We start from the raw sequence: 118,552 nt of genomic DNA, 5'->3' as shown, positions 1-118,552 counted from the left end.
ATTTGCCTTAAACAGTGAAGGCCGTGTACATTTCCATAATTTTATGCAGTATTATGAACAATTTAATTGTGTTACTTTGCAGAATTGATGATGTTTAAAACACTTTTCAGATTTGGCCATCATATTATTATTAGGTAATCCACTTAACACATAGGAGCCAAAAAAACAAAAAACAAAAAACAAACTCTTATCTTAAAGCACACTTCACACAGAGTATGAACACAACCTGAACAGCAACGGGGATCCTGACCACAGGCAGCTCTGATTTCATTTTAGCAATACTTGGTGTACTTGTGATGAAATGAGATGAACTGATACAAATAAAAAAAAAATTCAGGTTATCAGGCTAGCCAGGCTGGCCGAGAACACGAGAACACGACTCAAGTCACCACATGATTCATATTCATGGAATCTGTTAATCCACACAGTACACAGTACAGTAGATATGCCGTTTTAGTTTTTTAATAAGACAGCAGACTTTAAACATGATGGAAAACTAGTATATGACAATGAGGGGTTTGCTGTTGCTGTTTTCACTGCCTGCAACCTACAATGACTCGGCAAGTTAAGTTCATAAATGATGATTTTGAGAAAGTGTCATGACTCAGTGATAGGCGCTCAACACTGTGTCGTATGTCGGGGTCACTCAAAGTGCACTGAACACTTTTAGATAAAAAGAAATAGTGAAACCTTACACAACTCCAGACCGACTACTGGACTTGTACTGACAAATTCCATGTAACCGATTATTCCCAGTAATGGGCGTATTGTCAGGCAGGTGTATGTGGCGATAAAGGTCATGTAAAAGAAATAATAAGTGTTTTTGACGTCAGTATTTCACATAGGGTTCCCCCTTGTGGTGGATGGCCTGCGGTGCAACCCGCTCACCAACCGCTCTCACGCACGTTTTTCCCACACTCTAATCAAGATGGAAAACCAGTATGACCACTTTGATACGGGGGTTTGTATTTATTGTTAACAAAGCATCAGATTCATTTGTCGCCTGCTATGTCCTGCTATGACTCATGAAGTTCCATTGTCCACTGTTTTGTTTTTTTCTGATAATGGAAACAATCTACATTCAAAGCTCTGCCTGCCCGACAAGCAGATTTGTGTGTGGAAGGTCATACTCCAAGTAGAAAATACTGAAATTTAATGCGACAATATCCTTATTAACAGTTGTGTTAATCTTACCAGATCTGTTTTATAAGGAAAAAAATGCATCAAACTGAAATATATTTCACTCTGTATTTGCAAATGTAAAGTTTTGCCCTAAACACATCATCTGTGATTAAATGTTTCACAACACTGCTCATTCTTAATTCATATTCTTAATCCATTGTCCATCACTTTCCTTTTCCTTAGCTCCCACTATCACGCTCTCACAATTATGAACTGTCTGGAGAAATCAAGACGCTGTTTATCTTTTCTCTGACTTATTCCCCGTGGATTCCCATGGCTGCAGATAAACAGTGTGACTGTTCCCCGTGGAGGCCAATTCCTGCCAAACAACACCTTCCAAACACGTGTGGGTTTTCCGGTCAATGTGAAAGGGTCGACCCGGGATCTTATCGGCTCGTCTCGACGCGCTTCCATGTGAACACGAGTGCCGCGTCGACCCGGGTTTTTCCACTGTGATGTTGATGTGTCTGCCTCGGAATGTATGTGGTTACATCCTGATCGACGGCCTGACAGACTGTATCAATGTAGAAGCTTCAGCTCAAAAACAAGTTTTGGTGTGCTCCCACAAATGCGATCTTTTTTCAATCAAACAAATAAAATGTGTAGTTACGAGGCTTCCTTAATGGAAGCGCATGGGTGAATTAGCCCTGCGCCATGTTCGGGAAATTTCACGCAGCTCTCACAGCGGGGGGTCCGACCTGGGACTAATGCCGATGTGACCCAGGTCTGAAAATGCCGGGTCGACCGGGATTTTCGATGTGAAAGCGGTATAATTTAGAGTTTGTGACTCTTCTAGACCCATATTGAGAAAAACTACAACAAACTGACTGAATAAAGCGTGGTACACATTTTGCAGCTTTTGATCTCCTTATTTTGGGTTTTAAACGCACCAGTTCAACAGCATATTAGGCCAAATGGATTTTATAGAAACTATAGAATTTAAAGTCATATTTTATATTTTATACACACGTTTAGACATTTTCTAGTGGCGTTAGCAGATGTCACGGGGGCATCTCCGCTCTTCCAATTATCCACCAGCGCATGCGTAATTATCCGTTTCAGAGGAAGCCAAACCGTTTCGCTTTGCCTTGGACGCACCGCTGCACACGCCCTTCTGCACTTGCACACGTTTACTCTCACACACTCAGGAGGAGCCTCTCACACTGTCAGGGGACGAGGACGCAGCAAGGTGTAGGCTGCTGCTGCTGTGACTCCGGACTCATTCAAATACTAGTCTAACATTTATTTTTGAGCGTATTTTTTCTTTTTCTTTGCGGCACCACCGACTGATGGAAAGGGCGTCCTGCTAGGGGCCACCTAGCGCCATGACCCCCCTGACAAACCTGCGAGCTACACAAGGATAAAACATAATTTGAGCAATTCAGAGGAAAGCGACGGCCAGGTATGTGAGCAGAAGTTTGTTACATTATTATTATTATTAGAAGTAGTAGTTTTAGTAGTGATAGTAGTAGTGTATGTGAAAAAAAACTTTTAATTATTTTTCTAAAGTCATTTAGTTTGCGCATGCGGACAAGTGAAAAGTTAATCAATGTCACTAATTATTTAATAGGCTTATTATGCTAATCGTTTATACGTCATATCTGAAAGTTCGGGAATACTTTAAACGACTTGAAGTCCAGTACGTGTAATAAACACATTTATTTTTTTTATCACGGGATGACAAAAGATTTTCTGGTTCTTGATTTTCCAACCAATAGCGTTGCCAGTCTGTTATGTAAGTTTGCTGTAGATGTTCTGGTTTCCTACCTGTGAATTCTTAAAGTTAGAACTTCATATTAAAAGCATTTTTATTTACCAAATGCTGTCTGTGGATTTTTTTTTTTTTATTATTATTTATTTTTAACCATCGAAATGAACTATAAGGTCCTGGCACCTAAGATGCTTCTCTTGGAACAAAATAACACACTCTCAATCCCACTGTATATGTATATAACAAAAAGACACATGCACTATAACTTTCGGTCTAATTACATGAAAACATTTTTAAACCTATGTTCATGGATTTCCATATATTTTCCCTTAGCCTCCTCCAGTGATGGCGTTTTTTCAGCAGCTCAGGCTTCTTCTCTGGAAGAATGGACTGGCAGTCATCAGACAGCCGGTGAGTGACCCTCGAGCACAGCTGGGATTTTTCTTTCTTTCAGTTCAATACATTAGAAAGATTGTGGAGAAAAAATGTCAAAGCGCATTAATATTACACCATGTACCCCTTAAAATGCACAGCATGTGTATTGAGCTCCGATTGTTTAATGCTTTTTGACTTTATCTTGTGTTGCAGCTGTGGTCCCTGACCCTGGTCATCTGGCCTCTCGTCATCTTCATCCTCATTGCAGTGACCCGCCACCAGTTCCCTCCCGTGATAAGGGATACATGTGAGTGTCAAACCGCACTGCACAATAAAGTGGTCCAAGTCCATGTTTGGTAAATGCTGTGCATTTTCAAAATCCATTTGTCCGCATGACATTTGAAAGACGAGGCTTATTATTGTCAAATCCATTGTGAACACGGGGATATTGTATAATGTACAAATAAGCCATTAGCAAACAGAAAGCTTTTCTTACAGTAAAACCTGTCTTTTAGCTTGCTTCCGCATCTATATCATATATATATATATATATATAACATACTGAAACAAGCCAGCAAAGTTTGATGCTATTTTAAGTTTAATTTAAGAGTATGTCAGGGTGGAATGTCTGGAACTAAAGAGGAGGTTTGCATTGTGACAATACACAAACTTGACATGGAGCACAGGGCTTTTGTTTGGCATCTTAAAGGTCAGCGGCTATACTCTAGGGGACATTCCAATTTCACAATCATTGCAAACAAATGGATAGTTAAAGTCAAACATCAATGGCACTTCAGATCGGAGCCTATCCCAGAGTGGTGTTTGTGCTCGCTCATTTTTCAAACCCTTCTTACCGAGATCACATTGATTTAAATGTGGGCGAAGGTGCTGGGTTTTTCTGGGAATTGGTGACCTGTGCGCCAACAAGCCGCTTGGCGAAGCACATGTTGCAAACTCATGTTACAGCACTGGATCGCAGCACGGTTTTCAGTAAATGGCTGCAAATGGGCAGTGAAATTTGTCGTGCACCTTTAAAAGAACACTCAAACCCTTTGCACTCGCTCACGATATTTATTGTAACTTCTGTGGAAAACAGGCTGCGGTCTCACCTCCCGTTTTTGTTTGTTTAGCCGTGTTTGAAGGCTCAGATTCATAGAAATCTGGCATTGATTTATGTTTAATTTAATATTTATATTTAAGATAAGTTAAGATAAGATAAGATAACCCTTTTAATTTATCCCACCGTGGGGAATTTCTTTAGTGTTGCAGCAACATATACTATTAAGAACAGTGCACACAAAAAGCGAAAAGAAAACCTTAAACACATTTTTAAAATAGCCTAATTAGATGTAACAGCTGTTCTACAAATGTGGTCTTCTGGGAGCAGGCTTGGTTAAGCACAGCCTCACAGCAGCAGGAAGGTTAGCGCTTCTTTACACAGCACTGGGGTTGTAGCGGACCTCTGAAGGACCCAAGTGTCCTCTTAGCATGTAGAGTCTGCTCTGGCCTTTCTTATAAATTGCTCTAGCGTGGTCCGGGACCCGTCTGGCCATGCTAGGCTGAACAATCAATGGTAGCCTTCAGTCATGTTTAGTGTTTCAATTGGTGTGTCAACACAAGGAATATCCTCTTGTGTTGGGAGGCAAGTGTTACAATCATGCTTTGGGAAGTAGTAATGCTGATATACCTTTACTGTGTTACGTGTTCCTAAATGACGGTCAAGTAATTATGTGTTTTTTTTTTTTAATGCTTTTCCACCTCTTTATAGAACACTAAAATCTAGTGAAGTTGCTCCACCTATTTAACAGTTTAATTTCCTGGATTCATTGTCTTCCCTCTAGCCATGCTAGCCATACATTTATGCTATACAAGTATTTATCTGTGTGAATTTAGATGACAATCGTGACATGTTTTGCGTTTTTCAAAATGAGTGTCTAGGTTTCATAACGATTCAACTGATGTTCAATTCAGTTTCATGTACATAGCATCAATAACAATGCAAATTGTCATGAGACGCTTTACAAAACCCGGGCCTGAAACCCCCAAGAGAAAGCACTAAAGGCGAAACGAAACCTTGAGCAGTACCCAGCTCACGCGGAGGGAGCCACATGCATGTGGCTGGCAGGTAGAGACGGACAAAGAGAGAGAAGACGGCGACAGGGGAGAATCGAGACGATACATACGTCTGACTAAAGCGTACATGTGGATTTGAGTCGTGATGCAAATACAAGGTGTAGCAGAGGCACGTTGCCGTTTATAGGGCCCTCATTGTAAAACTTCAAAATTTCAACCATAAAGAGTTATTTTAGGGTAGAAGAAGAAGACTTTTTACTTTCGTGACATTTTCCATTTTTGTGTAGAAGGTTAATATTAATGTATTTACAATAAATGGTTTCTTTAGACTTTTAGAACATAAGTTCTGACTCATCCACCCTGATTCATCAACACACACGGTATCACATTGGACAACATTAGGCCACTTCTTCATGATACCTAATAGATTAGATTAGATACTTTGTTAATCCCGAGGGTTAAAAAAGTTATCAGACATGATTACTCGCCCGATAAAGGGTTAATGATGGATAGGGGAGGGGTCATGGCCTTCATTCATCATCTGCTACTGTATGTTATGCCATCACCAGCAGAGAATGCCGGACATGCAGTGTTCCGTGCTATCTAATCACAGTCGCTTGACTGCAACCTGATCTTCAGCCTCTTCACGTCTTTTTATTTTTTTGTTTGTTTTGTTTTCTTTCTTTTGTTCTCACCTGAAGCAATAGCTTCAGATTGTTTCAGGCAAAAGACAGTATAAGTTACACCCAGGTCATGATACAGATCGGGCTCCGATCCTACGGGCCAGAGAACAGTTGTGAAATCGACTTCTCCAAACTGATTTTCTTCTTTAATTCCCCCGTTAGCTTTGTTTCCTAACAGCCTGTGCGTGTACCATGTATAACTTAGACTTACACTTAGAAAGAGTTTAATCATCCACCAGAGAACTTGCTTGGTCACAGTAGCTTAGTTTCACATAAAAACACTTACGCCACGAAATACCAGAAGTAAAAAGAAAGATAAAATAAAATATAGTTCAAATAAAATTAAAATATAGTTAAAATCTAGTGAAAACCTAAATAAAATAGTATCTGCAAATAATGCCATGTGAGCAAATGTACAAGAAATAGAGATGGAAGTAAGCATATATTGTTCAGGAGTGATAATAAGGGGCAATAGTGTGCATTAACACAAATAACATGGAGTTATCTGTTACAGAGAGGTGAGCTGTCGGATAGAATAGGGTATGACGATGATATGGTTTTCGACTTGATTACATGCTTACGTTTTACCTGTAACTCACTTCAAGTACCGTGAGAATTTGGGCAAATTTACACAATTGAGGACTTTAAAGCAAATCCTAAATTAAGTCCAGTTGTCAGGACAAACCACTGTCGTGTCTCCTCCAGGTTACGTGGGACCTCGGAACCTGCCGAGCACAGGCTTCTTTCCTTTCCTTCAGACCCTCTTGTGCAACACAGACAGCAGCTGCCATAACAAATCTCGCCTGATGGACCCAGGTGTATCAAAAGCATCGAGGAGTAAAAGGTACCCCGTTAATCTGTTGTCACACCTTTACTGCAGTAACACCAAATCCACATCCCAATCATCAACCTTGCATTGGAGCTGTTTCACTACTATATTGAAGGTCTCTGCGTTTTTTGCATCATATGACTCTAAAAGAAAAGAGGTTTGCATAAGATCCATGAGTCACAAAGAAAGGCCACACCTCTACATAACAGGCTCACATGAGACAATTAGTCACTGTTATTATGGAAATATACCAACAACAGACATTCCCCCATGGAGGTGGGAAGTGGCATTGACTCTTACTTAACAATGGCTTGCCACGTTTTGTTCTGTAGCAGATGACTGACAAAATATTTTTTCGTCAACGATATTTTCTTTAAAACGTCCGTGTCAACATGCAGAGTTTCGTAATCAGGCACCTGGCTGCTTTGTCATAGGTCAAGTTAGTAGAACTGCTTCTTCTTCCACGCAGAGGAATGACAGTGGCCCAGAAAAACCTGTTCGTCAAACTTTCACCCTTCTGCGAAACAAGTGTTTGATTTTAGAGAAGCTAAGTCAGACTACCTGAGTTCATAATGCCACAAGAAAAACAAAATCAATGAACAGTTCTTTATGACCTTGTTTTATCCTTTTGAATATGTTTGACAGATCTACACTCTTGTCAGAACCTTCCCCGCTGGCAAGCCTTGCTGACGGGCCAGAGTTCTTCAACTTTGCTTTCCCCAGTGAGTCTAGGGATGATGCCACAGAACTGTTTAAGCTCTTGGACAACATTTTGGGTATGCTATCTCGCTTTACTTGAAAAAAGATTCTCCCTCATAGATTCTCACTTCCAATTCCGGTAGCAATTTGAGAACCTTTACGTCATGTTTACGTGTTTAAATCAACAAGTCTTATCTAAAGACCTTTAACAGGGGCCTGTTTTATGCGGAGACATTAAGAGACAATAAGAAACAACACCTTTAGCAGATGAAACAAGCACAAACATTTCAGTGTTTTTAAAGAGTAATTGAAAACCTGGGAAATGTCCCTGCTCATTTTCTTGCTGACAGTGAAATGTTAACATCAATATCTGCCTGTTCAGTATGAAGTTGGAGCTACAACAAATAGCTTTGGGGGAAATATTGGTCCTGGCGTCTTCTGGAAGTTAAAAACGTCATGTCGGTTTGGTAGACAAACAAGATGTAACGTGTTAATTAATTAGTGCTTGTCCAGGTGAGAAGATAATTGGATTTTATTTTATACTTTTTATCAGTCTTTGTGGTAAGCTCAGCTAATCATGTCCTGATAGGTTTATATTAACGTCTAGATGTTTCCAGGAAGTGTGGACCCACACTTCCTGGAAACATCAAATTCTTCATCTTTCTCACATCTTACATTATAAAGTGACTGCAATATCAGTCATTACTGTAACTGCCAGGTCTACAGGTATTACAGTCTGCCAGGACTTCAAGCATGTGTTCTTGTCTTAAAGGCCCCTCGCACCAAGGACACTCCAGTAATGTCTCTTTCATGAGCGCCATCAGCACTGCTCTTCCACAAGATCAGGTGGGTACTTGTATTGAAAAAGAAGAAGATCAAATTTAGTCCATTTTAATTCCCACAACGATGAAGCCACTCATCAGATCATTTTTCAGCTACAACACAAACCCCACACTGCCGCTAAAATGACAAGGGGTGCAGTCATTAATAATAGATTTTGTCATTTATAGCTGAACTGAATTAAGTCCTGATAGGATTGACTTGGCTCAACAGCACAAATAAAGAATATGTTTTTTTTTCATTTAATTATTAACTACAACTATAATTAATTCACAGAATTAGTAAATCTTTACCCTGTGAAGCAGCCTGAATTTCCCCAACCCGGAACATGTTTATGGAGGAAAGTTTATGTGATGTTGCTAGCAGATTCACATTGGGATTAGAATTGAATTTGGCTACACCAGGCTTATTACACAGCTTATTACCGATTATGATAGTATAGTACTATAATAGTACATGTATATGACTGAGTGTGATGTTTGATCACAAGGCGATAATTATGAATGCTTCTTAAATAATAGAGCTGCATTACAACTGGTCATAATCCTTTTGTCATTTCATTTTTTGCTGTGCTAACACTTTACATTTATGCTGTATCATGTGGCAAGTAAGTGCAACTTTTTAACCCTGTAAGACCTGAACATTCGCCTGCACATAGAAAAACTTGTGGTATTTAAATTACCATAACTCACCGATGGACAAACTTCCCAGTGTTTAGCCACACTGAAGTTCGTCAATTGCGCAAACCATTGTGAATTACAATAATTGAAATACTGCATGCTTTAATGGCTCGCCAGTGATCCATTCAGGCTTTAGGCATGTTTATAAGTCAGTGCTTTGTTATAATTAATGAGTATATATTGGAAGTGTATTTGTGATTTGGAATTAATCACTTAAATCCAGTAATATCACCTGATAAATTCACATAACTGTGTGTCTTGCAGGAGTCCATGGACAAAATGCTTGAGTCAGTGAACCTGTTGAAGAGGGCCTTCTGCACTGTGACTCTGCCCATCGCAAACACAACCTCACCCAATGCCTTCACCTACGCTGTGGTCACGTTCTGCAAGAGCAACGACACTGTGTTCGAAGCTTCACTCGTCACAGTCAACCAAGTATGTCGTCAGCGTGGTGGGATGGCAGCGGCTCCAGGCTTCAGCTTTGGTCTAAGCTTCGCGTGAAGCATATTTTGTTCAACTTCATTTAAACGAACGGAAGCTGTCACATGTGATAACTCAGATGTTGTCTCTGGTGTTAAGATACTGACCGAGCTGATGCTGACCAAACCTGAAGAGATGGTGTCGGCGGCTGGGCTGACTATGATGTTCTTCAACCAGCTACAAAATCAGACCTCACTGTGGGACGGCCTTCTTACTATTCCTCAACTCCTCTCGCCCCAATCCTTTGACCAAATGCTGGGCAGCACCAAAGCTCTGCTCACAAATATGCAGGGGTAATGTACTTTCAGTCATGGAAGAATGTAAACTCGAATGAAGGGTAGCTTTTTGAAGGTGTGGCATGTTTTGTAAAAATGATATCAGTGGCTTAGGCATTCAGACCAGGAACAGAGCAAAATGAGACTGTTGTGTGTTTGCCCTCTGTCAGTTCCTAACTTATGATTATGTTTTCTTTACAATGCCCTCTATAGTGTCATGCAATTCATTCAGAGCAATTTCCCCGAAACTGGCGACTCACTCTCCACTGTGCATACACTGCTTGCTGGAAGCATCAACATGATCCACTATGTTCAGAATTGGCCTGGAAGACGTAAGTCCGCACCCTTAACTTCATACAGTCCGTTCCTGTATTGTCTGGTTCTGCGAACAGCTGCTATTTTGGGACTGCGGCCATGCAAACACCAGGAATATGTTAACAATCGAGTTCTGTGTTGGCATTTGACTTTGTGATGCAATTCTTTTTCAGATGTTTCCATTTCTCTCGGGGAGGTTGTCACATTGCCGAACATTTCACTGAGTGATATAGTCAAACGGGTACTACAAGAAGTTCAGATCCCACTGGACAAGGTAAACCTGTGCCACAGAATACGTTTCTGCGCTGTGCAGGAAACAGCATCATCAAAACATTAAGCCTCTGGTTCAAAACAAGAGGCCTGACATAAAAAAACAACAGCTTCATAAGAAGGAAGGACAATTTGAACTTGGAATTACTAATAATTAAGGTTGAAAAGCCGTGACACACCAAGCCAAGTGTCAGCAGATTGCTAGCGTCAGATAATCAGCGAGCTTCTGTCGCCTCCGTTTTTTCAGTTTGTCCCATACCGTTGACACTAGTCTGAGGCCCCATCGCTGGCTTTTCTGCCCGCTGAGAGATTTCTCCGACCTTTCTTGTTTTTCAAGTTTGTCTTGAAAAGTTGAATGCCAATAATTTCCCAATAATAATCTGGAATGAATAAAGTGTAGAGCAAAGGATCAACGTTATTCTGAAGAGGCCAACTCTGTAAAATGGTTTGTAGCTCTTTTTAACTTGGTAGCCTCACAGCTAATTATAGCCCTTCTGGTTTCCCAGTCTTTCGCTTTCATCAAAACAAAGGGAGCAGCACACTCCCAGAAAGTTGTATTGTAAAGGCATGCAGTAAGGCATGCAGTAACACAGAAAGATCTGGTCATTTCTTCACATCTTGTTTTTTAAATTTTTATTCAATTTTGGAAAATTATTATGTACTACCTATTATACTGTACATGTTTATCTTTCTTGTGAAGAGTAAGAATATTATTCTCACGGTCGATGTGATATGCAACATATATACAGTATACATGTTGAGTCTCCACAAAGTGTCTGACCACAATTCAAGTTTAAGTACCACAGTTGTCCTCTCTGTTTTAGGCCATTGGCTTGACATTGGACAAAGACATGGTGCGTTTTTACCTGTGTGACAACAGCAGCAACCCGATGTGGCTAACAGCAGCATGCAGTACAGGCACTGTGGACATGCTTCTGAGCTGGATCAGCCCTGACAAGGTGGCACAGCAGGTAGGCTAAAATCATGAATGTTATTTATATCAAAAAGATGTCCATAAGTTATTCGTTCTGTGACCGGGCCAGTTTTCTTGTGACCTAGACTGTCACTCGGCTGTAGCTTTTACCGTCTCATGTTGCTTGTCTCCTGAACTGGTTCTTCCAGTGCTGCCTTCAGAAGTAGCTGAATTCAGAGTATAATTAGTCGATCGCTCCGGGAAAGCCCTTTGCTATAGCAACAAGCACCCCTTGGCTGCACCTGTGGGAACAGAAACCTTGTGGATATCCACTTAGCACTGCCATAATGGTATATATGGTCTCATGATATAGCTCACAGTCAGTTGTAATTACTTGTTTACTCTTTCAGCCAGTCAACTTGGCATCAATTAGTTATGTCATGTGGACATGATATGTTGTGCTCATTTTATGATGTAATATAGTGCTATTGATTGACTAAAATCTTTGGTCTTGCTAGGATACACTTGTTGTTAACTGTTAATAGTAAGTTTACTATCACTTCCCTTTTTCTTTAAAATGCTGGGAACCACTGTCCATCAAAATCACAGTTTACATGGACATCTTCTAGTTGAAGAAATATAAAGCTCCATGGCACTATCAAGACATAAAGTATGTATATGTAGAATACTGAAACTGTTCGTAACTTCACAATAAAGATATGTTTTTATTTAGATTCTGAAGGCCAAAGTACAGTTTGACCAATTTCTTTTAGCAGTACCCGTTTAACTCCTAGCAGTTGATCAAAATCGAGTTTTATGTTGATTCCACTTTAAAAGAAATTTAGCTACAAATAGGCAATGCAACGAAGTAGCTAGTTCAGCCCGTGTATCTGGAGAAAGGTCAGCACTACCACTAACCACGTTGGATTTTGATATTTTTTTTTGTTCTCGGCATAAATGTAGCATTAATTTGACTTTCTGCTTGAGAAAAGTGTGGAACCGACTTGTCCTTTTGTCCTCCTTATGTCAACCCTGTCATTCCCAGGCTCTCCTTGCGTGGAGTAAGCATGTCGCGCCACATGATGTGTCCTTTGCCAAAGGGTTGGTGGAGATTCTGATGGGAGAGTTGCCTTCAGGTGGACAAGGGGGTTCCAACTTCACAAGGAGCCGTCGTAGCTTGGAAACACAACCACAAAACATCGAGGAGGAGCTGTATGTACAGTAGTGTCGTCTCTCCAAAAGCTAATTAAAATGCTGCAGAATGAATTTTAGAGTTTTTTTGTGTGTCTTGCGTCATCAGATAGGTTCTAGGAACTACCAATACTGAAAAGTCCCATAAAAAAAGTCCCTGGGGATTGCTAGCCATTTTGTCGCCACTCATAAAGGAGTGTGATAGTGTGTTGTAACTGACCCACATTCTTATCTTATTCAGTTTGTTCTCTGTGAAAAATTCTAAGCAAAAATTTTCAAAGTTAAAATACTCTCCATAAATGAACGACAGGCTTAAAGAATAATCTTTGTCTCATTTCTTGTAAGTGACAACTGTGTAAATTACAATTTTAAACACTTTATAGAAGTTTTGATTCATAACTTCTATACAGTCCTCTTTAATAGTTGCTTGTTGGAAATTGGGAAGTGTTGTATAAAGGCTTTATCCTTTATGTTACAGAATGTTTGAAGTCATTTTTCACATCCAGAACTCTCTTGTTTGAAACATTTTTCTTAAGAGGAACATGTTGGAAACTTTTTCATTTATTTATTTTTAAAATCTTGAACTTGAAATATCTTTAAATATTCTTTAATGTCTGTTTTTTTGTGAATTTTGTGTTCAAGTTAATGTGCCTGTTTGCACTTAATCTGGAGTCTTTGCTTTGGCAGGTTTTTGGCGGTAGGTCAGGTGGTGATGGACATTATAAAAGTGGTGCCTCCAGTGGATATGGTTTTCCAGAGGATCCTTACAACAGCGTTTCAGTCCATGAAGACAGTGACACTGGGCTTAGGCACTGTAGAAGGTATGACAACATGTTTGTAGCTCCTGTATGAGGATCAGCTGAAATGTCTTTTTTTTTTTTTACTGTCTATTCAGAAATGTAGACAACAGCCTGAAAATCAAAAACAAATGCAATGAAGAGTTAACACTTACAAATATCAAAAGCAGAGAGACTAAATTGAAAACTTCCACGCAGTCAAAACATTTCTTGTGTTCTGTGAAGCAACAAGACTTTTTGTGACATACTTCCAGAACCACTATTGTTATCTTCATACAGACTATTCATTGTTTATTGTGTAACCAAAAGCTGAATGGATCAAGTTCACACCCTTTCTCAAGGGACTGGTGGAAGACAAAAAATGCTGAAACTAAGACCGGTTGTTTTAACACACTGAAAAGAGATACACATATATAATGGAAAAATTGGAACACTTCAGAGAAAACAATCCCCTGGGATTTATATTGCGAAGAAACCAGCTTCCAAAGTTGAATTTCTTTTAAAACCCGGCTTCTATTGTTTGGCCTCACCTGAAATCTAGACTTCTCGCTAATCTAGTGAACTGACCAGACTTTGTCTTTTTGTTTCTTATTTCCCATCTAAACATGACTTACAGAAATGATGAGCAATATCCTGAAAGATGCGGATCACCTCCAGCTGACTTATCAAATGTTGCTGACTAACCAGTCTGAGGCCAGCGTTTGGATTGGCCGTGTCCTGGACAGTGTGATGGAAATGATAATGAAGGTATCCTTGTCCCTGTGACGTCTGATACCAAAACATCAGGGCATGACATGTTTGAGGTTTTTTGACTGTACACAGTGCTGATAAAGGTAGCAAACAGTGGGTGATGGTGTTGTCTGTTTTACCAGGCTATGGGATCACAGTCTGTCACTTGTGAAGAATTTCTGAGGCCCATCGAGTGGCTCTTATCCACCAAGAGCATCAAGGTTGACGTGTGGAGGTCAATGATCTGCCAAAACAGCTCCTCTGTAGAGGAAGTTTTTCTGATGGACTGGATGCCTTTGATTCAAAAGGTATAAATGACTAAACTGCATTTAAAGAGTTTGTTTTTCCAAAGTGAAAGGTGCTGGTTCAAAAACTATGAATGGTTTTGTGATTCCTTGTCAAACTTAGTGCTTGATTTTATTGTTTTTATGATAGATATTAATATGTTTCTTGAATTATCGTTGAATGCGTTTATTGTAAAAATATACTGAACATTTGTCAGTTAATAAACACTGTAGGTGTTTACATAGGATGATCTAATTAATAAAGACAATAGGAACAGATTCTTTCCAAAGAATCAATTCTAGAAACTACATATAAATGGTTCACTAAAAACTATAAATAGTCCCTAAAGATGTCTTTGTTCCATTTGCTTTTTGTTTTGCGTTTTCAGGATAATGCTGCTAACCTGCTTTATGCCAGGCTTCTAGCTAAATGCATGATCCAGTGAATTATAATACTTGTTTTTGTAATTGCCAGGGAAACGAACTGTACTACACCCTCACAGGCGAAGCAGACTACAACGTAACACTTCCCATGATTCTCTCCGCATGGCACAAGTTGTATAATGGCAGCTTGCAGTTTGTCGTGGTCTTGGACGAACTGATGAAGGGGCTGGGTGGGGAGTACTGGACGAACTGGATGCCTGAAGACAATGCTGATGACGTTACTGGAACTCTTCAGCAAAGGTCTTGAGAAAGAGCTCATTGTGTACCTCATTCCACCGCATATCTACTTTTGATCTGATCGATTCATTAGCTATCTTGTCAGTCTAAATTTTTGTATGACATCCACATGCCTCATTAAATGGTATTTATAATGTTCAAAGCTTTGAGGCAGTGGAAAAATTATTTTTTTCTAGTGATGTAACTGGACTTTGTCCACTGCAGGGAATTTAGAGGAAGAAAATAACAAGTGAAATAAAAGTAAAAAAAACAAAAAAAACAATACATTTTCCACTGTGGTGTGTTTTAGATGATGTGCACAATGTCTTCTTCCATAGTGCGTGTAATCACTACGCAGCCTCAGTATTGTTGTGCTTTTGCTCTGCTTTCAGTGTTTTCTTGTTCGTGGTGAATTTGGGGGAAAAGATCGAGAAGACAAGTCTGTGGCCCGAGGTAAAGAGCTATTTCCACATGGCTTACTGGATTTTGAACTTCAGGCCTGGTGTCACAACTCAGCCAGCGAACTGTAAGTTCATTTGTTTTTTGTCTCTTCTTCTTGCTTACCAACACTTATTTGTTAGGTGCCAAAGTAAGGTAATCATGAACCAATTAGTTTTTTAATAGCAAAGTAAAATAAACAGACAATTCTTAGTACGTTGTAAATGTGTTTAACTTCTGCCCCAGGTTCTGTTAACCCCAGCTCCTTGGAAATTGATTGCGACACTGGTTTGAAGTGGCCACAGTTTGTTCAGGCAGTGACTGGGGCCCTGATGTCACCAAGCGAAGACGTCCTTTTGACGTAAGTGATAACGATTGTCAGTCTTGTCTTAAATCTTAAATGTTGCTTAAATATATTGAATGAGAGAGGAGATTCCTGACACTTTCTATTAAACATGAAGCTGCAGTGCTAGCCTCCTATTTTCCAGTGGATGAATAGCCAAACAAACATTCAAAATATCTGTCTACCAGCGATGTTAAACATGTGCAAATTTTTGATTATCTGACAAGCTTAATGCACCAAGACTTCAGGAAGTCACTCCACCAAATCACATTTTGTAATCTATCAACTGTCACAGAGCTGTGCGGGGAGTTTCACCCTCTGTTGGTTTGCCAACTGGTTTGAGTTGATTAATCAGCAGAGCAAGCAAGGCCACAAGTGAATTGACCTGGCCAGGTTTCAAACTATGAGCTTGTGGCCAAACCACAGTGGTTCGCTCAGTCAGTGTGCTGGCAGGAAACGCTGGCTGGGAGTTACAGACATGTTCTAGTTGTGCCTTTTAGATGCAGATTTTCCTCCTTTGTATGCTGTACGTAGCCCCTGATAGTTCAGTGGTCTATCCAGACACCTTAAAATGGATTGCATCTTTCAAAGTAGTTTCCAAGGACAGCTTCTCAGATGGACCTTACTTGAAGGCATTTCAAGTAACACAAATATGAAAGTGGTGTTAAAATTCTCATCTATCTCTCTTATTGTTATACCTGTTATTGATAAATTGCATAGCCATTTATAAAACTGCGATTTCCTAATCCCCTCATCTCTTTTCTGTGTAGTTGTCTCAAAGGAACTGTGAACCTGTTGCAGCATGTGTACGGCAACATGTACAAACATCTGGCAGCAACATATCTGACACAGGAAATCAAGGGTGGAGATTCCCTCTCTTCCTACTTGATTAACCTGCTGCATAACGTGGATGAGTTTGTGGAGACGATCTCCACTCTTCCCAACCAAAACATCTCTGACCCTGCTGTCATGCTTCCACTCGTCAGTAACATGCTGCAGTCCACGGGTCTCTCTCCACTTCTGCCTCTCCTCCTCCACGATGGACGCCTTAATGTCTCCACAATCCTTGGTGTTGCCTCAAAGCTTGGCAGGTTAAACCAACACATTTTCACCTTCAACGAGACAGACCCAACAATGCCTGAACTGGAACGGTTGATCATGCAGTTCTTCTCCTTAGAGGGTAATCTCACAATGTCCCTTTCCCACGTGATGGGAAATGCTCTGCTTACCTATTCTGACTACTTCCACCCTGACGATGTGGCCCGTCTCAGAGAAGCCATTCAGCCTTTCACCAACCAGACGTCAGCTGGCATTGTAGAAGCTATCCTTAGTGCCGTGGAGCTACTGAAGACAATGATAGATTCTCCAAATGGCGACCCGACTAACCTCATTCTTGGATACTTACGACAGCTTCAAGAGTTTGTGATTTCTCTGTACAGGCTGCGAAAAATTGATGAAGTCCAGTTAACCAGTGGCCAGCTCACACCTGCTGAAGTTACAGACCTCCACGAGCTTACTATGGATTTCCTCAACCTCCTCACTCCTGAGAGCCTTCAGAACTTAACACAAGCTGGACCGGATGCTGCCCAGGACATAGTCATCCAGAAGTTTGTAGCATTCCTACCACCTGAAATCCAAAATGATGCTGTTCTCTTTCTGCAGGATTTCAAAGATCTGCAAGGTCAAATAACTAAATGTGAAGCAGGCGAGAACTGTTTGGCTGGAATTACAGAACTATTCACATTCCTGGATCAGATATTAGAAATGATGCTCTCAGCCGATGTTAACGTCACCATATCAGTAGCTGAAATCAATTATGTTCCAGGGGGCCGGGAATATGAAGAAATTGCATCCATGTTCTTCTCACTCCTTCTGTCACCACATGATGCAGCATACGTGGAAACGTTCAAACAGACCCTTCATTTCATCAGACTGGTCATGGCTTCACCGAATATCACTGTGTCTAGTGTCGAGGATGCTCTGAAAGAGTCAAACCTAAACATTCAGCAGCTGAATAACATAACGGCTCTAGCTGGAGCTGCCAACATAAACGACCTGATGGCAAACATAATTGACATTCTTAATGTTCGTCAGTGTTTCGAACCTCAGAATGACGGGACAGTGACAACCGAGTGTGTAGTTGGATTGATAAATGGGGTTAGCAGATTTCTGACACACGTACCTGCACTCCGTAATGACAAGGTCATCCTCTCCCTCCTCCCATCAGTTTTGAGCAAAACTGTCCGTGATGTCGTTAAAATTAACTTTGGCTCCAGTCCTAACACGGTTCTTGCGCAAACCTTGAACAGCACGTTGGCTAATATCAAGATGGGCCTCCGGCAGGAACAACTGGACACTCCAGAGATCATGAATGAAATCAAAGTAATGGAAGGTCTGATACAACTGATTGGCAACATGAAACCACTCAGCACTCTTAACGACACTTTGATGACTGACCCTATCCATGCCCAGAAAGTATACCTGGAGCTTGTGGAATGGTACTTGAAAAGGCTTGAAAATATCACCAGGAACAGTTCAGCCTCAGAGCTTCTTAACCACTTTTACTCCATCACACAAATGCAAGTGGCATTACAGCTGGCACAGACAGAGTTCTCCTTGTTTGCCAGCAATAAGGTCAACTTCCTGATAAATAATCTCAAGTACCCTATTGATGGTGCAGGGGTGAGTGAAATTGGCCAGACAGTAATTGAGATTCTCAGGCAACTTTTGGACTTTATAAAGATTCAGAATAACATTCAAGGTCCACTATTCAACTCAACCATCCTGGACGCTGCTGAACCCTACCTCAAACGCATAGTGGAATGGATGAAGCAGCCCAATGTCCCATTGCTTCTTTCTAGCATGCTCCAGTGGGGAAACTCCTCCATGCCAGCATCCATCCCTGTGACAGACCTCCACCAGTTGCTGCAATCGATGGTTCATTTTCTCCAAGGGGATCCACTGACCTACTTCTCCATGGTTGGCAACATCACAGAGTCCTTGAGAAATGTCCTGATGGTGGCAGAGCAGACAGGTGGCCTACAGAGTGAACACTTCTCAGCTGCTGTCTTAGAAGCAGTCCAAAGTGCCATGCAGATCCTGACCACAGCCACAGGACCACTCCCGCTTCCCGTACAGCAGGATATTCTGGAAATTGTGGAAGATTCACTAAAACTCATCGTTCATGGAAACATGAGTTTTGCTTCGTCACGTGCCACCTCCCTCCTCATCCTGGCGAGAGCTGAGAGAGTCATCCAACAAGTGCTGCCAGAAATGGTTGCAGAATACCTGCTTTCAGGAGTCGAAGTGATAACCACTTATTTCACGAGCATCTCTGAAGGCGGTGGACCGGAAAACTGGAATGAGTTGTGAGTGATGCTGAACTTTTACTTATATTTAAATGCTAAATTACACTAATGTTATGTATTGTTGTAGAAAGGGGAAAAGATACTTAAAATCATAACAGAGTGATATATTAAGCAGTATGGATGTAATGGTGCTTTAGAATAAATGTAATTTAAAACTTAATGCAGTAAGCAGAATTATACTGTTTTTCTTATGGTAATACAATCATAAGTGGGAAATGTAAAGTAATGGAAAGTAAATTACATTTAAACATAATGCAACCCTCATGACCCCATTGTATACTGATATCCCACTCATTTGCATAATAAAACCAAAAGGAATAGACATATATAAAATAATAATAATAATATTAATAGTACAATTATTAATTCTGGTCCATTTTTGGCATGAAAGTTTCCAGATGTTTAGCATAGTATTTTCATATTTCATCCCATTCTTCATTAAAGTAGATATCCTTGGTATTATTATATTTCGATAAACTGCATAATTTATACTTAATTGAAGGATAAAATCCATGCTGTTGCATCCTCTTGATGAATCATAATGACCTTTTGGTGACAAATGTGAAATATTGATTTGCTTTGTTTCTTAAGAATTTTGAATGAGATGAAGACAATCCAGAGCCTCCTGCCTCCAAACAACACGGCCCAGGACTACGTTTCTGTCCTCATTAACATCACTCACTTCATCCTGAAGTCCGGCCAAGGCAAGTCAGCTTCTCTCTGTCCCTAGGTTGGACAACATGTTGAATCCTGATGAATATGACGGAGTGTAGGTCGTGTTCTGCACCTCATTATTCAAGCGTTGATGTCAGACAGCCTCGGGATGAAAGTGGATCACAGTTTTTTGTGCTCTCTGCAGTAATAACAGGTTGCTTTGCTCGCAGTCACGTGTGTCCATGTGGTTAAAGCTTGTGAACAATATTTCTTATTATTTCAGGCAACACCAGTCTCTGGGCAAGCTTTGAGAATGCGTCAGTGGAAAATTTGCCAGAACTGATGGGACAGGTAAAGCGTGTGCACTATGAGACATATGAATGTGAATGCGTTCAGTATTTTTGTTTGTTCACTGAGTTCAGTGTGATGAATAATTGAACAGCTTGAAGGAAAGTTATATGAAAGTCAAAAGAACTGAGAGTAGGCCTATCGTTCCAAACGATACCTGTCAGGGTAGTGGACTGACATTGATCATAGCATTCAGGCAAACAAAAATAAGAACAAAATTATCTAATTTATCAGCGAGGCATGTCCTGTACACAGTCTTTTACCATATTTTGTGGAAGAAAGAGCAAAAAAAGCATAACCCTTGCAGTTGAGGTTTCCCATCACCTGAAACTGAAGTTTATTTTATTAGTTTTTTCAATTGTTCACCTTGTGTATCCTCAGGTGAGCAAACTCTTCAGCATGTTTTGGAGACTCGTCATGGGAGTCACAGAGTCACAGGCAATGATGGTTAACTTTGCCAACGAGGATCCACTGACCTACCTCTCCATAATTGGCAACATTACCGAGTCCTTGAGAAATGTCCTGACGGTGGCAGAGCAGACAGGTGGCCTACAGAGTGAACACTTCTCAGCTGCCGTCTTAGAAGCAGTCCAAAGTGCCATGCAGATCCTGACCACAGCCACAGGACCACTCCCGCTTCCCGTACAGCAGGATATTTTGGAAATTGTGGAAGATTCACTAAATCTCATCGTTCATGGAAACATGAGTTTTGCTTCGTCACGTGCCACCTCCCTCCTCATCCTGGCGAGAGCTGAGAGAGTCATCAAACAAGTGCTACCAGAAATGGTTGCGGAATACCTGCTTTCAGGAGTCGAAGTGATAACCACTTATTTCACGAGCATCTCTGAAGGCGGTGGACCGGAAAACTGGAATGAGTTGTGAGTGATGCTAATTTTACTTATATTTAAACGCTAAATTACACTAATGTTATGTATTGTTGTAGAAAGGGGAAAAGATACTTAAAATCATAACAGAGTGATATATTTAGCAGTATGGATGTAATGGTGCTTTAGAATAAATGTAATTTAAAACTTAATGCAATAAGCAGAATGATACTGTTTTTCTTATGGTAATACAATCATAAGTGGGAAATGTAAAGTAATGGAAAGTAAATTACATTTAAACATAATGCAACCCTCATGACCCCATTGTATACTGATATCCCACTCATTTGCATAATAAAACCAAAAGGAATAGACATATGTAAAATAATAATAATAATATTAATAATACAATTATTAATTCTGGTCCATTTTTGGCATTAAAGTTTCCAGATGTTTAGCATAGTATTTTCATATTTCATCCCATTCTTCATTAAAGTAGATATCCTTGGTATTATTATATTTCGATAAACTGCATAATTTACACTTAATTGAAGGATAAAATCCATGCTGTTGCATCCTCTTGATGAATCATAATGACCTTTTGGTGACACATGTGAAATATTGATTTGCTTTGTTTCTTAAGAATTTTGAATGAGATGAAGACAATCCAGAGCCTCCTGCCTCCAAACAACACGGCCCAGGACTACGTTTCTGTCCTCATTAACATCACTCACTTCATCCTGAAGTCCGGCCAAGGCAAGTCAGCTTCTCTCTGTCCCTAGGTTGGACAACATGTTGACTCCTGATGAAATGTGACGGAGTGTAGGTCATGTTCTGCACCTCATTATTCAAGCGTTGATGTCAGACAGCCTCAGGATGAAAGTGGATCACAGTTTTTTGTGCTCTCTGCAGTAATAACAGGTTGCTTTGCTCGCAGTCACGTGTGTCCATGTGGTTAAAGCTTGTGAACAATATTTCTTATTATTTCAGGCAACACCAGTCTCTGGGCAAGCTTTGAGAATGCATCAGTGGAAAATTTGCCAGAACTGATGGGACAGGTAAAGCATGTGCACTATGAGACATATGAATGTGAATGCGTTCAGTATTTTTGTTTGTTCACTGAGTTCAGTGTGATGAATAATTGAACAGCTTGAAGGAAAGTTATATGAAAGTCAAAAGAACTGAGAGTAGGCCTATCGTTCCAAACGATACCTGTCAGGGTAGTGGACTGACATTGATCATAGCATTCAGGCAAACAAAACTAAGAACAAAATTATCTAATTTATCAGCGAGGCATGTCCTGTACACAGTCTTTTACCATATATTGTGGATGAAAGAGCAAGAAAAGCATAACCCTTGCAGTTGAGGTTTCCCATCACCTGAAACTGAAGTTTAATTTTTTTTTCAATTGTTCACCTTGTGTATCCTCAGGTGAGCAAACTCTTCAGCATGTTTTGGAGACTCTTCATGGGAGTCACAGAGTCACAGGCAATGATGGTTAACTTTGCCAACGAGGATCCACTGGCCTACCTCTCCATAATTGGCAACATCACCGAGTCCTTGAGCAAAGCCCTGATGGTGGCAGAGCAGACAGGTGGCCTACAGAGTGAACACTTCTCAGCTGCCGTCTTAGAAGCAGTCCAAAGTGCCATGCAGATCCTGACCACAGCCACAGGACCACTCCCGCTTCCCATACAGCAGGATATTTTGGAAATTGTGGAAGATTCACTAAAACTCATCGTTCATGGAAACATGAGTTTTGCTTCGTCACGTGCCACCTCCCTCCTCATCCTGGCGAGAGCTGAGAGAGTCATCAAACAAGTGCTGCCAGAAATGGTTGCGGAATACCTGCTTTCAGGAGTCGAAGTGATAACCACTTATTTCACGAGCATCTCTGAAGGCGGTGGACCGGAAAACTGGAATGAGTTGTGAGTGAAATCAAAATGCATATGACATGTACAAAAATAATTTAAATAAATAATATTAATAATAAATTTGTATTAATTCTGGTCCCCCATAGTTTCCACTGCTCTGAAGTTGCCAAATTGTTAAACATAGTATTTTCATATTTCATCCCATTCTTCATTAAAGTAGATATCCTTGGTATTATTATATTTCGATAAACTGCATAATTTACACTTAATTGGAGGATAAAATCCATGCTGTTGCATCCTCTTGATGAATCATAATGACCTTTTGGTGACACATGTGAAATATTGATTTGCTTTGTTTCTTAAGAATTTTGAATGAGATGAAGACAATCCAGAGCCTCCTGCCTCCAAACAGCACGGCCCAGGACTACGTTTCTGTCCTCATTAACATCACTCACTTCATCCTGAAGTCCGGCCAAGGCAAGTCAGCTTCTCTCTGTCCCTAGGTTGGACAACATGTTGACTCCTGATGAAATGTGACGGAGTGTAGGTCATGTTCTGCACCTCATTATTCAAGCGTTGATGTCAGACAGCCTCAGGATGAAAGTGGATCACAGTGTTTGTGCTCTCTGCAGTAATAACAGGTTGCTTTGCTCGCAGTCACATGTGTCCATGTGGTTAAAGCTTGTGAACAATATTTCTTATTATTTCAGGCAACGCCAGTCTCTGGGCAAGCTTTGAGAATGCATCAGTGGAAAATTTGCCAGGACTGATGGGACAGGTAAAGCGTGTGCACTATGAGACATATGAATGTGAATGTGAACCAAAACCAAGAAGAAAATGATCTCATTTATCAGAGATGCATAACCTGCACCGGTTGAAGTAACTGAAGTTCAAAACGTTATGTTATTCTCAGGTGGGCAAATTCTTCAGCATGTTTTGGCAACTTGTAGGCGGCACAGGCTCATATGGACCTCTTCCACCTCTGGAGGACTTTGCTCATCTTGTGCCTGTCCTGGAGAGTGTGATGACAGGGACTGCAAACCAAGATACATGGAACAAGTAAGTTTAATATTTAAGTGTAGTGGATCCAAACAAGTAATTATTTGTCTAATAATGTCGGACACATCTTTAGTATCAAATCACATGTGTGTGAGATTGTGCTATTTTAAAATAGTCTGCTGTTTAGTTATGTTATTGCCATTAACCAAATGCAATATGTTTTCATCATAGACTTGAACAGATGCTGGAAACGCTGCTGTTAACCCTCAGAGGAACAGAGCTGTGGGACAGTTTGCCATATGTCCTCCCGGCGTTTGAAAAAGTCACATTGACTGTGGTGAAAGAAACAGAAGCAGAAACTGGTGAGAAAACACCACCGAGCAGAACAGATATTGTCTCACGTTTGTATTAACAGGACAACGGAGGACTGTTCAGTGATCCAAAGCAGCTCATTAGCCCTGGTTTTGATCGTGCCTTCCAAAGACACCTGATATTTTTTGCCAATAAAAAGCTTTTTTCTTTATTTCCCAGAAGTATTTGTTGTAAAGCTACTATGTTACACAAACCCTCTCGTCTTCTTCTTTTCAGCCTTCATACAAAGCCTTCAGATTCCAGTGGTCACCCTGATGAGAGACATCGCACAGTCCGTGAACACCAGCCAGTTTAACTTGACAGAGGTCTCGGAGAGGTTGCAGTTTTCCATTGAGCACACACTGCAAGCAGCTCAGGAGGTTAGACGCCGTTCTAGCATTTTTACAGCATGTGTCAGTGCGCGAGTGTCTTCACGGTCACATGCTGGCGTTGTTCACATTGCATTTTCTAAAACTTCACGCATACTTGCAAATAACAATACCCGTGTCTGATCTTGGCATCGCAGATAATTTGTCAGCTGTTTGCAGAAACCTTGACATCTGCAATAGCTCAGACGGGTGTGTTGTTTTTTTGTTTGTACTTGAATCTGTCCACCTGACTGAATATTTACCTTTCACCAGACATTTAGCCAGACAATAGGAACGCACCACGTCACAAAGAACACAAGGGTTTGACTTGCCTTTGTAACGTTTTCAATGACATTGTTCACACATATATGGAATGTTTTTCTGACGTTATTTATACATTGTGTTAAAGTAAAAAGGATATTTTTTTTATTTTTTTATTTATCCATTTACACAATACAACAAACCAATAAAATAAAAAATATCCAGAAGAGGCAGATTGTGCCGGTGAGATCAGAAACCAATTGTGGTTTATAGAATTAATCTCACGTCCTTACTTCAATAATATATGAATAGAAAAATAATAATCCACAACATAATAATAATAATAATACAAATGATATAACAGTTTACAGCATAAAAACATCATCCAGATAATAAATAAAAAAGATAAATAAATATGAGTCTGTGGTTGAAGGTCAGTGGTGCAAAGTGCCACTTACCTGTCATCTCATTTAAATCCTTTAATCGCACTGTGCATCACTTTCACACAAAAAAAGACAAACAGAATTACCTAACTTGTAACACAATAGCTCCCAACATTCACAGACAGAAAAAATGTCACTAATCTGAAATGTTTACCCAGTTTAGAGCTGCTACGGCTGCAGGTCCCAGGCTTTTGCACCACTGAGTCCTGTACCTGCATCACAGGGGCAGTGCAGTGAGTTCAGTGGCTGCTTGGAGATACCTGTTATCTTGTGTGTAGGAGTTTTGTCTAGTTTTGAACAGGCTGTTCAGTCACGCTTGATGGGTTGATTAATGCTTTTGTAAAACAGCAGCAACAGCACACAAAGTACTAGTAGTTGAGGTATGTGAAACTGTGTTGTGCTTACTTGTTTACTTGTTAAATGGTCTTGCTTTTATGTAGTGCCTTTTTTTAGCACTCCACCAGTACACCAGTGTCGTTCCTTGCTCACGGACACTTCGGTATGCGGCACATTCCGGGTATTGAACCACTAACCCTCTGGTTCCCACTGTACCTGCTGAGCCACAGCCGTCCTGTGTCCAAGTGGAATCACATAAAAGTTATAAATACAGAATTTACTGCTGCGTCGGCTCACAATTAATGGTATTTTGAATGTTTTATTTGATAATGGTTCGCGATTTTTGAAGTTATGTTAAAAGACATGACAAACATGTCTCAATATGAAGCCACAATACTGGTGTAGTTTAGTTTAGTTTAGCGTAACGTCTGCAACAAGGGAGGAAATCTTACCTGTCTCTGGCCAAAGGTAATTCAGTTTACCGTCCAGGAGCTAATAAGCTCATTAAAGAACATGAACTGTAAAATCACAACATGCTGCTAAGCTCACCCACTGCTGCCTGAAACCATGCAGGCAGTGGCGTGGCATTTGTCATTTCATCCCCTTGGTGTATTTGCCAAAATTGTCCACATATCACTTTCAAAATGTATTACATTTACACTTATCGACTTAACTGCCGTTCACCCAGATATCATTTCCTGTCTTGAAAAGCAACTGTCAGATTCGCTATTTTTAAAGTACGCCATGTAGCTGAACCTTTAAAAGTGTTCTGCTCCAGCTATATATGCTATTAAAGGATTAGTCTTTTGTATTCTTTGTGTATTGAGAACATTGTGAACGCCTTTCAGGGATTTGTGATGTGTCGGAAACTCTATAGCTGATGCCGTGAATGTTGAAACTGACACAGTGCGCGTGGGTGTGTACTTGACCCCGGGAGCTGGTGATACCTGTGTGAGACATCTGCCCTTTTCTTCGTTTCTCTGTAAACCACAAATGGAACACAATCAAGCTATTCCCCATGTGCCTCTGCCTTTTGTCTCCCTGTTATTTTGTTCTATATCAATCTCTGTCTCACTAACTGAACCTGTTTTTTTTTTTTGTTGTTTTTTTTTCCGCTTCCCTTCAGGCTAATGGCACACTAAACTGCAGCGTGGTTCTCAAAGGATGGGATCCAGTGAGAGAGGCAGCAGGGTTAAGCGACGCCACCATGGCTATGTGGTGCAGTATTAAACTACAGCCTGTACTGGATTCCTTTGCTGCATCCCAGAATGTCTACCTCCACCTGAACATGAATGTGAGTAGATGCAAGAGGGTGTTTGTTTTTCTCGTGATAATAAATAGTAAACTGTGTTCACAAATCTCATTGAGTGCAATTGACCATTTCACCACTTGATGGCAGTGTTCACGCACTGAGAAAGCTGCCGTACTAACAGTGTGTCTCTGCCACATGTTGTTGTACAGCACACAGACATGGGATCAATCAGTGCCAACGCCGCAGCTGCCAGGATTGTCAAGAGTGTGCAGTCTCTCTACCACGTAAACATTAACCAGTCGGTTGTGATAGATCAGTTCATATACACTTTCTCCAGCCAGCTCGATGTGCTGGCAGGCCGGCCTTTGAGCCCTGAGGCGCAACATTACTGGTACTGGCAGCTCCAGGACATGCAGTTGCAAAACAGGTCAGTTGTATTCACGTTATGTCATGTGGTTAAGATTTGTAAGTGCTTTAAGGGATTCAAATGTTTTGTGATGAATCAGTCACCCCAACGAAGTGAACAAGTGATTACTGACGAGATGTTACATCAAATTAATTCTGGGCATAGACGTAATTTTTATGGAAACAGTAAGAATGAGAGATGATGAGAAACCAATCGCAGCATATTTTTATTCCCTTATATATATCTTACATAAGAGAAACTGTGCACTATAATCATATCAAACAACATGGATGACTGACAATACTAAGATCATTTTATTAGGCTGTAAAAATAATCTGTGCATTTCCATTAAATTCTGTTAAGAGCGTTTCCACCCCGACCCACAGACTCACCTGCAGTAAGCAGGAACTCAGCGTGAACCCACCAATCCATTTGTTGTTACAAGCACATCCACAGCGCGCCCAGTCAAACCAATTCGATCCATGCAAAATAACACAGAGAATTGAAGTGATCACATTTGCATTCAGCCTGATTAATTTCATGCAAGTCTGCCTGAAAACAGGCGGGAAGAGCACCGGTAGCGGCTTAACTGTGATTCTGCTAGCCGAGACATCCCCTTAAAGTTGATTTCCCTTTATATGCCAGCTGCAATAGGCATGGTGATAAGGATCGCATTCTGCATATTGCAGGAAACCAATCAGGTCTCACTACATGAGTTGTAGATCACTGATCACAGTGGAAAGCCTCTTCAGTCGGAGAATGAATTATGCACACTGTGTGGATGAGTATAAAGGGTGATGAAGGAGAAATATTCCTACTATCCAAATATGGGAAATTCAAGTCTTTACAGTCAAAGCATTTATTTTAAACTTGAGATAAAGATGAACTTGAGCTGACAGCCTATCACATTCTCCGTCAACAGTTTGTCTTCCATCAAAATGCTCTCAGACGAGTTGCTTGACGTGGCCCCCTTCCTGGAGCCTTACATGGACCCTATAGTGAAATCACTGAGTCACGTGCTGGAAAACTACCAACTAATTCAGGATGGCAGCTCATCCCAGGAGCTCCTCAGCGAAGCAGTAATGATCTTCCTAACCGCTGCTAACATCACATCTCCTGACGGCTCCTCCAGCATGTGGGGAATTCTTTCTGGGCCATCTCTAACTGACATGATGAAGGAAATTGTTAAACTGATGATTGACATGAACCTATTTGGGGACTCCCCTGCGGTTTACCAAGCCTTGGAGCACATTCTGGTGTCCAACGACACAAGCATGATTGTGGAGAAGGTGGCCGAGTTTTTAACATGGTTGACCTCCACTCAAGCCACTGGACTGGATCTGCTAAGTCAGGCTATGACCAAAATGTACCACATCATCAGACCTCTCGTACGTGTCTTTACCAGTATGAACGTGGGTCTGCCGGTCGATGTGGGACTGTTTGAAGACCTAGCTGGAAACATCATTGCAATGTTCAGACAGGTAGTAACCACCGGTGGCCTGTTGGTCCCCATTGAAGAGTATCACATCTCGAATATGTCAGACACGATGGAAGGCCACAAAGAGGTTAAATCCAGACAAAGGCGCGACGCCCCAATGATGATGATGGCAAGAGACCCCATGGATGACTTCATAGACCTGCTATACATTGACTACCCAGCCATGTTCAGAGCCATCGCTGTCCCTCCAACTGCAACAGAAATTATGGAGACAGTGCATGTGTTGATTGCCAATCCTGATCTGGGTGTTGTGATAAAGGGAGCCACTAACAACATGCCGTGGGGCTTGAATGCCTCCCGGGAAGACACCATTGACGCCGCCCTCGGGGTGGTCTCCTCCTTCACTGTACCAGGAGTGTTCGATGCGTAAGTGTTGTATGCATTATTCAAATATGGATTTAGAAATAACAAAAACAAATTGGCTGATTGTTTAAATCTTACCTTTGCCTCTGCCCCTTCTTCCCTCAGACCATCATTGGACATCCTGAAGAATGCGGTAGAAATGATTCCTGATGGTTTTCCATTCGCATCTGTGATTAAAAGTATCGCCAGAGCGTTGGCCAGTGAACCTCAAGGTAACTTGCTTCAGATATCCCGCCTCTTTTAGTCAGTTATATAGGCCTCCTGTTTCAAGGGCACCTTTATAATGAGAAATGTGCGGTCATTAGTTAAATGGAGAATCCCCAAATCAGTGATGACCCACGTATCATGCTTAGTTTATCGTAGAGTTCACACTGATGTCACAGCCTGTGTTTACATACCTGTGATGTCACTGAATTATCACAGGGGTTGGAACAGTGCCACCTGTCTGTCTCGCTTTTATAGCTGCTCCGACACCATGGGAATACAACGGAACATTCGGTTAATGCCGGTTACTTATATACGTGATTGTAGTGCTGCAAAATTCATTCTGGAGATATGAGGAATAAGACTTCACACCAGCTTAGCTCGAGCTCCCAAAGAGCCCAAGGCCATATGGCCCTTCTCCAGCAGAAAGCCACTCAGCACCTTTTTAAATCTCATTAGCAAAGTAGAATTCAATCACTTATCCTGTCCGCCCTCGCTAAACGTCTCCCCTCGCACTCGTGCAAGTGGACATCTATGACCTCCATTTAATTTGGGTCTGTGCTTGTGTGATAATGTTTTCAGTGCGTGGAATCACTTTGTAAGCAGCGGCAGCGGCAATACTTTCCTGCAACCCCGCTCATATTCTTCTCACACACAGACACACTCATACACACACACTTGCACACACATGTATACTGTTGTAATTGCAAAGGCCTTTAGCTGTTGAGCAGCCTGAGATTAAACATCACCATTGTCTAATTTTGGACTAATTAAATATTCTGTCATCGCATCTTGCTGCCTGAGGTGGTGCCTTTCTTAGGGCTTGTCAGATTTGTTTTAATGCACGACAGCATCTAGTACTGCCGGCCCCTCTGGCCCCATCAAGTCCCGTACAGGGCTTCACTTAAAGCACATCATTTGCTCCGTGCTGCCTGACGACGATGCCCCCGTAATGGTGCAAGCTGTAATGAAGCCCAGTGGGATGTCATGTTATTCTGTCACCTTACAGACCTTACCTCCTAAGACTCAAGAATCTAATAGCATCTCTCTTACTCCCCCCCCCCCCCCTTTTTCCCCCTCTGTTCCACACCTTTCACAGAAAACCTGATTCTCATGCAGCAGACCATCCAAACAGCCGCTCAGCTCTTCCAGACCAGCCTGACCGAGCCACAGTTCATGGAGCAACTACGCCACCTGACATCCCAGGTCTCTGCCTTAGTCACTCCTCTCTCACTTCCTTTAAGGGCAAATAGTCCTTTAGAATAGCTGAAACCGAAAGAAAGCTCATCGCATTCACAAAACGTACATACTGGAGAAATGCAGGTTGCTCTCCAAGTATGTGCAACAAATTAGTCTGTATTTGTTCGGGAAATTAAGTAGACCAAATTATTAGTGAATAATTAATTGTCTTAATTATGGCCTGGTGTACACTCTCATTCCTGATCCTGGCGATGTTTGATCTCATATTCTTACTTCTTTTACTCCATATGCCTCAAACGGAAAACATTGTCTGTTTTCGTATTTGTTGTAATCAGCATGTTTGTAATTACAAGCAAGCGTTTTTAACATGACCAATGTGTTTGTAGGTGTGTGCTCTGGAGAATACGGAGTCTCTGCGCCTGCTTATGCAGACCCTCTCGGTAGAGCCCGGTGTGCTGTGCCAGACCATTCTCCCCAGCCTGGAGATGATGGTCGAGAGTTTGCTGGTGAACGCAACCTCTATGTCCGAGGTCCTCTTCCAGACTTTCATCGGAGATCCCATGAGCTACTCCGTCCAGACAAATTGGTAACGAATTACATCATTTTTCTTAAAGTTTTCTTTCGAGGGTTTTCATAACACCATCATCCAGATTTTGGACTTTTACATCCCTCTAGCTTAATTTACTAAATGTTTATCTAAAGGTCATGTTGCTCAGTTTGCACTATCAAAGCCTGTAAAATTAGAAAGTTACATATTCATTTGGGTCCAGTTGGCAAAATTGGTTGGTTTAACAAAATCCATCCTCCATGTAGGCATTTTATTAAAAAAAAAAATATTTCATATGTCTTCATTAAAATGGATTTATCTTTGTTGCATGTTTTCTCAAATCCTATTACAGGAGCTCTGTGTTGAGTGAAGTTTTGGGCTTTAACACCAGCAGCCTGAGGTCCCTCAACATTAACGCCACCTCCCCAGGTGAGGCATTGTCCTATGTCACAACAGTGTGTGTTTCACATGGTGATATCACACACTCTAAAGCAAACGCTGTTCTAACCGACTTACTACCCCACATTACTTTTTGTCATCATCTCCTCACAGACCCACTCCAGATGTTTGTATTTTTTATATAAAGAAGGAAGACAAGAATTGTGTAGAATTGTAGTGTATATGATAAACTAAAAGCAGATATTCTATTTGATGGTCCACGCTGATCAAAAAGTGAATGTTGAACTATTCAAAAATCCAGCCTCACTGGGTGTGCTCTGAGTAGTCAAAAAAGCAGATTACAAGCGTTTCCATGACAAAAACACTGCTCTTTTCAGCTCGCCCGTTGCTCCTTTGTCTCTGATCCCATCAGTGGCCTTGTTGTTGTAGTGTGGCAGACCATAAAAACTTAGAATTACCAAAAACTCACAATGCCTCTGCCACATTGTCTGTGTTTGTTTTGAGAATTTTCAGATTTAATACATCTTTTGAGACAAAAAAATAAACCATGTTGTTTAAAGTTCTGTCTCTTTATATAATCAAGTATTTGAAACTTGAGGGGGAAAAAAAAACTAAAGCACCAAGTATATGTGTTCTATAATCATCATGCAACTGGGATATAGTACAGCATTAAGAATTCATGTACAGTTTCACAATGCTACTGATGGGTGAGTTACACCGAAGCCAAAAAATAAATCATAGATATCCCGTACTTTACTGCTCCCGCTGTTTTAATTGAAAACACACATGCATTATTTATATGTAAAGATCACAGGAAAAACGTCTCGGCTCACGCTGTCACACACTTACGTTCCATTATTTCCCAGGAGTGGTGACGATCGGTGAGATGCTGAGAAATAAGACTGCATTTGTTCTGGACGTGCAGCGGTACGACTTGCTCCACCCGGCAACTCTTCACGTCCTGATGGAAACCATTCTACCAAACAACAATTTTGAGGTGAGTCAGGGGAGTGCATATCGCTGCCCGTGCTCATTTTCACAAACAAATCATCTTCCTAAACTCTTCTGCAGAATACCAGAGCAAGGTCCAGTGTTTTCACATATACTGTACTTTATACATTACTGTAGCCCATTTTTACGCCACATAGATCCTGTTCTCTTCCAGCCTGTTATTCAATGAAGCTGACAAAAACTACGCTGTTGCCTTTACAGTACAGTGAGCTGAATTTCAAGCCTAATCAAAATCTGTCAGCGGCTGGCCGCAGCACTCGGGCCATTTCTCTAGATGATAAAAGTCCGCCCTCTTAATATCTTTTCTAGTACGCTGCAGATTATGTAACAAAAAGTGCGGAGAAAACCACTTAAATAGAGTATGTCAGCTGGAAGTAAAACACGTGTCTACACACTATACAGATGATTAGTCTAACAACAGATCACTGAGTGTTTGTGACCTTTTTGACTCATACACATCTTGTAAATTGGAATAAATACATTTCATTGATTGAAAACACTTTTCTTTCACTGTCCCAGTCTTTTTTACTGAAGTGGAAGGAACTCACTCGCACAGTGTTACTAAAGGCCACGCCGGTTTAGGAGTTTGATTCAGCCTCAGATAAACAGCGGGGATTAGTAGTATATCACTGTGCTATTAGAACGTGCCACGTTCATACCCGCGTGTGTGTGACATACCTTCTCTCTCATTGCTGGCAGCACTGCCTGTTTCCGTAACTCTCTCAATGCTTTCTGAACAGATCATGTCCTGGCTCATCAACCTGCGTGACTGTGGCTCCGCAGCATTCGTGAACATGACGGAGGCCGATGCGGCCATCTTGAAGACCTTCTGCTCCATGCCTTTAGAACAGTGGTACACGCTGTCAGTGCTGATGGCTCGCCATCTCAACACGGAGAAAGTCATCTACAGAGTAAGGCTTTCAACTCGTTGTCAATATACTTCATTTTGTAGAAAATAAACACAAACACACACACACACACAATGTGTGAAGTCTGTGATTATTTTATAGTGGACAAAAGATAGTTTCTACTGGGCAGTCACAAAACACATTTTCCTGGGGTGCGTTTTTCTTTTATGGGGAACATGAGTCAGGAAGAAAGGCCTTTGTAGGAGAAAATGTTTGTTTGCGAGACAAAGCTCTTTCTTCCTCATGCATTTGAAATTTTGCTTTTTTTTATAACTGATGTAAGTCTGTGTGTTCTTCAAAAACAAACACTCTCCACCCCGAGTAGCTCAAATACACAGTCAATATTGCAACATGAGACTTGTTGGGTTGTGGAGCAGTAGACCACATAAAATAAGTTACACTGCTAAGAAAAAGAAAAAAAAGCATAAAAACAGGGTTCTTTAATTGTAGTCTTCTTTAATCTCAAGATTTTTTATGTTTGACCATGAATGACCATTATGGTCATTTCCAACTTGTATGCCTAGTTCAGTTTGACATTTTTTCTTCAGTGCCGGCCTTTTAACCTGAAACAGCTGACCTGAAAAGCACTGAGAGAGTTCCACACACACTTACACCCCGCTGTGATTCTTGAACACAGTAACGGACTCTAAAGGCCTTTCATACTTTTCATATTTCCCCTGTGAATTTGAGCGGCTCATGTTTGAAGTTCATGCAGCATTCTTCTTCTTTGCCGTATGTAAAGCTGCAGAGAGAATCCCCCCAGACTACAGTTGTTTTAGCTTCTTTTCGCTCATTGTTTTGTTTTTTAATTCATATTTCACTGTATAAGTTTGTTTTTCTTGTCCTCTGATGATTCCAAGTCAGTTTTGCGATAGTCACTTGCTTCTGAGTCACAGACCCAGATTAATTTAGTACAAGTTGTCACCACGCTGCTTAACACAGACAATGCGGCTCTGGCTTGTAAAAGACTGGTTTATATTTATTACTGGCAGGTAAATCATTGTAATTAATTATAATGTCACTAACAGGGACTACGCTTTAATTGATCCAATGAAATTTACTAATTGACAGGACGACAGGGAAAACTGATGGAGGGATGAGAGGGGTTCCTGTAATGGAAGAGGGAAGAAAAGAGAGACATGTGGAGCGTATCATAATAGTGTTAGCCTGCAGAAATAGAATTACGTGATCCGTGGTTTTGTTCTTGAACTAATGTTATAATAATGTTATTTACTGAAGAAATTCTGATTTGTGATCAGCACATTGTAACAAAAATGGAGTCTTGGAGTCATTAGTACTGGTAAAATATCTTAGTGGGGCATGGTCTCGTCCCTGCAGGAGACTAGGAGTAAGTATTTGCGCTGGTTCTTTCACGCAGAAGTGACCAAAATGTCCAAAATCAGTAGAAATGTTACTTAAAATGGACCAGTCCCCTGAGACCTGGCAGCACATCCTGTTCAGTGATGAAAATGGCTGGTGTCAACATTAAATTTGAGACAAGCCACCGTTCGTCAATGTGTTTGCCTCAAAAAAATATCACACCATAGCAATATGTTAAATATCGAATGTTAGCAAAAGAAACAAATGAATACATTATGCAAATATAACCCAGATACATAAGTATTCCAACTTGGGAGCCCACTTATTTCTGTCAATAACATCATACAATGCACAACCCACTTTACTTGCTTTGCTCCACCAGACATTGCCCAATTAGGAGACAGAAAGCATATAACACTTCATTCCAATAGCACAGCTTGTGGCGCAACATGTTTTGGATCAGAGCACCTTTGATATACCACAGAGGAAAGGAAAAAAAATCATCGTGTTGAGGAAAAGGAAGCCTTTGACATGTGAATGTTTGTGTCTTTCAGGTGGTGCTCTCTGAAGACATACAGAGCCTGGTGGGAGCCATGCTGCAGATGGCTGAGGTTTTAGCAGACATGATGGACAAGTTTCTTCCCGCCATTGATCAAGTGCAAAGCTACCTGCTCTCCGTCAAAGACCTCAATCTAGTGGCCAACAATGAATTTAGCCAAGTGCGTTCCTTGGAATAATATGCAGTGTTTTACCCACAGTGTATTCATGTGTGCATTTGTGTTTGTGTGGCACTTGACTGTGTTTTAAATGATTTTTGTGAATTTGCATGAAAATTATAATGTGCTAAAATATGTAATCTGTTTCCCCCAGCTGACAAGAGGACAAAGGTCCACCATCTCCACTCGTGCTACATTCGTGACCCTCTCTCGAGCGTTGTGTAGTAACGGTATCTTGGCTCTCTTTGGAATCTCCAACCTCCCATCCATGTCGGAGTCAAAACCATCCGTCACCAACTACGAAAAGCGAGAGGAGATGATTGAGAGGTTCAAGATTCCACGAAATGCCAGTATGTTGAGATGCTGGGCATCTGTCAACTATTTGTTATTAATGCAGTTTTGTGTATTTGGTTTCGACATTCACTAATTTTCATGATTCCTTTTCAATCAAGTCTTCAGTCTTTAAGTAGTAGTATGTTTTTTTTTTATCTCAGGTATGTTTTTTTTATCTCAAGGTAAAGTACAGCAGATGAAATTGGAAAATTTTAAAGCAAAACAGACGATTTGTTTTTGTCAAATCATATCTTTGGGACTGAATGCCTGTAGTGTTATATGCAAGTGATCAGGGCGTTGTGTGTCAGACCTATCAGCATGGGTTGCTGTGGTAACAATGTGCATATCCATGTACTAGAACTAGAAGCTCTGCTCCTTCTGTTGACTTTGCCCCACTGCAGAGTGCCAACACACACTTTACTTTGGCATCTATCCACAAACTAAATTTAAACCTATTTTGTTTTTTGTATTTGTCATATAAAAATCCTGTGAATACTATCTAAAAAACAAAGCAGAAGCAAAGGCAACTGGATTTCTCCAAGATATGTCACTGGTCATACAAGTAGTTTCTTCTGTTCAAAATAATGACTGGTGGGAAGTTTAGGTTCCTATTAGGAATGTCCATGGTTGGTCCACAATTGAAATCCAGTGACCGATTGAGGGCCAAAGACTCCAGACTACTTGGATGAGTGGCAATGCTTCTTCAAAAAACTCAACAAGCCTTTGTTTGAGCTTTGGTTTTTGCATATACCATGACCTGGATGACTGAGAACCTTCAGACTTTCACTCACAGACATGTTTGTGAATATTATTCGTCTAAGACGTCTTCTTTTTTCTGTCGTTGTGTAGCCCCCTTTTGCACGGACATGTACCTGGACATGGTTAACACCACGGGAGGAGCCATTGCCTGGGCCTTCCTCAAGCCAATGCTTATGGGTCAGATCCTGTACACGCCAGACACACCCACCACCAGAGCCATAATGGAGAAGGTATGCAGATAATATAGTACAAATCAACACATCTCATCACCTGCCTGCAGTGTGGGAAAAAGGATCACGATTGGTGCTGTGTGTGGTCAACACCATTCTCTTTTCTGATTCACCTGATTCACTGTCCTTGTTTTCCAGCGCCGACATCTTATCTGGGTGTTAGCGAGATCATGACCTTCTTGAACTTTATGTTGTAATCCGAGAAAAACAGTTCTCCGGCATTGTCACAATTTTTTTTCTGCAGGAGTTATTGTCACTGCAGTTTCAACACTTTCTGGGTTATTTCTTTAGTTGTCAGGCACTGACACTGGCATGTAGTAAACAAGAGATCCAAAGTTGTGCGAGATATTTGTATGCACCGCAATCTTCAACTCTGGTTCTATTTTGAGCAAATTTTGTTTTCAGTACACTGCATCCTTCACAGACTCCAACTGCCGCACACACAGACACACCAAGTTAAGAAGTCTCACCGATGCCAAGTCATTTCACACTTCCTTGTCCTTGTGCTATCGTTGCTTAGGCCAATGCCACCTTGCAGAAGTTTGCAAATCTAAGCAAGTACTCCGAGGACTGGATCGAATCCTCCAAGTACATTATAAACTCTGCCGAAGTGCTCCGCCTCACCTTGCCAATGCTGCAGGTATGAATGAACGCCCAGAACCATCATCTTTGTATCTGATTATTCTTGCTGGCTCGCCGTCGTCTGAAAGTCTCGAATCTCGCAGCTGAATCTTGATGTTGTTCACCGTTTCTTCCGCACTCCCCCACCCCTCTCCTGTCAGAATTCCCTCAGCAACTCCTTTGTGAAGAATTTCATTGAGATGCAGACAGACATTGATGTCGACAGAATGAAGGAGACGCTCAGCAACTTCTGTGAGTGAGCATTTGAAGGTCTTATTTTTCTGAGCGGCAGATACCAAGCTTACCTTTATAGTCCTCTCTCACTTATTTCCTCTGAAATATCAATGTTATCAGAATATATAGCTTACCCTTAGGCTGACAGTACAGGGCACATTAGACTAGTTTCTACATTGTTTCTTAGGGTGTCTCTAATACATGTATGATTTTTGTACAGACCTTGACATACATCCTATACATGTATATTAATGTCTTTACCTGCAGCATCAGGCTGTATTCTTCAGCAGATTCCTGCAATCAGAGCTAAAGCTGCACATAGGTCTGTTCTAACCTTGTGAGTAAACCCTGTTCCTTTCACAGCTGACATGACAGTGATGCTGGAAAAGAACAAACACATCCTGAATCAGATCACCTCCTTGTCCACTCTAATGGTGGAGCTTTCCTCCTGCATCACGTTCGACCGATACCGCGGATATGACTCTGCCGACCAGCTCAACGCCGATGCGCAGAAACTCGCCAAAAACCGCGACCTCTACGCAAGTGAGTAAATATTAGGCGGAGGTATCAGACTCAATCTGTCAGGTCCTCTGGACTGCGTCGCATATATCCAGGCCCAGTAGTGGTTTCTAATTTGCTTGAGGAGATTTTGTATTACTTGACAGCTGAATTACGAGTATGTCATCTTAATTCGCCTAGACCACTATTATACGAGAATTATGATATTGATTAAACTTCCTTTTTATAAAAGGGAGAATCCCAGTAGATTACCCATTAGGATCTGTACAACCAAGGACTACAGCTCAGTTTAACAGCGCCCCAGGTTGTTAATTTACCTGTCACTACACTGTAATTCACAGCTTCTTAGTGTTGGTGCTTTCTTTAAAGGCTGTTGATAATGACTTGAGAAAGCTTAAAGGAGATCTGACTGTGCAGCTATTTATCAAGTACAATATATTATAGCTTATCTGATAACTGCATTTAGTTATGTGAGCAGTGAATTAGTACAATCTGCCCTTTAGGTGTCATCTTCAAGCTTCCCAAAGACGCAGATTCTCCCTCCTCCTCCGCATCCTCCCTGCCTCCCAAAGTCAGCTACACCATCCGCATGCATATGGACAACATGATGCGTACGGACAGAGTCCGAGACCCCTACTTTGTGAAGGACCCACACATCTCGGACAGGCAAACGATGCGCTACAACCGGGGATTTATCTACCTGCAGGAGAACATTGATCGGGCTATCATTGAGACCCAGACCGGGAAGACCATCAACGAGACGGCCGTGCAGCTGCAGCCTTTCCCCTATCCGTGCCATCTTCGGGATGAGTGAGTTTCACTGATTCACTGATCCACACTTCACGTGCAGTACATGTAAAATAAACATGTTCCCATACAAATACATGCGTTCCACTGACGGGATGCAGCCATTGATGTGGAATAATGCATGCTCTCTCAGTATTCATTTACCACTTGGGACTGACCGTAAGCAGTCGTTCATGGGAATGTGTCACATTATAATTGCTTCTTCATACTGCGCATTAATATTCACTGTTATTGTGTATTCATTTTTTAAGACCATATATACATATATATACAGTATGCACAAACACAAACATTCTGGCCTTCAATAGCCGTCTATGAGGAACATACTGTATATCCAGTCCAGGCGTTGATACACCACATTGTTTCCAATAAATCATGCTCGTACATAATGCGTATGTTTGTGCTTGGCCTCGAGCTCGACTTAAGACAGTGTTGATATCTCATCTCAGAAACGCTAGCGGGCCCCAGTCTTAGGCTGGCTGCCTTGTGACCAGCTATAAGATACAATGATCCTCGCCTCTCCCTCCTTCTGATTTATTACCCAGCTACACAAAGCCTGACATGATGCCTGTGAGATATGGCTTCACATATAGGCATATAACAACAGCAGGAACTAAAGTCCTACGTGTCAAAGTTCAGATATGAATGAATTAACGAACGAATAAATCAGAACATGGCATCCCCAGTATTGCTCTTCTGTTGAGCCAGCAAACCGAATGATACACCTCCACATCTGCAGCCGCTGGCGGTGATTGGTTATTGACAATCCTACGAATTTAATTGACAGCTGACATCTCTGTACTCCCTAGGTATCTGGAGGCCCTCTTTTTCGTCTTCCCCCTCATGCTGATGATAGCCTGGGTGTTGTTTGTGGCTGATTTCGTAAAAAAACTGGTGCATGAGAGAGAGCTGCGACTACATGAGGTAATGTAAAACAGACATCCATTCATGATCCCTCCTTTCCCTTTCTTTTTTTTCTTTTCTTTTTATTTGCTCTCTTTTCACCTTTTTTTACCCACAATCTCTGACTAACAGAAACTATTTCAGATGAACCATTGAAGGGGTAAACAGAACCTCCCCTCACCACGTATTTCCTTTCATTCTTTACATAAAATGCCTCTTCAGTGGTCCAATTACAAGGGAAGAGCTTTAAGTACAGGTGTCAATGCACTCAAGACGAACTGAGATCCGATCACTCAAACCACTATGAGAGGACGCTCGGGCATACGGTCACATTCTTCTAGCATTCATGAATTTGCCTTTGCCACGCTGAAGCACTGCTTAATCCAGTATATCTTTTCAGTTTAATAATGATCGTAATCCGTATTTTTGACACAACTTTATCCGCACCCAAATTTAACATTTGTAGCTTCATACAGCAGCTGGCTAACTTATAATAAGTAATAATCCCTGACATGTTAACTAGAATAGATCTAACAGTAAAAGACAGTTGGCACTTTTTTTTTTATCACAACTGTTGGGATATTTTTATTGTAGGTTACTTTTAAGTCAAATTATTTTCCTATTACAGATTTTTTTCCATTCTATCTCACGCTGTTTACATCAGGGTCACTGTGGTTAGGGGTTCTTCCCAAATAACACAATGTAGGTGTTTATTTGCATACAGAGCGCAAGCTGGAGCTGTGTGAATCATTATAATGCCATGTATGAATGATCATGGGTTCCCACTTGTGAATGAATCACCCAAGACGCTACACAGACATGCATCTGAGCATGATCTTCTCAGCAATATGCGATCTAATATAAAACAGTCCCCGCACACTCTGCACACAAGCCATCACTCGCCTCAAAAGTTGTCAAAAGCAAAGACAAGAGAATAATGACAGGTATTGTGCAAAATATGTACTGGGTCTGGGTTTTTATATGTCCTTTAAGCATTCTCTTATCTCGTTTCCTTTTTTCCACAGTACATGAAAATGATGGGAGTCAACCCGCTCAGCCACTTCTTCGCCTGGTTCCTGGAGTGTGCTTCCTATCTGGTAGTGACCATCATCATCATAACTCTGGTGCTGAAGTGCGGCAAAATCCTCCCACACAGTGACGGTTTCCTCATCTTCCTGTACCTCTGCGACTACGGTTTGAGCATCCTGGCCTTCAGTTACCTTGTCAGCTCCTTCTTTGACAAAACCTACATTGCTGGCTTGAGCGGAAGCCTCCTCTACATCCTCTTCTTCTTCCCTTTCATCGTGGTCTTGGCCCTGGAGTCGAATCTGACCTTCTCACAGAAGAGTGCACTGGTGAGCGCCCACCTTCGTCATTAGTCATGTATATTAAACCAGTGTGTGTTCTGCTCTGTAATAATTTAAAAGCAAATAATGGATTCGACTCTGGAGGATTGCTCCGGAGAGATAAATTACATAGAAGGAGACATGATATCGTTTCATTTCAAAATGTTATTTACTCAATCCATCTTAGAAAACAATTTTACGAACATGATGATTCTGAACGCATTAGTGCAGCCTCAAAGCAACGCCAGCTCCTATATGAGAATGACTGAATAATCAGCCGCTCATCTCGCCTGCAGTTGTTTTCCATTGTAACAAGCGGGAACGCGGTCGTGGTTAAGCTGACACTCTTTAAATCTCCCTGAACAGGGTCATGCAACGGGATCCGCCTTCGTTTTCGCGAAAACAGAAAATCATTTTATTTCGTTCGCTGCTGTCTGATCACCAGTAATTGGGGTTCAGACATTTCAGTTTTGATCACAAATATAATCGCTGTGCTCACCCAAAGAAACGTCTTCATCATCTTCACATACTCCGCCGAGTTGTCAAGAGCAAAGGCAAAGGGAATAACCGCACCGATTTTATATTTAAAAAAAACAACATATTCTTTTGATGCTTCTCCTTCTCCTGTTTTTGTATCGTCTAATTCTTTTCTCTGATTTTCCGGCAGAGCTTGTTTTCCCCGACCTGTTTCAGTTACGCCAGTCAATACGTTTCTCGTTACGAGTCCCAAGGAGAAGGTACGACTCGGACGCACTCATCTTATTAAGTCCTCTTTGACGTGTAGACGTGGAACTGAATCAGTGTGAAGCAAAGTGAAAACCTTGTTTCTGTCAACTTCTTAAGGAATTCAGTGGAGCAACTCGTACTCGTCGCCCATTGCTGGAGACACCGCCTCGTTCGGTTGGCTGTGCTGGCTGATGCTCATCGACTCCATCCTGTACTTCATCATCGGGGGTTACATTCGCATGGTGTTCCCAGGTAATCTGTAGCTCTAAAAATAAAGTCTTTGCTCATTCATCTGATCAAATAGTGTCTTGAGGTGAACCTTCTTCTGTTGGATTTTACTTAAGCTAGTCGGTTCAACTGATCTTGAAGTTTAATGACAGTGCTAGTTAATGGGATCGAGGCACCAATTCTGAACCAATGCTTGACATGCATATTTAATTTTTTTTCCCATTCTGCATTAACCTGTAGATTTTGAAGTGAAATGTACATTGTTCAAGCAGGAGTTGAACCATACAGCTTAGCTTAGACTTGCTGCTAATTTTTCTTTTTTTCACCGCTTAGGAAAATATGGCATCGCTTCTCCCTGGTATTTCCCCTTCAAGCTGTCCTTCTGGGCCGACCTGTGCGGCTGCGTTCGGCCAAAGACCAATTCCAGCAAAGGACTCCTCTTCACTAACATCATGCATGATAACCAGCCCGTCTTCTCCGATGACAAGGGAAAAGGTACAGAAAAGAAAAGACACCGTACGAGCAGACTTCCATGAGCAGGTCTTCCATTTCATGGCCTGTGAAACCCTGACATCTCTCTTCATTTATGTGTCTTCATCTATTACTTTCATCCCTTGATAGTTTGATTTACAGTTTGAATCCATGTCCCTCTCAGGCCAGAGCAAACTTTCCTCCAGTGATGGCGGGGATTTCTCAGAGCTCCCAGTTGGGGTTGCCCTCCATGGTCTCAGCAAGATCTATGGTGACCAAGCAGCCATTGAAAACCTCAACGTTACCTTCTACGAGGGCCACGTCACCTCCCTGCTCGGTCACAACGGCGCCGGCAAAACCACCACCATGTATGTGCACGTTTATTTCCTTTTTCTTTTTCTACTATATCAGCAAGATTAATAAAAATCAATTTTGACCATTATGCAATGTAAGCACCCTCTTTTAAAATGAGATTCATGCGTTCCTGTAATCATCTCAAGGGTCGGCTGCTGACAGCGAGATTGTTTTGTCCAATTCTGGCACAGCGAGTGCACCGTGGTGGAGATTAGCCTGACGGGTCTTCATCAACCGGAGCACTCACATTTACATTTTAAATGTGACTCATTTTGCTGATGCTCTTATCCGGGGCAAAGCACAATGAGTGCAGCAGCAGAATGGGACTTGACAACATTGAAAACACCAAAAAATAAAATAAAATTAAAAAAAAAACTGAGGCGATTTTATGGGCTATGATATTCCTGGGACAAATATTTAAGACATTTAAGAGGAAAGTGACGGAGAAAAATAACAAAGGGGATACAGTCAAAGGGTATTTTTATTAACTATTTAACCATTATTTCAATGACTTTGAGAGAACATTTACGATTCCATATTAGGCCAGAATCAAACAATTTTAAGTGAATATTCTCTGCGTCTAGGTCACTCCTCACCGGCCTGTTTGCCCCGTCATCGGGCACCATAGAGGTCTACGGCAAGGACATGCAGGCGAACATCGACAGCGTCCGCAAAGAGCTGGGGGTCTGCATGCAATACGACGTCCTCTTTGACCACATGACCACCAAGGAGCACCTGCTACTGTACGGCCAGATCAAGGCCCCGCACTGGTCTCAGGAACAGCTACACGAGCAAGTCCGCACGTGAGTCATCAATCTTCCAGAGTGGAGAGCTGGATATATATATATTACAACGCGCTGTGTCTTAAAGATGATGTCAAGCCTCAAGCCTGATGTAGTGGTACCATTTTACCTGTCAGGATGATTTCGTTTACAACCTTTTTTTTTTAAGACGTCGTTAACCAGTGTCCTTTGCTCAGTTCATGGCGTGGTCTGCCAATAAAAAGGAAATATTTGCGGAGGCTAGAAAGTTTTCATTAGAAATAGTTTCCAGTGCTCAATAAAAGTGACTGATTACAGAGGGGAAATTTGAAAATATCCAAGTACGCTTGTGATGGTTGCAGTCATGCACATATTTTATGGCTGTGCTTGTTTCTTGGCTTTGGTGCAAGAACCTTTATCTGTAGTAAAAACTAAATAGTCGTTTCACCTTTTACGCTTGAAATAAGCCTTCACCTTTGCATTTCATATTCTTCCTCGGCCGTGAACGCAAGTTTAATTTAATATTCTCAGAGTAGGCAACTGCTATGTTTTCCACAAGAGTGTTAAATATTTTATTTGAAGTCTTTTCGCCCCTTTATGTATTGTTAGATGAGCTTTGTGGAAATTCCTTTTTCTAAGTGTTGCGGGTTGCATCATGACACTATTTCTGGAGAGTTTCCACAAGAGGAGCAATTACAATCTTGAACTTAAAGGCAAGAAATGGTATCCATCCTCTGGTTCACAAACCCCTGCTGGGTGACTGATGGAAGCGATGGAACTGCAAGTCACGAACTGTGTTGAGAGGCACTGGAGGAGCTATGTTAACACGAGCTCCATGCTAAACGCTTTTCATTGCCCTCCCCCCACCAGGATCCTACAGGAGACAGACATGTACTCTCACAGACACAAGCGGGTAGGCACCCTGTCAGGCGGCATGAAGCGCAAGCTGTCAATCTCCATCGCCTTCATAGGGGGATCTCGTCTGGTGGTTCTGGATGAACCCACCACAGGAGTCGATCCCTGCTCCAGGCGCAGCATCTGGGACATTGTTATCCAGCACAAGAAACGTGAGTCTCGAAAGACACTGAAATAACGTTCCCATTTCTTTTACTTCCCAAACTCACTGTTGAACACCTCCTGCTCCTGCTACCCAGTGGCATGGCACAGAAAAGTGTGTGCGTGTACAGTGTCAGAGGACTTTCTAATTCATTCAATGTCACGTCTGTACAAATAACTACATCTGTAGTGGTTGTTATCTAACTCCTTCACAACCTCATTTCCTCTTTCCTTGACTCTGACAGAGAAAGAATATCCCTCCTGGCAGAACTGCATTGACTCCTTATTTGTTTTAAGAATCCTGTTTAATGATCACTTGATTGCTTTTGAAGCCCCTTTAAAACCCGCCTGCGTCGCCTGGCATTTTTATAACTTATTACCCCGGCATTTTTTATATTGTTTTTTTGTTTTATTTCTTCACGTTTGACTCTTAGCTGAACTTCCTGTCACGTTTTATGGTATTATGTTTTATGTTTTTATGCAAAGTGCCTTGTAGCTCTGGCGTTTAAAGGTCATATAGAATTAAGGTTTACTTACTAGCTCCGGCCATAACTCAGTTTGAAATTGAATCTCCTCAGCAGCGAACCTGGAGCCCTCCCCCCAGTTTTTTTCCAACAATATAGCATAAAATTAACACAAATCCAAGCAACTAGTATTTTTCTTTTTCCTTTTTTTTTTTGGTGATCTCTTAGGGTAGCAGCTGCTGTGTTGAATGTCATAGAATTGTAGATGTGGAAAATATCCTGTAATTGGTCCTGTCTCATGTTAGTGAGATTTTGGTGCCAGGAGAATCTATTTCAAAGTAGATTTTCTGCATCGCTTGCCTCTCTCTCTGATGATTTGTATGTGCGTGACATATCTTGCGTGTGGCTTTGTCTTTGTAATGCCTGCTATTTGCTCCTTTGAGCTCAAATCTTTACAGCCCGGCTTGACAGGCTGGCGAACCTGGTTTGCCTTTCAACAAAAAAGAATCCTAGCATTTATGTTTCATAGACAAAACACAATAGACAATGTTTAATAGGTAAAGGCATAACAATGCTTGAATATATGACGGAGGGTGCTTGTTTTCTCTCAGACCGCACCATCGTCATGTCCACCCACCACCTTGACGAAGCTGAAGTGCTGAGCGACCGCATCGCCTTCCTGGAGAGAGGAGGAATAAAGTGCTGCGGCTCCCCCTTCCACCTGAAAGACAAGCTAGGTCAAGGCTACAAACTCACCCTCACCAAGAAGGTAATCACGCTCACAAGCATCCACTCGCCAGTGAACCGCGCCGCTGAGTCAATGTTGACTGATTGTGGGTCACAACCTTTATATTGAAAGGCAAAATTGTGAGAATGAATCGAATTTCACAATGAGTTATCATGAAAGCCCTGGACTGCTCATTAGGAAATAAATTGCCGGGTTGATCTTTGCCAAACGACATTTGTAAAGTTTCTCATTTTTGTTGCTTTCTTCTCGTAGATGCAGGACGCAGAATCTGAGCGGGTTGACGATTCTGAACTCAAGGGCTTCATCCAAGCCCATGTCCCTGAAGCACGCCTGAAGGAAGCCCATGGAGGTGACCTGGTCTATTCCCTGCCCCCCTTCAACTCCAACCCCTCCTCATACCGCTCCCTCCTCACCGCTCTGGACGCCAACCTGGACGACCTGCAGCTGGGGGGCTATGGCATCTCTGACACCACTCTGGAGGAGGTAAGCTCAAACACACATCCCACCCACTGCACAAAAGCGCTGGTTCAAACTGGAGTCACAGAGGAGAGGAAAAAAAGCACAAGTTGCTCATCCTCTACTAATCTGCAAATGATCCTAAACCAAGTTGGCAAGTCACACTAAAATTACACCCAGAACTTTTGACATATGCAAATTTCACGTCTTGTTTTCATCTCTACAGGTGTTCCTCCAGTTGACTCACGGAAACGCAGAATCTGAGCACGAACCCCTGTCTGTCTCAGAGACGGTCTCTGACTCCGACTCCATCGACAGCTTCCCCTCAGACAGCGGTGAAAGCTTCTCCAGCTACGGTGACAAAATCAGTGAGTTCACTCGATCTGTTTCCCCTACTTTTCCATCACCCGCGCGCTTCGCGCCTCCGTTAAAGAGGCTAATGAAAACTACCTTGAAATATTCTCTTTTCGCCACAATTCATTCTTTTAATTTTTACATTTGAACGCCACCTGGAAGATATGATCGATGATTCCTGCTCTGCCACTTCTCCCGCCTTGATGGATTGCGCTGTCATCTTCTGTGATACAATCTGCTTGATAACCTGTAGCTCGGTGTCCTCAGAGAGAAAAAAAGAGGGCGTCTTCAAGGTAGTATTTCAGCGAGTAAACAAGCCCCTTTGCCGCGTGTTTCAGAGTTCGCAAGTCCGTCCACGGTGAGCGGCATGGCCCTGGCCTGGCAGCAGATGGCAGCCATACTGACCAAGAGGTTCAACCACAGCCGCAGAGACTGGAAAGGCCTCATCTCCCAGATCCTGCTTCCTGTTCTGTTCGTGGTGTTCGCCATGGGCCTGGGCTGCATCAAGAGCGACCTGCAGCACTATCAGGAGCTGGAGCTCAGCCCTGCGCTCTACAACATCGGCCCAAGCTACTCCTTCTTCAGGTCAGTGGCATGGCAGGCAAATTGCAGGGGAACGCAGGGAAGGGAAGTGGTCTTTTATTTCAGTTCATGTGGCGTGCCGTGACCACTGCCAAGGATATTTGGCAGCGAATAAACTCAGCAAGAGTTGAATCTAACGCATCAACAGAGCCAAAGGCTGCAGACAGATGTCGTTGCTATCAAAAGTGTATTTCGTGTAATTTCAGTCAAGTAATTCTGTAACAGATTATGTGTGCATCTAAAGTTTTGGAGGTGTTTAACAGTTCTCTTTGCTGCTCGGCCAAAAGGAGGCGCTATAGTGAAAGCACAATTTAGAAACTGTGAAGCCACAACCTCCAACAAACCTGCAACATTGATCAAAGGTTGATTCATCTCCTCGCTCGTTTTTTCAAGAGACGTCGTGTCACCCTTGCTATAAAGATGAATTCGAAGCTGCAGTTTGTTGAAGGGCAGATGGACCTTAAGGGCGCGGAGTAGGAGAGGACGTGAGGGTGAGGGACGGCCGTGGCGAGGACGGCTACGGTGCGAGATCAAAGTCGGAGGGATTAAGACTGTCAGGAGATTGCGAGACGTCTCCATTCTCAAGACGAGTTGTTGTTTGATCAAGGGGGCGTGAGGCAGGGGAGAGGTGCCAGTCTGTATCAAAGACGGTACGGACGCCCCTCCCAGTCCTCTTTAGCTGCACATACAAAAGAGATTGAGAAATGATGTTTAGTTATTTATTTTTGAGATCGGGGTTGGGGTTGCAGAGGGAGGCTGTAGGTAGTTTAGATCCCTAGATCCTTCCAACTTCTCTTAGAGTAACTCTAGACTTTAATATTTTGTGAACTACCTTTATGAACTGTGTTGCCTTTATGCAATGAGCTGAATGTTTATTTACAAGCGGGCGTCTGTGAGTTGTTAACGGCAGGAGGAGGTTTCATTTACTAATTTCCATTCAAAGCAGCAACATAAAAGTAGCCTTCTTTCATTCCTCCGGTCGCTCATTCTTGGTAAGTTCTGTTAGAATCTGATTTTAATGCTGATGTTATGAGTTAGGAAATAGCTCCGAAGCCAGATTTCAAAGATCAAGTTGGATGAATCTTTCCTGCTGCTTTTCTGTGGCAACCATCTGTTTGGGAACTGTTGCCATGTTAACTTTGAAAACAGTCTTTTCTTCGCGGGTATTGTAAAATAAAGTTATGTTGTCTCCCTCCACAGTAATCAAAATCCCAACTCCAGGCAGCTGGTGGACACCATGATGTCATTCCCCGGGATCGATAACGCCTGCCTCGAGAAGTCAGATAACATGTACGTAATTACTCTTCAAATGCCAGCTGTGTTTTTTTTTTTCTCTTGAAATTGCTAAATGTATCAGTGATGCAGCTCCATGTATCGAATGTTTTTTTTTTGTTTTTTCTAAAGCACAGCGTCGTCGTATTGTCTTTCACTCATTGCCATTCTTTCCTCACCTCCTCCTTACGCACCTTGTTTCGTTTTACCACACCGCCATTGTCCTCTTCGTGTCATTATCTCACGGCTCTGCTCTTCACTTTTTACCGCTGCTCAGCTCAACATACGTGGCTGTGGCTGCAGGCCTGCAGCAGGTCTCTGAGACCTGAGAGCATCATCTGTATTCCATAAACACCCTGTGTTTATAGGGGAGATTTTTCCCCTTGCAGGCTTTCAGATCAATGTTGGCGCTCGTGAACCAGACCACAGAGGCATTTTAAAAAAAATCCCTCCAAACAAAAAAAAAGGGGGAGAAGATCTCCTAATATAAAAAGGGCCCAGTAATTATAACACGACAATGACTAATAAGGTGTGCATAATTTACATATTTCACACAACATTTTACAGGTTATACGAAACAGCTTTGAAAGCTATTGTCAGAGAAAAATAGGTTCAGATCTCACAAAAAAAGAAAAATAAATCATTCAAGCTCAAGGCTACTACATGAGTGCTTGCACCATTTCCTCTCTGTAAGTACTCAGGGTTTTAGCACCATGCAGGCCATCATATCAAGTTCAAGATACGTTCTGGCGTGTCTCTGGGGATGGCCTCGCGGCACTATCACACTCCGCACACCGACAGAGCCGCCATTTCGCTTTGTGACTTTTCTCTCTCCTCCTTTCTCTTTAAGGGCCTGTACAAGAAGCACCAACAACTGGAGCACCAGGGGGAACAGCTCCAAACCATTTAGCGTCTGTAAATGCACCCGTCAGGAACAGGTGAGACTGGGTCAACCAAAAACAAGTGCGTGAGTGAGTGAGTTTTTGTGTTCTCGCTGGTGTGCGTTCTGCCACGTGAGTGCGCGTCCGTTCAGGCCTGTTTGAGAAGGGGCAGGCATAATGTCTCTGTGCCTTGTGTTGGCTGCAGACCTGTGAAAAGGACAACTACCAGCCGCCCCATAAGAAGGCCCCTTCGTCTCAGGTTGTCTACAATTTGAGTGGCATCAACGTGGAGAACTACCTGGTGACAACAGCCAACGACTTCATCAGGAACAGGTGAGTCGAGTGTGTTGTTGTGGTTTATGGAGTCACGTTGATAACGCAAAGGTACACTCTGAAAGGGTGTTCAGGGATGATCCAAGCAGTTGTATCACATATTTCTTTTCATTTTAAGGCTGTATTTCATGATATTACATCATTTTGAGGAGGTGCACAAGTTTGAGATTGCAAATAATTCTATATTTATTTCCTTGTTTTTAGTTTTAGTTTAGTTTTATTTAGAGCATTCAAAGGAAAAGAGATGTATCGAATGCACATACAATTGAGAAAGAAACAAAAGACAAAGAAATAAAAATACTTCCAGTGAGTAACATAAATTACTGGTAATGTTTGAAAAGGAGTGAGGGGGAGCAACACGCTGTCATTATTCAATGTTTTCTTCCTCCTCTGCTAAATAATAGTTTTAATTCACGATTTGCACAAATGAAACACTGTGATTTTCCAAGTCATCATCCGATGTTTTTTTCAGCTTTTAAAATAAAACATGCTGGTAAACTGGAAGTCATTAAATGGTTATAATAGATAATAGATACGGAAAAAACATATAAATCAAAGGTCACACTGTGTCAGAACGATGTGCAGAATTCACATTAGTGCATCATATTTAATCGATATGCATTTAAAACACATGCGGCAAAAAAAATAAAGATTGATTATATCACAACCTGGACTTTATTGAGTCTCTTGAATCACCTCGTCTAAAGTGTGATCAGTTTAGTTCTTTAGAAGCTGCATGTGTTACCTTCTTGATAATGGTAGACATAGTTTTAACATGGAGTTACATTATTTAACACTCAGATATTTACTGCCATTTAAAAGAAAAACTATGTCTCAGCAACAGTTGGAGCTCCTAGTCTTCACTGATACTAAATTTTTTTTCAGGTATGGTGGCTTTTCTTTTGGCATGCCGCTCCCAGCTGACTTACAAATGGACATTACAGCTGTGCCCCAAAACCGCACGCTGTCTAAGGTAACTCATTATCCCTTTAACTGCTGTACTGAAGAGTTGCTAAAAGCTTAAACATGACACACTAACAAAACTTGTTTGGCGACAGCATCGACGCTTGCAGATGCTGCTGGCTTGTTACGCCATTAGTGTCATCATAAATGTGCTTTACTGCCCCGACTGTGCAGCTGTTGAGAGTCGTCAGATGACGACGTCTGTTTTATTCTTTGAAGTGCTCGGTGAAGATATAGTAGACTCACGTTTTGTGCTTGGGTGCAGGTCTGGTTCAACCCTGAGGGCCACCACACAATGCCGGCATACTTGAACAGCCTCAACAACCTCATCCTACGCTCCAACCTACCAGCAGACAAAGATCCGCGCAAATATGGTAAGCTGCGCGGCGAGAGACTGCTTCAAGGATATAAAAGTTCTCTAAAGGACACCATCTGACTTTTGCCTTTATAGACTTTACAGAGTTTTATCCATTCAAAGGTAAAAACAGCAAAGGCTGTCTATCAAATTACCAAATCAAGTCTTTCAGGTCCTGTCAAATCAAATACAAATCATAAAGTTAGGTGTATACTGTACACGCTGTCTTTTATTCCTATAGGCATGACTGTCCCTTAGTATGGCAACAGATAGGAGTAAGTAAATAGTGAAAAAGACATTCGCATCAGTGTTAGAAAAGGTGCTCAGTAGGCAGTTCATTTTGCAAACTAAAAGAAAGCAGTAAACAGTGTGTTTACTCATGGTTCATTTCACTGGATTAAAGCCAGGGGGTGCTGTGTGTCCTTACACTCCCATCAGTGTGCATTGTGAATACTGATGAGTGCCACTCACATGGGAGCTATGCTAAGGGAAATGAGTCTGGCCTGCGTTTTCAGCGCTGCTTCGGCCCCGAGTATCACCCTGACCATCTGCCTGTGGGCGCTAGTACACAAAACGTACACACTCACACTTACACACACAGACAAATGTACATCAATGATTGCACATAAAAACATACAGTGGAGACACAGAAGAACAGACACACGCACATATTTATTCCCCAGTAGATGATAAAAGTGCTCCAGGGTAAAGTGTAATAATTTAAATATTACCTGCACACTCCCAGCAGCAGCGGCGGTTGTCACTGGTGGAGATCCAGGGAGATTACTTTTCAAGGTGACTGGTTTATCTGTTAAAACGATGCCCCAACCCTTGCATTATGTACTACAGGATCAATTCTGGGCTTTGACCCTTCAGACGTCTGCATCGAACTCTTGCAGCATTTCTGGCCGTAACGCTGCGGAGCTAACTCACTCCGCCCATCTCCACTCCGCTCCACTTTAGACTGTGATCACTCTCATCTGCAAGAGTGTCTGGAGCTGCAAGGTTTTCTGACCCATCCTTGAGAGAAAGTACACAAGGACCCAAGTTTTAAAGGGAAAGTGTGTCGCTTGTTATGTGACAAAAAAATCTGTATTGAAGTGGAAGCAATGAATTCTCTCTTATGTGCGGTTATGCTTACACAAAACAACTTTAAGTCCCCCTGAGAACCAATACTAAAAAAATCTGAATGCCTTTGTCAGTTGTCATTGCAAAAAAAGATATGCAATGAAATTTGCAGTAAGCACTGGAGCTAGGTTAAAAAGACAACATAAGTCCCTCTGAGAACCAATACATCACTCGTTTCCCAGTGTCTTCTGGGAACCAGAACAAATGTTGAGACTGAGCTGCAGAATTTGGGATATCATGTAAGGAAATGCTATATTCCTTATTAGAATAAAGGCAGAAAAATCTGAAAAGATGTGCACAGTCCACCTTAAGAACGAATTAAAAAAAAACAAAACAAGCATATTACTTTAAAAAAGAAAAGAAAACCCCATTCAGCTAAACAGAGCTACAAGTCAGTCAACAGACAAAACAACATTTTTATAATCAAGTCATTGCTAATGATTTATTTTTATTCATTATTTTCTAAATGTGAATATTTATCTGTTTTCACATTCTGTGAAAAACATCTATACACAAATTATAAATTACCATATTCAATAAGCGGTCTTGATACACCATCATGGAAAAAGGTTTTAATTAATTATTTGATAAATTGATCAATAAATTATTGCTATTTTCTGCTGCAGTTCTTTGTCATTGGAAAGTATACAGATCAAGACCATCAGGCTTTAGGGAAGGAGTGATTTAGTGTCACTGATAATTTAGTCATACTCATCCATTCCCCCCACTCCCATTCCCTTGAGCGGTGCTCCTGATCCCCCATCCTGCTCCGGGGCTCCTGGCTCGCTGTCGCCTACTTTATCTCAGGAAATGTAAGCAGAACCTCGTAGAAGAGCCTCGCATGTCTATGAGCATCTATAAGACCCAGAAAAAAAAAAAAAAAACGATAAAGAAAATTCAATTTCCTTTGTGTGCACTGGCAAATGAAATCATCTTCCACGATATTTTTCAATTGACTGTGTCCCGGTCTAAGAGAATATCATCGCTCATTTGGTTCCTGTGCTGAAAAATAGCTGTTGTTTTTCTATTGCTAACGTAATGCTCTGCTTCTTTCTGTTACAGCCATTTCAGTTTCCAGCCACCCCTACTTTGGACGGGTGGATGATGAAGATGCAATGTAAGGGCTACGCTTAAAATTCTCCTGCTGGACTGACTGACTGCACTTGTAACAAAAAAAAAAAAAAAAACATCTGCATGAGCCTTTTAATTGGTGAATTCATTTTCATTATGAATCATAGTTGCTGTTTCTGGGCTGACCCGAGATAAATAATGAAATCATCTTTCTTTTCAATTATGGACATCCAACGCAGGGTAGATTCAGGGCAGGGATGTATGTACACGACAGCCGTATTTACCCATATTTGATTTTCTAAATGGATTTCCCCAAGCTTGCTCTATTGATCAGTCTCAATATAATGAGTGTTTACCCTGAAGGTGGCACTGAGGTGGCTTGATTCACCTCACTTTCCAATATTGTAAAATATTCAGCTTCAAAGACCCAGACTGCAGAACAGGCACTTGCATGTATAAATGACAGCTCCTCCACGCCCTGCACATTTTTGTACTTTTGTAACATCTTCATAGCTGTAGTCTGCTGTGGTGCTGCAACGGCTGCAAGTGCACATTGAGCCCTCATTCCACGGCAACGCTTGGCTTCCTCACTTCGCGTATTGATTTGAGCCGTGTTAAAGATACGGCAGACTTATTACTCCAGATGTCTTGATTCTCACAATGCGGTAGCTTTGCTCATGGGGGATGCTCTGAGGCTATCTCGGCCGCGCCGATAACAAGCCCGCTCAGAAGCTGCTGCTCCAGGCTATCCTCTGTAGTTAGCTCTGCCCTAAAACGCCCACCTCAGGTCCTTCTCCACTATTCTCTTTCCTTCCCACTCAGTCATTCTGCCAGCTTCATCCTCATGTCAGCGTCACGCGGGCTTATTCTGTTTCGTTGGGGAGTGGTAAAAGTAATTGGGGAGCGCGCAGGGCAAGCGAGGAGAGAGTATGAAGAGACAGACGGGTGCTTGACTGGCATCAAGAAAGTTTGAATGAGCACACTGGGTTGGAGGTTAACTCCTCCGGGGTCAAAGCTTCGGCTGGATTTCCGTGGCCTAATCTGGACAATAGGATTTCATTTGCGGATATCGTTTTGTCAGAAACGACACACAAGCATCTCTTTTTACAAAGTAGTTTGTTATTAATGTAAGATCATCTGTTGTGAGTCCGATCCCAGCAGGGTATAAAATGATAAGTTGTTGCAGGACTCTAAACTGGGCCCTCGTTTTTTGGAGAAACAGGTTCAAGTTAGAAATAAAGATCCACAACGCAATATATCATTCACACCTCACCTTATTTGTCCTGTCTTTTCCGCACAGTGTCGAGGGACTGCTTCAGATCCTCGTGGCGATGTGCGTGCTGACCGGCTACTCGATTACAACAGCCAGTTTCGCCATCTATGAAGTCAATGAGCACCGCAGCGGATCCAAGCGGCTGCAGCACATCGCTGGCATCAGCGAGCCCTTCTACTGGACTGTGAACTTCATCTACGACATGGTAATGGAGATGCAAAACATTTGATTTAGTGCAGCAAAATGTACAGTTTTATGAATAAGAGCCAAAAGTTAGCCTGTTACAAGTTAATAGAAGCTTGTGTATCATTTGATACGACAAAATAAACATTATTCTTTAACTAAATTGTGTTGTTACGTCATCTTTTCCACAGGCCATCTATATGATCCCCGTGACTCTGACCATTGGCGTGATCGCCGCCTTCCAGATTCCAGCATTCACAGATCGGCAAAATCTGGCAGCCGTCGCCCTCCTGCTGGTGCTCTTTGGGTCAGTAATTTGAGAAAAACCTTTATTTGAGATGCATTGTTGGTCTTTTGACCTCGGTTAATTACCGCGTTGTCGAAAAATATATTCGATGAATGAATCGGGTCAAAAACTTTTCAGTGAATCATTCTCACACAAAGCAAGTCGTACTACGGAGGAAGAGTCATTACTACAACGCTATGTAGTTTATTAGAATTTAATGGATCTGGGTTTCATTTCCTCAGTCATGATCACATTATAATCACCAGCTGCTGAGGTCGAATTGGTAGCATCACTAAAAATAGCTCCAGTGAAGCAGCAAACACAGTGGAGAGACATTAATACAAGTTGAAAACAAGCATTTTTTGCAAGATTTGCTAGGACATTATTTAGAAGTAAAGCTGAAAGATATTGATAATGTCGCTAATAATACTCCTGACGTAGGCAGGTCCTGTTCCGTAGGCCAGTGTTGAGAATAATCAGTCACTGAATGATGAACATGTTGAGTGTAAAAAGCACCTGTGACCACATCTGTCAAAAATGGTGGAGCTACTATAAAATATCCAGAATCATGCGGACTGCTCCGATCCAAGCGAATATTTCTTCATGCTTCACATGAACCCACAGCATCAAAGGTGTTTTTTTATGTTGCCAAGCTGTGAATTGCAGAGCCGGTCTAGATTTGTTTCTCGCGGAGGAAGGCAAAGGTTTCTTTTTTTTTTCTGAAAAGGCCGTCCTCGCATACGCGCGCTGTGATTACTGGCCTTTACTGCGTGTTAATTTGTGTGACACCAGGTTGGATTTATGGCTCTGAGCATAAGGAGGCAGCTGTTGTTCAAATGCAAACACTGCTAATTTTTTCCGGAATTTCTTACAAAGACAGATGGCGGCAGGACTGAATGCCTGATAGAAAAATCATTGCCAACGTGTTCATTGCATTTAAGCCAGAGAGAGAGAGAGAGGGAGAGAAAGAGAGTGTGCTCAGGAAGCGATGGGACTTACAACAATCCCAAAGTGACTTAGGGTGAGATATAAATGCTCGCTATCACATTGAAATACCAAGATTTTAAAATCGATCTGACGACAGGTTTTAGATTTTGGGAAGGTATCAAAACCGGTGTTGTGTCTCCCTCATCTGGATTACCTGGATTATTTACATCAACGTCCCCAACAGCACCTGAGGTTTAGGCTGTTTGCAGGCCTCCTCCTGAACCCTAGATCTTAGAAGGCCAAGTCAGCGCTCCGCTTCTCATTTATCAGACAGATGTCTCCCTCCCAAGCAATGAGTAATCGCAGGGCTCCATCTGTCAGGCTGCACCCACCTGGTCTGGTCTGCAGCCTTCTTGCTTCTGTTCCTTGTCATGGCTTGGCACCCACAGTCTGCCTACCAAAGCTTTTTTTTCTTTTTTTTTTTTGGCGGGGGGTGGGGGGGGTGGCATGGCACGCAGATGCTTTGTCTCTGTCTGGCTCTATGTGTTGTCTCTGTCTCTTTCATTTTCCCACCCTGTTTATTTTCTTTTTCTCTTGCTATCCCCTGTCGCTGACCCAAACTCTTCCGATCAAATGAACAAGCAGATTATGTGCGAGGAAAGAGAGAGAAAAACATGTTCCGCCACCCGGGGAATGAAGAGAAAAGTCATTTATCTTCCTCTGTTTTGTCATGACTGAATGTTTACCCACCTCTTATTTCACACTTTGTCTTTCCGGTGCTCCTTGGTGCCTATTTTCATTAGACTCATGGGCACTATGGTTTAGTCTATTAAAGATTTTACCCTCGTCATTTAAAAAGACGAGGTTGTTTTATTCTAGAGGGTGCGTTGATACAGACATCTGTGTGAATGCCCTGTCGTGTGCGTCTGCCATTGATTGTTTTATGTATTCTATCATTCCAGATGTTGAAGGGGCACATGTTTAGTCATTTTTGATGCTCTGTTTAAAGTCTGCTCTGCCTTTGCCTCCTCCTCAGGTTTGCTACCTTCCCCTGGATGTATCTGTTATCAGGTGTCATCGGGGATGCAGAGATGGCCTTCATCACCTACGTGTGCATCAACCTGTTCATCAGTATCAACACCATCCTGTCCACCTCCATCCTCCATTTCATGAGTCAAATATCAATGCACAACACCGAGGTCAGAACAAAGTGCGGTCGTGGAGATGCCTTTTGTTGGAAGTTTGTTACCTTTGAAGTGGTTAAATGCTCACTTAAATGTGTAATAACTGCACAATAAAACTCAGACAGTCCCTGTGGCTGTGGTGATATTGAGTTGCAGAGGAATGATGAGAGTAAACATGTCTCCCAATTAAGGATGTGCACTCAGGCAAAGTTTAAACTCACTTTTATGTCCTCTTTCCCTCCCTTCTCTTCTACCCTTCCCTCCTGCAGGTCATCCGGGACATCTTCAACAGGCTGAGCTGCGCCTTCCTCGTTTTCCCCCAGTTCAACTTTGGGAACGGGCTGATGAAATTGGCCAGAATGAACATAGAGGTCCAGGTTCTCAGCGGCTACGGAGTTGACGCCTACAAGGACCCGTTCTCTGCGGAAGTCCTGGGCTGGATGTTCATCTCCTCCTTGATACAAGGCCTGGTCTTCTTCACCCTGCGCCTCTTGCTCAACAAATCCGTCATGCGCAAAGTCAGGTGAGGAAAACAGAAGCCAGAGCTGGTGTTTTGATGCTGTCAGTCATTAGGAACTCCAGCAGTGTGCGAGAATATAACTGCATGTAGATAATATCAAACTGAGCTGCTTTATGGCCCTCCACAAGTCACGTTTTCTGCTAAAACTGAAAACGCTTGGCAGCGTTCTGGTAGCCCAGAATATGAAAGTGAGATATATTGGGTAGAGATAATATGCAAATGCGGGGTTGAATAATGCAACACATCCACTTTCATTTATTAAAGAAGACGAGAACAAGTAAAATTATACTCTTTTTTTTGTCTTAATTCTGAAGGAACCGAGATGATTATCCTAATCATTATTTTTGGAACAATGAAAGCCAAAAACAAAAGCCAGTTTCTCACATCATGAGGCGGCCGCTATAAAAGAATTCTTTCTCCTGTTTTAGGAGTCTCATTTGTAGGAGAAAGACAGTGCCCCAGGTGTCCTCTGATGACGAGGATGAGGATGTGGCAGCTGAGCACCAGCGGGTGTCCAGTGGAGCTGCAAACTCAGACATACTGCAAGTCAACCAGCTGTCTAAGGTCTATCAAAAGCTCAAGAACAAAGTTCATGCTGTCAAGAGGCTGTCTGTGGGCATCCCCGCGGGAGAGGTAAGCCTCAGGAATAGAAGTGCAGATCGGCGATACGATGAAATCAATACAAGGCTGTTGCATAACTATGTAATAATTGTGCAATTAAAAACCGAACCCATCTGGGTCAGATTGGTTGAATTATTATTGTTGGTGATTTTAAACTCCTGTAAATGTGAGGATTTGGAAGCACATTAAATGTTTCATTTAGATTTCTCTCACCGGTATTTTATTCACTAATTACCCACTGGTCTTTGAGATTGCCTGCCATTGCAGGGGCATAAATATAGAGTTTAAGACCAAAACCGAAGTCTGCTATTACTTAAAATTGCTGGCTGCAAAAATAATACTCCATTTTTATAATAAAGCTAATTTTAAGGAGCTCACCACTACATTATAGTTGTGTACAATGGTTAAACGTCACTAAGAGATGACTTTGTCTTCAGTGCTTTGGGCTGCTGGGAGTAAACGGAGCCGGAAAAACTACCACCTTCAAAATGCTAACTGGAGATGTTAGCCCCACTGACGGCACAGCACAAATCAGGGACATTGATGGGTAAGTTGTACATTAATTTAGATAGAAATGTTTCAAATTCATGTAGTTTTATTTAACCTGCTTCTGGTGCTGTGTGGGAACATATACACCAATATTCCCAGGCTAAATACGTGACAACCTGAAAGAGAATAGAGACATTTCTGAAAGCTAAAGGTGTGTTTTTTTTTAACTCACAATGGAGGACACAGTAGAAGCAAACCTAACGCAAGTGAAAGACATTGTCTCTGCCGGGGCCCCAACGGTTGCACCGTCTAATGACGAATGCATCCAAGCTAGATTTGATTAGCATCACACAAATATCCACAAATGAGGGATGTTATTGCTTTGCATCAGCCGTAAATTGAACCCGTGTGGGGTTTAACAAGTTGCAGCTATCTCTTAAGCTTCAACCTGAAGCTTTCCTTTATAAGAATAAAGCACTTTACTGATCCATTGAAGGTCTTTTGGTAGGGCTAATGCAGCATCTATAGATGAAGTCACGACACAGGCTGAAGTAACTGAGGAAAGATCGTACAGTGTTGACTTTACACTCTATACACCTCAACCCCCAATGTCAGGCTGTTTATTCCATCCAAGCCCCATAAACCACTAAACCTTAGTTACATGTGTTAAAAGAAAGAGGAACACATAGAATATGTAAGTCCTGGTGGTCTCCATTTCAAGACTGTATCTATAATCACAACTTTCTGGTGACCTGCAGGTCTGATACACAATAACATGTGTGAACTTTTTACACAAAACTGGCTTCAAATGCTTGCTTCTACATGATGGCTGCTCCAAGGAAAGCACGCTACAGACAGCTTGGGAAAACACCATACATGTCCATCTGCCTACGCCATTTATGAGAATCTGTCTTTCTTTGTGTCGCCCCAGGCGCTTGGTGGACATCATGGAGTGTCGTAACCAGGGAATTAACATCGGCTACTGTCCCCAGGAGGATGCACTGGACGGCATGCTTACCGGAGAAGAGCATTTGTACTTTTACGCTCGCATTCGTGGCATCTCAAAGAAGCAGATTGATGGGGTAAGAAAGAGCTGCGGACTGTGAGCTGTCTTTCAAAGGTTCAGAAAGTGACAACCTCACCCAGAAAATGACACCGGATCAGATAGAAATTCAAAGGTGCACTCCCACTGCGGGAGTAGTAACTGTTGCTTCCATGCATACTGAGTCAGTTGGGTGTGAAGTGTTGAGGGATGTGAACTGAAAGCTGCACAATCTGGTGCGAAATGGCTTTTGTTGTCAGCTGGTGCAGTTCCAATCTTCTGAATTAAGCCGACGCCGTTTGCTTTGGCACAGACATATTTATATTTAAACGATGCTGGGATGATGAGGGGATCTTATTTGACACGTCACTTTAGACTCATTCTTCCCATTTATCTTTTCGGAGAACTAATCAATCTCGCTTCTGCAGGGATTACTGAGCATGCCCGTCTTTCGCTTCAGCCTACCGATCGAGATGATTTCTGATTTGCCGTCTCTTTATTTTTCACAAAAAGGAATGGAAAATAAGCAGCTCAGGGAAGGGACAATTTGTAAAAATTATAAATCTTAATTGTATGCAAGAGACACAGACATCTGCCTGTGCTTTTCTCTCTATTCTGTTTTCAACTGGAGATACAGACGCACATCGATTGTCTCAGTCATGCTACCAACGGAGCTTAGCGTGTGCATTATAAAGTATGCTCAAAGACGCACCGACATGCACGCTTGTATAAACTGTAAAAGACAGAAATGGATCTGTCTGACACTAATCACCATCGCTGCCACTGTTGCAGCTCCACTGGTCAGGGTAGTGACAACAGTGGTTATAATGGGCACAGCATCGGTGTTGGGCTAATTCACAAAGATGAGGTTATATATAGAGTTCTTCTTATGTTGTCTCCCACTGACAGTCCCCTAGCTGTGGCTAATGAGACCAGGCTTAATGGGGTCATTTCGCATTGACGTGGTTTTGTCGGATTAATGAGCTGTTACTTCAAAGGTGCTAGGAAATTGCTTTCATGAGAGGACATAAAAAAAAAAAACAACATACCGCATTTTGATCCGAGCCTATCACAAATGTGCTAGTTTGCCCATGCTAATCGCTCAAATTTAGATGCCGAACATTACGTGTTTGTCTGAAGCGTGTTAGTTTACAGAGGAATATTTGTCCGGATAGAAAGCAGAGAATCTGGGTGAACCAGGGAGTCTGTTGCATTGGCTCGCTTCATTGATCTGGTTTCCACATTTGCCAGGTGATGGGTGGAAAAAGGCTGGGAAGATGGGAAATCACCTGAAGCGATTTTAAAATGAACACCACACTACTTCATGTGATTAAAGTGCAGGCATAGAGATTTTTTTTTGAGAAACTGAAATGGTTATGAGTCATTAAGGGTTTCTGATTACTGCCTGCACAGACAGGATAAACTGACGTGCGCCGAATCGATTCTGCTGCCTCGGCTCCTGCAGCCCCAGGACTGCATAAAGTTTAGATAGAATAAACTCTCCTAGTGAAGCCATCATTGTTGTGCAAACGAAATTAAATATGCATGGGAGCGGGACTGACAGATACACAGTTATTTACCGTGTAGCTGTGCTGGGTAGTATAGGAGAGGGCAGTTACAGAAAGAACATGAATATCAAATGACCAAGAAGGAGATTGGTCAACCTTTGCCCTTTGCCCCAGTAAATCCATATTTTCCTGCTGTGAAAAGGCAGTGAAATATGTCTAGTGGCATATGGGACCTCTACAGAGAGTCTCTGTTTGATGGAAACATGGAATAGAAAATCATGTCCCCGCTGAGGTCCAGTTGTTTAGATGTGCTTAAGCTAATAATGAGACTAGAGTTCATCCACATGTGCGTGGAACTAGGAAGCAGCACAGTAGTCTATGAAATTATCTAATTTTCCTTTATTTTCTGTATGGCCATACAGTCATGGACAGCATTCATTAGAACTATTGACTTCCACTGAATGACCCTAAGACCATTACACAGCTCTTGCACTGATTGCCAGTTTGCTGCAGACCCATTTTGGAGCTTTCCATTAGCCTTCAGATATAAACAAATGGAAGAAGCCAACGTTAATGCAGATTTTTCTTCCAACATCTACATTTTCTGCCTTGTGCACCAGATAATATCTTTGTACATAAGCCTTTTAAATGAATGCTTGAAGTGTGTTTTATTTCAGTTTTGCGGGATTCAGCATCTGATAAATAATTGATATTGAGTTGACTGATGTTACTTTAAAACTAAAACATACCGTTCTTCGGCATTTAAGTTAAATGCAACTCGCCGGCGTTTGTCACCTTCATGATGTATGAAAATTGCAACCCTTTCTCATGCGGTATTTTGTTCATATTTTGTTCACTATGTAAATCCCCTGCATTTTTATGTTTATAGGTGGTGAACTACCTACTGAAGAGGCTGGAGCTGAACCGCCACAGAGACATCATTACAGATAGTTACAGTTGTGGCACCCGCAGGAAGCTCTCTACTGCTCTGGCTCTCATCGGACATCCACAAATCCTGCTCCTGGTGAGGACGCACCTCTTCACACTGCTCTAGCTGCCCACTTAATTGCCTAACTGGCCACTTGACAACATATATATTAAACTTACAGTACGCTGCTCCTCCCGAAATGTTCTTTGAAGTAAAGTAGATATTGATCCCGTAGACTTGGTAGATCTCATATAGTTAATTAGCCTGCTTCCTCAAGCTTACCCAAAGGTGGCCTACCCTATAGCTTTTTATTTTATTTCCACTTTACGTCTATCTAATCCTCTCTGTCCTCTTTTTCTCTCATCAGCTCTCTCCATCCCTTTCCTTTCCAAGTATTCCTAATTGTTCTATTTTTTTCTTAGTCAGTGTTCTTCCAGTGTTATGCGTTTCAGACAAAACTGAATTTTCCCTCCCATTTCTATTTTGCATTCATGCATTTGTGTTTGCTGTCTTTTCTTAATCATTGTTTTGCCCTTTTCCTCTCATGTATATGCTCAGTATCAGTTTGCAATTAACTCCTTGTTTTCCCTCGACCTCTCTCAACGTTCAACATCCTTCTGTCCTCTTCTCACTCCTCTGCAGGATGAGCCCAGCTCTGGCATGGACCCTCGCACCAAGCGTCACCTATGGAAGATCATCTCTGAGGAAGTGAAAGGAAAATCTGCCGTGGTCCTCACCTCACACAGGTTAGAAAAGTGTCTCGTGCTGATAATTCTTGACAGTTTCGTTAATACAACATTTCCAATTAAAGCATAGCTTGGAGTAAGGACTACAATCGCAGGTCTGTTTTGCACGGAGCCGATTAGCATTTTAGGACATGATGTTCTGGGATTTATACTGTATCTCTGTGTGGTGGCCGGCATGGCTAATTACTCTAAGCTGAAAGGGCCCTTGTATGACCTTTTATATGTCTCTCTTTCCCTCCATATCTCAGCATGGAGGAGTGTGAGGCGCTGTGCAGCCGTCTTGCCATCATGGTGAAAGGTCAGTTCCGATGCCTGGGCTCCCTGCAGCACATTAAGAACAGGTTAGTGACCTCTGCTCATCCTCAAATCCATCCATTACCGCTCAGCCCGGCCTGCCTCCACACCCTCCCATTCCCCCCCTCCTGTGGTGCTTTGTGCAACTTAAGCACCAATTTTACTTGTAAGAACAGTGCCCTCTCACTGTGGGCACACACACGCACACACACAATAACACCACTTTGTTCGCAAAATCTCTTTCGTGCAGGTTTGGAAGTGGGTTCACTGTGAAAATGTACTTGGCCGAGGCCTCCTGTGACGCAGAGGCAATCACTAGCTTCATGCAGCGCAGGTTCCCGAGCACTTATCTCAAGGTGAGCTTTGTCAACTATTCAAAGAAGTCAAGACTACTTGTTAGAGGAGAAAAGGGGAAATGTATAATACAGTGAAATATTGAATTGTTGATGTATACAGTATGAGTTCGGGTGAATCTTTTCTTCTTCTTTTTTCTTTTTTTTTTTGCCAAGAGTCCGAAATACAGCAGACATTGATTTGTGAATTTATAGGCAAAAAGCTTGCTATGGAATATAAGCCTTTTGTGGGAATTATTTCAGGGCATGTGCTCCGCATAAACAAGCGGACCGATACCATAAAGCTAGGTGATCTGACATGACCTGGCTGCTGTTCATAGCCTCAAGACAGCATTAAATCAATGTTGTTTTTTTGCCATTTGGGGGGCACTGGACCAAGCAAGAAACACATTGATAGATTACTGCCTTGTAAAGTGATTAAGGCAGACGTGAAACTACAAAAGCACTAAGTTGGAATCGTGTTTCTAACCTCTTCACTCTGTTATCTCTGTTGAAGTCGTAGCTGACTCCCAGAGGAAGTATTTGCCCCTCCAGCTGCTAAATTCATCAACAACCCATAGGTTTTTTTTTGTTTGTTTGTTTTGTTTTTTTTCAGTACTGGGCGAGTTGCATATGGTGTCTTTTTTTTTTTTTTTCTTTTTTTTATTAAACATAGCTGCTTGCTGCTGCTAAAAATAAGGTTTATTGAAACAGGTGAGCCTGAACCAAAACCACCAAGTTGTGTGCTGTAAAAAGCAAATGCTCAGAATATCTGAGATTCGGGTGATTTTTCTGTGTATTTGTCACTGTGATTAACCCCGTACACTTCACACATAGTCATTTAAGTCGCTGTTAATAGGATCATATTGATTAGTGCAGCTTTAAAGGATCCATAAAAATAAATGTGTGCGTTATTGACATTTATGCCTCGCTAGGCACGCGGGCATTTTTTCATAAGAACTGCTGACTTGCTCAGCTAAGAATAGAAGGGAAGTCATTGTATAAAATCCTACTGTGCGCTAGGCCTGTTCCAGAAATGCAGTGTATATAAAGTAAAATGTTTATAGACAAACAAAGACTGTGTGTCTGGATATAATGTTTTTATTGTTATGGATTGAGTAAGCTTGGGATTTTATTTTTTCTTCATGGTCATTGTTTAGTGTGCAATATATAGATTTTTTTGGTCACACGCATACCTCACTGCGGTTTTTCAAACATTTAACCGCCCTCTCAACCTGTGCATTTCTTCCCCAACACACTCCAGGACCAGCACTCTACCATGGTGGAGTACCACATACCCGTTGCTCCCGGAGGGGTGGCTGACATCTTCAACCAGCTGGAGTCCAACAAGAATGCTCTGCGGATCAAACACTTCTCTGTGAGCCAGACCACACTGGACGAGGTGAGGAACAGAGACAGGACATAAACTGAGAGACAGAGAGAAGTACTGTGAGGTTTTGTAGGGGTGGGGAGATAGGGATGAGTAGCCGGGGACAGATAAACAAAAAAAAAAAAAAAAAGGGGGACAGGAGATGAGAGAACTAGATAGGGGGTTGTGTGGTGAGGGAGTAGGCACAGAGGAAAGCTGAGTGGGAGTGAAAGACAGAGTAGAGAAAGTTTAAAAGCGACAGAGGGAAGCTGACAGAGGGTATGCCTGAAGGAAAATAAATGGAATATGATTTAGGGAGAGAATCCATGAGCTTTATATGCAGCCAGCACTGATATTCTTCAACCACTTTGGCCCTCTGGGGCTCTGGGATTGGAAGATACCATAGGCAGAGCAAAGCCAGGGGTGTTAGTTTGGCAAGCTGACCAGCACATTACCTGAAAATTAAAGAGTTCAGAGAGAAATAACCGCCTTTTATAGTGCCATGCTTCTTACATTATTATTACTTAACCTCCACAGGTCTTCATCAATTTTGCCATGGGAAATATTGGCATGGAAACTGAACCCATTCCCAGCGAAGATGACCGTGATGTCCTGGACTCTATTAAGGCAGAACAAACATAGAGCCGGCTGCCATCTTTACTTTACCATTTGGTCCTGTGTGAGATGGAGCACAGTGCGTGCTTGAAGTAAATTCACCATTAATGTATATGTGAAAATATGAATTTAAACCATTCATGTTAAAAATGCTGATTACTTTTTGAAAGTCTCTTAACTGATCGTGAAGGTTAAATTACATTTCTATGCTTACCAAATGAAACTATAACTTAAAGGCAGTGCGCACATGCACAGATGCTGAAGATTTTTTATTTACTATATACCTTTAATTCTCCTAATCAAAGTATTTATGAAGAATAATTGTGTCATCTATGAGTTTCTCTCTGTGGTTTGGGTACTATTCATCACTAGGATGTTATATATATATTATCAAAAATCAAGTGCAATATCTATTTAAAGACCTCTCATCAGAAAACCATGATTGTACATCATCTCAAAGTACTTACTCTAAATAAATGAAACATGCATAAAGAAGTACATTTTTAATTTAAGGGTAGATGTAATTATGCTCACTAGATTAAATTTGACAAAAGAAAATATTCACATCCAGACCTCAATATGCACTTTTCCCCTTCTCATTAACACTTCCTCTGAGGGCATATCTAACGTTTGGAATGAAATTACTGAATATTTTAGGGTCTCTCCTACTGCTGGACTTGCTCCGTGTGGTGTTGAATGTATCAAGCCTATTTTTTTTTATCATTGCAATAAAGATATTTTTCAAGTGGATTTGCTGGTCATTTATAGTACATGCTTTTCAGACCTAAACTGTGAAGCATTCCAGTTTTAGTCCTATTATATTACTATTGTATATATTATGTTGTAAATTATATATTTGTTTGTTTTATTATATTTTGTCAAGGTCATCTGATGAGGATAATGTTGTAGTTTAGCCAATAGAGGACACATAGCCAAAGGTCACTGCTAAAACAGAAAGACCTAAAAAAATAAAAATAAAAATATATATTAATAATAATAATGAGTGAGCTCCATGGAATAAAGGTCATTTATTTGATTCAAGCGCATTTGTTTGTACACAATTGTTTGAATGACATGACATGACTATAAATGACTTCATTTGGAGTTGATATTATTAAAATTATATTAACTGACTATATTAGATTTCAGTTATAATCAGGAATTATGTGGTCAGGACATGAGCGGTGTAATAAATCTTACCAATGGCGTGTAGTAAAACATAAATAAAGTAAAACACACCTACAAATACATAATAAGTAAAAGTGGAGCAATAAAAAAAAAAATTAAAAAAATTGTAACCCTTTATTATCCCGCAATAGGGAAATTTGTTAATGCTGTTTGGCTCATTCAGTTGTTCACATAGTGTGTACGAGTGTACGAAAAACAAACAAACACACACAAAAAAAAATACTAAATAACATGGTATGTATTTACATCCTTGTGAATTCTGATGTTTTAATGGCATCACGCAATTTATATTGGTTTTAAACACTGGTTTCAGAGCAAATTAAAATATTAATCCTCACGGGAGGAGGACGGACAAAACCACGTCACCAACGTAGTCATGGCAACCGGAATAGATCACTTCCGTAAATATTTGGCGGGAGATGCAAGAAGTCAGGAAGTGAGCTCTAGCAGACTTGTTGTTGTGTAGTTTTGTCGACGCAAACACGACGTTATAACAGAGGAGCAAGGATACGCACAAACAACATTTCTAAGAATGGGTGACAATAACCCTGTGCAGACAAAGGACTGGGAGAACACTAAAGAGGCGGTTGCAAACTTCCGACAACTGCTACTTTGTTCCAAATGGTAAGTTAACGTTAACCGTGGCAAACTGAGTCCATTATGAAACGCTACACGAAGAAGTCGATTTAAGCACGTATAGCCCGCTTAGCATACGCACTTTAAACGCCTGTTGGACCGGGATAAGTTATAGTGATAGACTAATTCATTATTTTGGAGGTTCGGGCGTTTTAGTCATTTTAAAACGACGTACAATCGAAGGCAACTTGCAGAAAAGCTAAATACAACAGACGTCCTTTCCCAGCGTTCTGGTTTAAAGCTAACTAGCTTCTTGGTTTATGGGTTTTTCTTTATTCCAGTAATCAGTGCAGGTGTGCTATAGATGTGATGAAACGTATATAAACTGTATAAAACTGTTGTGTAGAATGCAACACTATAACATGTAATAGGCTGAAAAATTAGGATTCATTGTAGACAAAACAAAATACAGAATATTAATATGTCACATGTAGGCAACTACAAGTATAATCCAAGATCACTTCCCGGTGATGTGCTACTGCAAATTATGGTTTGGGTAGGTTGACAGAGTCCAGGCAAGTGTTTTTGTATAAGGCAAGATGGTAAACATGCATGCACACCACAGCCAGGACTCTGAAAGCAATGAAAAGAATCCGTAATATCCTATTAAGTTAAAGCAACACGCTTCTCAAGAGGTTCCAAATGCTCATTGTGTTACAGGTGGCCTTGTCTGTTCCAAACCCTTTTAAATCTCTTACCTTTTTTTTTTTTCCAGCTCCAATTTAATGAAGGAGCCCGTGTGCCTTGGAATGTGTGAACATATGCTGTGCAGGTAATGCAACCTCAGTGTATTCTGCTGCGGCGTGCTCATTTCCAATAGACCAGTGTCACGGTGGGGAGTGTTTGATGTCAAACACAGATGTAGCTAATAATGATTATAGCCACGGTGGCTTCGGTCCATTTGGGTGTGCTAGTGCCAAGGTTGTGGAACTGTGCATGCAGGTTTACCTGCAGTGCATACTGGCACATCTAAATGGTATTTAAAGCTTTTTCTTGTTGTGATGAACCGACATGCCCACAGTGATAATAGTCTTGCAGTCTTTTTGTAAGCTAAACGGGTTATTTAATTCAACAGGCTTATTTCTTATGTAGATAAAATACTGCATAGCAACACTGCTGTGACAGTAGTTCAAAGCAATTGGTGTGTGTTTGTGTGTGTGTGTTGATTGGTCTTTGAAGGTGAATCAATAATTTCTCTGTATGTCTTTGAACTAAAATGTGAGGTGTACTAATCTAAGATATGTTCATTGCTCAGGGCCTGCGCTGGCTCTCAGGCAGGAGATGGCTGCGTGGTGTGTCACAGCCCTGCGTGGGTGAAGGACATCCAAATCAACAGGCAGCTCAGTAGCATCATACATCTCTTCAGTGGTTTGGAGTCCTTGCTCGGTCTCATAAAACAACCAGGTAGATGTGAGCTACGTACGTAGCAGCTGGAAAACATAATTAACAACGTATCTCCTCAAATCCATCTGTCTCGTTTTGTTATCTTTTTCACCGCGCTCATCTTCCCACAGCCCCTTCTATCAGTTGTTGACTGAAATGTTTAAACATTTTCCTCCCCTCATCTAATCTCTGAATGACAGTATTAGTGGCTTGTCCCTGTGGTTCATTCTATTTATCGCCTTTACAGCATCCAGGTAATGACAGTAATTATGCGATGCAATTAACCACATTAGGGTTCAGTTTTCAAGTAGATCTGAGCTTTGACCGTTAACTTTGAGGGAACTTTCTAAGCCCTGTTGTTAAATGTGAACAGATCTGACAGTTGTTGCCGAACCTAAATAAAAAAATAGCTAGGGGTAAAGGAAATTGATTGGATTCTCTATTTCTATCTATAATTAATAGTTGATTATGTATAATATCGTATGTACTTGTGTTTTTGTTTGAAAGGGAATGTCTTTACAATTGACAGCTTTTTTTTTACTCGTTAAATGTGTTTTTTTCTTTGTTTTTTTACGTGCTTTATTGCAGATCCCTCTGTCACAGAGACTGAAACACAGCCTCAGAGTCCTATCTTGAAACACAAGAAGAACTTCAAGATATGGTTCAGTCCCCGCAGCCGCAAGGTACGCTGCGCTGCGAGTCCTTCAGACGGCACTGTACCGTCAACCGGGTCTTCGGGAAAAACAGCTGAGACACAGCAAGGCACCCTTCCAGCACAACACCAGGACCTGTCAATTTTCAATTTTGCCTCGTCCTCCCAAGATTCTGGCTCTCCGTCTCAGAAATGCAGCAATGAAAATGGAAACAGAAAGAAGAAGGCAACTAAGAAAATTGCTTGCAACAGGAGGGGCGTGGCGCAAGGAGCCGCTAGGAACACACGTAAACAGACCAAGCAAAATATAAAGAACAAGAGGCTTCAAGCCATAAACCAGCAATGGGGCATTGCAGAGGAGGAACAAGCCTCATCGGAGACGGAGCAGCCTTGTGCTGACGGGGCAAGAAGGTCCAGTAAAAGGGTTTCTTTCCTAAGCCCTACTGTCACGTCTGACGAGCCTCAACCCAAAATGCCACAGGGGAGTGCTAATGAACTGAGTCCTGCCAGGAGCACAATGAGAGAGAGTCTCTCAGGAGGCAGCATCACTGTTCAGAATGACCAAACTCAGCCCAGTCAGAGCATATCCAACAGTGTTGTTCAGCATGACAAACTGTCTGCAAGTGACCCCAACCCAAGTGACAGCCCCAGAAAAATACAGGACAACATTTCTTCCCCAGAGCATTCCTCAAAAAGATCCAGAGAGGGGGAGAAAAACTGCACCTTGGAAAGCACACCGAAAAGACCAAGGGCATCTCCTGGTCGAAAGAGAAAAATTTATGGTCAGATGTCCCCAGCTGTACTTAACCCTCCCTCTTTGACCAGCCCCAGGTGTAACAAGATCCGCAAAAACTCCAGAGAAGAGGAAGGACTGAGCCCCTCTCTCCGTGCCGTTGCATCACCAGAAAGCCGCAGAAGCTCCCCCTCTACTCCCGGTGCATCTGTTGGGCGCTCCAGCCCAGGAACTCCTGCAGTTAAGAAGAGAAACCACAAGGGAGAGACCCTACTGCATCTAGCTGCAATAAAGGTGGAGACGTTTCTGAATAATTCACCCTATTTACTCCGCTCCATTTTCTTTTACATTCCAGGAATGCAAATGTTTCTGCAGTAGACTGGCAGCATTAAAATGTGGTCAGCAAATAAAATATGCATCATTTTCAACAACAACACCAAGGCATTTGTGTACTAAATTCTGAATAAATTTATATATTTAAATTGTAGAAAATGTAAATTTCTTATTTCAGTATTGAACACAACAGAATTATTATTTTAGCCATTTGCTATTCATCAAATAAAAACAAAAATAATTATGTGGAGATGCAAACCCAGCTTTTCATGTTTCTTATTTTACTTGAGGTTCTTTGCCCGAAATATAATGAAACATCTGCTTTCTTGTGTATTTGAAAAGTCTCAGGATGATAAGACGGCCAACTTCTCAGTCTGTTGAGAATAAACCGTCTTTACAATAATCCTTGTAAACATAGTGGTAATCCCTCTCCGGATCCAGGACAAGGTAATCAATGGCCTACTGTGGAGTCTGATTGATAAACCGTAGGGCTTTGGTTTGCTCGGATCAGCAGCTGTGTTTGAAGGCTTGCATTTACAGGTCTGCTATTCTGACCTCAGGTTTGTTGTTCTTTCTCGGTCCTGCAGGGAGATGCAGAGGCTGTCAAAGAGCTGTTGGACGAAGGGGCAGACCCGAACCTGAAGGACAACGCTGGGTGGACACCTCTGGTTAGTAATGTATCTGAAAGCTAAAACCTCCCTCGTTTTACCAACCACACACACCAATTATTCAAATATAATATTTTTTCTTTCCTATGATGAAAGAGATTAATGCTGGTTCTTGTCAGTAATATCAACTATCGTCAGTTTTACCCACACTTTGACAGCAAAGCCTTTCCCACACAGACTTTCTGAGCACTGTACATCTCTTACTGTTGCATCATTTAGTCAAAATTCATCCATTATTGCCTTCTCTGGTACACCAGAGTTATGTTGTTGATACACATTAAGCATGCAAGCTACCAAGGTTTCACATTTGTTCTGTTGTTACTATTTTTTGCACTGTTTTTTGCTTTAATATAATCCGCAACAAACGGCAGCTTTTAGTCCTTTGATTATCCGATTTTAATGAAACAGGCCGGATTCATATAAATACGAAGCATAGCTACATAGGCTGTACTTGGACTCTGGATAAGCTGATAAATCACTTTAGAAATCAAGGCTTCTAATCCTGTGAGTGCCCTAAAATATGCAGGCCTTTGGTCTTTTAGCAATCAAGTTGCATCCACATGGTAAGTTGCAAAGGCCTTCACTGCAGCCTGAGTACTATTCTATTCTTTGAGACCTATGTATTTGTATGTATTTCAGCACTCCTTGTGGCTACTATCTGTCAAGATGCCCTGCTCAAACTTGAGTTTTCTGATCTATATATGCTACCAATAAAATTGAAATATTCATATTTCTCTGCTCGTATGTGTTTGGGAAGGCTGGGAGCTGTCTGACTTATGCTCCAGTCTTTGCGTAGACTACTTGACCCAAATGAAACAAAAGTCCACTTTTAAATGAAATTCTTTGCTGAATTTATTCAAAGCAGCACTTGCAGGTGTTGCTGTGTCTAAATTGTGTTCCCAAATAAAGCTCCCATCCAGAACTTTCACTTAATCAAATTAATTTGTGGTTCAAGTTGCAAGCAAAGTTAGAAACTACACTTTTATTAAGCAGCTTCCACATTTCATGTTAATTCTGGAAAGTAGAAAAGTAGGTCAGGAAACGAGTACGTGTTTTCCTCAGATCATATAACTCAGTTTGAGTTATTTTCTCCAGAGCTGATGAAGTGTGATGATGCCGTCCTACCTGACTGGAAGCCACGCTGACTTATTTGACTTCCTAATGTTGAAGTATAGGGCGAAGAAAACTGCTATTCAAATAATCAATTTCACACGTCCTCGTCGATGTAGCTCCTGACTTTTGAGCGTTGCTGCTCTCTGTTTCAGCATGAGGCATGTAACCTGGGTCACCTGGCTGTTGTGGAAGTGTTGGTCTCGAGGGGAGCCCTGTTGAACACGCCTGGCTATGAAAACGACTCTCCACTTCATGATGCTGTGAGGAATGGACACTCAGCCATCGTAAAACTGCTACTGAAGCTCGGCGCTTCACAGAACGTACTGTAAGTAGTTTGGAGTGTTTGTTTTTTTCTTTTCTTACATTTACATTTTACAGATGACATCCAGGCGTTGCATTGTACCTTTTTGATTTGTACACTGCACTACAGTCACACTGTTGCTTTATAAAGGGTTGCACTCGGACAGCTCAACAAGTCATCAAGTCACTCACCACAAGAACAGGGTTTGTACCTCTGCATGCAATTTGGGGGACATATTGGAAAAGAATTGGAGCAATTATGAACAGATGGCATGTTTTGCTTAATATTGGTCTTTCCTTGGTTTTCACATAGTAACGTGAATGTTTGACATAAAAAAAGTTTCTATAGAGATGAGAAATACTAGTATCCTGGCCATTGATTATTTCATATTTTTTGCATGAGTATCTGTTATGCTTACAGTGCATAACAGTGCAACATAGATGTGTCACCTGCAGCGTTTCAGCATTTCTGTCATTAATGTTTGGTCATGTAGTAGTATTTCTTTTTCACTGTGACCTGACTTTTTCCACTATACATGTTCAGTAACTGGCCTCCAGTAGCCTAATTACTATAGACACATCTAAAACCTATTAATATAATGATTTAATTCACTTCAGGTTATTGCTTTGTATAAAGGCTCCACGTGGAGTGTGTACTACCATGAGATGGTAAATTAAAACACTGAGTCTAGTAATACAGCTTGACATTATATGTTAACTGAGTCTGGAAACAGGATGTTGTTAGTGGGGGGGTCTTTGAGGGGAGGGGCCTCTGTGAATCAGGCTTGTTCCAGTGCATCAGATCGGGATCTTAGGGAATGTGGAGGCCAGGTCAACACCTTGTGCTGTTTTTCATGTAGTTTTAGTTGATCCTAAACCTATTTTTGTGCGTGTGTGTCTGTGTCAGGCTGCACCCTGCTGGGGGTGGCTGTTTCTGAGTCCCTGTACCAGACATTTAGCATTTTGTAATTAAAGACAGGGTGTGAGCTAGTGCAATGGGTTGGTGGACAAATGTAAGACTGATGCTCATTCGTTGCTGGTCAATCATTTGAATGAATGAATAAATGAATGAAAGCTTTATTTCAAACATGTAATAGAAAAAAACAAAGGAAACAATATTTGAACATCAATATTTACCTAACATATTCAATAAGGTGCAGGAAGAAGCCTTATACGTATTTAATCCTGCCCCTTCTCCATTTAACATTTACTTCCTGTGTGTGTCTGTTTTTCACACACACAACATGTATCTTTAGACATATTCATTCCCCCCTTCTTGAACGCCTTGTGTTTGTACCGTTGCTTAAACCTGCTCATGCTTGGACATTGCTTCAGTTCCCCTGTCAGTCTGTTCCATAATTACACATCCACAAATAGAAATACAAAAAGCTTTTAATGTTTAATGTGCCACAAAGATGTTTTAAATTTAGTTTCCCCCTCAAATTATATCCCCCCTCTTGGATTTTTTTTTTTTTTAATGTTTCCTGAGTGTATCAGCATTTCTGGCCTTTGGAAACATGGTAGATTTCGTTGTCAGCAAAGAGGGAGAGGATGTTGGGTGATCATTATGATGAGTAGTGGAGTAGTTGATCAGGATCAGTATGTTGGTCAGTTTGTGTTTATTTAATACCCATCATCCTTTGTGTACTTGTCAGTTTAATCGAATTTGTTTTGTTTTCTCTGATACCTCCGGATTGCAGGGTCTTACGTTTTTCTCCTCCTAACCTTGTTACTTGTCTGCGAGGTGGCGTTTGGGATGGTCTGTCAGAACTCTGCAAGATGAATGCAACCCCTGTCCCAGCTTCTACCCACACTATGCACAGTCACACATACAAGAGGCAAAATAAGACACCTGCCAATGTAATCCCTAATGGAGTGACTGGCAGAGAAATCTGCTTTGGAAGTACAAATTTTGCACATCTACAGTCTACCTCCTTGACTGGCCTGGCAGATATCTGGCAGATATCTAGCAGATATGGGCTAAAAACAAATTTTTAAGAGAGGCAAACTCTGAATGACTAGTATAAATATGTTTAATACAATCAACCACTCATTGTTATGACACAACACATTTAAGCATTTTCTGAAACATCTGATCTCGAAACAGAAGTCTTGAAATGTACTTACTGGCAATCAAACCATTACTATTGAAATGTATTTTTGTTAATGAGATGTGGGAAACAAGGCATTCGATATATTTGAGCTGACTGATGGCTGAGCAATGACTGCCCTGACCCCAAACTACTGAATCCATGCACACCTTAATTAACATCGTAATACTTCGTACTAACACGCTAATCAACTACACAGGATTGTTATACTACATATGCACAGAATCAGATGGCAAACAAGCAATGACATGGATCAAATCTTTAAATGGATTAATATGGAATTGTGTGTAGTAGTGCGTAGATGCACTGTACGTAAAGGATCCCTTTTTGTACTAGATACTACTGAGATTTAATTGGTTTCAGCATAACTTGACTTCATTAAAGACTCCCTCTGGGCTTTTTCACCACATCTGCAATATCTAATGAGTGGGTCCACACTCCTGACCCTTTGTTTATTCTTGCGCACTCAAATAAAGACACGCGTGCACAAGCATGAGAATACATTTTTTGGCAATGGTTCACACCACCGAAGTGAGACAACAGCAGATTAAAAGAGTGGTTAGGTGCCGAGATCTGCAGTTATGCGCCAACAAAGACGGTGAAGGAGACTGAGCAAGTGAACAAAGCAGAACGTTTAAAAACCGCCTTGCAGATGCTTTAATAAGAATGAAGATGGTTCCGCATTTCTGTTCGATTTCAAGGATGCGCACATATTTCGGTGCGGAAGTCTCGGTGTAAACGACACCTCACTTGTTTACAAGAAATTCCTCACAGGCCACCTTTCAAATAACGTTGGCATAACAGCTTTCTGTCATTTCTGGATTCTTCCCGTCTTTGAAACGTACTCCGTATTGTATACTGTCTGTGCTGCTGCAGTTTCATTTTCTTGTCAAAACAAAGCACACTGCTCTGATGATTTGTGGCTCTTGTAGACTGGACTGTTTTTATTTTCAGTCGCAAAGTTTGAAATATGTTGGGTTCTTTTAATAAAGGTGTTGTTAAGAGCGTCACAGGAACTGTTGCTTCCGTTGGTAGATTCTATCATCATTCTGTTCTTTTCAGGTTTAGACGTAGTCCAGATCTTCTATCAGCTGGTGGGTCATGATAAGATTTGTGTGGGCTTTAAGTAAAATTTTGAATCCAATATTCCGTAGTATTAGGTGTAATAATGTGAGGATACAGTGTGCACAATTGCCTGGTATTGGTTTGAAGCATGTGGAGAAACAGTTGGCAGAATAAAAAGCTGTTATTATCACCAGTGTTGTTTGTTATGTCAGGGTTAGTAAAGAAAAGATGATGAGTTGTAGAAAGGCTAAGGATAGTATAAGCTATGAACACTTTGTATTTTCTGTTCAGCTCAAAATTAAAACCCACTAGAACCACCACCGCCTTCCTCCCACTTGTGTGCTTCAGCAGAGGCCTGTGGGAGAGCGTTTGTGACTTTACCTCCTGCTCAGCCTTTTCTACGTTTTTTTCAGACTTTCTTTTCACATGCTGCTGCTTACACCTGCTTGTGTGTGCGCTTATGTATAAGTATCACGGACGCTTTATGTTTGTTTGTATTTGTGTGTACGGGGCTGGGGGTATGAATCCAAATGAAATATTTTATGGACCAGTGGACCTATTAATTGTCCCCCAGGTGTTATCTTTGCTGACGCCTAATCTTTTAGAGACGACCTGCTGGGCTTGGTTCTTCTCTCCGTCTTTTCTCCTCCTCCCGCTCATTTCTTCATTCCTTTCATCTCTCCCCCCTTTCCTCAAGGTGACCTCTGATTTCCTGCTGCTCTCTCAGACATAAAGATGCATAAGAAAAAGTTAGTTTTTGTTGTCCATAATATGGGAGATAGTTGCATTTTCATTACCTTTGTGTATCTGAGTACAATAATGCATTCGAGAACGTGCCAAGGCTCCTAAGTGTACTAAGGATGTGTATCTCGGTTCAAATCAATCTGTAATGATTGTGTGGTTTTCTCATCGCATAAGTTTATGGAGAGAGAGCTTGTGTTTAAAATAGGGAGTAGGGGAGCACAAATTTCAACCTCATATCTAACAATAACAAGATCGACTCACGCGGTTTCACTGAACAAGCAGGGTGTAACGTTGCAAGATTGTTTTAGTTAAAGCTCTGCGATGACAAATATTGAATTTTAGTTTCCTGCCACAAATGGAAAGAAATTCAATATTTGTTATGGAATGAAAAGGCAGAAGTATTACGTTCTTTGAGAAGACTTTTGGTATACACTAGATGAATAAAAGCTTTGTGACAAAGACGGTGAATCTGAACAGAAATAAGGTGGTGAAATGAACTTGTGCTAGTTGTTAAGACTGGGAAGAAAAGGACACATTTGGAAAATGCGCCCTGGCCGGAGCAGTGTACTAAGATTATGGCGTAGTAAAAGGCATTATTTTCTTCACCCAATACATCAAAACATGAAAATTAGGCTCTTTGTTTGTTCTACTGCAGTCACGACTTTTGAAACCTGATTCACAAATCCCCTGCTCGACGAAAGTCGGCGAGCTAAATCACCTTTAAAACCCCTGACAGAAAATAATATCCTCTCATTGTACAGCCTGGCTTACCTTTTTATTTATTTATGTAAATTAGTCAGATCCCATCGTGTTTTGTCGTAGGTGCTCCCCTGTAAAGTGTTTTTGCTTGGCATTTGTCAGCTTGTCACCTCTTTTTCCGGCACTGTAATTTATCTTTTGAGTTGTGCCCAGAAAATAAGATTGCACTCTTCTGCATTAATGTTGACATGAAATTTCACAGTTTTCAAAAGTTTTTGCACATTTCTTACTTTTCCTGCTTTAAATGCTTAAATGAATAAATAACTACCTCTTCAGATGACATGTTTCAAATCAAGTTTGCTTTAAATATCAAAACATCTGCATCAAAACACATTGACACATGAAAAGACCAGTTATTTCAGGATATATACATAAATTAGAATTACTGCTGCTCATCTGACAAAATAAAATTTCCTTGGACCCACAGTGAGTTAATAACATCCTAGAAATACAACACTGCACAACACAAGACATTCTTCCATGTCGCTCCCCCACTTTTAAATTGTGCCTGCGTATTCTTTGACTCCTGCTGTTTAAATATTAGTCACTGTTTTTTATTTATTGTGTTGTCATATTTCCTGGTTTAAATATGTGGCCAACAGATGGTCCGGTGCTGCAAACGCATAAATACACAGGCGTGTGCACACTGTGAGACGCTGACACACTTTCAAATTTACCTCTCTACAGTAATCTGTTTGGAAAGCGGCCTGCAGATTATGCAGTGAGCGCGGAGATGCTGGAGATTTTCCGAGAAGCGTCAGAAGGAGCTCAAAATGCTGATTCTCATCCATCTCATAGCCCCTCAGCTAGGCTCTCTGTGGTACGTCTCCATGAATATGCTAATCACTTTTCTTTTTTTTGTACTGATATTCTGCCATTAAAGGCCTACACATTCCTAAACTTTGCTTTTATGTCCGGTCTCAGGTTAGTGACTGTGTGAGGAGGGATCAGGTCGTGGTGTTTCTGTCCACCAAGCTGTCGCGACCACAGCAGCGTCAACTGGCCAAGCTGGGGGGGCTACTGGGAGGAAGAATGGCGGCCACCTTTTCTGGTGCAGGTAGCGTTTGTGTCATTCAGATACCACCTCCTCTGGGAGATTTTACTTCTTTAATGTTCCCAGCTAAGCCCCTGGAGATAGTGGCTGCATATGATTGCTTTTTAATGTTATTAGTGATGAGCTCTCTGCGACATCGCAAATTAACAGCAACTACCAGCCAATTGTTAGAACAGAAGCCCACTCCCTGCCAAACACACTGATAGGTAATCAAAAGCTAGGACCAGACTAGCAGAGATGTGGCAATGTGGAATCTAATGAAATTCAGCAAGGTGTACTGATGATGGCAAAAAAAATCTTTGGCGAAGCAAAATGGATGTCTATTCATTTGATCTAATCACACTAATCTCAAATTTGAGGCCATATGGATGCGACTGATACAGTTTACTTTAAAGGGAAGCTGGGAACTACGACTTTGGTTCCTACTTCCAAATTCACCATGCTGAGTTTGGAGCATCGAGTGAAACTAGTCGGGGCTGCGGCAGTCGCAACATTGACATATTTTCTTTTCAGAGGGAGCTGTTCAAGAATAAATAGCAATATTTTAATGTTGTATCTGCTTATATCGAGCAGAAATATTTGGCGAATATACAAGAGAAATCAGAGCAGAAAGTTCAACAGTAACTAACAATGAGCATGGAAGGTCGACTAGAAATGTCAGCTACAAAGAAATGGGCAACAACTGAACAGTGGCCTTGTATGTGTCAAAACAATTAATAGGTTTTGTAGGCATGAGAACCTTGCCCGCGCCCCGCTATTTCATTTAAAGATGTGCCTGTGCACTACTTCCACCCCCTGAAGATAAGATTTTCATTTCAAATGGTCCTTTCCAACAGAGTTCTAGCTTTATAGGCGCTATTATCTGACACCCGTTTGTATTGTAAAAGCCAACAGTAGGTGCTTGAGCATTATCACACATGAAGGTTCAACAGTAACTAACAAGTGCTTTTAGAGCGGGATACATCACAGTGATGTAGCTGCTCCTTCACTGTTGCATAGTAATGACTGGAAGAACACCAGAGAGCAGAAGTAATTGAAACCATTCCTCATAAAATGTTTGGAGGTGCTGCCAGAGTGATGAATACATACTAATGAAAAACAGAAGTTTTGCACACAACTCTCCCTTCTGTGGCCAGTGGGGTGAAAGTTGTTGTTAACGGAAAATGCTCTTTATATTTAGAGGCAAAACTTACAAATCCACCGAATCCGTGGTCAGCGCACGCAGCGAGAAGGTTTCGCCCCAGACATATAATTATACTCATTTTGAACTTGTCAGCCGCACTCCATTGTTGAAAGAAGAGGCAATAAGGTTGTATTTAAATTTTAATTAAGCCATAATTACATGTCCCTGTCCTTTACAATATAAGCTACTGCGTGGCCTTTTGTTTTGTTGACATTTTGACAGGTTTTCAGGAACCTTATCCGATCATCCACTCAAACTGAAAGGCAGCGCAAAACATGAACTTCATTTAGCAAGTGACCTAGGAATCAAAAACATAATCAGTCTTCCTCTGGACCACATCACACCAGTCCTCTATTTAAAATGCACTACATTGTTTCATCCTGCTACAACATTATCTCATCCAAATATATAGTTTTAGAATAAACTAATTGTTGAAGTCTCATTCTGCACATGAATAGCGTGGCCAGTAGAGATCGACTGATATGGACTTTTATGTGCTGCTGATTCTTCTGAGACGATATTTGGAGCCGACGCTGCTTTTTCATAAGATCTTTAAATGTCCTTTGAGTTCAATGCATGTTTATGTTTTTGGTTAAATTGAGCATTTGTTATCATTGCGGCATTTTCATCAGATAAACGAAAGCAGAAAAAGCAGTATCGACGCCAAATACCACCTCCACATCCAAAAAAATCCATATCGGTCGATCTCTAATTGTGATGTTCCAAATGGCAACACTGGAAGAAAGAGTAAAGAGCCGGCTGTCAAAGAACAGCAGAAAGAGAGCTCATGCGAGGGAATTTCAAACCCCGACTCTCCACATATCTGGTCAATCACGGCTTCAAGAGCGTCTTTGAAACCGTTGCACCGTCAGTCAAGCTGTACTGCTGAAGTACATAACTCCACTGTAGACTTTCAGTGTAGGCCCTGACATAATATATGTTTTCATGTCTTCATGTAAAAATAAACCTCACATTGTGAGTGTAATGCTAGAACTCTTTGCATGGAACAGTTCTCAGCATGAGGAAACATGGAAGGTACATGAGAAGATGTGTTGCATTAAAATATACCATATATACAGTCCTGTATATATCACATATTTTATATTGGATGCAGCGCTTTGCTGTCTCAACTTGGATTTGGTTAATCACTAGCACTATCATCAAAGATAATGTCATTCTTTGATTAAACACTTTGTTTCAGAATTGTCATTAGCTGAGATGACCTATCGGCTAGATCACAGAGTTGTGCGTTACTATTTACACATTTTATGAGAGAACAAAAAAGAAATCCTAATAACCTAAATATCTGTATACAGAGACTTTTGATTATTATAGTTCCAGTTATTATGATATAGTTTTTCATCACATTCTTTTTCAACATGTGCTTTTCTCTTTGGCAGCACATAGCTCCCATTAGCGGCGTCTGGTAAACTGCCTCACTCCAGTTATGTTTTTCATTTGACACGGAAAGTCAATGATCAAGTATCTCACTTGTGCAGGGAGAAACTCTAATTAGCTTTTGTTGTTCTTGAATGCCTAAATGTCACAACTGCGGAATAAAGATTTTCAGTCTTCACGTTGACAAAGTATTAGCTCGCTAGGAGGCCAAGAGTAGACCAAAGTTACTCGTGTATATGTTGCGCCACTGCTTTACAAATGCTTTTTCAATTTGGCTTCAGTCCGTGTCCGTCTCCTTCTTCCAGTGAGCCATGTTGTGGTGCCAGAAGGACAAATGCCCACCACCTACTCTACCCTCCTGGGTGTCCTCGCTGGCTGCTGGGTTGTCAGATACAGCTGTAAGTATGGAGTGAGCTGTCGACTGGAACTGTTCTCTGCAAACGGTGTCGTTTGATGTCATGTTAAATGCTGCTGTGGAGACCTAGACAACTTCCTGCTGCAGATTTTATTCAACTGCTTTCACTGAGTGCATAAGCGTTTCTTAAACAGTTGTTGATAAATGACCTTGTTTGCTAAGGAGGCTAAACATTTGCATATTAGTAATTTCCTTATTCTTTAGACTATTACTTTAGTGCTCTCTCGACTCTGAAACAACAAGAATAAGAAGACTCATTGCTAATTGGATTTTGTAACTTTGACAGCCGAATAAGTATTTTGAGATGTATTTGTTATTTTTACATTTCATTAACATAAAACAAATGAAAACAAATATCAGCTATTTTCTTTTGACCAAACAACTTAACATGCGCACACTACTAAATGGCTCTCTTGTTCCTTCAATGAACAACTTGTTATTTCTTCATACATTTGTACATTATAAACACAATTCATCACTTTAACATTAAATAGTTGTCTTATTACTTCTTACTTTCCATTACTTGCCCCATAAACCAAGGTTTAGTCGGCTATTTTGTGCTGCAGAGCTGAAAGGAATTAGACATTTGCAGCAGTTTTATACATGTTTCGTATTGTTTTATAACCAGCTATTTTTATTGTCATTCTGGGCTGTTGTCACCACAGAAAGAATATTTGTATCTGCATTTGAAGTTGCAGGCTTTGAACAAATGAATTGTGCTGCTCTAGCTGTACGGAGTTACTTTAAGGGTTTTTGGCTTTTTGTTGAATCCCAGACAAACATTTAACGTGCCACCTTTGTCTCAATAGATGACGACTGTGGAACAGTTTTAAGCTATTATGCAGTTTACTGCTTTGACAACCTGATTGGAAAAATGAAAACCCATTTCTTAATTGGTTGTTGTTCCTGATACGGTAAGGACTACAGATAATGTGTACTCATTGCTGTGTTATCTAGTCCTACTGAGATTTTGGCTTTGATTCCTATTCAGCAGTTCAGACATGTACTTTCAGCTGTCATACTCCTCTCCAAGGTTTCAGGTGAATACAGATTCTCTCTTTGCAATAGGAACTTCTGAATCCCGTTCTTTTTAATTCATGCAGAACATGCATTGTCCTGGGAAGCCTTGAAAGAACATGGCAACAAGGCTATTTTCCCATCAGTTCTTCATGAATGCTGTTGTGTGCACACACCTGTTTACATGCCCGACGGCCAAAATGAGTGGGCGGCTGACTGGGGGATGGAACCTTTGAATCGGTGAACCTCGAGGCTTCAATTTTGCTTCGATGAAAACGCGGCCAACTTACTTTTCCTGTTTGAGTTTTGCCAAGATGAATATTTTCCCCCCGTTTTTGCTATTCTCTACCCGTCTCCCTGGCATCTTTGAACCATGTCAACAAGCAGACATTCAGAAGAAGTCGGCTTCAGGGGAAGTAAAAAGAGACTTGCTGTCAAAGAATTTCCTGGTACCTTGGTGTGCCCTTGACTGCTGTATTCGTCAATAGCACCACCTTACTGTGTGTGTGTGTTTTATGCTACAATGCCACGCACGCGTGTCCCTGTCTCTGCCAGTAAGCCGGTTCGCCTGTGAGTGTGTGTGTGTGTGTGCTTGTGTCACTGTAAGATATTGTGTGTTTGGATCACATTCAGCACCTCCCATTCGCCTTTCTCCACGCAGCCTGAGCACTTGACACAGCTTGTCTCCCCCGTGACAACCGCTGTGGCATCCTATCTGTGTCCTTGTGTATGCGCGGGGGTGCACACAGGCAGCACGTTCTCACTGTCACCTGCCTTTGTGCGGCGTCGCTGTCAACTAGGCCGAGCCCCAACTTACCTCTTAATCAGCTATATTTCATCGCGTTGCATTTTCCCCGGTAAAGCAGCTTCGCCGTTCCATTCCGGCTAAACGCCTTAATTAAGCTTTCATTCGAGAGCAAAACATGACAGGTGAAATCACGGACTTGTTTGGTTCGTCTGCTAGAATTAGATGAGAAGATGGATATTAATCACAGGGTTTAAACTGCTGCCAGCGCATGTTTAGCCTAGCTTAGAATGGAAATTGAGGCCTGGGAGAAACAAACCAATTAGCTCGCTGATTAACATGCTGCATCATGTTTGTTTAACCTATGCATGAACAAAAATAGACAAATTACAATATAGCCAGGCACAATGAGTGCCTGTAATCTTGTTGTCCCTGTGAGGTCACTGGTTTGCTGTCGTTGCACCTGCGGAGAAACTAAAACACGCTCGCCAGCTGCATCTAGCTAGAGACGCTACACATAACAAGACACTGGGTAAGGAACACAGCATTAGAAGTGGTGGCACACACAGCGTAGCCTACATAGCCTAGTCTTGTCCTCATAACAACACCAAAGTCCAGTTGGTCTCACAGATAATCAAAAGATGGGGTTAATCTTGCGCCTCGCTTGTTCGTCGACTCAAGAAAGGAGGGGTTTGAGGTGTTTCCTCGTTTCTTTATGAATATCATTAGCAAATAACGACTCCTCTGCACTCCGCAGCATCATCCGGAGCGATTAACCCCGGCGTCTCCGCTCTTCTCCGTCCGAGCCTCTGGCAGGGACCCCGTGAAAGAAAGCAAAGCTGTAATTAATTGGAATGAAGAAATGTAATTACCCTCCAACCCATGCACTGGTGACTGCGTGCATGTATGTTCTGTTTCTGGTCAGAGTGCTGTATTGTGACAAAGTGTGCACTCACACACACACACACACACACACACAGACAGACCCTTCATGTCAGCAAACATCGCAAGTGGAAGATTAAGCTGCAGCGGGAGGTGAAATGTAGGAGGGACTGCCGTTACAAAATATTACAATCGCATCAGAATTTTTCACATTTAATTTTTCGGGATCAAAATAGGTGTTCAGGTCTTACGCTATATATTTCAAATGCAAACTTTCAAATCCTCATTTTCAACCATGTCTAGTTTCATTACGTTTAAATGTGCCATTTCATTTTTTTGAAGACACCCCCGGCACAATACTTTCTGAGTTGAATGCTCACTGAGAGCAGCAGCACTGTGATCTGCGCCGTGTTCAGAAGTGTATTTTATCTCTGACAGTGAGGGGGGTCATTAAAATGTGCATCTTCCCGTCATGTGCCTTTACTTTAAAAAAGTTAAAACTTTTCTCTCGCCCGAGATGTTTTTCTTAAGGATTTAGAACAAAGCTGCTTCTTCGACTCAGAAAATGCCGGGATGCCTGCTGTCACACAGTTCCAATTTGACTCTGCAAAACCTCAAGAGACAGAGAAAAGGCGACATTGCTCGAATCCTGCTTAATACTAACAAGAGTTGCATCATTAACTCCATCATGCTGTGGGCATCTTTCTCTGTCAACAAATACAGCTTTGCCAATACTTGAGATCTTCCAGCTCGGGATAAAACCGGCATGAGCTTTGTCATCCCCCCCCGTTCGCAATTGGCTTGTCACAGTCTTTCAAGTCAACATAATTAGCTGTAGCTTTAATTTGCTTTGTTCTCTTTCTTTGATGCCAGGGGTGGAGGCATGTCTGCAGGCGGGGAAGTGGGTGCCTGAAGCTGAGCATGAAGCGGGAGAAGGCCCCCAGCGCAGTCGCATCAACAGATGGAGCTTGGTAAACAAAAAAATACTAAATTGATGAGAATAAGTTGTCTAGGTGCTCTGTCCTTGGGACACAGTTATTTTTCCAGATGTTTTTTATTCCCTTTTTTTTTTTTTTTTTTTTGGTTGTTTTGAAACTATGACGCACTTGGCTATGAGCGGTAGGCTCTGAGAAAGACGTGGACAGATGCTGCAGTTGTGTCATAGGTTACATTTAATTGACAGAGCCAGAAGGCAGAATGTCTAACTTTTTAAAATATCTTTCGACTCCCCTCTCCTTGCGGATCTCCCTCGCCTCTTATCGCAAGTAGGATGCTCAGTGGCAGGATGTGAGGACGTACATCAGTTGAGATGAGTTGTTCTTGACTCTAGCATGTCAATAGAAACAACTTGCCACGTCTCTCAATTTCCGATCAATCCAAACGAAATTGAAAGTCTCATTTGCCCTCTTTGTTATGCCTCCTCTATATTTTTGATTGCGCTGCCAAAGGCTTCTGCCAAAGACTCAGAAAGGCAGTGGGTCCAAAATTACAGAGAAATGGCTTCGAAAAAACGGCGTGATTGCCGTACAGTGGCCAAGTCAGAATCATGACCTCGGTACAAACAAGGCATTGTGGCTGGGCTTGAAATTTCGCCGCTCGCTCACAAATGGCCGTGAAACTTGACAGGGCTTGTGCCATTTTATAGAAAATGGGATACTGTACTGTCTAGATGGCAGAGCCGATACAAACAGAACACACCTTTGAGGCTGCGCTGCTCAGATTTGATCACGGTTTGACATTAAAGAGTTTTCTTCTATTGGTCAATGTAATACCTTGACTCTCTGGTATTTACTGTCACAAACCTTCAACTGGCTAATACACCTCTTGGTTTATCTACATGTTTGCTCCCTTAAGGATCGGGACACTGGGTAGATTAAGAATCAGTAACACACAGCATACTGTGTTGATGTCTTTTAGTTTTTCAGTTTCTTCTGTTTTCTTCCCTCTCAAGCAGAAAATAAAATTCACCCTCGAAGAACAATAATACCATCAATCATATCAAATTAAGTACACACACAAGCAAAAGTGAAATCCATCCAAAGTATAGTCAAAGAAGCTTCTTATTTGAAACACTTGAGAAAGCTAATTTACTTCCCACAGCAGCGGAGTTCATTGATGCTTTGAATAGAACATTCTCCAGTGGCCTAATTCACTACTCCTTTAAACAGCAATGCAAAGAGATTCAGAGTTTGACTGGAGAACGATGCTTATAAAAATGTATTCCACCTCTGCAGCAATGAAGTACAAAGAAATGGAAAGAATCGGCTCCTGCCTCCATTTTTAAGGTGCAAAGAAAATTGCTCTGTGCTTACGCTTTATCACGAGCAAAGGAGGAGACTTGAATGAGTTTTGCCACTAAGTGACTGACATGTTTTATTGAAGGAAGATGACAAGTAACTAGTCTTCCCAGCTGGGCCTGAGGACGGAGCTCGCTCACCAAGTTCCCGCTAATGCGCACATATCCATTTTTTCCCGGCAGCTTCCACCGCTCTTCGATGGCTGCTTCTTCTTCCTCCTCGGCTCCTTCAAGGCACCGACAAAAGACGAGCTCGCCAAGCTGCTGCGCGAAGGAGGAGGTCAACTCCTGAGCCGGCAGCCCAAGCCAGACAGCGACGTGACGCAAACCCTGAGTGCAGCGGCCTACCACGCCCTGCAAGGCTCTGACCAGGCCCTCTGCACGCAGTACATCATCTTTGACCCCCAGGGGGCTTACAAGCCTGCTGTGGTCAGACGAGGTAAGGTGTGGTCAGCTCCTTCCACCTGGCTCATCGACTGCATCGCGGCCTTCTCCCTTCTCCCTGTGCCGGACCCCCACGTTTCAGCCTAACTGTTTCTTTTTTTTCCCTATATTGAACAATAATTTTGCATCAAGAGTTCACTTACCCCGAAGCGTGGTGATAATGGGCTTTTAAATCTCTGGGGATTAAGATGATTGTTAACAGAAATCACATGGAAAAAAATAAAACAATAATGTCGTTCGGTTTTAATGCTCTGTGCTTAAAGTCTGAAATGAAAGTGGCAATCCACACGCCTGCTGTTTGTTTGTGTACAGCAACAATCATTAGTTGATTTCTCCAAGGGATCGCAAGATATTATGACATGATTAACTGTACAAGAAAGCAGAGGAAATAAAGTCTTTCTCCACGTATTTGTGTTTTTATCATGGGACACTTTTTTTTTCTGAACGCTGCTGTTTTGTTTAGGCATTTATAATCCAAACACTCAATCATTTGAAGTTTAGAAGGCACATGTAGGAGCCAATAATTAGGAGAAACCTACTTGGATTCTAAAATAAAGTACATAGCTTCCAGTTCTACAGGTTCCTTCATTTTACGTAGGCTGAAGTTTTCCCCTTCATTGCAGGTTAAAGAACTTCATACATCCGTTCATTCTCTGCCACTTCCCCAAATTAGGGTCAAGTTAGCTTCAGGCTAAGTACAATTTCCACTCTTACCCCATTGATGTCTTTCAGTTCTTCCTAGGGAAACTCGCAGCATTTCCAAGAGAATTTGTATCGTATAAAATCCATCCAACTTTTTCTGGGTCACCATTGAGTTTAACTTGCCCGGAAAACATCCACAGGGAGATCGTGAGGAATAATTCTAATGAGACGCCCCAAACCACTTTAACCGACTGACCTTTTAATGCGAAGGAACAGCCCTTCCACTCCAGATTCCCACCCAACTCACGCTGCAAACGAAACCGACGACTGTCGGTGATGGTCGGAAGTTTGATTGACTTAAATTAGATTGAATTGGACGGTAATTTTCTCCCACTCAAAACAAAATTCGTCAGCAACCTCCCGTCCGTTGGTCGTCCACTTATTTTGTGCACTTTCATCTGTTGATCCAAATTTCTAGTTCGTTTTGGAGTTTGATTCCGTGTCATGTGTTCGTCACAGTGACATCAAATTGCTGTGCGCTGCAGTGTCTGCTGAGCTGCTTTGGAGTGAAATTACAGTCCACGAAATGCATGAGTTTACAGGAAAAGATAATTACCTAAATGAGAATGTCTGTTTGATACCAACAGAGACAGTGGGCCCCCCGAAAAAGACTGATGGAAATTCAATATTAAGTGTAGAATAGGAAAACAACACAATTAATTGTTGCTTCACAGCGCTGGCACTTGGCTCTGGGAAAAAAGCCAAACTTTTTCAGGTATGTGTGATTTAAGCGGCCTTCTACTGGCCATCTCCCAAGATGCCATTTTCAATGGGATTAGTCAGGGATGCACCTAATTGCTATTGATTGCTATGTGCTGCATAAAATTGCTTCCCTTTTCTTGTCCATGGTGGGAGGTGGGAGAAGGCAATTAGCAGTGTGGACGAGATAGAAGCCCAGACCGGCTCGTAATGAAATGGAATGGAGAAATGAACCTGTGAGTAATGCCCTTGAACTCAGTGAGCATTACAAAACCATTAAGCGCTCGCATCTTCTTATTTTTCCTTTCACAAGCACGAGCAAAGGAAATATTGTACTTTTATTTGTTCTGAAATGCTCGGTTTATGGACCCATTTTCTGGTGTTTTATCGTGTCCCGGTTCAGTGAAGGGGTTTGTTGTTATCACAGAGCACGTGGCTAAATTCAGGGAGGTTTGTCGAGCAGCATCCTCAGTCGGATCTGACCCTACGAAACGCAGTAAAGTACGGCGCGTTTTCAAGCCGCTAATGGTGTGTTTTCATTATGTCTTGGTGTGCAGAAACCTCTCCTGTGTAAACAAAAAGGATTACCATTAAAAAAATAAGAAATACACACTCTCTTTTGCCGAATAACACTTCTTTTCAAGTCTATTTAACAAAATATTTTTGTCTTCATGAATAATACACATTTACTTATCTCTTTTTTTTTTTTTTTTTTTTTTTTTACTCCACCTCAGATTTCAGAATACACATTATACGTTTGAAGATATTTACATATGGACATCATGCGGAGCACCAAGGGTTGTTTATTTCAAATTTGGACCCTATACTGTACAGTTTAGGCTGAACGTGTGCGAGCGTGAATTCATATACAATCAAAGTTGCTCTTGATTTTAAACATAAATTCATACGATTTGTCGAAATTATCCCGTGCCACATTTGAGCCACGCATAAACGCTCCCTTGGTGCCCCGCAAAATAATACAATTGATTGTATAATAACAGTGTTTCTCTCTTCCATTACCAGATAGTACTCTGTGTTGGTTTTCAGGCACACTTTATGTAACAGTTTTGTTGCTGAAATAAAAACAAAAACATAAGGGGAAAAACAATCTTTCATAGTTTCCAGCTACAGTAGGTCGGTGTCTCATGGAAATAGCAAATGGTGTCCCTTTAGAAAATGCCCATGTACAAGCCTTGGGTTTGAATGATTGAAGGAGAGATGGGGTCAGTTGAATAGACATTCACAAACATTAAGACTCAAGTTTCTTGGCAGAAAATGAACAAAGACAGGCTGTGCGGCTGATCTGTCCTTGAAACTGAGCAGCTTCGTGTGTTTGCAAGGAGAAAAGCAATGTTCCCCTGGATTGCCTGGGCAGAGGCTCAGCGAAGTACGATGAATGCGTGCTCCGCCGACGCCTCTTGTGTTTTTGGAAATGACACGCATGACCACCTAATATATGTTAACGCGAATGGTTTCGTCTCCGTTTTGCTTATTTCTCTCTGTAACGTACAATGCTGAGCAACGCATGCACCGCGACGGTCCTGCTGCTCGCCTGCAGTGAAATGATTTTCTTTTACTTCTGACTTTGAACGTACGGTTTGCCGTTTGATTTGATTGTTAATTTAGCAGGGACTGTTGATCTTCTTCTTCCTCACTGTTTTAACTCCTTGTTGACAACCGCTTTGCTCTACGCAGTCCCTCTTTTACGCTAAAAGCCGCTTGAAAAAAATCAAGAAAACGAGCGTCCGTGGCTTGTCTGTTTCAGTTTCCCAAATGGCGTGCTGTCTAGAAGCATCGGAGAACGCTGTATGAGGAGGGGTACAGTGAGTTACAGTGTCACAATGCTGCAAGTCTCTAATATCTTGGACCTTCAAAAATTCTGCCTGACATTTTTGTCGCTTCTCTTTTGACTCTTTCTTTCTTTACAGTGTGTTTTTAGTTTCCGTGCCATCTGTAGATTCAGTTATTTGCACTATTTAGCTGTTCTTGAACTATACTTGTCCTTATGCTCCTAATTCCTCTGCTGGCTGTTTCTGGAATGTTGTAGGATAAAATAATAATAAATAGTTTCGTATAACACACTACCATTGTGCAGAGAATTGAAACAAACAACCACTTAAAGCAGCCCAGGCTGTTCGTTCGGTATGACGCATGCCAAAGGCCATTCTTTATGAATCTTATCTGGAACAGTAGCAATAAGGCATCTGTGGTGGCAGCAATGCCTTTGAGCCAGTCAACTGCTGCAGTTACTCTAGTCTTTCTCTTTTGCTACCCCCTAAAGTAATTCCTTTTTTTTAGGGGGAGGTAGGGGTACGTGTGTAGGCTGAGTAATTATGCGACATTTAAAGTAATTAAGATGAATGACGCTCATTTAATAATTCTAAAATGTCCTGAGCACCGAAGCTGTGACTGATAAACCATTCGTGTCAGTTTTGTTTTATGAGCCTGCAGACTTCATGCCAGATAGATGAGGTCTGTCTTTTCTCACTGAAAGACACTTAATCACTGTAGCTTAATGATGACAATGACCCAAGCTTCATTGTTGCGCCCAACTTCACCCATGGTGTTTTTATTCTGCGATTTCTCCGACATCTGTGTGCTGCAGCTTTGCGACCGACTTCACCGACTATGAGATTCTCCCAAAATTAGTTTTAGTGCCTTTTAACACAATACACCTCTTTAGTCATTGGTCTTTATCCTATGTTCATTTCTGTCTCATTACAGAGTGCTGGGAGCTGCTATTAAGCAGCCCATCCATCACCACCCAGGAATAGGGTCTAAAAGGTTAACGGGAACGGATTTTCTGGAAATGGAAAAAATTTTAGTGATGAATGGCACGAGCGTTACGGAAATTCACCTTTAAATTAATGGCTAGTATTTATCATCTCAAAAACATTGTGTTTTGGGGCCTGGTCGGGTGCTTTTTCTTCTGGACTGGAAGTGTTGAGGACCACTCTGGTCTGAAAAAATGTCAAAGCCATACATTAGCTTGTCTCTGTTTTCTAGGGCTAGCTGCAGCTGAGCTATCGGCTGAGCAACATACCCGGGAGCTGAGGAACTGAGAATCTATCACATAATCTATAGAAGAGGTGTAATTGAACAGCTTTGTATCTCAACAAGCCAAGTGCAGAGTGAGGCGGCGGATGAATGACGTACTTATGTGTGCTCACATGGACAATATGCTTGCAAATGCAGTTTAGAAGCTCGGAGACATATGCAAACTCCCTCCTTTTGTCTGCTGGTTCTTTGCGGAATGTGCCCAGCATGCAGGCTGCTGCAGCGCCAAGCATCCAGCTGGATGATTTATCACAGAATACTCCTTGATTAAGGAAAATTAAAGCGGGCTGCTCTTGGCTTGCTAATTGCTTTGATAACAAGTTCAAGCAGTTAGTTAGTGGGAATATTTCGGAGAATATGGACTTCTGAGAGAAAACAACGAAAACCAATTGAGCTGGAAAGCGTTTTGCGAAAACTTGCTCTTTTGATGCAGTAGTTCTACTTTCTCTTGCTTCTGCCTACCACCCCCACAGCCACAACCGGCGCTTCCGCAGCACCAGTGCATTCTGCATGTGCTGCTACCGTATGGAAACTCTATCATGACTCAAAGACAGTGTACGTTTATTGATAAAACCAGGCTTTTGGGAGTCCATAGCAGTTTATGAATGATGACAGACATCATGTGTGAGTGGTGCGCATCTGCCATAGCAATAAAAAGTCTTATGAAGACAGAGACATTTACGTGTTATGTGCACCTTGTAAACAAGCTCTTAGTGTGAAGTCGTGAAACTCCGTTTGCCGTGCTTTTTGCCAAAGTCGATCCTCGTATAACCCAAACAGAAAAAATGAAGGCGCTGTTAAGTGTGCTTACGGTTTGTTTTTCCTGCTGTTGGATTTTTTTTTACAACACTTGCGTGATTGTGATCGATGCGTACAACAAGCTGTTCGGTGACACGCGTACAGAAATTAACGTGAGCAATTCAACATTGCCGATGGTTAGGAAAGAGTTCGTGAGCTTAGAAACTTCTTGTGTGAGAGCAGCAGGTCAACCTCTGAAAATATAGGACAATTAAAACTGGAGGGGTGGAGACATCCGTGAGACGAACTCTGTCTTCTTCTCACCGGCTAAATGTCCGTTCGCGTGAAGCTTGTGAGCGTGTCCCGTCGACTCTATGCTCTCTCAGGTGTTTAAGGAATTGTGCTCCTGCCCTGTCAATCATACAAAATGGCGCAGTAGGCAGAGCCTTGCCTGAGCTTTTCCACCTTCCCCCGGTGGAGCCTCTCTATGACAACGACTGGCCATTGAGGCACTCCCGCCGCAAGCACTGCGCCGGCTTCCACCAGTCTCCGTTGTGGCAGCGGCAGATGGTGCAGTCGTCCACCTTTACATCAATTCCGGCTGGGATGATCGTTGTTCCAGCAAAGCAATTTGGACCTGCCGCATGGGAAGGGGAGGGAAGGGGGAGAGAGGGAGAGAGGGAGAAAGAGAGAGACGGGAAAGAAGGAATGAGAACGACAAGAAATGGATGTATCTCTCCCGAGAGCTTCTCTTTGCAAAGGGGTGGTGGAGTGATGCAGAGAGCTGCAGGGAGTTAGGAGAGTCAGAGCAGTCGTACAGATCTTTTCACGGGCATGCACCAATGGGCTTGTTTTTGCAACACTAAAGCGCTTTTGTTAGTCTCCCCTTCTCCCTCGACATGGAGCGCTTTGCATCCTAATGCGCCGCGAGCAGAGGAGACTGCCAGGCGCTGGCTTGGCAGTGCAGAGGCTGGAGTACAGAGAGACGGAGGAAGAGAGATGCTGCTTTGAGAGGCAGCAGGGAGGATGGTGTTAATCACTTCGGTCTGTGTGAAAAGGCCACAGAACTCCTTAGCAATTCCTTACACTGTTTCTTTCCATACACACACACGCGCGCGGTTACTTCCGAACCAATAAAGACCTCATTAATTTTGACATCTGATTTATCCTTAAAGCGCCGCACGTTTTACTTGGATTCCTTTTTGCCGATAAGATTCCTTTAAACCGCGTTTAATATCCTTGGAACATCTCTTACATGTGTATTTGATTCCTCGACAGATAGAGAAAGAGATCAGCCTTGGCACATTTTAGCATCTGTTTGCCAGGAAGCCAAAAGTGCTGTTACCTTTGTGAGGAAGCAGCGCAGTTACTCGTAAATACCAGTTGAAATATTGTTTCCCTGTGCCTCTGGGAGGTTTGAGGCAGTGTATCACTTGCTCTACCTCTTGGTGCAGAAGATGCAAGGAAATCACCCTAGACTTAATCATTTAAATGAAGCAATCAGCAGCTCAATTGCTGTGACGGTGACTTTGGATTGCTCTCAGTATTCGGCTGTGTAAAACCTGCCATTTTCAAGACTCCTCTACAAGTAGTCATAAAAACTCATATGTCCCATAACTCTTGAAGACACAGGAGCTTTCACGGCTAATATTCATGGACATCTTAGTGTCCCAGTGGTTTTGATTTAGTGGGGGCTAACTCAATGCTAGGATCGTAAATGTGAAACTGTATCGACCTTAAAAGCTACAGAGCCATATGCATAGCCACTGAATTTCTTTAGGTGCTTTAAACAAAAAAAAATAATTTTAAAAAAGCACTGGTAAAAATAAGAATTCTTGTTAGCTGCCTCAGTTCCCAAGTTCTAGGTAATGTGCCTACTGACTCATTGTCTCACTCTCATGACACTAAAATACAACTAAAACATGTATAGTAAGATGTAGGTAAGTCACACAGCAGTTGATCAAGCTTCAAGGTTTATACCTCTACGGGATATAGCTGGCGTAACCTACACTGCTGCGGGCCATTAATACTTCACTCATCACTGTGGTTCATTGTAGAGCTGCATGATTCTGGAAAAAAAATGTGAATCACAATTTTTTTGCTTAAAATTGAGATCACATTTCTTTGACACGTTTTTTTTTTTTTGCAAATTGTTCATTGCACTGATGAACTTTAACAAAACAAACAAAAAAAACATTCAAATGGTCATTCAAGTAGAGTATCAAACATTGACATTTCCTTAGAATGTAGAGCTTATGTTTGAACAATAGACTTGTTAGCTTGTTAGCCATCTATTTAACTCTCTTTACTGCTGACTTCTCGCTGCTTCTCTCCCTCACTCTTTCCAACTCAACTCAACTGCAAGCAGACTTTCTCTATTGACGGAATCACGTGTTGTAAAGACGCTTTACCATAGGTCAAGGGAGGAGTCAGTGGGAGTGCTGCCTTTAGGGGCGCTTGAAAAAATCTGGGAAGGAATGTGAGCAATTGTTTGTGATACTACTCGTGAAATAAAGTGCTTAAGAATCGTTGTGTTTCGAAATGAGATCACGTGTATGCGTGAATCGAGATTGTGATTTTTTAACAATTTATCGTCCAGTCCTAGTTCATTCTATAAAAACGCCACCCAAACTCTAGTTAGCGCCGTGTCTTTTTTGCTAGTCAGAGTAACTTTTGTTTCTACTTTTAACAATTTTGCTCAAGATGAGTCATGCTAATCTTTGTACATCCTCAATTAACCTTTTGTGTTCCATTAAGGTCTGCTAAGGCGTCAAACTGACGCAGAAGCATAAACAGCGCATAAGAATCATGGTCTTGGCTTAAAAAGTCACTCAAATAACCAAAAGAATGGAAAATTGGCCTATCTGACAAGTGCTTTCGCTTCAGACTTTTAAATGATTTGGTTCAATTTCCTGCAAGGGCCTAAGATTCAAAATTGGGTGCTGGAGCATAAATATCCATGTGACACTGACAAAAAGAGCTGTTGGCTACCTGGTATCCCCATGCCTAGATGAGTCATTATTTGGACCTGATAAAAGCCCTTTGATCTGAGCTTAGAGGAGACACTGAGAGCGCTTGCCAAGTCTTAACTCTCATTGATCCGCCTCTGGACAGCTGGCACAGGTTACAGGACAAACCCAGTAGAGGTGGATGAGGAAAGAGGGTGACTGCTGCTACTGCCAAGTGTGATTGTTTACGGCCAGATAGATTTTGGGGACACAAGGACACAGTTTCCTGACACGCAATGAAGGACATGTGTTCACTTGTCTAGGCGTGTGACCAATTCACAGTCAATGAAATGTTGTGAGGTCAGAAGATCCTATATCAAAACTTTCTCAGTACATCATACTTTATCTGACTACAACCCACGTTGTAAATGCATATTAGGGCTGCAGCTTGTTCACAGAATATGCCTGACTGAACATGCTACCTAACTGTAACCAGCTCTATGGCACTGCTACTGCATGATATGTCAGTTAAAAAGCCAATGACAGCTTTCAGACAGATAAGACATGGTATATCTATAAATGGTTTAATCCTATTATACTGAGGAAATGCAGGCGATTTTCAGACTACTACTCATTATCATTTACTTTGAGAATTATATAATTACATACCCCCTGATGAATTTACAGTATATAATTCATGATAAAGATTAGAGCTGAATCAGTTGAATGTGGAGCTCAGAGATAAGCGCTCCCACTGGCTGACTATTCTATCGCGCTGTCTTTTGCTCTCTGTTGGTGTTTTGAGGGAGAAACACCAAGAACGAGACAGGCTGAAAAGCTACATCTTAATAATGGAAAGCTTTGACAAAAGCTTGGCAGACATTCGCATTGATTTGTTGATTTCTGCACCAGACATCAAGGTCATAACTGAGCTATATTTTGATTAAAAGTTTGTTTTTTTTTAGGTGGCAAAATGTAGTCATTTGCTTTAGGATGTTCACTCACATTTAGCCCCATTTCATCCAGGTGTATTTTAGCATCCAGATCATTAAGCCGGTGATTAATTAGAGGTAATTAGTTAAAACATTCCTCACGTACATTTTAGCCATTAGCAATTAGGTCAGCTCTTGACAATTCTTAATTGGTTTTAAAAAATTAAGCAACCCTAAAACTTTTCAGAATGGGTTTAACCAGACTTTTCAGCTTTGCTGGACTGGGGCAAAGGCCGTGTGGAGATCCAGTAAAATTCCCTCAACGTGCTTTGTCTGCAGAGGTGGCCTCCCCTTTAACATTTATGTCCTGATTTGCAAAATTACATAAGGGAGCATATATAAGAAACCTAATTTCTCAAAGTAGAATATGTTTAGGCATATTTTGCAACAGTTGAAAGGAAATGTTCTTATAATGGTGTATTATAATTTCAGGCAGTTCTTCCCTTAAAGATTTGTTTTTAGCATGCAAGAGAGACCTGATCGTAGCTTGAGTGAGTGACCATGTGTGCAGAATGTGTGGTTCCAATTATTAGTGATGTCTATCTGCCTTTGAAGGTATTGGAACGACTTCATTGAAAAATTAGTCCTTGACACTGCTGCAGTGGTAAAAGATTAATTCAGCCTATTATTATTATTAGTGCCATACTCAAAGATTGTATTAATGATTTCCTTGCAACATGTGGCAACATATCCATATTTGAAAAGCCAATCTCCAACATCGCAGTTAGATCCACTCCTAGTATTCGCTTCACACTTACACAATATGAGAAGTTTCCCTGTAAGGATGAATTCAGGAAACAATTCTGAGGTCATAGCGCACAGGGCAACACTTGCACACATATGTATAATTCAGCTTTTACTTCAGGAAAAATCAATAGGGATGAGCGTTCAAGGTTGTGACATTTGTGACCTTAACATGTATCGACCTATAGCCAACCTGTCCTGCCTGTCTAAAGTCCTAGAAGCGTTTGTCGGCTTGCAACTACATGCTATCCTGGAGGGCAGCGGTGTCCTTCAACTGTCGAACTATATTCAGGTTGTAGCGTCCTTCAGCCACATCACGACAACATCATATAGCCCATTAACCTCCCAGCATAATAACTGCTACAACTGAGGTGGTGGGTGACTGTGTTAACTCATTTGATTGGAAAAGCTACACTTTGCTGCACCCTTTGGAGCTTCAAAGAATGATTTAAGTTTAGATGAGCATAACTTCTGCTTTCCACTTGTTAGTATCATGTCTTCTTTCGTTCAAACTACTGTTAACAGTGGGTTCAAGTCAACTCTCGAAACAATTAATGAAAATGTCCCTCAAGGACTAATATTATCCTCACTGCTACTGTCTGTCCATATTCATTTTCCAAATCCGCACTGTAATAAATCAAAACCTTACAATACGCTGATGATGCCGTCTCGTATATCAATGGCCATACAGCAAATCAGACTTTCTCAAAATTAGTTGTTTTACAGATACAGTGCAATGTTATTGTTTTTGTCCAACATCTTTCAACTGTACACCTACACGTTGATTCGAAAGTGACACTTGTAGCAGTTGAAGTACTGTAAGTACAGACAAATATCTGCCTCCCACTGATGACATTTGGATGTCTCCTTTTCACAGTCCCACGTCCCTTGGCCTAAAAACGAGAGCTGAACAGCATTCCTTCATTGTCCTCTTCCCACAGCCTTTAGCCATCCACTCCCACAGAGATTTGTCTGGCTGCCAGAGCCTGACCAGGCACCCTTGGGGAACCTACAAACAGCAGGCCTACCCTGAAATGCCAAGGGTGTCACTGTGTCCTGTCAGCATGGATTAGTTCTCTCCTAGCAGCTTTGCCGCCTTGTTACTGTGGGTGTTTTTTTGTGTGTGTATGTGTGTTGGACAAAAAGAAAGCGAGCAGCGGTGATAAAAGAAAAAAAGAGGAAGTGTGAAAGAAAATGTGGGTAGTTATGGTGAAATGGTCATTTAGCATCTGCCTCAAACTAAATTCCTCAGTTCACATTTATAGGTCAGCTGCTGTGTGGAAGAAATGTATATTTCAAGAGAGCAAGAAGACATGGTGAGTACAGTTTGATGACAAAATCACTTAATTGAAAGTCTTTTGTTAAGTGGATGCAATGTCATGTTTAGACCATGAATTCTATATTACCCAAAGGTACTCTGTGTTGTTGATCATTTCAGGTTCACATTGCAAATGTGCAGTTACTGTACTTTACTCGTAAAACTCCATCTGTCCCTCAGGATTGGTGCTGGCGAAGGGAAATCTCCCACCTCGCCTTGTAAATAGTCAATGAACCATTGGAATCCTATAATTCTAATTTCGGGATTGGCTGTGTGTGACAAGGGCGTCGAGGCACCGGGAGATAAAAGGCTCTCTGAGGACCCATTAGTCCCTCCTACCATGCCTTTAATCAATGGGCTAATGTTTACTCTGCTTAGTGTGTCATTTATAATTAAAACTACTACCGCTCATTAGTGTCCAAAGGGCCCAAGGTAATAATTTTAATTCATAAAACATCAATTACATCCTCATCGTCCAAAGGCATCAAATGGTGATACCACAGATAAACTTGCTATCGTTGGTTTAATGAAAATTTAATGACTTCTAAGGAATGTGCGCTGAATTCCAAAGGCGATGAGTGTTTACCGTTTTTACAGATGGGGCAGCATTGCTCTGGCTCGTACACAGGGTTGACACACTCTGGGACGGCGCAGTCGGACACCACACAGTGCACCTCATTATTTGGTTCGCAGCGGCACCATTCACAAGGTGACGGCTGTGGGAAGAGAGGACAGGAATTCTGGGTTAGACGATTCAGCTGGTTTCATCTTAATATGTACAACGATTATTTGTAATGAGTTAGAAACAATTTGCTCCTATATGCAAAGTGTCTATAGATTCCAAATTAAAAAAAAATAACTCTCAGAACATCAAATACTGTGTTGCTATACACAGAATCGCATTTCTAAATTATTCACAACCCTAGTTTAATGATAGTACTTGCTTCCTAACAAACCCAGTGATGAATAAAACCTCTACAAATAACTAATAAGGGAGTCTATAAAGTTCATGATGCTTAGTAGTTTGCTGCACTCTGCTGCGGGCTACCTCAGGAAGCCATTCAGAGGCTTATCTCGCCACCTCTGCAACATGTAAATTAGAGCTATACTCCTCTCTGCGCTGCTGCCTCTTACTTGACTGTATCTTTTCAAAGTCTCTTGACCGGAAAATGAACTGTAATGCAATTACATGGAGTGGAAAAATACAAACTGTTTCCAAATCACCAAAGGTCAGCTGTTCATCATATTAGATTTCCTTTCTGCTCATCACAGTAAACAGCCTTTTGAGGGCATCTCTGCACTGAGCCTGCTCTTTCAGTGACTCGGTACTCTGTGCCAGCCCGAGAAGGTACAAATGCCTCACATTTGATATCCCCTTTTGCGACTTACACTGATCAGGCATAATATTATGACCGCTGACGGGAGAAGCATCAACATTGACCATCATTTGACAATACACTGTTCTGCCGGGAAACTGGCATTTGTGTGGATGTTTTTTAGACATGTACCAGCCGCCTAGACCAGACCAGGCAATCCCACCCCATAGCACTGACAGTCCTTGACAGCAGCAGCCATCCTCAGCAGGATGCAGTGTCACAGTCACACACACAAAAACGGTTTAGGAACAACTCAAAAAGCATGAAAAACTGGCGCAAGGTGTTGACCTGGCCTCCAAATTCCCCGGATCCCAAATGGATTAAGTATCTGTAGGATGTACTGGAACAAGGTTGATCCATGAGCCCCCTCACCTCAACCCATATGACCCAAAGTCCCCCACTAACTACATTCTGTTGCCAGACACCACACAGTATTAGGAAGGTGGTCATATTGTTGTGCCTGATCTGTGCATTTGGTAGGTAGGCTAATTTAATATTTTAGACTTAGACAGACTTTAATGATCCACAAGGGAAATTACTTTGTCACCGTAACTTCGTTGCACATAAAAGTAAACACTCATAAAAAAAAACACAAGAGAGATAAAATAATTGAGATTAAATTAAATAACAACGCAATCAAAAAATGTACAGGATTAACATTATACACAAGTTGGTTCATATTCAAAATTAAATATTCATATTCAAAACAAACTACTTTGTGAACAAATGTCAGAAAGATGCTTCTTCATTAGACATCACTGGAGCATGTAATACTGGTTTGAACTGATTAACTTAAGGGTGGCTGCCTGAATGTGTCCAAAGATCTACGCTCGTCTCCAAAGCTCACTTATTAACACTTTACATCTTGTTTGTTTAGTTGCTAGGTAACAAATAGAGACACCAGTGAGCTGCAGTCAACCCATACAATGGCAATGTGACATTGTTACAGTTTTCTTTATTGCGTTTTATTAAACCAAATATGTGCTGTAAGATGGATTTTGTTGCGTTCGGACAAAGCCCCCGGTATGAAAAATAAACAGCTCGCTGTTTATTTTTCATCCCGGGGATTTACATGGAGTTATTAGGTCCCCGCAATATTGTTACCAAATCATCAGCTCCGTAGTTTTCATAGATTCATAATCCAGTTTTGTGCAGAGATAAGTGAAGTAGCTGTGGTAAATACTAGATGATTCAATGTGACATTTATCAGCCTGTTTTTGCCGGGACGCATTAAGTGACGCAAAATAGCAAGTGCTCAGGCTTGTTGTTTTATTGAAATGTATGGCATGCGCCGCAGCTACACACAGGATCTGAGCAGCATTAAGAGAGGCAGGGAAAGACTAAAAATGAAGCTATTGGGGCAGTACTTCCTGAATTATGTAGAGGGCGATCTCAAAATAGACGTTGGAACATTTAACTGTATTCAGAATTTTAGTTCACCGATTCTTTGCGTCACATTTAACTTCTCTGATACGTGCAGTGGGATGGAAATTTACAATGATCATGAACTCGAACCATTTTAATTCTAATATACAGCTACTTCTGTCAGCTAAACTACACGTTGTCTACATCTGGCACATCAAACCGCACATAATAAAACTATAAACACCCATTTCTCCTATACGTGCAATAAACGTCTGATGAAAACTTAAACCCCAACACATTACCCGTGAAGAGTAATTAAATATTTAAAGCTTATGTAATCTTGTACTCCATCACAGTTCTGGTCTGAGTGAAAATTTGAAAAAGAAAAAAAAAACACTTTTCCTTTAAAATGACTGTCGCTGCAGAAGAAACCCAGGTTATATAACTGTATAAGCACAATGTGTCTCATCAGGTAATTAAAGCAACAGCAGTTTGGGATAATGAGCTGTACGCCCCGTGTTTATTGCCGTGGTTCAATGGAGATCCAGATCCACATGTTTACAAGCAATCCACACTGGCATTCTAAAGGGTGCTTCATAAAGATGGCTCACAATATGAAGCCATCAAACTAAAGTGATCACACTAAAGCCAAGTCAGAGGAACAGAGAGAGAGAGAAAAAAACACACTTCAGGACTTTGAAACATAAATTTCCAGACATGAAACGGGGATTAAATCAAACAAACCTGAAATGTAAATCTCAAACTGAAGCTCAGTATTTGTGGGCAGATGCAGGCACCAGAGAAAAACATAAAAGTCAAAACAACCATAAACAAAGCAGACAAAAAACAAAAAAACAAAAACTTTTGGCATTGTGCTACAGACGCCTTTGGCTACAGCACTCTGCCAAGGCTGCAAACAGGCTACGAGCTCAGACTCCGCTGAAAGTAGAGGCGAACGGCTCGGCTTGTTGCATTGTTCTGCTTGTGTTCATATTATAGTGGGTTCCGGACTTTATGTAAGTACTGCACATTTCTTCATCAAGTAGTGAAATTCAAAATAGCCTAAAATCTCAGTGATGTAACACAACTTTGCAGAGCCAAGTGCAATGTCTGGTAAGCCAAAAAAAAAACATGTAAATAATGTACATTTTCTAGAAACAAAAGTTCCCTGTAAGCTTGCGGATAGTTTTTGGTTTGTGTAAGTCACATTAAAGCCTCCGGTAAACAAAGATTGGCGGGGTTCCCCGTCTGCTTATAATATGAAGTGTTTTATTGTTGGCTTGCGACCATATATTCCATATATTCTCCCTTTGATTATTTGTCATTGCCCTGCTCTTTTGCTCACTTGTCTGTATTTAAAGCCGGCGGGGGAGGACCATGCCACATGTTGCTCTTGAAATATTTATTTGCTGAGTTGGGACTTACGGGCCATTCATCTGTCAGTTTTAGTTACACTGGCTTACCTGACCGACAGCCAGGGTTTTCATCCTCCTGATTCTTTCAGTAGCCGATTTAGTATGATTAAGATAGTTTAACACTGCGGCTGTGTGGCATCTTCAATGTTAAAAGCCTTCTTGCGCCACGGTTTGATTTGGGGGGGGGGGTCGTCATATCATTCGTTTCACTGACGACTCATTGGCTTTCATTTTTGAATCTTATCTTCCTCTTCCTGTTAGTCTTGACCCTTCATCTCTACCACAAAAGAACAAAAATAAAAAGTCGACTGAGCCCCACCAGTTGGAGAGTCACCGGTAACAGTTTCTTACTGTTTAAAGTGAAGAAGTTTATGTTTGAACTGTGAAATGATGGAAGTAACTAAAAGAGAAGCACTTTGTTTGAGGGAGCCAAGCACTACAGTTTTTTTTATTGTTGTTGTTGCTGAATAGTTTTTAGGTGCAGGACAAATTACTGATACTGCTGACAAAGGTTCGACTTAATTGGTTGGAGATCGGAAAAGTGTGTCATAATTTAGTGTTATGAGTGTGATGTTTTTGTCCTGTATGGTGTACTGACTTATGTTTAGATAGCAGCAGTAACGTAAAGGGAACCTTTGTGGAAGAACTCTAGAGAAACCTTTTGTTTCTCTGTTACTGACTGGTTGTAGCACCAGGTGATCTCGTGCTGCAGCCAGAGACGGCTCAGATTGGAGACGGTGCACTCTACAGTCATTTCATAGATCTGTGTTTCCTGGGGAGTGCATGCCATTTCATATCTGAAGCTCACCACGTAGAACCTCATTTCGATGTTGGGGCGTCTTTGATGAGCCTGAAAACTAGCTTGACCAAATCCAGACTAGTGTTAAGGGATGACTTTTCACTGTGGCACAATAACACCTTATCTAGGTTTCCCAACAGCGTCACATCATGTAAGCCTCCCTATCGTGAGATGGATTGTGGCCGGCGGGTAAAACAAAGAAAAGGTCTAAACAAAAGTGTAGCAAGATAACCTGAAACACTGTATCGTTATTCTCATCCTTTACGTAGGCGCAAAAAGAAACATGCGCTTGACTCGTCCATACATTAAGTAGATGGCTGTGGACAGTATTACCTGAACTAATCCCCACAATCAGAAAGCCACATATTGTTAAAAGCAAAAAAAATGTAATAATTACGGACAGGCTAACAAAAGCTATCCATCCATCATCTACAACTCTTTACCATGTAGAGGGGCTTGGAGCGTATCCCAGTTGGCACTGGGGGGGATGCAGGTTACACACTGCACATGTGGCCTCGATCACCCAGCACCAACTCATAACATTCCTTAACAAACTAATTACTAGCCGGTCTGAGATGGTCAGTTGTACATGTATCAATTTAAAAACACAGAAAAGCATATAAATGTGACTAAAAACCAAAAGTAGGATTTTTTTCCAAGTCAAATTATTGTTAAACTGATAAAAAGACATAAAACTGACTTCTACAAAGGTATCTCCTCATCCATATTAAAGCTCAGACCTGGCTGTGTAAGACCCTAGTGTTCATTCACTGCCACAACTGGCCTTTAAAAATAAATAATTTCAAAGGCAAAGTGGCATTTCTCTATAGGTTAATCTGCCAGATTGGCTTGTGATGAAGGCCAGGTAGAACGCTTCCAGTGCAGACACTTCATAGGAAGTACATTAAAAATGCAATTTGAAAAGAAAACTACTTCAATGCACCTATGACACATTGCAAAGTATCCTTCAGTGTATTCAGTGGCGCCGGGCGCTTTCAGAGCGTCCTTTTGTGTGAGGTCTACTGTGAAGAGGATCAGTCATGCCTCAGCCCGGGCTCACAAAAGAAAATGGAGCACTAGAACCGAATTTAGACGTGCTGCCAGATGTTTTGGTGAAGAAAAGACTCCTGTTGTTCCCGTCTTATTGGCCGGGTATTAGAGGGAATCGGCTGTCATGCTTTTCATTCCCACACTGAGACAATTGGAGACAGGGCAGGGAAGCAATGAATAGTCAAATAACCTTCGGCGGGCCAAATGGTAATGCGACATCACTCTCGGGCTGGACAACAGGGTCACAGGAAACTCGCCAGTGTGGCTAATAGGAGTGACGGGATGAGTTGACAGTCGAAATGCGTGCTGCCGTTGTCCGTGTCAAAACAATATTTCACCAGGGGTCAGAGAGTACAGAGAAGGTAGAGGCAACGCTTGGATGAGTTGGTTGCTTTAAAAAAAATAAATAAATAAGCATTTGTACAACAATACTGCAGCAGCAATTAAGTTTGAAGATTCTTCGTGGCCAAATGATCTGCACTTAACAATTTCTTCTAATTGGGAACGTTGATGTTTCAGGCAAATTGGATAGGAAAATCAGCCCGAGCAATCATCTTTACAGCTCGCTTTCACTCTGAGGTACGTTGTAAAGCTGCTGTGGTTGCGATGTGGGGGCAGCCCAGCATATGTGTGTGAGCGCATGCTGTTTTAAATTCATTCTCATTCATTCATCATTATCGTCTGTGCGCGTGCCTTTCACAGTACGTTGTGCTGTAATAGCACGTCACTGTCTACTAAGGTTTTTGCCGCAAAGACGGGGCAATTAAAAGGTATGAAAAACAGAGTAATTACAAGAATCTTTCATAATATTGATGGATTGCATGTGCAAAGTGTTAAAAAGTAGCCTGTTTACGATATTTCCTCAACGTTGAAACAGTAGCTGCCCTTAACGCCACTGAATTATTTTCTCTGGAAGAACAATTAAGCACGGATGGGATTGTTCACATCTGAGTTCACATCCCAGCCCTGGCCTGAAGATCTGGGATCTGAACTCACCCTATAGCTCCTGGTTCTTGATTGCAGCTGCGCTGAGGCCAGAGGCACGCCGGCAGCCATGCTGGGCGGACTGGTCCCTTCCTCATCTGATGGGAAACCCTGTAGGTGAAACACCTACTAAAGTTGAGTGGTACGACTCGCTCACAGGGCAACAAAACAAACCGGTGGAGAATAGTCTTGACCGGTGTCTGCGAAGGTTCTCAGTCATCCAGGCCATGGTGTGGCCAAGAAAGGAAGCTGAAACTAGGGCAACTGGACTTGTAGAGTTTCTTGAGGACATTCCACCACTCACCCAAGATGTTTTTCGGTTCTATACGACTGGTGGGGAATTTGGATTTAAAAAAAGAACATCTGTGGGTGTTGCCCTACTGAAACTCACATGACTATCTGGTTGTTACAGTTTTAGTCACGTGACCTATTGGAGCCAGATGTTCTTACTAAAACCCAGACTCCCCATGAGTCTTTTAGACCTGAAGAAGCTCCTTGGATGAGTGGCGAAATGTCTTCAAGAAAGCCCAGTTGCTCTCTTTCAGCTTGTTGTTTTGGATACTTCTCATAAATCTAAAGTATATGAGCATCAAATTCTACGTTTCTAAAAGTAAATACTCTGAAGTGGACCGATCGAAAAGGGAATTTATTCATGCGGTTGCTAATGCATGAGTTGTAACAACATTACTTTCAGCGAATGACAGCTACAGCCATCAGCATTGTGTTAAATGAATGTCCAATACCACTTACATGATAATTACTGCGTGCTCTACTTACACGGAACTTAATGACTGACCAACAACAATAATGGGGTTTTCAGCACGAGGAAGGTGTTAATGGGTGCCAAAGAATGTTTATCCCATGCGTCAATTCTTCCTAAACATCCCAGCTAGACAGGAGCTATAAACGGGGCTACATCTCTCTTGTTACGTTTCTGAAATGCTGCGTCTGTGTTTCTTCTCCATCATCTCCTGCCGAATATAAATGCAGCCGTCTGCACAAAGCAACACAATCACCGCAAAGGAAAATGCCAATGAGGCCCGCACCAAAGGTTAACCTGTCGGAATCTCTAAACGGGGGCCCGCGTCGCAGATTCTGACGGCCTTTGATTTCCTTGAACACTGCAGGGTTCCGAGGCTTTCATGTCCTCACTTAAGAGGCTCAACCTTCGCTATTTAGACTAAGACGTTACGGCTAATGTTGCGGCCTCAGATGGGCGGAGGCCGCTCATCCTGCACCACGTATATAGATCTGTTCTATCGCTATTACTGGGAATGGAATGTCAATAAAAAAAAATAAATGCTTTTCTTCCTGAACCCACGTCGAAACGTCCTTTCTCCTTCATGCTCTCCAGTCAAGGTTAGCACTTGGGTGAGCTGCACTATTGATGGACTTGAGCTCACATCAAATTGCGGGGCTTATGCACTCAGCCCTTGCAAAATCTGTGAGCTTGCATCCCAATGTAGGAGTGAGCCTGATTCTGTCTGACGCGCAAACGCACCAATCAGTACAGATTAAGTGCAAAGGTTTTTAAAGGGCCGATCCCACACAGCACCTATTAATGGAGACGTTACATAACTTTCAGCAATGCATAATGTAGGGTTTGAACTATTATTTTTCTTCATACATTTCTTGATTTAATACAATAAAAAAAAAAAGATTTAATATAAGCACTGTCAAAAATAACCGCAATCATTTTCAAGAGCCTTGGGGAACAATCACTTCCAACAAATCTCAACATCATATCAAATTTTTGCTCGTTCAAATCCTGACTGATTAACGTCTTACCTGAAGCGTTAATTGATTTATATGATGATTGACAAATGGGTTAATTAATTGTTTCGTAGTATTAACGGTACTGGAGGCAATAAAAAAAATCGTTAATAACGGGGAAACCAGTACCACGCCTCCCTGGAGCCCGGGGTAACTAAACCGCAGCTCAGCAGGTTCAATATAAATACATTTAATATGGAGAAAGCCAAGCCCGTGTATTTATTTGCCTGCCATATCCCCCCCCCCCCCCCCCCCCCCCTCCCTTATGATCTCTCAAAAATTGCATTTCCACACATAGAGTGTGGCAGAATACTTAATAATGACACCTCTGTACCTTCGCATTTGGGTTAACTCGCTGTGTAGACCCCTGCCTGCTTCAATTTGTTTCGCTGACATGACATGCTAATGTTCACAGGTGCCCGATGTTCCAACACCTCCCAGAGGTTTCTTTGCTTTACCTTGAGCCGTGAGAGAACGAAGCTAAAGCAAACCTACTGCAGGTTACAAGACGTGTAGAGCAACTAGAAACACACTCCTTGCTCGTTCGGGTCGTGGTTGTAAAGGGTTTTATGTGAAGCACAGCGAGTATATGCAACCTCACGTCCTCCTTTGCTCTTATCATGAATACTATTACCACTATGGGCTACTCTCTTAATGAATCGTACCTAAGAGTGATGGAAAAGTAGGTGCCCTAATATTCAATAAGCTGCTTCAATTAGCAACTCAAGGATTTTTTTTTTTTTTTTTTTTTTTTTTTTTTTAATGGGATGACAGTTCTTTACTTTAAGTGCCCCAGGGAGCACTTATTATTAGGGAACTTATTCACGGTAGTCAAAACTGCATAGAGGTTTTCAGTAGAAATCTAAACATTAGACTGCTTTCTTTTCTTTTCTTTTGTATATAAAGATGAACAAGCTTTTCTGTGCATTTACATTTAAAGGTTTCCTGGAGAGCGATTTTGAAGCTCCATGCGTTGGCTCCATCCATCGCCATCTTTGCGGTGTCTGACTCCGCCTTACTCCTGGCCAACCCAAAAATAGGCCGGAGTTGAAGCTTGGGTGAAGCAGAGGCGGGGCGGGTTACTTTGAGGCAGACAGCAAACTGTGAGGTCAGTCATCGGTCACTCAAAGCAGGCGCAGCCTTAATAAAGTATGCATGACTTCAATCTAGTCATCTAATTTAGACTGGTTAGTCATATGGAACATTCGTCATGAATAGGTAAATAAGCTACGGGGACTAAAATAGTTTTTTTGCAGGGTGCACTTTTCTGTAAACGTAAGAACTGACGCTTTTGGCACTTCTGCCTCGGCTTCATTTAAAGCCCACAGACGTTCCACTGGCAATTTACGTCAACCACACTGCATTTTAAGTGGGAACAAGCATTAGCGTAGTTGCTCAGTTTGTCGTTGAACTGTAAGTGTTACTGGTGTTTAATATGAATAATTAGTCAAATAACTGTCACTGGTGTCACGTTTACAGCTTCCGCCACTGCAACTGGGTTTTCAGAAAACAGGATGATAGAATACAAACTAAATCCAGCCATTTTCTTATGAACCATTTTACTTCTAAAGAGCCGCAGCGCCCTTAGTCCAGTATCTAAGGCTAGCAAAGAAAAGATACCGTTAACAGATCAAAAGAGGTTTGTATGAAATAACATGGTCGGCTTTGATTAAACTGTTGGAAAAATGAGTCTGTTGTCTGTAAAATAAATAAATAAAATAAATAAAAAAAGAATTTACTGTACTGTACTCTTTGAGTATATGAATCAGAGGTTTTCTGAATGGACTTGACATTGAACATTGCTGAAGCACTGGTCTCTCTACAGCAGTTACCAATACTACAGAGCGCTTTGTTCAACTACTGCTGAAAATAAGGTAAGTTTGTAACAGTTGTGCATTGTACAATGCATGGCGAAATGTATTTTTGTACCTGCAGCCAGTTGTAAAAAATAAATAAATAAAATACTACAGTGAAAACAGTAATAATTCCACATAGCACAAAACGTAAAAATATTACCTATTCCTGAAGATACTTTCGAGCGTTTTCTTTCAAGTATTCATTTAGCTCAATTTCTGCTGCCCTCGTCGGGTGTTTTGGACTAGTTTAATACCAAATTGGCTGCCTAAAAGAGAATTGCATACATCCTCACTGAAGTACGAACATAATATCCTGCTATACAGTCCTGGTCACCACTATTGGCACCCTTTCATTTTATTGCATAACCTGTACAATATCTTCATAAATAAATGGAATTGGTGATCAGATTTTTATTTAATTGGATGTCAAAAGTAATTGTTTTTCAGCTTACACGTTGTAACTTCCAAGAGGAAAACTGGAAAAACTGACATGATAATGAAGGCACCTCTTCTTAATATTTGGTTGCACCAACTTTGGCAGCTTCTTTTTCTCCCCCTCCTCCTTTGCGATTTGTTCAAGCTCTTGAACATTTCCAGGATTCCTCGCCCCAGTGGCAGATTTCAGCTCATGCCATAGATTTTTTTCAATGGGGTTGAGATTGGGACTCACTGCTGGCCAATTTAAAACAGTTTTTTTTTTTCTTTTAAGCAATCCTTACACTAGTGTAGCACATTTTGCTCTAAAATTTGGTAATCCTCTGATTTCACGATTCCTGTGATACAGTCAAGGCCTCCGCCTCCAGTACCAGATGCAGCAAAGCAGCCTGACAACATTATGGATCCTCCGCCACGCTTAACTGTTGGTAGGTCGTTCTTTTTTTCAATGTTGAGATTGGATTGTGCCATTTCAAAACATTTTTTTTTGTCTTGTTAACAATTCTTACACTAAGTGTGATTTTGCTCTAATTTGGAAAATCCTTGATTTTCGATTCCTGTATACGTCAAGGCTCGTCCTACCGATTGCCCATTAGATCCTGCTTGTTGTGCAGTGTCGTTCTTTTACCATTTGCACCAGTTGTACCAAATGGTGTCATGCAGTCTTTTGTTCTCCAATTTTCCCATAAGGATTGTGGTTTGTCCTCTTTTGCAAAGAACAGTCCTTATTTAGCTTATTCAGCAAGGGGGTTTCTCGCTTCGCCATGAAGTTGCTTGGTTTAGTGCCAGTGTACGTACGTTAACCTACCAGATTGTTCCAGGTCAGCTTTCAGGTCATTGGCTGTTTTACATTGTTTTTTTTTTCCCCCCACTGCTGAAACAGGGATACCAAGGTCCCTGGAGATGGCCTTATACCCTTCAAAAGTCTTGTGTTCCCTTGTCTTCACCATTGTGACAAATGAACAACGAATAACACGTGGCCTTTTAAAACATTATAATTTTTGTCATGTGGGCGCTGACAGTTTATCACCAGGTGATTCTAATTTCTGATTAATCGCAGCTGAGTCAAAATGTTTTTGTGTGTGTATTTTTTTTTTCCCCCACGCTGATTTCAAGGATGCCAATACCAATCACAGCACAATCCTTCAGTTTTTCTACCCTTTCTTCCTTTTTCTTATTATAAATTGTTTTGCTGTTCGGTATCAGACATGAGTCGTCTGCAGACCAAAGCTGTTTCGCTCGATCCACTTTTTCACGAGACATTCTGCATTATGTATTTAAATTGCATGTGTGCCAATAATGGTGACCAGGACTGTACCTCAGTATGAGAACGCATTCAATTTTCTAAATCAGAAAGTGGCTCAAAAATATCTGAATAATGTAGTTTTTTTATGTTTTCTATCTGCAGCAAATCTTTGAATATTTTAGCAGAAACTAGTCATGTCTAATCATACGCAGAGCAAGCGTTTTTACTAGTCTTCTTGTAAATACTGGACTCACTACATGCAACTGCATGAGTCTCAAATCAAACTCGAGTCCAGAAGGCTCGTAATTTAGATCGCTACTAGAGCCCTGTGGGCTTCTTTTCCATTCAGGGCTTGTAGCGCTCGGCTGACACAACTGTAACGGACGCACTAATCCTAACTGGTCCCTGATATATGTGCACAGACATGAACAAACGCCATGATTAACCATTAAGCTATACTCTTGTTTAGGCCACGTTGTGTCATATTACATTTCAATCACTTACAGCCTCAGTCCACCAGTGATGAATTTGAATGAGGATTTGTTCCTCGTGGGCCGCAACAGTTTAAACACAGACTGTATTTGTCACGCTTCCAGTGTCATTATAATCAGCCAGTGGTGTCATGCTTTGCAACGGCCGCTGAGATGCCGGTGCGATGGGCATCGAGCTCGGTTTCAAAAGGAAACTGATTTGTGGAGACTGAGTCATCTTCGGCAAATCCAGAACATTAAAATGCGGTTATAGCATATGTCAGTTTAGTAACGCTGGCCGAGTGTTCGCTTGATGAGGCAGGGAGGAGGGGGATGACATCACTCTGGGAAGCAGCCATCTTGGTGCCCTTGGCCAATAAACACATTTTGATGATACTTCAACAGTATGCCAGGGGCTAATCTGAACCCAAACACAAAAGCCTCACAAATCCTCAAGCTAATTCACAAACTTGAGCTGCTGCTGTGTTGCATTTCACCATCGTAAACTGTACACACATTCAAAGATGATCCCTGTCAACAAGTTGCAAGACCAAACAAAATAAGATCGGTGTGTAGGTGTTGTTTTTTTTTTTTTTTGTTTGTTTTGTTGTTTTTTTCATTTTACAACTGTGGATATCTACTGGCTTTTGTTGCTATGAGACACCAGCAAAGTGCCCCCACTGTGATGTTAGGTATTAGGTTTGCCATAAACCTACGCCAATCAAGCATAGCATTATGACCACCTTCCTAATATTGTGTAGGTGTCCCTTGTGCCTCCAATACGGTTATGATTCAATGAACACGGGTCTTCTGAGGGTTATTAGTGGGGGGCTTTGAGTCCTGTGGGTTGAGGAGAGCGGACTCTGTGGTTCAGGTTTGTTCCAGTACATCCTACAGATACTTAATCAGTGAGGGATGTAGCGAATTTGGAGGAAAGGTCAACACCTTCTGCTGTTTTTCATGTTTTTGAGTTCTTCCTAAACCGTCTGTGTGTGAGAGTTAGAGTGTGTCATTGCTATGGGGTGGGGGTGCCTGGTCTGTTCTAGGTGGGTGGTACATTTCGCATCCACACGAATGCCAGGTCTTTTTAACAGGAAGACGATCAATGTTATTTACTTACTCTCGGTGGTCAAAATGTTGGGGCTGATCGGTGTGTCTTGATCACCCAAGTATAGTTGTATCGCGTTTGTGTCTTTGGACATGAAATACATAAGTGAATTGCTCAGATTGTCATGTCATGGTTTCGTTTAAGGGATATAGACGGACAAAAGGGAACCGATTGTCAAACATCTTTTGGGATTTTTCTGACTCTCATGTTCCTACGTAACAAATAGTTACGACTACTTAGCCTGAAAATAGTATGTTAGCAATACACTATCGTTCTTTTAAGAAAAGCAACGTGCATACTGGAAATCCAGTCCAAACGTTTGTATTTTTTAGAAAGGGACGCGCGTAAATCAAACGCAAAACACCCAAGACGTAGTGTACATTGAAACTCGACCTGTCTTACCTTGAATTCCTCCAGTATTTTATACGTTTTCCCCCGGTACTCGCAAAAGTTTTTAACCTCTTTGCACTCGGGGCAGCATCCATTGTGTTCTACTTTGGTGCACTTCGGGTGCAGTTTCGGGCACTCGGGCTGGTCGCACACGGGCCCGTCCTCCGTGCACACGCACGGACAGTTCGAGTGTCCCGGGTAGAAGCGCTCCTCGAGTTTGTAGACGAACCCGCTGTCGTCCACGCACCCTTTCCCCCGGTAGTCATCGAAGACGATGTTCTCGCCGGCGGTCCGCTCCGCCTCGTCCGCGGCATAATCCTCGGGGTTGCCCACGGTGGCCGGAGACACGGCGCTGAGGGCCAGCAAGAGGACGAAGGCGGCCGAGAGGAGAGGGCCCATCCTTCGCCGCGGCGTTGACGTCCACATTCAACACGGCTATGTGGATGTCATCCCTAGGCTCCCGGTATCCTCTCCGGATCCGTCCTGCCCCTCGTTATCACCATCATCAACACGTTAGGAAATGGGCTGCAGTGGGGGTGAGAAAAAAAAAAAAAAAATCAGAGATGATATGATGCATCTGCTGCTGCTGCTGCTGCTGCTGCTGCTGTGCACATCCTCATGAACCAACCTCACCTTTCCACACTTTTTTTTTTTTTTTTTTTTTTTTTCAGGCCTGGCTACATTTTTGTTACCGTTTCCTGTTGCTGCAACCAATTATCCAACAGGGATCACTGCGAATTCTTAAGTTATTAGTCTGTTCCCAGAGAAAGAAAAAAAAATGGGGTTGGTTATTGCAGCACAATCAACAGGCTAATGCCATCGGTCTTGAATGCAAATTAAAACCTTCGTTACAATGAGGTGTACGTCAATGTGGTCGTTGTGCGGCATTAGCTTCAATTGGTCTTTTCTCCCAAAATCACAGCAAGAGCTTTGGACGTGCAGAAAAAAAAGATGATTATACTATTATTTATCTGAAGTGGGTGGAGTGTGCTCCTCGCTGTAGCCTCCTCATCATTCAACAAACAACAACAACCTATCAGAGATTACAATTCCAACTTTATGAGAGGGATCAGAGACAACAGGTCGCTGTAGTGTGTTTCCCTTCAATCAACAATTACGCACATGACTTCCCCAGCATTGGACTTGCAGCAACCTGCTCTTAGTAAATCAGCCGTGTAACATGCAAATGTACCGAAACATTGCTAAATGCGCAATGATCTGACAAAACGAATGCATCACCCCCTTGGAAAGGGGCGAAAATCCGGACAGTTAGAGCAAAATATAACCGAAGATTGCCATTTCTCCAGAGACAACAGTGGTTGCATATTAACGACAGAGAAAACTCACCGCGTTTGATTTGCTTTAATCAATAACCACTTAGTATGAAGCCAGGAGACCCAACACATCGGGGGCTGGAACAGATCGCAGATAGTCGCCTTGCCGATTGGAAAACTTCACTCTATCCACAGGGTAAATTCACAAGGCTCCACGAGATATTGTAATCTCCTCCTCTCGTCGTGATGGTGGGATTAAAAGCAATTAAACACCAGCCTTTTGGAGATTTGGTCCCCCCTTTTCCAGTGCAGAGAAAATGACATCCGCGCAAAAGTAGATCTTCTTCATGATTATCCTCATTGGACTCACCTTTTATTCTTTCTTTCTTTCTATCTTTTATTTTGGAGACAAAATTGCAGTTCGCGTCTGCGATACGGTCAGAGAAAGAGAAACCGAGAAAACTGCTAGAAAAAAATCCTCTGTAGCGTTCCCTGAGAATCAATTCAGTATTTCCCAACGATGCAGGTGAATATTAGAAAGCGGCAGTCAGTCTTGTTGCACATATGCGTGTATACATCCATCGGTTGGGCGACAAATTAAAAAATAAAAAATAAGAATCCACGTGGGAAGAAGTTTAAGAGTATTAAAAAAAAAATGAAACCATTCGAGACCGAAGCCTGTGATTACCTGTGATTCAGCCGGGGTCGCATTCATCGTCAGCAGGCGAGACTGAGAGGAGGGAGCGCTCCGACTTTCAGCACCTTGGAGAGCGACTGTCTCCTGCGTCCTGCACTGAGCAGAGCAGAGCAGAGCGCCCCCTCGCCCCCCCTCCGTTACCCACAGCCACGACAACACTCCCACGATCCGACGGCAACTGCGACTGCGTTTCTGGAACTCGTCTTGCAAGAGTTAAATGCTAAAAAAGAAACAGCCACACGGCGAATTGCTCGTTCAGTGGTCAGAAGGGTCTCCAAAAGGAGCAGCTAAACCGCGGAGGTACGCCAGACCCGTTAAGTGTATCTGAACGCCTCTGTGCATGCTTGCCTCGTTATGCGCCTGTGTGTCTGCGTACATGCGCATCTGTGCCTGTGCGTGCCACTGTCCTCACACATGACCCGGAGCTTGTTTTCCCCGAGTCCCCCAATATTTTAAGGCAGACTTTACCGAACGCTATTCGTTTCGTATGGCGCAACGCAGAAGTCTGACTTCTCAGATCCCACCACGGCAGAATTATACAGTTTGGCTTTGCGGGGGAGCGTGAGATTTGTTTTACAGATGGTAGCCCATAGGGGCCACTGGCTGACTACATTCAGTCCGAGCACATGTGAATGATTGAAACCCAGAAGACCAACACTTAATTAGACATCCCCACGAGGAATCATAAACATCCATCTACTGCAGCCTTATAGCCTACCCTATTTAAATATAGCTGGGCTCTCCAACAAGCATGCAGCAGATGTACACATCTGCATCTGAGCACGCTTGGCCCATCGCGGAGGGTCAGATCCAACTGAAACTGCATAGTTAATGAAATGCTTTCAAATGCTGCGTGAAGCCATGCCTTCTGAGTGCAGATGGTTTCAGACATTAACTCTAGATGTACATGAGTGTATGGCATCTGCATGTCTTATGCATACATGGGTCATACACATAAAAAAACATACATACAGTATTTTAAGCAGGTGTGAGCAACTAAGATTGCTTTAAAAAATATAAATATGATCGTTTATTTTTTATCAATTTGCAAAATGCAAAGTGAGCGGACAAAAGAAAATTCTACGTCACATCAATATTTGGGGTTACTACCCTTTGCCTTCAAACCAGCAACAATCCTTATAGGTGAACTTGCACAAAGCCAGGGATCGTAGAACCAGCGGTCGGCCAAGGAAACTTAGTGCAGCAGTTTGGTACAATAATGAGCGTCTGCAGGCAACAGTGAAGCAAGGCGGAGGTTCTTTGCAAGTTCGGGGCTGCGTTTCTGCAAATGGAGTCGGGGATTTGGTCAGGATTATTGGTGTCCTCAATGCATCCAAATACAAATTTGTTCTGTAGCATGACAAAGACTCCAAGCATACAGCCAGTGTCATTAATAACTGTCTTCAGCGTAAAAAAGAACAGGAAGCCCTGGAAGTGATGGCACGGCCCCCACAGAGCCCTGATCGCGACATCATGGTGTGTGTCTGGGATTACATCCACAGAAGATCTGTGGTTAGTTCTCCAAGATCAACTGTGATCAACTGATGCTGATGCTGTCCTGAAGGCAAGGGGTGGTTACGTGCAAAATTTTCTTGACTATACTGCTGGCTTCAAATCCTCCATTGGAATTTTAGTTTCTTCTTCTTCTTTCTTATTTTTGGTATTTCACTATCCTGTTAAAATGTTCACTTACAGTTCAGCGACACCTTTCATAAAGACAGACTCGTGTTATCTTTGAATTCTGTTTGACATGAGGATTAATAGTTGAATCGATAACCCCAGACCTTGACACCAAGTATATATTGGTATATTCAGTCTCTTTCTGATTGCGCACACGTGCGCTTTGACCGGTTCACACAGATTATGAAATGAAATTTTGGAGTTCTCAGAACAGTTTGCATCGTTGTGAAGTGGTTTTACTACGGTGGCCAGATATGGACAGACTGTTTAAAAAAAAAACTACAACTCTTACAGATGATTTTCTTATTTCAAATAATTTGGTGATTTTATGAAATCCCTTACCAGGCTCTCAGGCTTTTTTTTTTTTTTTTTTTTCCTGAAGTCCCCAGTGAGATCTTTTATTCTTGGCAAGCTGACACCACCCTCAGCAGAGAAAACCGCTGAACCTGCAAGACAAGGCTGGTCTGACCTTAAGAAGGTTCCAAACATTGGCACCTAAAATAACTGACTGAGATTACATGGATATGCAAAGTGTGACCAATGAAGGGCTGCACTGGACTAAAATTAGACAACATGCACTGGACAACACACTAAAAAAATCTTTAAGACTTTCAGTTGGCCATGCGAGATATGGAAGAGGAGGTGCACTTCGTTCTCTGATGAGGGGGAACCTACTTTAACTCGCCATCGCATGCTGATTCTCTTTATTAAATATTCACTAATCACAGGGGAGGACATGGGCTGAAGGAAAAACTGTGAAATTAGAGAAGTAATGATTTGATACAGCTAGATTGAGACAGATATGGATTGTGCCTGAAAGACTACATGCTCCACGTCAAGAAGATGTTCTAAATATGTCAAAAGAGTACGCTCATTAACGCGCGCTCATGTCCTGGGCCCCTTCTCTCCTGAATATATGTCTGCGCCGGAAACTAGGAGCCGGTTATATGGTAACATTAGTCAGATAAATTCAGCATCAGCGTCAATGCTTGATGACATTCAGCCTCCATAAATAAATCTGTCTAAAGAGCAAGCCGTTAGGTAGCACCTGTCAGCTCAACTCCGCCAGAGAATGTAAAAGCTCATAATACTGTATGTACGCGATTGCCGCGATTAGTATTTGAAATGATATAGTATGCGAGCGCGGTGCTAAGCCATCCAGCTTCGAGACAGTGCAGTTAGAGCTGCTGACAGGGATCACGCGGAGCTTAGTTATCTCTAAAAGGTGGCAGGTCTTTGAAATGCAGATGTGGAACCTGTGTCAAGCGGAGCCATGTCAAACTTCTGGTAACATGCGCAAAGTGGATAATTACTGTGTCAGCTGAAACGTTTAGCAAGCAAACACACAAGAGCGAACAGACTCTGGCAACTTTTCCACTGTGCTTAACACAGAATCAAGGACTTTTGCACAAGGGTGTTCGCCGTCGTTCTCTCACCATTATCAATCATTCCACATTTGAATCTTCAAGTTGCGTGTGTGGGTCGCGTCCCCCCTCCAGCTCTCTCCTCTTTCCGACAGTTTCCCTACTGTCAAATCAAGCCTTCTCCACAAATCAGATGTGATTATTATTATTTTTTCACGTGCCGTATGATGGAGCTGCTCGTAAACCCCCTGACATTTTCCTCCACATACGCGTCTTTGTTCCAGGCCTCACACAAGACGTGCATCTCCATGCTGGGTGAAAACATGCATTTTGCAGCACGCGCTACACTTTTCCGCATCCCTTCCCCCTCTATCTGTTCAAAAAAAAAGAAAAAAGAAAAAAAAACACATCTTGGCTGTTGACCTGGTTACAAAGAAAAGAAACACTTATGCTTTTCTAAAGCCTCTCATCTCCTTCCCTCTTCTCACACCACTCCCCGTGATAGAGCTGGTACGAGTATATATATCATTTATTAAATCTGACATTGCACTTGGGTAAATGTTGGATCCTAATGTGAGATGTGTTGTCTGAGACAGCCGGCCACCTACTCCAGCGCGCTATGGTCCATTAGGCCTTCACTTTGGCTCACGAAAAACATGGGGCGGATGATACAAAACAACGCCGGAACTGAGAAATGTACTACAGCAAGTGCTTCTATTAACAGACTACCTGCGTCTCAGTACTAGGAGGGGAAGTAGTTTTGTCAGCGGGGCCGTGCTTTCATGTGACATTTTCCTAAGCCCCCTAACTGAGGTGTTTACATCTCAGATGCATTTGATGTGAGGCAAACAATTGGCAGCCCCACAGCACTGGGTTCCAATTCAATCAGCTAATGGAAAGGGAGCTCTTCATCCCTCCCCCACCGCCTCCTGCCCTCCACCACCTCAGTTTTCCCGCAGCAACACATTCACTACAGCAGCGTCTGTACCAAATGTTATAATGGTTTCGCCATTAGGGCTACATTTATAGCTCGCTAGCAGATCTTTGGCATTATGTTCGGTCACAGCTATTCACGCTAACTTATCAAACTGAATGCCAGAGAGGGGGAGAGCAGAGCGAGTTAGTGGGCGGGGGGGTGGTTGGCGGGGTGGGGGAGGGACGTGGGGGCGTGGGGCCGGGAATCGACTCAGGTGATGGCTTTTGCGGGACTGAATCGTATATTTAATTTAACAAAGCAGTGTGACGCTAACTTGCTAAGTATACT

The 118,552-nt window shown here is 41.8% G+C and overlaps 3 protein-coding genes across 5 annotated transcripts; 2 read left to right on the top strand and 1 right to left on the bottom strand.

Moving 5' to 3' along the window:
* The first annotated feature begins 2,328 nt into the window (after positions 1-2,328).
* Positions 2,329-66,439, top strand: abca12 (ATP-binding cassette, sub-family A (ABC1), member 12). The gene is made up of 77 exons (XM_047600666.1): positions 2,329-2,584; positions 3,227-3,304; positions 3,482-3,575; positions 6,730-6,868; positions 7,499-7,629; positions 8,325-8,398; positions 9,337-9,507; positions 9,652-9,845; positions 10,041-10,159; positions 10,316-10,416; positions 11,237-11,383; positions 12,371-12,537; positions 13,204-13,337; positions 13,930-14,060; positions 14,186-14,350; positions 14,802-15,010; positions 15,379-15,512; positions 15,671-15,785; positions 16,538-19,135; positions 19,727-19,839; positions 20,073-20,140; positions 20,519-21,015; positions 21,605-21,717; positions 21,952-22,019; positions 22,393-22,889; positions 23,200-23,312; positions 23,546-23,613; positions 23,749-23,894; positions 24,066-24,196; positions 24,423-24,565; positions 26,720-26,887; positions 27,055-27,272; positions 28,174-29,115; positions 29,218-29,324; positions 30,416-30,522; positions 30,903-31,102; positions 31,416-31,492; positions 32,329-32,459; positions 33,214-33,384; positions 35,256-35,420; positions 35,572-35,767; positions 36,600-36,739; positions 37,260-37,379; positions 37,522-37,612; positions 37,958-38,137; positions 38,617-38,923; positions 39,730-39,844; positions 40,849-41,178; positions 41,837-41,906; positions 42,013-42,147; positions 42,457-42,618; positions 42,779-42,962; positions 43,533-43,751; positions 44,580-44,776; positions 45,841-45,998; positions 46,230-46,460; positions 46,660-46,801; positions 47,126-47,372; positions 48,570-48,659; positions 49,492-49,579; positions 49,728-49,855; positions 50,741-50,828; positions 51,084-51,192; positions 53,364-53,418; positions 54,673-54,850; positions 55,020-55,135; positions 57,078-57,240; positions 57,495-57,748; positions 58,174-58,378; positions 58,804-58,913; positions 59,787-59,937; positions 62,295-62,429; positions 62,976-63,079; positions 63,328-63,420; positions 63,624-63,729; positions 64,970-65,107; positions 65,612-66,439. Exons 2-77 carry the CDS (start codon positions 3,239-3,241, stop codon positions 65,714-65,716), a joined length of 14,772 nt encoding a protein of 4,923 aa, XP_047456622.1. The 5' UTR covers positions 2,329-2,584; positions 3,227-3,238; the 3' UTR covers positions 65,717-66,439.
* Positions 66,440-67,286: 847 nt separating this feature from the next.
* On the top strand, positions 67,287-88,196 carry bard1 (BRCA1 associated RING domain 1). 2 transcript variants are annotated; one of them, XM_047600668.1, is made up of 11 exons: positions 67,287-67,501; positions 68,229-68,285; positions 68,769-68,917; positions 69,485-70,575; positions 71,202-71,282; positions 72,548-72,720; positions 78,062-78,194; positions 78,299-78,431; positions 81,315-81,407; positions 84,942-85,039; positions 86,548-88,196. In XM_047600668.1, exons 1-11 carry the CDS (start codon positions 67,410-67,412, stop codon positions 86,893-86,895), a joined length of 2,448 nt encoding a protein of 815 aa, XP_047456624.1. In that variant the 5' UTR covers positions 67,287-67,409; the 3' UTR covers positions 86,896-88,196. The 2 variants fall into 2 exon arrangements, with proteins under 2 accessions (XP_047456624.1, XP_047456623.1); XM_047600667.1 differs by having other exon boundaries at positions 78,293-78,431.
* Positions 88,197-88,906: 710 nt separating this feature from the next.
* On the bottom strand, positions 88,907-114,780 carry vwc2l (von Willebrand factor C domain containing 2 like). Of its 2 annotated transcripts, XM_047600671.1 has the most exons (5): positions 113,621-114,780; positions 112,286-112,798; positions 105,008-105,106; positions 98,593-98,722; positions 88,907-92,641 (listed from the first exon to the last, which is right to left on the bottom strand). In XM_047600671.1, the coding sequence occupies exons 2-5, from the start codon at positions 112,697-112,699 to the stop codon at positions 92,490-92,492; spliced, it is 795 nt and encodes a 264-aa protein (XP_047456627.1). In that variant the 5' UTR covers positions 112,700-112,798; positions 113,621-114,780; the 3' UTR covers positions 88,907-92,489. The 2 variants fall into 2 exon arrangements, with proteins under 2 accessions (XP_047456627.1, XP_047456628.1); XM_047600672.1 differs by lacking the exon at positions 105,008-105,106 and having other exon boundaries at positions 113,621-114,770.
* Between the last annotated feature and the right edge of the window lie 3,772 nt (positions 114,781-118,552).

The sequence above is a fragment of the Mugil cephalus genome, chromosome 12 (assembly GCF_022458985.1).
Source record: "Mugil cephalus isolate CIBA_MC_2020 chromosome 12, CIBA_Mcephalus_1.1, whole genome shotgun sequence".
NCBI classification, from domain to species: Eukaryota; Metazoa; Chordata; class Actinopteri; order Mugiliformes; family Mugilidae; genus Mugil; species Mugil cephalus.
The sequence above is the reverse complement of the archived record's forward strand: the minus strand, read 5'-3'. Positions and strand labels throughout refer to the sequence as shown.

What these genes read in the sequence shown, in the direction of transcription:
- abca12 (XM_047600666.1), top strand. Translation starts at nt 3,239, where the DNA reads ATGGCGTTTTTTCAGCAGCTCAGGCTTCTTCTCTGGAAGAATGGACTG. An exon ending in CCGGAAAACTGGAATGAGTT is followed by an intron (nt 22,890 to 23,199) that starts GTGAGTGAAATC and finishes TTGTTTCTTAAG; the next exon opens with AATTTTGAATGAGATGAAGA. An exon ending in GAGAGCTGCGACTACATGAG is followed by an intron (nt 39,845 to 40,848) that starts GTAATGTAAAAC and finishes TTTTTTCCACAG; the next exon opens with TACATGAAAATGATGGGAGT.
- bard1 (XM_047600667.1), top strand. Translation starts at nt 67,410, where the DNA reads ATGGGTGACAATAACCCTGTGCAGACAAAGGACTGGGAGAACACTAAA. An exon ending in TGTGAACATATGCTGTGCAG is followed by an intron (nt 68,286 to 68,768) that starts GTAATGCAACCT and finishes TTCATTGCTCAG; the next exon opens with GGCCTGCGCTGGCTCTCAGG. An exon ending in CCTCAGCTAGGCTCTCTGTG is followed by an intron (nt 78,195 to 78,292) that starts GTACGTCTCCAT and finishes TTTTATGTCCGG; the next exon opens with TCTCAGGTTAGTGACTGTGT.
- vwc2l (XM_047600671.1), bottom strand. Translation starts at nt 112,699, where the DNA reads ATGTGGACGTCAACGCCGCGGCGAAGGATGGGCCCTCTCCTCTCGGCC. An exon ending in AAATACTGGAGGAATTCAAG is followed by an intron (nt 105,107 to 112,285) that starts GTAAGACAGGTC and finishes TTTCACCTACAG; the next exon opens with GGTTTCCCATCAGATGAGGA. An exon ending in CTGCCCCATCTGTAAAAACG is followed by an intron (nt 92,642 to 98,592) that starts GTAAACACTCAT and finishes CCCATGCGGCAG; the next exon opens with GTCCAAATTGCTTTGCTGGA.